We start from the raw sequence: 144,179 nt of genomic DNA, 5'->3' as shown, positions 1-144,179 counted from the left end.
GCTGCTACAACTCCTGTGCAAACAACAGAGCAAGCAACAACAGAATTTACATCATCTAAGCCACGTTCCACAGTTGATACGACAACACCAAAAAGGTCGACAACGGTGCTCTCAACCACCCAGTCACAATCCACACCGGAAGTCACACCATCTGGTGTTACAACAAATGTGCCAACAACGCATTCGTTTACTACTGAACCTAATGTACCAACAACAGAGCAGTCAACAACAAAATCTGCTACAACTGGGCTAGGCTCGACAACAGATACGTTAACATCAGACCAGCTGACAACAACAGAGTTCTCAACAACACGTTCATATTCAACACCGGCTGTAACAACACCTGATGTTACAACAGACGTGACAACAATTGCACTTTCAACCAGATTAGTTTCTACATCTGGTGTACCAACAACAGAGCAAGTAACGACATTGTCACGTTTAACAGATGATATGACAACAACAAAACAGTCGACATCAGAGATCTCAACTACGCAGTCAGCAACTACAAAATCTGCTACAACTGGGCTAGGTTCTACAACCGATATGACGTCAACAGAACAGCTGTCAACAGAGCTCTCAACGACAGAATCACTTTCCACAGCGGATGTGAATTCACCAAGTGTTACAACAGATGTGATGACAACCTTTTGTCGACTGCAAACGCAGGTTCTACATCTGATGTACCAACAACAGAACAGCTGACAACTGATCAATCAACGACACAGTCACTTTCAACAGTTGGTGTAACCTCACCACGTGTTACAACAGACGTGACGACAAAGGTTCAGTCGACTACAAACGTAGCTGTTTCAACTCATGTGCAAACAACAGAGCAAGCAACAACAGAATTTACATCATCTGAGCCAGGTTCCACAGTTGATACGACAACACTAGAAAGGTCGACAACGGTGCTCTCAACCACCCAGTCACAATCCACACCGGAAATCACAACATCTGGTGTTACAACAAATGTGCTAACAACGCATTCGTTTACTACTGAACCAAATGTACCAACAACAGAGCAGTCAACAACAAAATCTGCTACAACTGGGCTAGGCTCGACAACAGATATGACGTCAACAGAACAGCTGACAACAGAGCTCTCAACGGCAGAATCACTTTCCACAGCGGATGTGACTTCACCAAGTGTTACAACAGATGTGATGACAACAGTTTTGTCGACTGCAAACGCAGGTTCTACATCTGATGTACCAACAACAGAACAGCTGAAAACTGATCAATCAACGACACAGTCACTTTCAACAGTTGGTATAACCTCACCACGTGTTACAACAGCCGTGACGACAAAGGTTCGGTCGACTACAAACGTAGCTGCTACAACGCTTGTGCAAACAACAGAGCAAGCAACAACAGAATTTACATCATCTAAGCCACGTTCCACAGTTGATACGACAACACCAAAAAGGTCGACAACGGTGCTCTCAACCACCCAGTCACAATCCACACCGGAAGTCACACCATCTGGTGTTACAACAAATGTGCCAACAACGCATTCGTTTACTACTGAACCTAATGTACCAACAACAGAGCAGTCAACAACAAAATCTGCTACAACTGGGCTAGGCTCGACAACAGATACGTTAACATCAGAACAGCTGACAACAACAGAGTTCTCAACAACACGTTCATATTCAACACCGGCTGTAACAACATCTGATGTTACAACAGACGTGACAACAATTGCACTTTCAACCAGATTAGTTTCTACATCTGGTGTACCAACAACAGAGCAAGTAACGACATTGTCACGTTTAACAGATGATATGACAACAACAAAACAGTCGACATCAGAGATCTCAACTACGCAGTCAGCAACTACAAAATCTGCTACAACTGGGCTAGGTTCTACAACCGATATGACGTCAACAGAACAGCTGTCAACAGAGCTCTCAACGACAGAATCACTTTCCACAGCGGATGTGAATTCACCAAGTGTTACAACAGATGTGATGACAACATTTTGTCGACTGCAAACGCAGGTTCTACATCTGATGTACCAACAACAGAACAGCTGACAACTGATCAATCAACGACACAGTCACTTTCAACAGTTGGTGTAACCTCACCACGTGTTACAACAGACGTGACGACAAAGGTTCAGTCGACTACAAACGTAGCTGTTTCAACTCATGTGCAAACAACAGAGCAAGCAACAACAGAATTTACATCATCTGAGCCAGGTTCACAGTTGATACGACAACACTAGAAAGGTCGACAACGGTGCTCTCAACCACCCAGTCACAATCCACACCGGAAATCACAACATCTGGTGTTACAACAAATGTGCTAACAACGCATTCGTTTACTACTGAACCAAATGTACCAACAACAGAGCAGTCAACAACAAAATCTGCTACAACTGGGCCAGGCTCGACAACAGATATGACGTCAACAGAACAGCTGACAACAGAGCTCTCAACGGCAGAATCACTTTCCACAGCGGATGTGACTTCACCAAGTGTTACAACAGATGTGATGACAACAGTTTTGTCGACTGCAAACGCAGGTTCTACATCTGATGTACCAACAACAGAACAGCTGAAAACTGATCAATCAACGACACAGTCACTTTCAACAGTTGGTATAACCTCACCACGTGTTACAACAGCCGTGACGACAAAGGTTCCGTCGACTACAAACGTAGCTGCTACAACTCTTGTGCAAACAACAGAGCAAGCAACAACAGAATTTACATCATCTAAGCCACGTTCCACAGTTGATACGACAACACCAAAAAGGTCGACAACGGTGCTCTCAACCACCCAGTCACAATCCACACCGGAAGTCACACCATCTGGTGTTACAACAAATGTGCCAACAACGCATTCGTTTACTACTGAACCTAATGTACCAACAACAGAGCAGTCAACAACAAAATCTGCTACAACTGGGCTAGGCTCGACAACAGATACGTTAACATCAGAACAGCTGACAACAACAGAGTTCTCAACAACACGTTCATATTCAACACCGGCTGTAACAACATCTGATGTTACAACAGACGTGACAACAATTGCACTTTCAACCAGATTAGTTTCTACATCTGGTGTACCAACAACAGAGCAAGTAACGACATTGTCACGTTTAACAGATGATATGACAACAACAAAACAGTCGACATCAGAGATCTCAACTACGCAGTCAGCAACTACAAAATCTGCTACAACTGGGCTAGGTTCTACAACCGATATGACGTCAACAGAACAGCTGTCAACAGAGCTCTCAACGACAGAATCACTTTCCACAGCGGATGTGAATTCAGCAAGTGTTACAACAGATGTGATGACAACATTTTTGTCGACTGCAAACGCAGGTTCTACATCTGATGTACCAACAACAGAACAGCTGACAACTGATCAATCAACGACACAGTCACTTTCAACAGTTGGTGTAACCTCACCACGTGTTACAACAGACGTGACGACAAAAGTTCAGTCGACTACAAACGTAGCTGTTTCAACCCATGTGCAAACAACAGAGCAAGCAACAACAGAATTTACATCATCTGAGCCAGGTTCCACAGTTGATACGACAACACTAGAAAGGTCGACAACGGTGCTCTCAACCACCCAGTCACAATCCACACCGGAAATCACAACATCTGGTGTTACAACAAATGTGCTAACAACGCATTCGTTTACTACTGAACCAAATGTACCAACAACAGAGCAGTCAACAACAAAATCTGCTACAACTGGGCTAGGCTCGACAACAGATATGACGTCTACAGAACAACTGACAACAGAGCTCTCAACGGCAGAATCACTTTCCACAGCGGATGTGACTTCACCAAGTGTTACAACAGATGTGATGACAACAGTTTTGTCGACTGCAAACGCAGGTTCTACATCTGATGTACCAACAACAGAACAGCTGAAAACTGATCAATCAACGACACAGTCACTTTCAACAGTTGGTATAACCTCACCACGTGTTACAACAGCCGTGACGACAAAGGTTCCGTCGACTACAAACGTAGCTGCTACAACTCTTGTGCAAACAACAGAGCAAGCAACAACAGAATTTACATCATCTAAGCCACGTTCCACAGTTGATACGACAACACCAAAAAGGTCGACAACGGTGCTCTCAACCACCCAGTCACAATCCACACCGGAAGTCACACCATCTGGTGTTACAACAAATGTGCCAACAACGCATTCGTTTACTACTGAACCTAATGTACCAACAACAGAGCAGTCAACAACAAAATCTGCTACAACTGGGCTAGGCTCGACAACAGATACGTTAACATCAGAACAGCTGACAACAACAGAGTTCTCAACAACACGTTCATATTCAACACCGGCTGTAACAACATCTGATGTTACAACAGACGTGACAACAATTGCACTTTCAACCAGATTAGTTTCTACATCTGGTGTACCAACAACAGAGCAAGTAACGACATTGTCACGTTTAACAGATGATATGACAACAACAAAACAGTCGACATCAGAGTTCTCAACTACGCAGTCAGCAACTACAAAATCTGCTACAACTGGGCTAGGTTCTACAACCGATATGACGTCAACAGAACAGCTGTCAACAGAGCTCTCAACGACAGAATCACTTTTCACAGCGGATGTGAATTCACCAAGTGTTACAACAGATGTGATGACAACATTTTTGTCGACTGCAAACGCAGGTTCTACATCTGATGTACCAACAACAGAACAGCTGACAACTGATCAATCAACGACACAGTCACTTTCAACAGTTGGTGTAACCTCACCACGTGTTACAACAGACGTGACGACAAAAGTTCAGTCGACTACAAACGTAGCTGTTTCAACCCATGTGCAAACAACAGAGCAAGCAACAACAGAATTTACATCATCTGAGCCAGGTTCCACAGTTGATACGACAACACTAGAAAGGTCGACAACGGTGCTCTCAACCACCCAGTCACAATCCACACCGGAAATCACAACATCTGGTGTTACAACAAATGTGCTAACAACGCATTCGTTTACTACTGAACCAAATGTACCTACAACAGAGCAGTCAACAACAAAATCTGCTACAACTGGGCTAGGCTCGACAACAGATATGACGTCTACAGAACAACTGACAACAGAGCTCTCAACGGCAGAATCACTTTCCACAGCGGATGTGACTTCACCAAGTGTTACAACAGATGTGATGACAACAGTTTTGTCGACTGCAAACGCAGGTTCTACATCTGATGTACCAACAACAGAACAGCTGAAAACTGATCAATCAACGACACAGTCACTTTCAACAGTTGGTATAACCTCACCACGTGTTACAACAGCCGTGACGACAAAGGTTCCGTCGACTACAAACGTAGCTGCTACAACTCTTGTGCAAACAACAGAGCAAGCAACAACAGAATTTACATCATCTAAGCCACGTTCCACAGTTGATACGACAACACCAAAAAGGTCGACAACGGTGCTCTCAACCACCCAGTCACAATCCACACCGGAAGTCACACCATCTGGTGTTACAACAAATGTGCCAACAACGCATTCGTTTACTACTGAACCTAATGTACCAACAACAGAGCAGTCAACAACAAAAGCTGCTACAACTGGGCTAGGCTCGACAACAGATACGTTAACATCAGAACAGCTGACAACAACAGAGTTCTCAACAACACGTTCATATTCAACACCGGCTGTAACAACATCTGATGTTACAACAGACGTGACAACAATTGCACTTTCAACCAGATTAGTTTCTACATCTGGTGTACCAACAACAGAGCAAGTAACGACATTGTCACGTTTAGCAGATGATATGACAACTACAAAACAGTCGACATCAGAGATCTCAACTACGCAGTCAGCAACTACAAAATCTGCTACAACTCGGCTAGGTTCTACAACCGATATGACGTCAACAGAACACCTGACAACAGAGCTCTCAACGACAAAAGCACTTTCCACAGCGGATGTGACTTCACCAAGTGTTACAACAGATGTGATGACAACAGTTTTGTCGACTGCAAACGCAGGTTCTACATCTGATGCACCAACAACAGAACAGCTGACAACTGATCAATCAACGACACAGTCACTTTCAACAGTTGATGTAACCTCACCACTTGTTACAACAGACGTGACGACAAAGGTTCCGTCGACTACAAACGTAGCTGCTACAACTGTTGTGCAAACAACAGAGCAAGCAGCAACAGAATTTACATCATCTGAGCCAGGTTCCACAGTTGATAAAACAAAAACAAAAAGGTCGACAACGGTGCTCTCAACCACCCAGTCACAATCCACACCGGAAATCACAACATCTGGTGTTACAACAAATGTGCCAACAACGCATTCGTTTACTACTGAACCAAATGTACCAACAACAGAGCAGTCAACAACAAAATCTGCTACAACTGGACTAGGCTCGACAACAGATATGACGTCAACAGAACAGCTGACAACAGAGCTCTCAACAACAGAATCACTTGCCACAGCGGATGTGACTTCACCAAGTGTTACAACAAATGTGATGACAACAGTTTTGTCGACTGCATACGCAGGTTCTACATCTGATGTACCAACAACAGAACAGCTGACAACTGATCAATCAACGACACAGTCACTTTCAACATTTGGTGAAACCATACCACGTATTACAACAGACGTGACGACAAAGATGACTCCGTCGACTACAAACGTAGCTGCTACAACTGTTGTGCAAACAACAGAGCAAGCAGCAACAGAAGTTACATCATCTGAGCCAGGTTCCACAGTTGATACGACAACACAAAAAGGTCGACAACGGTGCTCTCAACCACCCAGTCACAATCCACACCGGAAATCACAACATCTGGTGTTACAACAAATGTGCCAACAACGCATTCGTTTACTACTGAACCAAATGTACCAACAACAGAGCAGTCAACAACAAAATCTGATACAACTGGGCTAGGCTCGACAACAGATATGACGTCAACAGAACAGCTGACAACTGATCAATCAACGACACACTCACTTTCAACAGTTGGTGTAACCTCACCACGTGTTACAACAGACGTGACGACAAAGGTTCCATCGACTACAAACGTAGCTGCTACAACTCTTGTGCAAACATCAGAGCAAGCAACAACAGAAGTTACATCATCTGAGCCAGGTTCCACAGTTGATACTACAACACCAAACAGGTCGACAACGGTGCTCTCAACCACCCAGTCACAATCCACACCGGAAATCACAACATCTGGTGTTACAACAAATGTGCCAACAACGCATTCGTTTACTACTCAACCAAATGTACCGACAACAGAGCAGTCAACAACAAAATCTGCTACAACTGGGCTAGGCTCGACAACCGATATGACGTCAACAGAACAGCTGACAACTGATCAATCAACGACACACTCACTTTCAACAGTTGGTGTAACCTCACCACGTGTTACAACAGACGTGACGACAAAGGTTCCATCGACTACAAACGTAGCTGCTACAACTGTTGTGCAAACAACAGAGCAAGCAGCAACAGAAGTTACATCATCTGAGCCAGGTTCCACAGTTGATACGACAACACCAAAAAGGTCGACAACGGTGCTCTCAACCACCCAGTCACAATCCACACCGGAAATCACAACATCTGGTGTTACAACAAATGTGCCAACAACGCATTCGTTTACTACTGAACCAAATGTACCAACAACAGAGCAGTCAACAACAAAATCTGCTACAACTGGGCTAGGTTCGACAACAGATACGTTAACATCAGAACAGCTGACAACAACAGAGTTCTCAACAACACGTTCATATTCAACACCGGCTGTAACAACATCTGATGTTACAACAGACGTGACAACAGTTGCTTTTTCAACCAGATTAGTTTCTACATCTGGTGTACCAACAATAGAGCAAGTAACGACATTGTCACGTTTAACAGATGATATGACAACAACAAAACAGTCGACATCAGAGTTCTCAACTACGCAGTCAGCAACTACAAAATCTGCTACAACTGGGCTAGGTTCTACAACCGATATGACGTCAACAGAACAGCTGTCAACAGAGCTCTCAACGACAGAATCACTTTTCACAGCGGATGTGAATTCACCAAGTGTTACAACAGATGTGATGACAACATTTTCGTCGACTGCAAACGCAGGTTCTACATCTGATGTACCAACAACAGAACAGCTGACAACTGATCAATCAACGACACAGTCACTTTCAACAGTTGGTGTAACCTCACCACGTGTTACAACAGACGTGACGACAAAAGTTCAGTCGACTACAAACGTAGCTGTTTCAACCCATGTGCAAACAACAGAGCAAGCAACAACAGAATTTACATCATCTGAGCCAGGTTCCACAGTTGATACGACAACACTAGAAAGGTCGACAACGGTGCTCTCAACCACCCAGTCACAATCCACACCGGAAATCACAACATCTGGTGTTACAACAAATGTGCTAACAACGCATTCGTTTACTACTGAACCAAATGTACCTACAACAGAGCAGTCAACAACAAAATCTGCTACAACTGGGCTAGGCTCGACAACAGATATGACGTCTACAGAACAACTGACAACAGAGCTCTCAACGGCAGAATCACTTTCCACAGCGGATGTGACTTCACCAAGTGTTACAACAGATGTGATGACAACAGTTTTGTCGACTGCAAACGCAGGTTCTACATCTGATGTACCAACAACAGAACAGCTGAAAACTGATCAATCAACGACACAGTCACTTTCAACAGTTGGTATAACCTCACCACGTGTTACAACAGCCGTGACGACAAAGGTTCCGTCGACTACAAACGTAGCTGCTACAACTCTTGTGCAAACAACAGAGCAAGCAACAACAGAATTTACATCATCTAAGCCACGTTCCACAGTTGATACGACAACACCAAAAAGGTCGACAACGGTGCTCTCAACCACCCAGTCACAATCCACACCGGAAGTCACACCATCTGGTGTTACAACAAATGTGCCAACAACGCATTCGTTTACTACTGAACCTAATGTACCAACAACAGAGCAGTCAACAACAAAAGCTGCTACAACTGGGCTAGGCTCGACAACAGATACGTTAACATCAGAACAGCTGACAACAACAGAGTTCTCAACAACACGTTCATATTCAACACCGGCTGTAACAACATCTGATGTTACAACAGACGTGACAACAATTGCACTTTCAACCAGATTAGTTTCTACATCTGGTGTACCAACAACAGAGCAAGTAACGACATTGTCACGTTTAGCAGATGATATGACAACTACAAAACAGTCGACATCAGAGATCTCAACTACGCAGTCAGCAACTACAAAATCTGCTACAACTCGGCTAGGTTCTACAACCGATATGACGTCAACAGAACACCTGACAACAGAGCTCTCAACGACAAAAGCACTTTCCACAGCGGATGTGACTTCACCAAGTGTTACAACAGATGTGATGACAACAGTTTTGTCGACTGCAAACGCAGGTTCTACATCTGATGCACCAACAACAGAACAGCTGACAACTGATCAATCAACGACACAGTCACTTTCAACAGTTGATGTAACCTCACCACTTGTTACAACAGACGTGACGACAAAGGTTCCGTCGACTACAAACGTAGCTGCTACAACTGTTGTGCAAACAACAGAGCAAGCAGCAACAGAAGTTACATCATCTGAGCCAGGTTCCACAGTTGATACGACAACACCAAAAAGGTCGACAACGGTGCTCTCAACCACCCAGTCACAATCCACACCGGAAATCACAACATCTGGTGTTACAACAAATGTGCCAACAACGCATTCGTTTACTACTGAACCAAATGTACCAACAACAGAGCAGTCAACAACAAAATCTGCTACAACTGGACTAGGCTCGACAACAGATATGACGTCAACAGAACAGCTGACAACAGAGCTCTCAACAACAGAATCACTTGCCACAGCGGATGTGACTTCACCAAGTGTTACAACAAATGTGATGACAACAGTTTTGTCGACTGCATACGCAGGTTCTACATCTGATGTACCAACAACAGAACAGCTGACAACTGATCAATCAACGACACAGTCACTTTCAACATTTGGTGAAACCATACCACGTATTACAACAGACGTGACGACAAAGATGACTCCGTCGACTACAAACGTAGCTGCTACAACTGTTGTGCAAACAACAGAGCAAGCAACAACAGAAGTTACATCATCTGAGCCAGGTTCCACAGTTGATACGACAACACCAAAAGGTCGACAACGGTGCTCTCAACCACCCAGTCACAATCCACACCGGAAATCACAACATCTGGTGTTACAACAAATGTGCCAACAACGCATTCGTTTACTACTGAACCAAATGTACCAACAACAGAGCAGTCAACAACAAAATCTGATACAACTGGGCTAGGCTCGACAACAGATATGACGTCAACAGAACAGCTGACAACTGATCAATCAACGACACACTCACTTTCAACAGTTGGTGTAACCTCACCACGTGTTACAACAGACGTGACGACAAAGGTTCCATCGACTACAAACGTAGCTGCTACAACTCTTGTGCAAACATCAGAGCAAGCAACAACAGAAGTTACATCATCTGAGCCAGGTTCCACAGTTGATACTACAACACCAAACAGGTCGACAACGGTGCTCTCAACCACCCAGTCACAATCCACACCGGAAATCACAACATCTGGTGTTACAACAAATGTGCCAACAACGCATTCGTTTACTACTCAACCAAATGTACCGACAACAGAGCAGTCAACAACAAAATCTGCTACAACTGGGCTAGGCTCGACAACCGATATGACGTCAACAGAACAGCTGACAACTGATCAATCAACGACACACTCACTTTCAACAGTTGGTGTAACCTCACCACGTGTTACAACAGACGTGACGACAAAGGTTCCATCGACTACAAACGTAGCTGCTACAACTGTTGTGCAAACAACAGAGCAAGCAGCAACAGAAGTTACATCATCTGAGCCAGGTTCCACAGTTGATACGACAACACCAAAAAGGTCGACAACGGTGCTCTCAACCACCCAGTCACAATCCACACCGGAAATCACAACATCTGGTGTTACAACAAATGTGCCAACAACGCATTCGTTTACTACTGAACCAAATGTACCAACAACAGAGCAGTCAACAACAAAATCTGCTACAACTGGGCTAGGTTCGACAACAGATACGTTAACATCAGAACAGCTGACAACAACAGAGTTCTCAACAACACGTTCATATTCAACACCGGCTGTAACAACATCTGATGTTACAACAGACGTGACAACAGTTGCTTTTTCAACCAGATTAGTTTCTACATCTGGTGTACCAACAATAGAGCAAGTAACGACATTGTCACGTTTAACAGATGATATGACAACAACAAAACAGTCGACATCAGAGATCTCAACTACGCAGTCAGCAACTACAAAATCTGCTACAACTGGGCTAGGTTCTACAACCGATATGACGTCAACAGAACAGCTGACAACAGAGCTCTCAACGACAGAATCACTTTCCACAGCGGATGTGACTTCACCAAGTGTTACAACAAATGTGATGACAACAGTTTTGTCGACTGCAAACACAGGTTCTACATCTGATGTACCAACAACAGAACAGCTGACAACTGATCAATCAACGACACAGTCACTTTCAACAGCTGGTGTAACTTCACCACGTGTTACAACAGATGTGACGACAGCTGATGTCTTTAAAACTGAACAAAGAAGGACATCAGCTGCTGATATGACAACTGAAAAAAGAACGACACCAGCTGATGTCTTAATATCTGAACAAAGAACGACATCAGCTGCTGATATGACAACTGACTGAAAAAAGAACGACACCAGCTGATGTCTTAACGACTGAACAAAGAACGACACCAGCTGTTGCTATGACAACTGAGAAAAGAACGACACCAGCTGATGTATTAACGACTGAACAAAGAACGACACCAGCTTTTGTTGCAACAACTGAAGACAAAACTACCCCGGCTGTTGCTTTAACAACTGAACAAAGAACGACACCAGCTGCTGCTATGACAACTGAAAAAAGAACGACACCAGCTTTTGTTGCAACAACTGAAGACAAAACTACCCCTGCTGTTGCTTTAACAACTGAACAAAGAACGACACCAGCTGCTGCTATGACAACTGAAAAAAGAACGACACCAGCTGATGTCTTAACAACTGAACAAAGAACGACACCAGCAGTTGTTGCAACAACTGAAGACAAAACTACCCCGGCTGTTGCTTTAACAACTGAACAAAGAACGACAGCAGCTGCTGCTATGACAACTGAAAAAAGAACGACACCAGCTGATGTCTTAACAACTGAACAAAGAACGACATCAGCTGCTGATATGACAACTGAGAAAAGAACGACACCAGCTGATGTCTTAACGACTGAACAAAGAACGACATCAGCTGCTGATATGACAACTGAGAAAAGAACGACACCAGCTGATATCTTAACGACTGAACAAAGAACGACATCAGCTGCTGATATGACAACTGAGAAAAGAACGACACCAGCTGATGTCTTAACGACTGAACAAAGAACGACACCAGCTGTTTTTAGAACAACTGAAGACAAAACTACACCGGCTGTTGTCTTAACAACTGAACAAAGAACGACACCAGCTGTTGCTATGACAACTGAAAAAGAACGACACCAGCTGATGTCTTAACAACTGAACAAAGAACGACATCAGCTGCTGATATGACAACTGAGAAAAGAACGACACCAGCTGATGTCTTAACAACTGAACAAAGAACGACATCAGCTGCTGATATGACAACTGAGAAAAGAACGACACCAGCTGATGTCTTAACGACTGAACAAAGAACGACATCAGCTGCTGATATGACAACTGAGAAAAGAACGACACCAGCTGATATCTTATCGACTGAACAAAGAACAACACCAGCTGTTGTTGCAACAACTGAAGACAAAACTACCCCGGCTGTTGCTTTAACAACTGAACAAAGAACGACATCAGCTGCTGATATTACAACTGAGAAAAGAACGACACAAGCTGATGTCTTAACGACTGAACAAAGAACGACATCAGCTGCTGATATGACAACTGAGAAAAGAACGACACCAGCTGATATCTTAACGACTGAACAAAGAACGACATCAGCTGCTGATATGACAACTGAGAAAGAACGACACCAGCTGATGTCTTAACAACTGAACAAAGAACGACACCAGCTGTTGCTATGACAACTGAGAAAAGAACGACACCAGCTGATGTATTAACGACTGAACAAAGAACGACACCAGCTGTTTTTAGAACAACTGAAGACAAAACTACACCGGCTGTTGTCTTAACAACTGAACAAAGAACGACACCAGCTGTTGCTATGACAACTGAAAAAAGAACGACACCAGCTGATGTCTTAACAACTGAACAAAGAACGACATCAGCTGCTGATATGACAACTGAGAAAAGAACGACACCAGCTGATGTCTTAACGACTGAACAAAGAACGACATCAGCTGCTGATATGACAACTGAGAAAAGAACGACACCAGCTGATATCTTAACGACTGAACAAAGAACGACATCAGCTGCTGATATGACAACTGAGAAAAGAACGACACCAGCTGATGTCTTAACAACTGAACAAAGAACGACACCAGCTGTTGCTATGACAACTGAGAAAAGAACGACACCAGCTGATGTATTAACGACTGAACAAAGAACGACACCAGCTTTTGTTGCAACAACTGAAGACAAAACTACCCCGACTGTTGCTTTAACAACTGAACAAAGAACGACACCAGCTGCTGCTATGACAACTGAACAAAGAACGACATCAGCTGCTGCTGCTATGACAACTGAGAAAAGAACGACACCAGCTGATGTATTAACGACTGAACAAAGAACGACACCAGCTTTTGTTGCAACAACTGAAGACAAAACTACCCCGGCTGTTGCTTTAACAACTGAACAAAGAACGACACCAGCTGCTGCTATGACAACTGAAAAAAGAACGACACCAGCTGATGTCTTAACAACTGAACAAAGAAAGACATCAGCTGCTGATATGACAACTGAGAAAAGAACGACACCAGCTGATGTATTAACGACTGAACAAAGAACGACACCAGCTTTTGTTGCAACAACTGAAGACAAAACTACACCGGCTGATGCCTTAACAACTGAACAAAGAACGACACCAGCTGTTGTTATGACAACTGAGAAAAGAACGACACCAGCTGATGTCTTTACAACTGAACAAAGAACGACATCAGCTGCTGATATGACAAGTGAGAAAAGAACAACACCAGCTGATGCCTTAACAAATGAACAAAGAACGACACCATCTGTTGCTATGACAACTGAAAAAAGAACAACACCAGCTGATGCCTTAACAACTGAACAAAGAACGACACCAGCAGTTGCTATGACAACTGAAAAAAGAACGACACCAGCTGATGTCTTAACGACTGAACAAAGAACGACACCAGCAGTTGTTGCAACAACTGAAGACAAAACTACACCGGCTGCTGCTTTAACAACTGAACAAAGAACGACACCAGCTGCTGCTATGTCAACTGAGAAAAGAACGACACCAGCTGATGTCTTAACGACTGAACAAAGAACGACACCTGCTGCTGCTACAACTGAGAAAAGAACGACACCAGCTGATGTCTTAGCGACTGAACAAAGAACGACACCAGCTGTTGTTGCAACAACTGAAGACACAACTACACCGGCTGATGCCTTAACAACTGAACAAAGTTTGACACCAGCTGCTTCTATGACAACTGAGAAAAGAACGACACCAGCTGTTATCTTAACGACTGAACAAAGCACGACACCAGCTGTTTTTAGAACAACTGAAGACAAAACTACACCGGCTGTTGTCTTAACAACTGAACAAAGAACGACACCAGCTGTTGCTATGACAACTGAGAAAGAACGACACCAGCTGATGTCTTTACAACTGAACAAAGAACGACATCAGCTGCTGATATGACAAGTGAGAAAAGAACGATACCAGCTGATGCCTTAACAACTGAACAAAGAACGACACCAGCTGTTGCTATGACAACTGAGAAAAGAACGACACCAGCTGATGTCTTAACGACTGAACAAAGAACGACACCAGCTGTTGTTGCAACAACTGAAGACAAAACTACACCGGCTGCTGCTTTAACAACTGAACAAACAACGACAGCAGCTGCTGCTATGACAACTGAGAAAAGAACGACACCAGGTGATGTCTTAACGACTGAACAAAGAACGACACCAGCTGCTGCTATGACAACTGGGAAAAGAACGACACCAGCTGATGTCTTAACGACCAAACAAAGCACGACACCAGCTGTTGTTGCAACAACTGAAGACAAAACTACACCGGCTGTTGCTTTAGCAACTGAACAAAGAACGACTACAGCAGCTTTGATGACATCTGAGAAAAGAACGACACCAGGTGCTGTTTTAACGACTGAACCAGCTGCTGCTTTGACAACTGAGAGAAGAACGACACCGGTTGCTGCCATTAAAACTGAACAAAGAACTATATCAGCTGGTGCTTTGACAAGTAAGAAAATAACGACACCTGCGGATATCTTAACGACTGAACAAAGAACGACACCAGCTTTTGTTAGAACAACTGAAGACAAAACTACACCGGCTGATGCCTTAACAACTGAACAAAGAACAACACCAGCTGCTGCTATGACAACTGAAAAAAGAACGACACCAGCTGATGTATTAACGACTGAACAAAGAACGACACCAGCTGATGTCTTAACAACTGAACAAAGAACGACATCAGCTGCTGCTATGACAACTGAGAAAAGAACGACACCAGCTGATGTTTTAACGACTGAACAAAGAACGACACCAGCTTTTGTTGCAACAACTGAAGACAAAACGACACCGGCTGATGCCTTAACAACTGAACAAAAAACGACACCAGCTGTTATCTTAACGACTGAACAAAGCACAACACCAGGTGTTTTTAGAACAACTGAAGACAAAACTACACCGGCTGTTGTCTTAACAACTGAACAAAGAACGACACCAGCTGTTGCTATGACAACTGAGAAAAGAACGACACCAGCTGATGTCTTTACAACTGAACAAAGAACGACATCAGCTGCTGATATTACAAGTGAGAAAAGAACGACACCAGCTGATGCCTTAACAACTGAACAAAGAACGACACCAGCTGTTGCTATGACAACTGAAAAAAGAACGACACCAGCTGATGTCTTAACGACTGAACAAAGAACGACACCAGCAGTTGTTGCAACAACTGAAGACAAAACTACACCGGCTGCTGCTTTAACAAGTGTACAAAGAACGACACCAGCTGCTGCTATGTCAACTGAGAAAAGAACGACACCAGCTGATGTCTTAACGACTGAACAAAGAACGACACCTGCTGCTGCTACAACTGAGAAAAGAACGACACCAGCTGATGTCTTAGCGACTGAACAAAGAACGACACCAGCTGTTGTTGCAACAACTGAAGACACAACTACACCGGCTGATGCCTTAACAACTGAACAAAGAACGACACCAGCTGCTGCTATGACAACTGAGAAAAGAACGACACCAGCTGATGTCTTAACGACTGAACAAAGAACGACACCAGCTGCTGCTATGACAACTGAGAAAAGAACGACACCGGCTTCTGCCATAACAACTGAACAAAGAACTATATCAGCTGTTGCTATAACAACTGAGACAAGAACGACACCTGCGGATATCTTATCGACTGAACAAAGAACGACACCAGCTGTTGTTGTAACAACTGAAGACAAAACTACCCCGGCTGTTGCCTTAACAACTGAACAAAGAACGACACCAGCTGCTGCTATGACAACTGAGAAAAGAACGACACCGGCTTCTGCCATAACAACTGAACAAAGAACTATATCAGCTGTTGCTATAACAACTGAGACAAGAACGACACCTGCGGATATCTTATCGACTGAACAAAGAACGACACCAGCTGTTGTTGTAACAACTGAAGACAAAACTACCCCGGCTTTTGCCTTAACAACTGAACAAAGGACGACACCAGCTGCTGCTATGACAACTGAGAAAAGATCGACACCAGCTGATGTATTAACGACTGAACAAAGAACGACACCAGCAGTTGTTGCAACAACTGAAGACAAAACTACCCCGGCTGTTGCTTTAACAACTGAACAAAGAACGACACCAGCTGCTGCTATGACAACTGAGAAAAGAACGACACCGGCTTCTGCCATAACAACTGAACAAAGAACTATATCAGCTGTTGCTATAACAACTGAGACAAGAACGACACCTGCGGATATCTTATCGACTGAACAAAGAACGACACCAGCTGTTGTTGTAACAACTGAAGACAAAACTACCCCGGCTGTTGCCTTAACAACTGAGCAAAGAACGACACCGACTGCTGCCATAACAACTGAACAAAGAACTATATCAGCTGTTGCTATAACAACTGAGACAAGAACGACACCTGCGGATATCTTATCGACTGAACAAAGAACGACACCAGCTGTTGTTGTAACAACTGAAGACAAAACTACCCCGGCTGTTGCCTTAACAACTGAACAAAGGACGACACCAGCTGCTGCTATGACAACTGAGAAAAGATCGACACCGGCTGCTGCCATTACAACTGAACAAAGAACATCCGCTGCTGTTATGACAACTGAGAGAAGAAAGACACCAGCTGATGTCTTAACGACTGCAAAAAGCACGACAACAACTGTTGTTGAATCAACTGAAGTCCAAACGACGCCGGCTGATGCCTTAACAAATAAGCAAAGCACGACTCTAGCTGCGGTCAAAACAATTAAAGACAGAACTACACCAGGTGCTGTAGTATTTACGACAGAAAGAACGACACTGCCTGATGCCTTAACAACTGACGCCAGAGCGACACTAGATGGTGTTGTAACAACAGATAAAACGCCTTCTGTTGCCGTAACACTTGATACGAGAACAACACCTGCTAGCGTAACACTTGATGCTACAACGACACTAACTGCTGCCGTAACGATTGAAACCAGAAAACACAACCTGCAATCGCAACAACTGAAGACAAAACGACACCAGGTGCTGTCTTAACGACTGAACAAAGATCGACACTAGCTGCTGCCGTGACTAATGAGCAAAAAACGACACCAGCTGCTACCGCAGCAGCTGACGACAGAACGACAACTGTTGATGACTTAATCACGGAAAGAATAACAACTCCCGATACTGCCGTAACAACTGAAGAGAGGGGGACACCAGCTACTGCCGTAACAACTGAAGACAAAACTGCACCATTTGATGCCTTAACTACTGAGGGAATTACGACTCCCGATACCGCCGTAACATCTGAAAGTAGGACGACACCAGCTGCTGTCTTAACGACTGAACAAAGAACGACACTACCTGCTGCGGAAACAACTGCGACCAGGACTACACCAGCTGCTGTCGAAACAACTGAAGACAGAACGACAACAGTTGCTGCTTTAACGACTGAGCAAAGAACGACACTACCTGCTGCAGAAATAACTGAGGCTAGGACCACACCCGCTGCTGTCGAAACAACTGAAGACAGAACGACAACAGTTGCTGCTTTAACGACTGAGCAAAGAACGACACTACCTGCTGCAGAAATAACTGAGGCTAGGACCACACCAGCTGCTATCGAAACAACTGAAGACCGAACGACACCGGGTGCTGTCCTAACGACTGAACAAACAACCAGACTAGATACTGCCGCAACAACTGAGGACAAAACGACACCAGCTGCTTCCTTAACGACTCAACAAAGAACGACACTAGCTGCTGCCGTAACAACTGAAGTCAGGACCACACCAGCTACAATCGAAACAACTGTAGCCAGAACGACACCAGTTGCTGCCTTAACGACTGAACAAAGAACGGTACAACCTGCTGCGGAAACAACTGAGGCTAGGACCATACCAGCTGCTGTCGAAACAACTGGAGACAGAACGACACCAGGTGCTGTCCTAACGACTACACAAACAACCAGACTAGCTTCTGCGGTAACAACTGAAGACAAAACGACACCAGTTGCTACCTTAACGACTGAAGCCAGAACGACACCAGTTGCTGCCTTAACGACTGAACAAAGAACGACACTACCTGCTGCAGAAACAACTGAGGCTAGGACCACACCAGCTGCTGTCGAAACAACTGAAGACAGAACGACACCGGGTGCTGTCCTAACGACTGACCAAACAACCAGACTAGATGATGTCATAACAACTGAAGACAAAACGACACCAGTTGCTAGCTTAACAACTGAAGACAGAACGACACCAGGTGCTGTCCTAACGACTGAACAAACAACCAGACTTGATGCTGCCGTAACAACTGAAGAGAGAACGACACCAGCTGCTGCCTTTTCAACTGTAGAAATAACGAATCCAGCAGCTACTGTAACACCCGAAGACAGAACTACATCAGTTGATGCCTTAACAACTGACAAAATAATGACTTCCGATACTGCTGTGACAACTGAAATCAGAACAACACCCATTGATGCCGTAAGAACTGAAGAAAGAAAAACGCCAGCTACTGCCGTAACAACTGAAGAAACACCGACACCAGCTGCCTCCTTTACAACTGAGACCAGAACGACACGAGTTGATGCCACAACTATTGAAGACAGAACGACAATAGCTGCTGCCTTAAAAACTGAAGAATTAACGACATCTGCTGTCCTAACAACTGCAGAAAGAAAGACATCAGCTGCAGCTATTACAACTGCGACCAGAACGACACCTGCTACAGCCGTTACAACTGACGACAGAACGGCTCCAACTGCAGCCGCTACAACTGAGACCAGAACGAAACCATTCGATGCCGTAACAACTGAAGGTAGAACGACACCTGCTGCTGCTGCCGTAACAACCATAACGACATCATCAGATGTCAGAACAGCAAAACAAAGAACGTCACCATTTGCTCCAGTAACAACTGAAGCTAATACGACACCAGCTGTAACAATTAGTATAAATAAATCAACTGCAAAAGCTGTAACAAATGAATCCAATTCGGCACCACCTCTTCGTGTAACAACCGATTCCAACCCGACACTAGCGTCAGCTGTAACAACTAAAGATACTGCGACGCCAACTGCTATCGTAACAAATGAGACCAGAACAAGGCCAAATGATGCCGTAACAACGGCAAACGGAACTGTAACAAGGGAGTTGAAAACGAAAACAACTGTTGGTACAACAACTGAATCCAAAATAACTCGAGATGTTGATGCAACTACAACAATAACGGTCTCATCAAGTTCTGAAGCTCCTCCGAATTTGACTTCCACAATAAATCCAATTAGTAACGTAAGTACTGACAGTAAAATAACAACTATGACACCAATTGGAAACTTAACGATTTCAACAAAAACGACAATTCATCCAACCAACGCATCAATTTCAAGTACTGCGACAAGGCAAGTCACTGCTTCAACAGATTTAGTAACATCTAGGACTTCCTCGACTACCATAACAGACACGGTAGTCACTCAACCAACAATTACAGTCTCGTCAACGTCTCTAACCAATATGACTTCTACAATCAATCCGGCTAGTTCTGTAAGCGCCTCAACAAAATCTGCAACACCCATGACTGATGATATCTCCACATTAAATGTGACGACCACATCTACTGAACAGCCTTCCACCGTGACCTTTATTACTCCAACAAACGTTTCGACTCTTGCGTCAACCATTTCTCAGAATACAACAACTCTAACAATGGCAAGTTCTTTGACATCAAATACCACAGCAGTGGCAAGTACGGAAATTCCACAGACACCCAATACCACTATAGTGCTACCAACATCTTCCAAACCATCCGTAACAAACGTAACCATTGCAACTCCAGGATTTACCGATACACCATTACCCAACATAACAGATTTCCAACCAACGGAAGTCCCCAGTACTGTGACGATTACATCAGAGCCGACAACAACCCTTTTCCCGACGACCGTAGTATACTATCCACCAGCAGCTGACATAGAGGGCGTCAATTCTATTTCGAAGTGTGGTCAATTAGGATTAAATGGTTTGGGATCACGTGACAATAGTGGTGGAACCCTGCGTTACATCTGGACTGTCGAAAGTGATGGAGCGTCAGGTGAACTGAGTGCATCTCTACAATCGATTAATGGTAAGTTCTGTTCTATTGATTATACAGTAGTGCCTTACATTTAAAACATAACGGAAATGTACATTAGAAAAATTTATTATAATTTCAATTTGTTTTTCTATAAAGCGGACATGTGAAACATAGTGGGTTTTTATACTAAAGGTAATTGTACGATAAAAAAAAACTTTAACGTTTTCAAAGATGTTAATGGAATTGTCACATTTGTGCCATCAAACATTTTCCCAGTAATTATAAAGATAATTCTGATGGTTTAACTTGTTTTAACAGCTCAAAACCAAGGCTTCGGAAACCCACTCATATCGCTTGAAGGAAATCAACTAACCAACACTGAAACAGATTATACTTTCAATCTGACCGTCATTAACTTCATTGGTTTATATGACTGGACTACATTGACTGTGCAGAGGTCAGAGGATGCAATATTCGATGTACAGATATTTACCAATATTGATGAATTTGCAGTTAAGAGATATCAGAGGTGAGTTATTAATGCCTTTCCAGTTGGCGCACAGGTTAACAAGTCGACGTCGAATCAACATCGAATCTACTTTGACGTAGCGACTCGCCGATCATCAACCTGATATTAACCTATATGTTGAATTGTAGTTGAAATCGTGTTCTTCTTTATCCCAACGCGGATCCGTTTTAAATAACATTCCAACGTGAACTGCATATCGGGTTATAATATGGTCGATGTGCAGTTCAAATCAGACTCAGTGATGTTTCGACTGTCGGTTAAATGTTGACCATATACCTACTGGGTTTTGTTTGTTTATATGTTTGTTATACGAGTCGATATTCATACGTAGTGGTAGATAAAATGATTAAAGTGTTTAACTTCAACACTACACTATTTTTCGCTCACCTGGAACGTTTTCACTAGTTCGACTAGCGTCTTCAGCAGATGGTGATGCTGTGATGTTATCTTGTCTACGATCGGGATAACCTTCACTGATGACGTCATATGATGGACAGAATGACGTCATAGGATGTTACGATGTAGTGCCTCCCCCTGGGCATCAGCAGGTTGTCCCAGATAGGGTCTATTTCGAGTCCTTTATCACGATTCAATTTTTGTTTGTTTATATGTTTGTTATACGAGTCGATATTACGTAGTGGTAGATAAAATAATTAAAGAGTTTAACCTCAACACTATACACTATTTTTCGCTCACCTGGAACGTTCCCACTAGCTCAATTAGCGTATTTAGCAGATGGTGACGCTGTAATGATATCTTGTCTACAATAGGGATATCCCTCACTGATGACGTGACGTCGTGAAGTCATATAACATCCATTGGGATGCAAAGGCAGGAAGAACATGCCAACGTCTGTGTATGGACAAAGACAATCACGACTTATTATTCATTAATTTTGCAGGGTATTCCTAACTGCTGAGGTTACATTCCACACAGAATGTATGACACCAAACTTTGTAACCTACTTGTGGACGTGTGATGATGACTCTGTACGAACAAGAATAGAGAACTCTATCAGACGCGTGGCCTCATTGCCATCATATAGCCTTCCATGTAAGTTACAGAATTCATACAATGGCGGTCATATTTATTCATTCAAAACATGCAGACTAAATAGAGGGAGGAAGACATTTACGGCACGGTAACCCATGTTTTGGAAAATGTACATTGCTAACTGATTTATCTATACTATTGATATGATATTTATTTTCTAAAAGCATTATAAAAACATTGCTGTTTATGGCCAGAGTCTAGCTCATCAGTACACATTATATTCGCAATATTGTCGGCCGTATCACATACTGACGTATTCGACATTTTAACATTTTTGAGAAAATTAGTATACTAGTTTGTTATGTTCTACTCTATATATTTACCAAAAACCATGCCTCAAAGTGGCTTAATTAGTACGATATTAATTAATTTAATTATGTCGTATTTACAAAACCTTGAAATATCTGCATCACATAACGACGTATTTGCCGATCACCTTTACTGCGCAAGCCCAGTATATCGTATCTGCAATTTGAAGAATTTGCCGTTTCACATACTGACGTATTTGCGCGACGTATTTGTCATTTGAACGGCGAAATTGACATTAGTCCTTTTCACATAGTGACGTATTTTATTTAATATTGATTATTCTCTCAACTGATAGTGGTAAATGAATTATATTGAAAATATGGTATATTTACATTACTGTTAACCTGGTTTTAATCGACAATAATATTTTAATCAAGATTATGCAGCAAAATAATGAAAATGGCTAAATTTTCAAGTTCGATTTTCTCCAAATGCGTATTTTGCAAATACGTCAGTATGTGATACGGCCGACGATATGCTCAAGGTTTTGATTGCAACGTTATTTGAAAATTGATATCACTTGCCATTGTCCATGTTTCAATTTCAGCAAGCAGTTCTGTCTCTTGCACCGTTACGGTAACAGACTTAGTTGATTCTAACCGACATAACAGTGCCACAGTATCGCTCACGACTATTCCATGCGACCTTGTAGCCATCATCGAAGGTGGCACTCAACTTGATGTCGGCGTGGATAACGGTGTAGTGGTTCTTAATGGATCTCAGTCGTATGATCCCGACTTGACTGAAGAGCCGATGGTATTTAATTGGACGTGTCAACAGGTAATATTATATTATGATGGTACTTTCAGTAATGATTTTTAAAACAATTTGATGTTTTTAACTGATGAAGTGGTAAAATTAATAAAAACCGGTATGAGATTTCTATAGTTGTAATATGGACATTGTTATTGTAATAAAAGCTTGTCTAACACGGAAGCCTTGGTTTTGAGAACCTGCATTTGGTGCATAGATGCTAACTTTTTTCAACATGTCTGTGCAGATCTGGAAGCATGGGTCATTTCTTGCCTTTTAATATTGAACGTGATCATGGTGGTGGTCTTAAGCGTGTTCTTGTGTCCTTTATATTTATGTTTGAGAATTAAAGTCTTTTCAATATACGATAAGATAAGATAGGGCCCAAATTTTATTTCACATTCTAACATCAAAAACAATACAAGAATTCAGGAGATGTTAGAGAGGCCTGTTGGCCTGAAGTGAACTAGCTTTACATTTGATTTAGAACAAAATTATACAAAGGATTGGGCTGTACATGTACATAACAAAAGGAAACACACAATCATTTTCTGTGTCTTTTTTGACATACGGTACCATGAAATAAGCACTGCTAGATAATTCCATGCTAATATCTTTAAAAATACAAAATGTTTCCCAACAGATAACGGACAACACCGACTGCTCATCAAGTCTTACCAATCTAACCTTCCCCGTGGATTCTACAACGAGGCTTCCTGTACTGTCATTCAATGCCAGTGATATGATAGCAAATAAGACCTACCGATTTGTACTCACAGTGTCTAAAGACATACGAATGGCTCAGGATTATATCGAGATATGCGCCAAGCCAGGTGCTACACCTGCGGTAAGTTCATACATCTAGGTTAAAAGTCCGCAACTACCTTGGCGCGCGTACACAAAAGGAAGACCGTATTTTGTGTTAAACCCGGCAAATTCAAAGACTTTAGCTACTTTGTGCAGCGTCACCCTGTTGTTTACCGCTATGTATACTATGAATAATTTTAATGCGGACAAAGGATATGAATTATACCTATTCTACCACTGTCGACCGGCTTGTATCTTAACTTTCGACACTAGCCGGTAATTCCTAAGTTATTGGTACGACAATAAATAACTTAACCCGCCAATTGCCTTAGTCGAATGATCTAAAACTGTTATTAATGTGCAAAGGTATCGTCCTACCAGAATCATGTACATTGCACTACCATGGTAAAGTTTTAATGAACGGTCTGTTCTTATCAATGGTTTTGACCAATCATAATTTGTACCCTTACAGGTGGTAATTGAAGTCATCGGAAGTGAAGGTGGCAGGGTGTCTCCGTCAGAAACCGTCAACCTCAGGGCAATTATTACGCATACGTCGCCTTTGATGTCAGTTGAATGGGGTACTGTAAAAGGATATGGATATCGGACGAAGGATCTAAGTGATTTGAATAATCTGTGGGGTCCAGTGCAGACAGCAAACATTGGAGATGGGCAGACGATTTCTCAACTGTTTTTGAGACCAGGTTTGTAGAACCACAATGGGTAATTATATTCAAAAATCCTAACAAAAAGTATTGTAAAAAGATCATATCTATTATCGGATATTGTTACAGAAGCAAACAACCAAATCGTTTTCATATTGAACATGATGAAGGCATCGATTTAATCTTCCGAAGAGATTGAAAAGCCATCAGTGTCATATTTGAAAAAGTTTCAAAAAGCCTATTAATTTTGGTGTTACTTATCCCGTAGATACTCTCCGCCGTGCATCAAAGTACAGGTTTGCTCTGAGTGTAACAACTCAAGCGGCATCTTCTGCTGTGGCTTTGTATGAGCTACCTACGTATTCGGGAGTTCGGGGTTGTCAATTACAGGTACCTGATTACACGGTTCTAAATGAGGTAAGAGTTTCAATAGCATCTGAAGAACTCCGTATTGTCACAACTGTTTTCGCGAGAAACATTTAGTTTTAATTGGTAAGGTTAAACAAAGATGGAAGGATGTAGGTCCCGTGCTAGGTAGATTATGTAAAGATTGACATGATCGAGGATGATTATCAATCATTCGGTCATTTCAAATATTAATTTTAGTTTTGGTTTTGGGTTTGTTCACGTAGTTTCCTATTATCCTGCCTAAGCTCTTGAGTGACGTCATTATCGATATCTTTGTTTGTACCCTTTGTTATAAACTTAAAATTTGTTGCAAGCCGTTTCGGTTTTTAATTTCGTTTGTTATATAATCGGCAATCATGTTTCCTTGATCAAATTATACAAAAGAAGTTTTTAAATTTCGACGTGCAATATTCACGAGCAGAGAAGTCGAACAAGTCAATCAACAAGTCAAATAGTCTAGGCTTATTTCACTGTGAAAAAATATAGACCATCGAAATATTTCTACCGATATTACAAAAGAATACCCTGGAATATACACTATTATACACATCTATATTTATGTGCATATCGCATGCAAAGGATCGATATAATAGAAAGCTATATGACTTCTGGTTTAAATTTACTTTTCTTTATTACTCGAAAGAAATGAGAAGAGAGAGGGGGAAGAGGGTGTGTGGGGTGTGGGGGATGAAAGGGGAGGGAAAATAACGAAAAAAATATCTATATAGTCTCTCCCTGTGCTCTCTCAATGACTGCATGTGAATAGCATGGTATAAACAATAATTAATGATCGCTTCGTTGTCAATTCCGATCAGAGTGCATATTATGATTGCAAAGTGTCCTGTGTTTCATAAGACAATTAATTAACTGGATTATTAAATGATGTTTCATTTATTGAAGGTAAATTACCTAACCTCTGGATGCTACACAGACGATGACGGGTATCCACTCACCTATGTCTTAGCGACAGTAATCGGCCCAGATGACTCACAGTTAGAAATTTGTGTTCCACGAAGTACAGCAGCTACTGATTCCTTCATTGGTAAATCCACGTGGGATGGCTCACAAAATGCTGCATTTGTTATGAAGGTAATAAAGGCCCTCTAATTTTTGCTATGTGTGCTTCGCTTATCAAATCGCACAAAGTCGAACAATAAGGCATTGCTACTTTGACCCTTTGCGTGTCTTATGTTTTGATACTCTTGGTCATTTTATTTATTCATGTTTCAATTAAACTTCTAGGTATGTGATCAGCTAGGTAGCTGCATGACAGTCGCCGATGACGCCGTTGTGTCAGAAGTAGTTGAACTTTCTACAACCCAAATTGTTAGCTATGTCGAAGATAATGTGCTTGCACAGATAGCTGTCGGTAAGTAATAACCCAGACAATCCATCATATGCACTACTTCAGAAGTTGTAAAGTTGTGTAAATTGGGAGCATGGTGATATCGGTTAGGGCATCCGACTCATGATCACAAGGTCTTGGGTTCGAAACCCATCAGGGCTAACGCGTTTTTACTGTCGGCAATACACTTTATCTTGCTTGATCCACTCCAGCCAGGTGTATATGCCTACTGTGGAGTTGTTATGGGTAGTCATATCGACACAGTTGTTGTTGGCAGGCACACGATATGATATCCTAGTGGCAGCGAATAAATTTAAAGCGTGTTTTTAACATTATCTTGCAATAATCTTGCAACTCCCTTGTTTGTTGTTGTAGTTCTCGTTCTTGCTGATGTAAACATCCCATTACTTATATCAATGGAATTTGAATTTCGTTACTTACTTCATTAAATGTGATCGACAAATATAGGTTCTGGACCCTACTTCACATAAGGTACCACGAGAATCCACCTTCGCACCGATCTGATATATATTTAACAAACCCAATTTAGTAGAGCATTCTTTTTATATTCTTCTACCCAACACAGACAACTTCCTGATTGCTCTTCAAAACTATGTAGCATTGGCAAGAGTGGTTACTTCGCTGTCACCTTCACGAGTCCGTCGAGCCTCGGTTGCCCTCACTCTAGCTCAAGAAGAAAATGATAATTTATTTGGATACATGAAACAAACTGTGAACAACGAAGATCTCACGGATGAGAATACACCAGTCATCATTGAGCAAATACGATATCTAAATTTGGAGCTTTTGAATTTAACTCAGAGAGGTAATTAGAACTACTAAGTTGGTGAAGCTTTTTTTCTGTCCTCTTTAACTTCCATATGGCCATCAAGACTCATTTACAACTGCTGTATAGTTCCCCCACATGGATTTGACTATGAATTGGTGAATGAATATGACACTCATCAAGTGATTGAATAAAACATCTGGTAATTTGCCAACCTTGTATCTCCTTAACCTTAGAGGAGATAATCCGTTAGAAGAGTACAGACTCTCTGCATTTGTTACCTATACTGTTAACTGAAGACGGTTGCTGATAGCAAAAAGCCTCTTCCAAATGACGTTCCCTTCTTGCCATGGGTGCACATGTTAAATTTAACTCATTCCTCATCCAGCACCATGCTGTAACCAGTGCCCCAAGCATAACATAGCACACTTAATATTTGCTAAGCAAGAAGATAATAGCAAGTAGCCTCTACATTTAAACGGAGATCTCGTTTCATGACCTTCAACGCATGGCGCCCTAATCATTGCTTTCAGTATTTTGCTAAAGACAGTTTTAAATCTTAGAACTCAGTATCTCTAGATTGTGATCTAAAATCTAACGCACACTTTCATCTGAGATTTGACAGAAATCTACAAGTGAGACTTTGTTTGCAAACATGGCAACAAAAGTTATCCAATAATAGTATAATATGTGTTATATAATGCGCGCAATGGTATCTGTCTTAACTTTATCTCAACGATTGTTTTCTAACATTTACCTGTTTTTCAGCTGAACTGATGAACCTAATGGACATGTTGCTTGCTGTGTTTCTTACAAATGACGCTGAGGCTATTTCATATTCAAACACAGAAATATTGTTTGAATCTACTAATACGTTGAAGAAAATTGGAGATTCGAATCTTTTAACTACAAGCCAGTAAGTATTAATATCACAGGTAGAGCAAAACTCAGGATTCCAATTGCCATCCTGATAGTTATTGCGTGAAAAACAAATAAAAACACTTACGCAGCAAAATAAAACGTATAGAGTTTTCTTTTAATTGACTCCATCCAGCCGATGCAGATGGCGGTTTGGCTCGGCTAAATGTTATTTGATTACACTGCTTCCTCCCATTCCTAGCTCCCACTCTTTTTATACTGACAAATTACGCCACTTCAATTAAATAATCATGAAGTAATTCTAAATCAAAAAGTGTCTTGATTTTTGTGATATAAGAGTTTTACATTTGAGAGTCCTACACCTTGTTGACGTTAATATTTGTAGGTGTCTGCAAGAGTTAAAATATTGTATTTGGCAAATAAGGGAGCAGTGTGGCTTCTATAATGACTATTTGCTATTGTCCTCACAGCCCATTTCTGTAATTTCATAATTTTATCCAAGTATGTTTTACACGTATCACCCCAAATCAATATTCCGTAATTTAAATAAGGTAAAACAAGAGTACAATATAGAGAATACAGGATACGATCAGGTACATAAAATTTAAGTTTGTTCATAACTCCAATATTTCGCGAGATGGTTTTTGCTATACAGTTTATATGGTATTTCCACGTCAAACATTCATCAATAATCACACCCAGGAATTTTGTATTAGTAACCCGTTCCAGAACTGACTCATCTAAAATGATCTCAGGAGATACATCACACACAGTTGAGTTTATTTTTGATGTCATATGTGGTGTACCCAAAACCATGTAATTTGTTTTACTTGCATTTACCGATAGTTTGTTCGACTTGAACCAATTACTAATTTCTTTCAATTCATTATTAATTAATTGATATTTACTTTCAATATCTTTATGTGAGTACAGAATAGTAGTGTCATCTGCGAATAATATAAAGTCTAATACATCTGATGGTTGATAATATCGTTTACATAGAGAATGAATAATAAGGGACCCAGTATAGAACCTTGAGGTACACCACAAATAATATCTTTAAGTTCTGATTCACAAGAGTTGTAATGTACATATTGTTTTCTGTTGCTTAAATAATTAGTGAACCACTGAAGTACGATACCACGAAAACCATAGTGTTCCAATTTATGAATTAATATGTTATGGTCGATGGTGTCAAAGGCTTTGGAAAGGTCTAAGAAAATTCCAATTGTGGTTTCGTTTCTTTCAACGGCATAGTTAACTTTGTCAACTAGTTGAGTTATGGCCATGTATGTAGAATGGTTGTTTCGAAAACCAAACTGCTTATCATTTAGTATTTTATTACTATCTATATACGCAATACATCTATTAAACACTAGTCTTTCAAGTATCTTCGAAAAACAAGGTAGTACCGAAATTGGGCGATAATTAGAAAATACTTCAGAATCTTCTTTTTTATAGATTGGTATTACCTTTGCTATTTTGGCACAACACCGGTTGAAATGGAGAGATTAAAGATTGAGGCAAGCGGCTGAACAATTTCCTTTGCAACTCTTTTTATAATAAAATTTCCAATATTATCATGACCAGCACTTTTATTTTGATTAAATTTATCAATAATTTTAATGATTTCCATTTCAACAACTGGCTTCATATACATACTGCTAGATGCTGGATTTTTAGGTAATCAAAATAATCTTTACCTGATTTGTGAATTTGTGATGCTAGATTAGGACCTACATGTACAAAGAAATCGTTAAAAGGTTGGAAATATCATGGGGATTGGTAATAGTATTGCCGTTGTCACTTCTAAATTTCTTTTGAGCTTGTCTTGTTTTACCACGGCCAATGATATTATTGATTGTTTTCCATGTTTGTTTCATATTATTTTTAGAACGCTCAAACTTGGTAAAATAATATTTCCTCTTAGATTTGCGTATCAAAGCATGAAGTTTATTTCTATATATTTTAAATTTGTGAATTTGTAACTGTAACTCTTCGTTATTTTCGCACAATGACGAACTCCATATAACTATAAGCCGTCCATTTATATTAAATGACCTTAGATGGCGACGTTAGCGTTATCGAATATTTTGCAGTGCAAAACATTTTGGCACGCGCTCAGCGAATCGCATATGGGATATATTACAGGAACAGTTTATAGTAATTTGGTATTCGTCTGTATGAGGAAATCATACTCGTCATGTCACGATTATTATTAAATTTTCTCTAACAGAAACCTGCGGGACAACATAATCTATGCTATGTCTAAGTCAGTCGTTGTGGGCGGAGGTCCAGCCGAGTATACGGATAACGAAGCGACCTACGGTGTCCAGAAGAGTTTACCGTGTCAAACAATACAAGCTACTGCTGGTGTAAGCTCGCCAACTATTGATCTTGGAGACGAACTATGTAACAGGTACATTGAATGTGATTTTCCTCTTTGCCATTAGAGTTATGACCTTTGCTTAAGATTCGAAATAGATGTCCTATGTAGTTGCCATGCGCTGAGCGCATATGTCATGTTAATAACCCCATCGTGCATCCACTCCGCACCTTCAAAAGAGAATCGGTCATTGTCTGGTTTATCCGTCCTTTTCATTTCTCTTTAAAACTGTTAACTGATACTTTATGTCCCTCTCTCCAACTCTTCTTTCTTGTTTTCATTACCTTTTCCATGTTTCCTGATAGTTCAAGCCTGCAAACTCTGTTGTTTGGTTTACTTTTAAAACATTTTATTACCTTATGGTATATTATAGGTATGGAGCATCGTGGTCTTCCGGAATCGCCCAAAATCACTACGGTGTTACTGTAGAAACGACTTATTATCAACCTGCTGCTACTCATGAAACCCTTGACGTTGGTTTTATCAATGCAACGGAATCACAGTTCTTAGATGTATCTTTGTCCAATCCTGACACAGGTGAGTATTATTATACTGTTTAAAATGGAAATGAGCAAAATTGAGTAAAATTGAGCGAATGTCTCTTTCAAGGATGTAGAGGGACTTTTAAGTTAACATTTTACCGAGATTGTGACAATGCTTTCAACGACATATATGCACATACAAAATGCTAAACAGAATGTATTTTTATATTTCCTGTATGCACAGGGAACTCAATTGTAGTTGAAGATCTCGTAAACCCTATTGTCATCGGTATGAACATTGCGATCCACCCTAATCTGTCGTATATCTGCATGTTCTGGAATGCCAGTGCTGGTACATGGAGCAATCAGGGTGTCGACACGTTGGAACGTCGTGATCAAGATCTGGTGGAATGTGTAACAAATCATCTGAGTATCTTCGTGGTGGTGTCAATTGAAAGACAGATAACTACAACATTGGACCCAGAAGTAACACCGAATTCCACAATATATGGAGTTACTGTTACTGATATGTATACTGCAACAACATTAGTGACATCTCAACAACATATGACTTCACCACTTGGTACGAAATGTCCCTAGCAGATTTTCGCTAATATACCAAAGTACTAAAGTATTTTCTCTAAAGTATTAAAGATAAGGCTCAGATCGACATTTATTTGTTTCCTCAAATCAAATCCAAGTAAATCAAGAAACAAACGACTCATAGTCAAATACTACTTGTAATTTGATCACTTTTTGATCATCTTTTATTTTGAAAAGAGTGTATGTGGTAACAACAACCTTTAGAATAAGATCACGGTCATCTTAGAGTTATAATTAGTTACTGGGCAAGAACAATACTCGTAATTAAAGGTTAAGTTTTGAAATGAGAGCGACATGATGAAGCTTTTAGGTAAAAACATATCAAAACGGACGGACCTTAGTACATTTTCCATTTATATCTTACATTGTCTCAACATGTAGTATTTTCAACCAATCAAGACAAACCGATAATAATATCCATTTCAATTGTTTCTTGACAGATATCCCTTCTAACGAAGCTTTATCAGGCATGAATCTGATCATCGTCATTGTCGTTACAACTCTCATTGCAACTGTTTTAGTAGTCTCCATTTTATTCTGCGTCGCCATGATCTTCTATAAGCAGAAACGGAAAAACAGAACTGAACTTTTACAAGAGGATGCGATTATTGATGAAGAAATCGGCGAGTGCAGTAACGTTAGACCTCTTTCCATAAAAAGCCGTTCTATATCTAGTGCCTCAGGATGGACGGTTTCACATCGTCCCAGTAGCGTGCGTCCAACAACCGCGGTGCTTGTGGAACGCCCACCAGAAAGTCCTGCTCCGAAGGAATTCCTTCCAGGTCCTCCACTTTCGAGCGACAATGGTTTGGATGAGCTAAGAAACAATGAAGATGAATTACGCAGTGTAAGCGGCGAAAGTGTCGTCGACGTACCGTTGCCGTCTGATCTCTCGCCGCCGAATCAAGAACAAGATGGTGAATACGAAGATCTTTATGAAGAAGGGGCGATTCGTCCAACAACTGTGGTGTCTATACGACCTCCAGAAATACCGTCACCAAGAGAATTTCTAGCGCAGGACGATGAAGACGGTAACTCAACGGACAATACAATAACAAATGTTGATGACGTTCACACCCCTACCGAATTATCTTCGGAAGGTATACAAAAAGACAATGTTCAAGAAATCGACGAGTTAAATAGTAGTAATAGTAGTTTAAGTACAAACACAGATGAATCCCAAGCATTAAGCAGTTCACCGGATAGCTATTACGTGACGCATGGTACTAGAAGAAATAGAAAGGTTGGACCTTTGTCTAGACCTTCTCCATATGCAGTCAAACCAAGGTCCTTAAGAAGATTTCCTAGACGGGTGGCGCCACAGGTGGCCGTAGCCCAACCGACAGGAGGAGAACCAAAGCCTTTAAAGCCAGCCCCGGCGGAGAGACCACCTGGACGCCTATCAAGAAGGCCATGGCCACATGCCCGACGTGTTATGAATAATAACAGAAACCCAAACAACAGGAGGCGACATGAAAATGTTGACAATGGAGAAAGCAGCATCAGGAATGATGAGGACGTCTCAGTTGGTGACGAAACGGGAGAAGGTAAATTTGGTGGTAATTCTAATGGTTATGCTAATACCTAAATACTCGCCTGATGGCGCACATGGGCTCGAGTATATTTCACATAAATAGAGAGCTGATGCTTCTGAAAACCCCAGCAAAAATTAAGAGCCCGTGCCTTTATTTTGCTGGTGGGATTTTTTATGGGAGGCCTTTTTGCGTCTAAATTCTTGTTATGTCAAGGGAGTCCATATGCTCCATTGGGCAAATCTTTACGGTGTATTCCTTACTTTAAATAAAGGTAATTAAATCGATAGCATCAACCCTTATCCTCATAAGGGATAAGAAAAAAGCTCGTATTTTTTTATCATCATCCCATGTAATATATGTTAAGGTCCGATGAACAGAAAAGTGGTAAATAGTGGTGTACAACTGTCATAAGTATGTACAGTAAAAGAAGCACCTTTGGCAGCTTTTTACAGGTCTCTGTTTGCAACTTTAAATCTATTAGAAATCTATCAGAAACTGGTTTTCTTTCAAGCAAATTTATTTCGTTTCAATAAAGCGAATCCCCTTTCTGCAAAAGCAGTCGAATATAAATTCACCTTTATGCTCAATACACGACTTTGAAATCGTTTAGTATCCTTTTTGAATCGACCTTCCTAATAACACTTATTGAATATCATGATGAAGGTTAATAAACCATATTTTATTTCCCTCTTTTGTTTTTATCTGTAGATATTGTTGTCATAAAATCTCAAACTGTTAGTCAACAAAAGCGTCTTTATGCGAACGAAGGAAGAAGACTTCTCGAGCTGTTTTGCACCAGAAATGAAGTTTCACCAGAACCGCCGAATTAAAAATATACACAAATAAAGTTTATATTTTGTAATATCGTAGAATGTTAAACAATGTGCTATAATAACGATTTTGGTCGAGTTTGAATTTTCTTATTCTTTGTCAAAGATTATGAAATAATATTGGTAACACCAGTCAGGAAACTTTTCTGTTCATTATAAGCCACAATAATGAGGTAAAATTAAATTAAATCAAAAGAAAAACCATCTTACTATCTTGCGCGCTTAACTGTGGTGTTATGGGTAATAATAATCCAAAATTGCTCTCTTGTCCTACAAGAAAATTGAATTTAGCCGATTCTAATTAGGGCTAAGTTGGGATATTTGTGTAAACAATTCTCAAAATGATATTTAATGATCTTCGCTGAAACCAATAATAGTACAGTCCTATGGATGGTCCAAAAGACTAAAATGTAAGTAAGTTGTAAATTGTATTGTATATTTTGTAAAATCGTATGAATCTCAGAATTTCAAGTATTCCAAGTTAGTTTTTAAAACAAATGGTTCTGTTCTGCCACTGAGAACATCCGCGTGACTCGCTTGAACCGATATTGCCCATAAGACGACACTGTTTTTAAATTTACTGTTTTTGACTAGACTTAACAAGTCGACGATTCTCCCTCCTCCTCTGTTAATTAATATCTCAAAAACAAATTTAAATTGGTTTGTATTTATAATGTGCTTTATAAACAATAAAAAGAATAATTATATGTTCTAGATTGTATTTGTGAAAATAAATTGTAAAGTGATAACCAAACCGTTTTGTAATATTTCCTTTTTTTTATAAAAGATATTCTTATCTATTCCAGCTCCGGTGGCACCTCATCAATTTCCCTTGACCTATGGATGTATTGAATAGTATTAGCATTTTACTTTTAAAATCAATATAATAAGGCTGTAATACTGTTGTCATGCCCTCTAGAGAACAAAGGCCTAATCCTATCCAAGACAATATACATGATGTGTCACCGGAATTAGAACAGATACAAACAAGGAAACAAATTGATTGATGAGTAGGACATTCAATCTTGACGTACAAACAATATAAAGATTGTACCTTCCGCTAGTAGTTCCGTATTGGCATGTCTAATATCACTACATTGCTTAGAAAAGACTGGTGCATTCATCCGAATTTGAATACAAGTACAGTGTTTTTACAATTGGGTGGAGAATTATGTGCTGAGGGAAAATAACAATAATACCACCGGGTTTATGGTTGTAGGTAACTTCCTGCTATTTTCTATAATCCCATGAATTTTAGCTTCTGTACAAAAGAGGCCAAAACATATCATGTAGTCTAGGTTTATATTCTGTTTTGTGTTGGCATTATACAAATTAGTCAATTTTAGTGTGATACTTACATTTGCCACAATCTTAGTTCGTTTAGCAAACTTTGACAGTTAAAGGTGTGTAACCTGATTGACAGCCTCATCCCCAAATTTACCCTATCAAAATGCAGATTTTGATTTCAGGAGATAACTCATATTTTACTCATTAGATTAATGAACTTTGACAGTTTAATGCGAATGCAAGCGCCCCCAAATGAGGTCACCGCAGACTAAAAACGGGTTCATTATGGCCTTTATAGAATAACGATCCAGGTCTTTATCCCTGTAGGGAGTATGATGGCTTTTAGTTATAATTTGCCATAGAATTAGCGATGTAACAGGATTTATTGCTTTAGCAATGGGTTTACACTATTTTTAATGTATTTCCCTTCACTAGACGACACCGTACAGAGATAAAGACCTGAATCGTTTTTCTATAGAATTCTCACATAATGCTGATCACCCGCACCTGTAAGATTAGTACCTTTGAAAAGAACGATATATTGGAGTCAATCTATACACAGGTGATGTGTGCATCCTGATTATAGTGCAGGGTAATACATTTAAAAATAGGGTAAACCCATTTCATATTAATCCTGTTATATCAATACTTCTACGGCGAATACTTGTTGTCCATAACAAGAAGGAATGCATAATGGTATTTAATATTTTATACAGCTGTAACATTTCATTTGATTAAAAAACCTTTGCAGACCATAGCTTTCTTGTGTAGCGCCACATAAGAAATACATACACGTTCGTTAATTACCGGCCTAAGCAGTTTGTTACAAAAAAATATGTAAATAACCAGAAGTTGCATTTTTAATTTATTTTCTAAAATAGAAAGAACCTCGTTTTAGTGGGAATATATGTAAGTTACACTGCTGAAGTTATATTATTGAAAGACTACAATCAAATTAATATCATATGGTAAAAACAAGAATATGAACTTTTGGTCATTTTCTCTATATCTATTCCCTTAAGGGAAGGGGTATGAACGTTTGGACAGTATTTATTGTGGGACATTAGAGCACATCAGACATATCGGATTGCATTCTGAATACGAAGAATGTCATTCTGATATCAAATAATTTAGATTTTTTGAAATTCGCAATGTAATACACATTTTATGGCAAATCATTAAAAATTGATATTTTTGATATTAAACAGTACTCGAAGTAAACTTTATAAATCTGATGATTTCTACCTAAAGTGTATGTAGTTGGGATGAAAAGCCGACGATCAATTGAAAATTTTGACCTTTCGTATTGAAGATATGGATTTTTTTTCCAAAAACACCAAAAAAAATTAGGTGTTTTGGGGAAAAATCCATATCTTCAATATAAAAGGTCAAAATTTTCAATTGATCGTCGGCTTTTCCTTCCAGCTACATACACTTTAAGACTATATCATTAAATTTATAAAATTTACTTCGAGGACTGTTATATCTCCAAAATGTGAAAAATATTTGGATTATATCGTGAATTTCATAAAATGAAAAATATTTGATATCAGAAAGACATTCTTCGTATTCAGAATGCAATTCGATAGGTCTGATGCTCTCATGTCCCACAAAAAATGCTGTCGAAACGCTCAAAACGCTCATTCCAGTTCCCTTAATATAACACTAAAAGGGCTTTGACTTAATTGCCATATAACAAATTAGGGATTTTCCTAGTTGCATAAGGTAGGCACCTCCAGGCATCTATCCACATTTACTAGGTTTTAACTATGCCCTATGTTTTAACGGAAGTTGTTAAAACACCTGTCGCGTATTCCGATATCGATTTCGCGTTTTCCGTTCTTAAGAAGCGACAATTTCCCTGTTCTATATGTTTATTTATTTCTCGGCATGGAGACCATATCTGTGGATGCAATAATTAGAAAATTGTTGGAGAATGATTGCGAAATGGTTTACCACTTTTTACAAATCGACACATTCCCCTCTACTTTGTTTGTATCTCGACATGGAAACCGTATCTGTGCGGGCTGCGATGTTTTGGATATTAAAGCAGAATGATTACGAATGATTGATTAAAAACAAAGATAACATGCAAGATGGTTGATCTGATGGGCATTCAATAATTTAATTGCACTTATTGAATTCAAATTGACATCTGTAGAAAAAGACGCTTCCTGTAGCCAGCTTTGTAACCTGGGAAACAAATTACTACAAACATAATTGCATGTATCGCATTAATGTGCTGGATGAGAAAATCGGCTATGATGTTGTAACTTTATTTTGTGTACACCATTGATATCGCTAGACGTACAGTTCTTAAGGAATTATACATCATGATGGGGTTGATTCTAGGAAAAGGAGGTAAGTGGAGCTATTCCTTTATACATGCATTATCATTAGTTGAAGCCTTAACCTGGTTTACACATGTCCTAATATACACTTGATTGGAATCAGCCAAATGTGTTGTATTTTGAAATGTCATATACAAGACATTTTAAAATCCCCCATGAAGTAAATATAAACTTCCAAGATCTTGAGCATAGGCTGCAATATTACCTTTAATTTTTACCTTCGATTTTATCTTAATATCAAATATTGATTTTTAAAAAAGTAGAAAATGTGTTTTCCAAAATCTAACGATAAATATTAAAACGTTACTTTAAGACCCAAATAATTTCAGCGCCCGGGAATTTTAAATATCGCGTGTTGAGAGACGGATATTTTTATTCGTTTTTATGTTCAATATGAGTTTGTTTTAAATAAAACTACGTGACTCGTGCTTGATAATTATTTTTCTTACATATGAGGCATAATGTTGTGATTGCCGTAGACTTCCTTACTTACAACCTTTTTACTCGCAAATCTCGCCGTTTTTTGTTTTGATAGGTAAGAGTAATGTAACCTAAACGTGCATTAACGACTAACCTATCGTACAGTATGGTACCAAGATGGGGTACACAGTTATTCCAATGGAAGTGGATCTTTTACTTGGTTGGTTATATGGCATTACGTATCCAGTCGATAACCCCATCAGAATCAACCCTCGTCACCACAGAAGCGTTGAATGTTACTGACAACCAAACAACACTCATCACCGACTCAATTATACAAACTGAGATAATCACTGAAATTGAAACCTCAATTGGACCAAAAACTGATGCAGTTACAATAACAGATGTTGTAACTGAATCTGAAACGGCAGTAGAACAATCTGTAACCGTGGCAACAACAAATTCTATGACTATTGAAGACTTAGTTTCAGCAAGTGGTCAAACAACATCACCAATTCATACCGATGTAGTCACAGTAACTGAGCTTGTAACTGAATCTGAAACTACAGAAGGAACATCTGTGGACGTGGCAATAACAGACTCCATCACTACCAAAGACTTAGTTACAGCTACTGATCAAACAACATCGCCGCTTTATACAGATGTAGTCACAGTAACTGAGCTTGTAACTGAATCTGAACCAAAAGAAACAACTGCAAATTTAGCACAAACAAACTCGATGACAACAGATGATTTATTTACGGCTAATGATCGAAGAACACAGGCCCTTAATACCGATGTAGTAACTCAGATTGTAACTAAGACTGACCCAACAATCCAACTACCCAAAAATGTGGCAACAGAAAATACAATGACATCAGAAGACTTCATTCCAGCTAATGATCAAAACACATCACCACTTAATACTGATGTAATCACGATAACTGAGATTGTAACTGAATCTGAATCAACAATAGAACCAACTGTGAATATAGAAACAACAAACTCCATGACGACAGATGATTTGGATATAACTAATGGTCAGACAACATCGCCACTTAATACCGATATAATCACGGTAACTGAGATTGTAACTGAATCTGAACCAACAAAAGAACAAACTGCGAATGTGGAAACAACTATCTCAGTGACGACAGAAGATGTGGATATATCTAATGATCACACCACATCGCCACTTGATACCGATGTAATTACGGTAACTGAGATTGTAACTGAATCTGAACCAACCAAAGAACCAACTGCGAATGTAGCAACAACAATGTCTATGACGACAGAAGACTTGGATATAGCTAATGGTGAGACAACATCGCCACTTAATACTGAAGTAATTACGGTAACTAAGTTTGTAACTGAATCTGAACCAACCAAAGAACCAATTGCGAATGTATCAACAACAAACTCCATGACGACAGAAGATGTGGATATATCTAATGGTCAGACGACATCGCCACTTAATACTGATGTAATCACGGTAACTGAGATTGTAACTGAATCTGAACCAACAAAAGAACCAACTGCGAATGTGGCAACAACAAACTCCATGACGACAGAAGATGTGGATATAGCTAATGGTCATACAACATCGCCACTTTATACCGATGTTATTACGGTAACTGAGATTGTAACTGAATCTGAACCAACAAAAGAACCAACAGCGAATGTGGCAACAACAAACTCCATGACGACAGAAGATGTGGATATATCTAGTGGTCAGACAACATCGCCACTTAATACTGATGTAATCATGGTAACTGAAATTGTAACTGAATCTGAACCAACAAAAGAACCAACTGCGTATGAGGCAACAACAAACTCCATGACGACAGAAGATGTGGATATATCTAATGGTCAGACAACATCACCATTCAATACCGATGTAATCATGGTAACTGAGATTGTAACTGAATCTGAACCAACAAAAGAACCAACTGCGAATGTAGCAACAACAAACTCTATGACGACAGAAGACATGGATATATCTAATGGTCAGACAACATCGCCACTTAATACTGATGTATTTACTGTAACTGAGATTGTAACTGAATCTGAACCAACAAAAGAACAAACTGCGAATGGGGAAACCACAAACTCCGTGACGACAGAAGATGTGGATATATCTAATGGTCAGACAACATCGCCACTTTATACCGGTGTAATTACGGTAACTGAAATTGTAACTGAATCTGATCCAACAAAAGAACCAACAGCGAATGTGGAAACAACTATCTCAGTGACGACAGAAGATGTGGATATATCTAATGATCACACAACATCGCCACTTTATACCGATGTAATTACGGTAACTGAGATTGTAACTGAATCTGAACCAACCAAAGAACCAACTGCGAATGTAGCAACAACAATGTCTATGACGACAGAAGACTTTGATATAGCTAATGGTGAGACGACATCGCCACTTAATACTGAAGTAATTACGGTAACTAAGTTTGTAACTGAATCTGAACCAACCAAAGAACCAATTGCGAATGTATCAACAACAAAGTCTATGAAGACAGAGGACTTGGATATAGCTAATGATCAGACAACATCGCCACTTAATACTGATGTAATCACGATAAAAGAGATTGTAACTGAATCAACAAAAGAACCAACTGCAAATGTGGCAACAACAAACTCTATGACGTTAGAAGATGTGGATATATCTAATGGTCAGACAACATCGCCACTTAATACTGATGTAATCACGGTAACTGAGATTGTAACTGAATCTGAATCAACAAAAGAACCAACTGCGAATGTGGCAACAACAAACTCCATGACGACAGAAGATGTGGATATATCTAATGGTCAGACAACATCGCCACTTAATACTGATGTAATCACGGTAACTGAGATTGTAACTGAATCTGAAACAACAAAAGAACCAACTGCTAATGTGGAAACAACAAACTCCATGACAACACAAGATGTGGATATATCTAATGGTCAGACAACATCGCCACTTAATACTGATGTAATCACGGTAACTGAGATTGTAACTGAATCTGAATCAACAAAAGAACCAACTGCGAATGTGGCAACAACAAACTCCATGACAACACAAGATGTGGATATATCTAATGGTCAGACGACATCGCCACTTAATACTGATGTAATCACTTTAACTGAGATTGTAACTGAATCTGAATCAACAAAAGTACCATCAGCGAATGTGGCAACAACAAACTCCATGACGACAGAAGATATGGATATATCTCATGGTCAGACAACATCGCCACTTAATACCGATGTAATCACGGTAACTGAGATTGTAACTGAATCTGAACCAACAAAAGAACAAACTGCGAATGTGGCAACAACAAACTCCATGACGACAGAAGATGTGGATATAGCTAATGGTCTCACAACATCGCCACTTTATACCGATGTAATTACGGTAACTGAGATTGTAACTGAATCTGACCCAACAAAAGAACCAACAGCGAATGTGGAAACAACAAACTCAGTGACGACAGAAGATGTGGATATATCTAATGATCACACAAAATCGCCACTTTGTACCGATGTAATCACTTTAACTGAGATTGTAACTGAATCTGAACCAACAAAAGAACCAACAGCGAATGTGGCAACAACAAACTCCATGACGACAGAAGACTTGGATATATCTAATGGTCAGACGACATCGCCACTTTATACCGATGTAATTACGGTAACTGAGATTGTAACTGAATCTGAACCAACAAAAGAACCAACAGCGAATGTGGAAACAACAAACTCCGTGACGACAGAAGACTTAGATGTATCTAATGGTTATACAACATATCCACTTAATACCGATGTAATTACGGTAACTGAGATTGTAACTGAATCTGAACCAACAACAGAACCAACAGCGAATGTGGAAACAGCAAACTCCGTGACGACAGAAGACTTAGATGTACTATCTAATGGTCAGACAACATATCCCCTTAATACCGATGTAATTACGGTAACTGAGATTGTAACTGAATCTGAACCAACAAAAGAACCAACAGCGAATGTGGAAACAACAAACTCAGTGACGACAAAAGATGCGGATATATCTGTAAGAACATCTGATGTTATAACAGACGTGACGACAATGGCATTTTCAACAAGATCAGTTTCTACCTCTGGTGTACCAACAACAGAGCAAGTAACGACATTGTCACCTTTAACAGATGATATGACAACAACAAAACAGTCGACATCTGAGATCTCAACTACGCAGTCAGCAACTACAAAATCTGCTACAACTGGGCCAGGTTCTACAACTGATATGACATCAACAGAACAGCTGACAACAGAGCTCTCAACGACAGAATCACTTTCCACAGCCGACGTGTCTTCACCAAATGTTACAACAGATTTGATGACAACAGTTTTGTCGACTGCAAACGCAGGTTCTATATCTGATGTACCAACAACAGAACAGCTGACAACTGACCAATCAAGGACACAGTCACTTTCAACAGCTGGTGTAACTTCACCACAAGTTACAACAGATGTGACAACAAAGGTTCCGTCGACTACAAACGTAGCTACTACAACTGTGGTGCCAACAACAGAGCAAACAACAACAGAATTTACATCATCTGAGCCTGGTTCCACAATTGATACGACAACACCAAAAGGTCAACGACGGTGCTCTCAACCACCCAGTCACAATCCACACTGGAAATCACAACATCTGGTGTTTCAACCAATGTGCCAACAACGCATTTGTTTACTACTGAACCTAATGTACCAACAACAGAGCAGTCAACAACAAAATCTGCTACAACTGGGCTAGGTTCAACAACAGATACGTTAACCTCAGAACAGCTGACAACAGAGTTCTCAACAACACGTTCATATTCAACACCGGCTGTAACAACATCTGATGTTACCACAGACGTGACGACAATGGCATTTTCAACAAGATCAGTTTCTACCTCTGGTGTACCAACAACAGAGCAAGTAACGACATTGTCACCTTTAACAGATGATATGACAACAACAAAACAGTCGACATCACAGATCTCAACTATGCAGTCAGCAACTGCAAAATCTGCTACAACTGGGCTAGGTTCTACAACTGATATGACATCAACAGAACAGCTGACAACAGAGCTCTCAACGACAGAATCACTTTCCACAGCCGATGTGTCTTCACCAAGTGTTACAACAGATGTGATGACAACAGTTTTGTCGACTGCAAACGTAGGTTCTACATCTGATGTTCCAACAACAGAACAGCTGCCAACTGACCAATCAACGACACGGTCACTTTCAACAGCAGGTGTAACCTCACCACGTGTTACAACAGATGTGACGACAAAGGTTCCGACGACTACAAACGTAGCTACTACAACTGTTGTGCCAACAACAGACCAAGCTACAACAGAATTTACATCAGCTAAGCCAGGTTCCACAGTTGATACGACAACACCAAAAAGGTCGACGACGGGTCTCTCAACCACCCATTCACAATCCACACCGGAAATCACAACATCTGGTGTTTCAACCAATGTGCCAACAACGCATTTGTTTACTACTGAACCTAATGTACCAACAACAGAGCAGTCAACAACAAAATCTGCTACAACTGGGCTAGGTTCAACAACAGATACGTTAACTTCAGAACAGCTGACAACAGAGTTCTCAACAACACGTTCATATTCAACACCGGCTGTAACAACATCTGATGTTACCACAGACGTGACGACAATGGCATTTTCAACAAAATCAGTTTCTACCTCTGGTGTACCAACAACAGAGCAAGTAACGACATTGTCACCTTTAACAGATGATATGACAACAACAAAACAGTCGACATCAGAGATCTCAACTACGCAGTTAGCAACTACAAAATCTGCTACAACTGGGCTAGGTTCTACAACTGATATGACATCCACAGAACAGCTGACAACAGAGCTCTCAACGACAGAATCACTTTCCACAGCCGATGTGACTTCACCAAGTGTTACAACAGTTTTGTCGACTGCAAACGCAGGTTCTACATCTGATGTACCAACAACAGAACAGCTGACAACTGACCAATCAACGACACAGTCACTTTCAACAGCTGGTGTAACCTCACCACGTGTTACAACAGATGTACGACGACAAAGGTTCCGTCGACTACAAACGTAGCTACTACAACTGTTGTACCAACAACAGAGCAAGCAACAACAGAATTTACATCATCTGAGCCAGGTTCCACAGTTGATACGACAACACCAAAAAGGTCGACGACGGTGCTCTCAACCACCCAGTCACAATCCACACCGGAAATCACAACATCTGGTGTTTCAACCAATGTGCCAACAGCGCATTTGTTTACTACTGAACCTAATGTACCAACAACAGAGCAGTCAACAACAACATCTGCTACAACTGGGCTAGGTTCGACAACAGATACGTTAACATCAGAACAGCTGACAACAGAATTCTCAACAACACGTTCATACTCAACACCGGCTGTAACAACATCTGATGTTACAACAGACGTGACGACAATGGCATTTTCAACAAGATCAGTTTCTACCTCTGGTGTACCAACAACAGAGCAAGTAACGACATTGTCACCTTTAACAGATGATATGACAACAACAAAACAGTCGACATCAGAGATCTCAACTACGCAGTCAGCAACTACAAAATCTGCTACAACTGGGCTAGGTTCTACAACTGATATGACATCAACAGAACAGCTGACAACAGAGCTCTCAACGACAGAATCACTTTCCACAGCCGATGTGTCTTCACCACCAAGTGTTACAACAGATGTGATGACAACAGTTTTGTCGACTGCAAACGTAGGTTCTACATCTGATGTTCCAACAACAGAACAGCTGACAACTGACCAATCAACGTCACGGTCACTTTCAACAGCAGGTGTAACCTCACCACGTGTTACAACAGATGTGACGACAAAGGTTCCGACGACTACAAACGTAGCTACTACAACTGTTGTGCCAACAACAGAGCAAGCTACAACAGAATTTACATCAGCTAAGCCAGGTTCCACAGTTGATACGACAACACCAAAAAGGTCGACGACGGTGCTCTCAACCACCCATTCACAATCCACACCGGAAATCACAACATCTGGTGTTTCAACCAATGTGCCAACAACGCATTTGTTTACTACTGAACCTAATGTACCAACAACAGAGCAGTCAACAACAAAATCTGCTACAACTGGGCTAGGTTCAACAACAGATACGTTAACTTCAGAACAGCTGACAACAGAGTTCTCAACAACACGTTCATATTCAACACCGGCTGTAACAACATCTGATGTTACCACAGACGTGACGACAATGGCATTTTCAACAAAATCAGTTTCTACCTCTGGTGTACCAACAACAGAGCAAGTAACGACATTGTCACCTTTAACAGATGATATGACAACAACAAAACAGTCGACATCAGAGATCTCAACTACGCAGTTAGCAACTACAAAATCTGCTACAACTGGGATAGGTTCTACAACTGATATGACATCCACAGAACAGCTGACAACAGAGCTCTCAACGACAGAATCACTTTCCACAGCCGATGTGACTTCACCAAGTGTTACAACAGTTTTGTCGACTGCAAACGCAGGTTCTACATCTGATGTACCAACCACAGAACAGCTGACAACTGACCAATCAACGACACAGTCACTTTCAACAGCTGGTGTAACCTCACCACGTGTTACAACAGATGTGACGACAAAGGTTCCGTCGACTACAAACGTAGCTACTACAACTGTTGTACCAACAACAGAGCAAGCAACAACAGAATTTACATCATCTGAGCCAGGTTCCACAGTTGATACGACAACACCAAAAAGGTCGACGACGGTGCTCTCAACCACTCAGTCACAATCCACACCGGAAATCACAACATCTGGTGTTTCAACCAATGTGCCAACAGCGCATTTGTTTACTACTGAACCTAATGTACCAACAACAGAGCAGTCAACAACAAAATCTGCTACAACTGGGCTAGGTTCGACAACAGATACGTTAACATCAGAACAGCTGACAACAGAATTCTCAACAACACGTTCATACTCAACACCGGCTGTAACAACATCTGATGTTACAACAGACGTGACGACAATGGCATTTTCAACAAGATCAGTTTCTACCTCTGGTGTACCAACAACAGAGCAAGTAACGACATTGTCACCTTTAACAGATGATATGACAACAACAAAACAGTCGACATCAGAGATCTCAACTACGCAGTCAGCAACTACAAAATCTGCTACAACTGAGCTAGGTTCTACAACTGATATGACATCAACAGAACAGCTGACAACAGAGCTCTCAACGACAGAATCACTTTCCACAGCCGATCTGTCTTCACCAAGTGTTACAACAGATGTGATGACAACAGTTTTGTCGACTGCAAACGCAGGTTCTGCATCTGATGTACCAACAACAGAACAGCTGACAACTGACCAATCAACGACACAGTCACTTTTAACAGCTGGTGTAACCTCACCACGTGTTACAACAGATGTGACGACAAAGGTTCCGTCGACTACAAACGTAGCTACTACAACTGTGGTGCCAACAACAGAGCAAACAACAACAGAATTTACATCATCTAAGCCAGGTTCCACAGTTGATACGACAACACCAAAAAGGTCGACGACGGTGCTCTCAACCACCCATTCACAATCCACTGGAAATCACAACATCTGATGTTTCAACCAATGTGCCAACAACGCATTTGTTTACTACTGAACCTAATGTACCAACAACAGAGCAGTCAACAACAAAATCTGCTACAACTGGGCTAGGATCAACAACAGATACGTTAACCTCAGAACAGCTGACAACACAGTTCTCAACAACACGTTCATATTCAACACCGGCTGTAACAACATCTGATGTTATAACAGGCGTGACGACAATGGCATTTTCAACAAGATCAGTTTCTACCTCTGGTGTACCAACAACAGAGCAAGTAACGACATTGTCACCTTTAACAGATGATATGACAACAACAAAACAGTCGACATCAGAGATCTCAACTACGCAGTCAGCAACTACAAAATCTGCTACAAGTGGGCTAGGTTCTACAACTGATATGAAATCAACAGAACAGCTGACAACAGAGCTCTCAACGACAGAATCACTTTTCACAGCCGACGTGTCTTCACCAAGTGTTACAACAGATGTGATGACAACAGTTTTGTCGACTGCAAACGCAGGTTCTATATCTGATGTACCAACAACAGAACAGCTGACAACTGACCAATCAACGACACAGTCACTTTCAACAGCTGGTGTAACCTCACCACGAGTTACAACAGATGTGACGACAAAGGTTCCGTCGACTACAAACGTAGCTACTACAACTGTGGTGCCAACAACAGAGCAAACAACGACAGAATTTACATCATCTGAGCCTGGTTCCACAATTGATACGACAACACCAAAAGGTCGACGACGGTGCTCTCAACCACCCATTCACAATCCACACCGGAAATCACAACATCAGGTGTTTCAACCAATGTGCCAACAACGCATTTGTTTACTACTGAACCTAATGTACCAACAACAGAGCAGTCAACAACAAAATCTGCTACAACTGGGCTAGGATCAACAACAGATACGTTAACCTCAGAACAGCTGACAACAGAGTTCTCAACAACACGTTCATATTCAACACCGGCTGTAACAACATCTGATGTTATAACAGACGTGACGACAATGGCATTTTCAACAAGATCAGTTTCTACCTCTGGTGTACCAACAACAGAGCAAGTAACGACATTGTCACCTTTAACAGATAATATGACAACAACAAAACAGTCGACATCAGAGATCTCAACTACGCAGTCAGCAACTACAAAATCTGCTACAAGTGGGCTAGGTTCTACAACTGATATGAAATCAACAGAACAGCTGACAACAGAGCTCTCAACGACAGAATCACTTTTCACAGCCGACGTGTCTTCACCAAGTGTTACAACAGATGTGATGACAACAGTTTTGTCGACTGAAAACGCAGGTTCTACATCTGATGTACCAACAACAGAACAGCTGACAACTGACCAATCAACGACAAAGTCACTTTCAACAGCTGGTGTAACCTCACCACGAGTTACAACAGATGTGACGACAAAGGTTCCGTCGACTACAAACGTAGCTACTACAACTGTGGTGCCAACAACAGAGCAAACAACAACAGAATTTACATCATCTGAGCCTGGTTCCACAATTGATACGACAACACCAAAAGGTCAACGACGGTGCTCTCAACCACCCAGTCACAATCCACACTGGAAATCACAACATCTGGTGTTTCAACCAATGTGCCAACAACGCATTTGTTTACTACTGAACCTAATGTACCAACAACAGAGCAGTCAACAACAAAATCTGCTACAACTGGGCTAGGTTCAACAACAGATACGTTAACCTCAGAACAGCTGACAACAGAGTTCTCAACAACACGTTCATATTCAACACCGGCTCTAACAACACCTGATGTTACCACAGACGTGACGACAATGGCATTTTCAACAAGATCAGTTTCTACCTCTGGTGTACCAACAACAGAGCAAGTAACGACATTGTCACCTTTAACAGATGATATGACAACAACAAAACAGTCGACATCACAGATCTCAACTATGCAGTCAGCAACTACAAAATCTGCTACAACTGGGCTAGGTTCTACAACTGATATGACATCAACAGAACAGCTGACAACAGAGCTCTCAACGACAGAATCACTTTCCACAGCCGATGTGTCTTCACCAAGTGTTACAACAGATGTGATGACAACAGTTTTGTCGACTGCAAACGTAGGTTCTACATCTGATGTTCCAACAACAGAACAGCTGACAACTGACCAATCAACGACACGGTCACTTTCAACAGCAGGTGTAACCTCACCACGTGTTACAACAGATGTGACGACAAAGGTTCCGACGACTACAAACGTAGCTACTACAACTGTTGTGCCAACAACAGAGCAAGCTACAACAGAATTTACATCAGCTAAGCCAGGTTCCACAGTTGATACGACAACACCAAAAAGGTCGACGACGGTGCTCTCAACCACCCATTCACAGTCCACACCGGAAATCACAACATCTGGTGTTTCAACCAATGTGCCAACAACGCATTTGTTTACTACTGAACCTAATGTACCAACAACAGAGCAGTCAACAACAAAATCTGCTACAACTGGGCTAGGTTCAACAACAGATACGTTAACTTCAGAACAGCTGACAACAGAGTTCTCAACAACACGTTCATATTCAACACCGGCTGTAACAACATCTGATGTTACCACAGACGTGACGACAATGGCATTTTCAACAAAATCAGTTTCTACCTCTGGTGTACCAACAACAGAGCAAGTAACGACATTGTCACCTTTAACAGATGATATGACAACAACAAAACAGTCGACATCAGAGATCTCAACTACGCAGTTAGCAACTACAAAATCTGCTACAACTGGGCTAGGTTCTACAACTGATATGACATCCACAGAACAGCTGACAACAGAGCTCTCAACGACAGAATCACTTTCCACAGCCGATGTGACTTCACCAAGTGTTACAACAGTTTTGTCGACTGCAAACGCAGGTTCTACATCTGATGTACCAACAACAGAACAGCTGACAACTGACCAATCAACGACACAGTCACTTTCAACAGCTGGTGTAACCTCACCACGTGTTACAACAGATGTGACGACAAAGGTTCCGTCGACTACAAACGTAGCTACTACAACTGTTGTACCAACAACAGAGCAAGCAACAACAGAATTTACATCATCTGAGCCAGGTTCCACAGTTGATACGACAACACCAAAAGGTCGACGACGGTGCTCTCAACCACCCAGTCACAATCCACACCGGAAATCACAACATCTGGTGTTTCAACCAATGTGCCAACAGCGCATTTGTTTACTACTGAACCTAATGTACCAACAACAGAGCAGTCAACAACAAAATCTGCTACAACTGGGCTAGGTTCGACAACAGATACGTTAACATCAGAACAGCTGACAACAGAATTCTCAACAACACGTTCATACTCAACACCGGCTGTAACAACATCTGATGTTACAACAGACGTGACGACAATGGCATTTTCAACAAGATCAGTTTCTACCTCTGGTGTACCAACAACAGAGCAAGTAACGACATTGTCACCTTTAACAGATGATATGACAACAACAAAACAGTCGACATCAGAGATCTCAACTACGCAGTCAGCAACTACAAAATCTGCTACAACTGGGCTAGGTTCTACAACTGATATGACATCAACAGAACAGCTGACAACAGAGCTCTCAACGACAGAATCACTTTCCACAGCCGATCTGTCTTCACCAAGTGTTACAACAGATGTGATGACAACAGTTTTGTCGACTGCAAACGCAGGTTCTGCATCTGATGTACCAACAACAGAACAGCTGACAACTGACCAATCAACGACACAGTCACTTTCAACAGCTGGTGTAACCTCACCACGTGTTACAACAGATGTGACGACAAAGGTTCCGCCGACTACAAACGTAGCTACTACAACTGTGGTGCCAACAACAGAGCAAACAACAACAGAATTTACATCATCTAAGCCAGGTTCCACAGTTGATACGACAACCCCAAAAAGGTCGACGACGGTGCTCTCAACCACCCATTCACAATCCACACCGGAAATCACAACATCAGGTGTTTCAACCAATGTGCCAACAACGCATTTGTTTACTACTGAACCTAATGTACCAACAACAGAGCAGTCAACAACAAAATCTGCTACAACTGGGCTAGGATCAACAACAGATACGTTAACCTCAGAACAGCTGACAACAGAGTTCTCAACAACACGTTCGTATTCAACACCGGCTGTAACAACATCTGATGTTATAACAGGCGTGACGACAATGGCATTTTCAACAAGATCAGTTTCTACATCTGGTGTACCAACAACAGAGCAAGTAACGACATTGTCACCTTTAACAGATGATATGACAACAACAAAACAGTCGACATCAGAGATCTCAACTACGCAGTCAGCAACTACAAAATCTGCTACAACTGGGCTAGGTTCTACAACTGATATGACATCAACAGAACAGCTGACAACAGAGCTCTCAACGACAGAATCACTTTCCACAGCCGATCTGTCTTCACCAAGTGTTACAACAGATGTGATGACAACAGTTTTGTCGACTGCAAACGCAGGTTCTGCATCTGATGTACCAACAACAGAACAGCTGACAACTGACCAATCAACGACACAGTCACTTTTAACAGCTGGTGTAACCTCACCACGTGTTACAACAGATGTGACGACAAAGGTTCCGTCGACTACAAACGTAGCTACTACAACTGTGGTGCCAACAACAGAGCAAACAACAACAGAATTTACATCATCTAAGCCAGGTTCCACAGTTGATACGACAACACCAAAAAGGTCGACGACGGTGCTCTCAACCACCCATTCACAATCCACACTGGAAATCACAACATCTGATGTTTCAACCAATGTGCCAACAACGCATTTGTTTACTACTGAACCTAATGTACCAACAACAGAGCAGTCAACAACAAAATCTGCTACAACTGGGCTAGGATCAACAACAGATACGTTAACCTCAGAACAGCTGACAACACAGTTCTCAACAACACGTTCATATTCAACACCGGCTGTAACAACATCTGATGTTATAACAGGCGTGACGACAATGGCATTTTCAACAAGATCAGTTTCTACCTCTGGTGTACCAACAACAGAGCAAGTAACGACATTGTCACCTTTAACAGATGATATGACAACAACAAAACAGTCGACATCAGAGATCTCAACTACGCAGTCAGCAACTACAAAATCTGCTACAAGTGGGCTAGGTTCTACAACTGATATGAAATCAACAGAACAGCTGACAACAGAGCTCTCAACGACAGAATCACTTTTCACAGCCGACGTGTCTTCACCAAGTGTTACAACAGATGTGATGACAACAGTTTTGTCGACTGCAAACGCAGGTTCTATATCTGATGTACCAACAACAGAACAGCTGACAACTGACCAATCAACGACACAGTCACTTTCAACAGCTGGTGTAACCTCACCACGAGTTACAACAGATGTGACGACAAAGGTTCCGTCGACTACAAACGTAGCTACTACAACTGTGGTGCCAACAACAGAGCAAACAACGACAGAATTTACATCATCTGAGCCTGGTTCCACAATTGATACGACAACACCAAAAAGGTCGACGACGGTGCTCTCAACCACCCATTCACAATCCACACCGGAAATCACAACATCAGGTGTTTCAACCAATGTGCCAACAACGCATTTGTTTACTACTGAACCTAATGTACCAACAACAGAGCAGTCAACAACAAAATCTGCTACAACTGGGCTAGGATCAACAACAGATACGTTAACCTCAGAACAGCTGACAACAGAGTTCTCAACAACACGTTCATATTCAACACCGGCTGTAACAACATCTGATGTTATAACAGACGTGACGACAATGGCATTTTCAACAAGATCAGTTTCTACCTCTGGTGTACCAACAACAGAGCAAGTAACGACATTGTCACCTTTAACAGATGATATGACAACAACAAAACAGTCGACATCAGAGATCTCAACTACGCAGTCAGCAACTACAAAAACTGCTACAAGTGGGCTTGGTTCTACAACTGATATGAAATCAACAGAACAGCTGACAACAGAGCTCTCAACGACAGAATCACTTTTCACAGCCGACGTGTCTTCACCAAGTGTTACAACAGATGTGATGACAACAGTTTTGTCGACTGAAAACGCAGGTTCTACATCTGATGTACCAACAACAGAACAGCTGACAACTGACCAATCAACGACAAAGTCACTTTCAACAGCTGGTGTAACCTCACCACGAGTTACAACAGATGTGACGACAAAGGTTCCGTCGACTACAAACGTAGCTACTACAACTGTGGTGCCAACAACAGAGCAAACAACAACAGAATTTACATCATCTGAGCCTGGTTCCACAATTGATACGACAACACCAAAAAGGTCAACGACGGTGCTCTCAACCACCCAGTCACAATCCACACTGGAAATCACAACATCTGGTGTTTCAACCAATGTGCCAACAACGCATTTGTTTACTACTGAACCTAATGTACCAACAACAGAGCAGTCAACAACAAAATCTGCTACAACTGGGCTAGGTTCAACAACAGATACGTTAACCTCAGAACAGCTGACAACAGAGTTCTCAACAACACGTTCATATTCAACACCGGCTCTAACAACACCTGATGTTACCACAGACGTGACGACAATGGCATTTTCAACAAGATCAGTTTCTACCTCTGGTGTACCAACAACAGAGCAAGTAACGACATTGTCACCTTTAACAGATGATATGACAACAACAAAACAGTCGACATCACAGATCTCAACTATGCAGTCAGCAACTACAAAATCTGCTACAACTGGGCTAGGTTCTACAACTGATATGACATCAACAGAACAGCTGACAACAGAGCTCTCAACGACAGAATCACTTTCCACAGCCGATGTGTCTTCACCAAGTGTTACAACAGATGTGATGACAACAGTTTTGTCGACTGCAAACGTAGGTTCTACATCTGATGTTCCAACAACAGAACAGCTGACAACTGACCAATCAACGACACGGTCACTTTCAACAGCAGGTGTAACCTCACCACGTGTTACAACAGATGTGACGACAAAGGTTCCGACGACTACAAACGTAGCTACTACAACTGTTGTGCCAACAACAGAGCAAGCTACAACAGAATTTACATCAGCTAAGCCAGGTTCCACAGTTGATACGACAACACCAAAAAGGTCGACGACGGTGCTCTCAACCACCCATTCACAGTCCACACCGGAAATCACAACATCTGGTGTTTCAACCAATGTGCCAACAACGCATTTGTTTACTACTGAACCTAATGTACCAACAACAGAGCAGTCAACAACAAAATCTGCTACAACTGGGCTAGGTTCAACAACAGATACGTTAACTTCAGAACAGCTGACAACAGAGTTCTCAACAACACGTTCATATTCAACACCGGCTGTAACAACATCTGATGTTACCACAGACGTGACGACAATGGCATTTTCAACAAAATCAGTTTCTACCTCTGGTGTACCAACAACAGAGCAAGTAACGACATTGTCACCTTTAACAGATGATATGACAACAACAAAACAGTCGACATCAGAGATCTCAACTACGCAGTTAGCAACTACAAAATCTGCTACAACTGGGCTAGGTTCTACAACTGATATGACATCCACAGAACAGCTGACAACAGAGCTCTCAACGACAGAATCACTTTCCACAGCCGATGTGACTTCACCAAGTGTTACAACAGTTTTGTCGACTGCAAACGCAGGTTCTACATCTGATGTACCAACAACAGAACAGCTGACAACTGACCAATCAACGACACAGTCACTTTCAACAGCTGGTGTAACCTCACCACGTGTTACAACAGATGTGACGACAAAGGTTCCGTCGACTACAAACGTAGCTACTACAACTGTTGTACCAACAACAGAGCAAGCAACAACAGAATTTACATCATCTGAGCCAGGTTCCACAGTTGATACGACAACACCAAAAGGTCGACGACGGTGCTCTCAACCACCCAGTCACAATCCACACCGGAAATCACAACATCTGGTGTTTCAACCAATGTGCCAACAGCGCATTTGTTTACTACTGAACCTAATGTACCAACAACAGAGCAGTCAACAACAAAATCTGCTACAACTGGGCTAGGTTCGACAACAGATACGTTAACATCAGAACAGCTGACAACAGAATTCTCAACAACACGTTCATACTCAACACCGGCTGTAACAACATCTGATGTTACAACAGACGTGACGACAATGGCATTTTCAACAAGATCAGTTTCTACCTCTGGTGTACCAACAACAGAGCAAGTAACGACATTGTCACCTTTAACAGATGATATGACAACAACAAAACAGTCGACATCAGAGATCTCAACTACGCAGTCAGCAACTACAAAATCTGCTACAACTGGGCTAGGTTCTACAACTGATATGACATCAACAGAACAGCTGACAACAGAGCTCTCAACGACAGAATCACTTTCCACAGCCGATCTGTCTTCACCAAGTGTTACAACAGATGTGATGACAACAGTTTTGTCGACTGCAAACGCAGGTTCTGCATCTGATGTACCAACAACAGAACAGCTGACAACTGACCAATCAACGACACAGTCACTTTCAACAGCTGGTGTAACCTCACCACGTGTTACAACAGATGTGACGACAAAGGTTCCGCCGACTACAAACGTAGCTACTACAACTGTGGTGCCAACAACAGAGCAAACAACAACAGAATTTACATCATCTAAGCCAGGTTCCACAGTTGATACGACAACCCCAAAAAGGTCGACGACGGTGCTCTCAACCACCCATTCACAATCCACACCGGAAATCACAACATCAGGTGTTTCAACCAATGTGCCAACAACGCATTTGTTTACTACTGAACCTAATGTACCAACAACAGAGCAGTCAACAACAAAATCTGCTACAACTGGGCTAGGATCAACAACAGATACGTTAACCTCAGAACAGCTGACAACAGAGTTCTCAACAACACGTTCGTATTCAACACCGGCTGTAACAACATCTGATGTTATAACAGGCGTGACGACAATGGCATTTTCAACAAGATCAGTTTCTACATCTGGTGTACCAACAACAGAGCAAGTAACGACATTGTCACCTTTAACAGATGATATGACAACAACAAAACAGTCGACATCAGAGATCTCAACTACGCAGTCAGCAACTACAAAATCTGCTACAAGTGGGCTAGGTTCTACAACTGATATGAAATCAACAGAACAGCTGACAACAGAGCTCTCAACGACAGAATCACTTTTCACAGCCGACGTGTCTTCACCAAGTGTTACAACAGATGTGATGACAACAGTTTTGTCGACTGCAAACGCAGGTTCTACATCTGATGTACCAGCAACAGAACAGCTGACAACTGTCCAATCAACGACACAGTCACTTTCAACAGCTGGTGTAACCTCACCACGAGTTACAACAGATGTGAAGACAAAGGTTCCGTCGACTACAAACGTAGCTACTACAACTGTGGTGCCAACAACAGAGCAAACAACAACAGAATTTACATCATCTGAGCCTGGTTCCACAATTGATACGACAACACCAAAAAGGTCGACGACGGTGCTCTCAACCACCCATTCACAATCCACACCGGAAATCACAACATCAGGTGTTTCAACCAATGTACCAACAACGCATTTGTTTACTACTGAACCTAATGTACCAACAACAGAGCAGTCAACAACAAAATCTGCTACAACTGGGCTAGGATCAACAACAGATACGTTAACCTCAGAACAGCTGACAACAGAGTTCTCAACAACACGTTCATATTCAACAAAGTCTATGAAGACAGAAGACTTGGATATATTTAATGGCCAGACAACATCGCCTCTTAATACCGATGTAATTACGGTAACTGAGATTGTAACTGAATCTGAACCAACAAAAGAACCAACTAGGAATGTAGCAACAACAAAGTCTATGACGACAGAGGACTTGGATATAGCTAATGATCAGACAACATCGCCATTTAATACTGATGTAATTACGGTAACTGAGATTGTAACTGAATCAGAACCAACAAAAGAACCAACTGCTAATGTGGAAACAACAAACTCCATGACGACAGAAGATGTGGATATATCTAATGGTCAGACAACGTCGCCACTTAATACTGATGTAATTACGGTAACTGAGATTGTAACTGAATCTGAAACAACAAAAGAACCAACTGCGAATGTAGCAACAACAAACTCCATGACGACAGAAGACTTGGATATATCTAATGGTCAGACGACATCGCCACTTTATACCGATGTAATTACGGTAACTGAGATTGTAACTGAATCTGAACCAACAAAAGAACCAACAGCGAATGTGGAAACAACAAACTCCGTGACGACAGAAGACTTAGATGTATCTAATGGTCAGACAACATATCCACTTAATACCGATGTAATTACGGTAACTGAGATTGTAACTGAATCTGAACCAACAAAAGAACCAACAGCGAATGTGGAAACAACAAACTCAGTGACGACAAAAGATGCGGATATATCTGTAAGAACATCTGATGTTATAACAGACGTGACGACAATGGCATTTTCAACAAGATCAGTTTCTACCTCTGGTGTACCAACAACAGAGCAAGTAACGACATTGTCACCTTTAACAGATGATATGACAACAACAAAACAGTCGACATCAGAGATCTCAACTACGCAGTCAGCAACTACAAAATCTGCTACAACTGGGCTAGGTTCTACAACTGATATGAAATCAACAGAACAGCTGACAACAGAGCTCTCAACGACAGAATCACTTTTCACAGCCGACGTGTCTTCACCAAGTGTTACAACAGATGTGATGACAACAGTTTTGTCGACTGCAAACGCAGGTTCTACATCTGATGTACCAACAACAGAACAGCTGACAACTGACCAATCAACGACACAGTCACTTTCAACAGCTGGTGTAACCTCACCACGAGTTACAACAGATGTGACGACAAAGGTTCCGTCGACTTCAAACGTAGCTACTACAACTGTGGTGCCAACAACAGAGCAAACAACAACAGAATTTACATCATCTGAGCCTGGGTCCACAATTGATACGACAACCCCAAAAAGGTCGACGACGGTGCTCTCAACCACCCATTCACAATCCACACCGGAAATCACAACATCAGGTGTTTCAACCAATGTGCCAACAACGCATTTGTTTACTACTGAACCTAATGTACCAACAACAGAGCAGTCAACAACAAAATCTGCTACAACTGGGCTAGGATCAACAACAGATACGTTAACCTCAGAACAGCTGACAACAGAGTTCTCAACAACACGTTCATATTCAACACCGGCTGTAACAACATCTGATGTTATAACAGACGTGACGACAATGGCATTTTCAACAAGATCAGTTTCTACCTCTGGTGTACCAACAACAGAGCAAGTAACGACATTGTCACCTTTAACAGATGATATGACAACAACAAAACAGTCGACATCAGAGATCTCAACTACGCAGTCAGCAACTACAAAATCTGCTACAAGTGGGCTAGGTTCTACAACTGATATGAAATCAACAGAACAGCTGACAACAGAGCTCTCAACGACAGAATCACTTTTCACAGCCGACGTGTCTTCACCAAGTGTTACAACAGATGTGATGACAACAGTTTTGTCGACTGCAAACGCAGGTTCAACATCTGATGTACCAACAACAGAACAGCTGACAACTGACCAATCAACGACACAGTCACTTTCAACAGCTGGTGTAACCTCACCACGAGTTACAACAGATGTGACGACAAAGGTTCCGTCGACTACAAACGTAGCTACTACAACTGTGGTGCCAACAACAGAGCAAACAACAACAGAATTTACATCATCTGAGCCTGGTTCCACAATTGATACGACAACACCAAGAAGGTCGACGACGGTGCTCTCAACCACCCATTCACAATCCACACCGGAAATCACAACATCAGGTGTTTCAACCAATGTGCCAACAACGCATTTGTTTACTACTGAACCTAATGTACCAACAACAGAGCAGTCAACAACAAAATCTGCTACAACTGGGCTAGGATCAACAACAGATACGTTAACCTCAGAACAGCTGACAACAGAGTTCTCAACAACACGTTCATATTCAACACCGGCTGTAACAACATCTGATGTTATAACAGACGTGACGACAATGGCATTTTCAACAAGATCAGTTTCTATCTCTGGTGTACCAACAACAGAGCAAGTAACGACATTGTCACCTTTAACAGATGATATGACAACAACAAAACAGTCGACATCAGAGATCTCAACTACGCAGTCAGCAACTACAAAATCTGCTACAAGTGGGCTAGGTTCTACAACTGATATGAAATCAACAGAACAGCTGACAACAGAGCTCTCAACGACAGAATCGCTTTTCACAGCCGACGTGTCTTCACCAAGTGTTACAACAGATGTGATGACAACAGTTTTGTCGACTGCAAACGCAGGTTCTACATCTGATGTACCAACAACAGAACAGCTGACAACTGACCAATCAACGACACAGTCACTTTCAACAGCTGGTGTAACCTCACCACGAGTTACAACAGATGTGACGACAAAGGTTCCGTCGACTACAAACGTAGCTACTACAACTGTGGTGCCAACAACAGAGCAAACAACAACAGAATTTACATCATCTGAGCCTGGTTCCACAATTGATACGACAACACCAAAAGGTCGACGACGGTGCTCTCAACCACCCATTCACAATCCACACCGGAAATCACAACATCAGGTGTTTCAACCAATGTGCCAACAACGCATTTGTTTACTACTGAACCTAATGTACCAACAACAGAGCAGTCAACAACAAAATCTGCTACAACTGGGCTAGGATCAACAACAGATACGTTAACCTCAGAACAGCTGACAACAGAGTTCTCAACAACACGTTCATATTCAACACCGGCTGTAACAACATCTGATGTTATAACAGACGTGACGACAATGGCATTTTCAACAAGATCAGTTTCTACCTCTGGTGTACCAACAACAGAGCAAGTAACGACATTGTCACCTTTAACAGATGATATGACAACAACAAAACAGTCGACATCAGAGATCTCAACTACGCAGTCAGCAACTACAAAATCTGCTACAAGTGGGCTAGGTTCTACAACTGATATGAAATCAACAGAACAGCTGACAACAGAGCTCTCAACGACAGAATCACCTTTCACAGCCGACGTGTCTTCACCAAGTGTTACAACAGATGTGATGACAACAGTTTTGTCGACTGCAAACGCAGGTTCTACATCTGATGTACCAACAACAGAACAGCTGACAACTGACCAATCAACGACACAGTCACTTTCAACAGCTGGTGTAACCTCACCACGAGTTACAACAGATGTGACGACAAAGGTTCCGTCGACTACAAACGTAGCTACTACAACTGTGGTGCCAACAACAGAGCAAACAACAACAGAATTTACATCATCTGAGCCTGGTTCCACAATTGATACGACAACACCAAAAGGTCGACGACGGTGCTCTCAACCACCCATTCACAATCCACACCGGAAATCACAACATCAGGTGTTTCAACCAATGTGCCAACAACGCATTTGTTTACTACTGAACCTAATGTACCAACAACAGAGCAGTCAACAACAAAATCTGCTACAACTGGGCTAGGATCAACAACAGATACGTTAACCTCAGAACAGCTGACAACAGAGTTCTCAACAACACGTTCATATTCAACACCGGCTGTAACAACATCTGATGTTATAACAGACGTGACGACAATGGCATTTTCAACAAGATCAGTTTCTACCTCTGGTGTACCAACAACAGAGCAAGTAACGACATTGTCACCTTTAACAGATGATATGACAACAACAAAACAGTCGACATCAGAGATCTCAACTACGCAGTCAGCAACTACAAAATCTGTTACAAGTGGGCTAGGTTCTACAACTGATATGAAATCAACAGAACAGCTGACAACAGAGCTCTCAACGACAGAATCACTTTTCACAGCCGACGTGTCTTCACCAAGTGTTACAACAGATGTGATGACAACAGTTTTGTCGACTGCAAACGCAGGTTCTACATCTGATGTACCAACAACAGAACAGCTGACAACTGACCAATCAACGACACAGTCACTTTCAACAGCTGGTGTAACCTCACCACGAGTTACAACAGATGTGACGACAAAGGTTCCGTCGACTACAAACGTAGCTACTACAACTGTGGTGCCAACAACAGAGCAAACAACAACAGAATTTACATCATCTGAGCCTGGTTCCACAATTGATACGACAACACCAAAAGGTCGACGACGGTGCTCTCAACCACCCAGTCACAATCCACACCGGAAATCACAACATCTGGTGTATCAACCAATGTGCCAACAGCGCATTTGTTTACTACTGAACCTAATGTACCAACAACAGAGCAGTCAACAACAAAATCTGCTACAACTGGGCTAGGATCAACAACAGATACGTTAACCTCAGAACAGCTGACAACAGAGTTCTCAACAACACGTTCATATTCAACAAAGTCTATGAAGACAGAAGACTTGGATATATTTAATGGCCAGACAACATCGCCTCTTAATACCGATGTAATTACGGTAACTGAGATTGTAACTGAATCTGAACCAACAAAAGAACCAACTGCGAATGTAGCAACAACAAAGTCTATGACGACAGAGGACTTGGATATAGCTAATGATCAGACAACATCGCCATTTAATACTGATGTAATTACGGTAACTGAGATTGTAACTGAATCAGAACCAACAAAAGAAGCAACTGCTAATGTGGAAACAACAAACTCCATGACGACAGAAGATGTGGATATATCTAATGGTCAGACAACATCGCCACTTAATACTGATGTAATTACGGTAACTGAGATTGTAACTGAATCTGAAACAACAAAAGAACCAACTGCGAATGTAGCAACAACAAACTCCATGACGACAGAAGACTTGGATATATCTAATGGTCAGACGACATCGCCACTTAATACTGATGTAATTACGGTAACTGAGATTGTAACTGAATCAGAACCAACAAAAGAACCAACTGCTAATGTGGAAACAACAAACTCCATGACGACAGAAGATTTGGATATAGCTAATGGTCAGACAACATCGCCACTTAATACTGATGTATTCACGCTAACTGAGATTGTAAGAGAATCTGAACCACCAAGTGCGAATGTGGAAACAACAAACTCCATGACGACAGAAGATGTGGATATATCTAATGGTCAGACGACATCGCCACTTAATACCGATGTAATCACGGTAACTGAGATTGTAACTGAATCTGAAACAACAAAGGAACCAACTGCTAATGTGAAAACAACAAACTCCATGACGACAGAAGATGTGGATATATCTAATGGTCAGGCGACATCGCCACTTACTACTGATGTAATCACAATAACTGAGATTGTAAGTGAATCTGAAACAACAAAAGAACCAACTGCTAATGTGGAAACAACAAACACCATGACGACAGAAGATGTGGATATATCTAATGGTCAGACGACATCGCCACTTAATACTGATGTAATCACGGTAACTGAGATTGTAACTGACTCTGAAACAACAAAAGAACCAACTGCTAATGTGGAAACAACAAACTTCATGACGACAGAAGATGTGGATATATCAAATGGTGAGACGACATCGCCACTTAATACTGATGTAATCACGGTAACTGAGATTGTAACTGAATTTGAAACAACAAAAGAAACAACTGCTAATGTGGAAACAACAAACTCCATAACTACAGAAGACTTGGATATATCTAATGGTCAGACGACATCGCCACTTAATACCGATGTAATCACAGTAACTGAGATTGTAACTGAATCTGAAACAACAAAAGAACCAACTGCTAATGTGGAAACAACAAACTCTATGACGACAGAAGATGTGGATATATCTAATGGTCAGACAACATCGCCACTTAATACTGATGTAATCACGGTAACTGAGATTGTAACTGAATCTGAAACAACAAAAGAACCAACTGCTAATGTGGAAACAACAAACTCCATAACTACAGAAGACTTGGATATATCTAATGGTCAGACGACATCGCCACTTAATACCGATGTAATCACAGTAACTGAGATTGTAACTGAATCTGAAACAACAAAAGAACCAACTGCTAATGTGGAAACAACAAACTCCATGACGACAGAAGATTTGGATATATATAATGGTCAGACGACATCGCCACTTAATACCGATGTAGTCACAGTAACTGAGATTGTAACTGAATCTGAAACAACAAAAGAACCAACTGCTAATGTGGAAACAACAAACTCCATAACGACAGAAGACTTGGATATATCTAATGGTCAGACGACATCGCCACTTAATACCGATGTAATCACAGTAACTGAGATTGTAACTGAATCTGAAACAACAAAAGAACCAACTGCTAATGTGGAAACAACAAACTCTATGACGACAGAAGATGTGGATATATCTAATGGTCAGACAACATCGCCACTTAATACTGATGTAATCACGGTAACTGAGATTGTAACTGAATCTGAAACAACAAAAGAAACAACTGCTAATGTGGAAACAACAAACTCCATGACAACACAAGATGTGGATATATCTAATGGTCAGACGACATCGCCACTTAATACCGATTTAATCACGGTAACTGAGATTGTAACTGAATCTGAAACAACAAAAGAACCAACTGCTAATGTGGAAACAACAAACTCCATGACGACAGAAGACTTGGATATATCTAATGGTCAGACGACATCGCCACTTAATACCGATGTAATCACAGTAACTGAGATTGTAACTGAATCTGAAACAACAAAAGAAACAACTGCTAATGTGGAAACAACAAACTCCATGACGACAGAAGATTTGGATATATATAATGGTCAGACGACATCGCCACTTAATACTGATGTAATCACGGTAACTGAGATTGTAACTGAATCTGAAACAACAAAAGAAACAACTGCTAATGTGGAAACAACAAACTCCATAACGACAGAAGACTTGGATATATCTAATGGTCAGACGACATCGCCACTTAATACCGATGTAATCACAGTAACTGAGATTGTAACTGAATCTGAAACAACAAAAGAACCAACTGCTAATGTGGAAACAACAAACTCCATGACGACAGAAGATTTGGATATATATAATGGTCAGACGACATCGCCACTTCATACTGATGTAATCACGGTAACTGAGATTGTAACTGAATCTGAAACAACAAAAGAAACAACTGCTAATGTGGAAACAACAAACTCCATGACAACACAAGATGTGGATATATCTAATGGTCAGACGACATCGCCACTTAATACCGATTTAATCACGGTAACTGAGATTGTAACTGAATCTGAAACAACAAAAGAACCAACTGCTAATGTGGAAACAACAAACTCCATGACGACAGAAGATTTGGATATATCTAGTGATCAGACGACATCGCCACTTAATACTGATGTAATCACGGTAACTGAGATTGTAACTGAATCTGAACCACCAAGTACGAATGTGAAAACAAACTCCTTGACGACAGAAGATGTGGATATATCTAATGGTCAGACGACATCACCACTTAATACTGATGTAATTACGGTAACTGAGATTGTAACTGAATCTGAAACAACAAAAGAACCAACTGCTAATGTGGAAACAACAAACTCCATGACGACAGAAGATGTGGATATATCTAATGGTCAGACGACATCGCCACTTATTACTGATGTAATTACGGTAACTGAGATTGTAACTGAATCTGAAACAACAAAAGAACCAACTGCGAATGTGGCAACAACAAACTCCATGACGACAGAAGATGTGGGTATATCTAATGGTCAGACGACGTCGCCACTTAATACTGATGTAATTACGGTAACTGAGATTGTAACTGAATCTGAAACAACAAAAGAACCAACTGCTAATGTGGAAACAACAAACTTCATCACTACAGAAGATGTGGATATATCTAATGGTCAGACAACATCGCCACTTAATACTGATGTAATTACGGTAACTGAGATTGTAACTGAATCTGAAACAACAACAGAACCAACTGCTAATGTGGAAACAACAAACTCCATGACGACAGAAGATGTGGATATATCTAATGGTCAGACGACATCGCCACTTAATACTGATGTAATTACGGTAACTGAGATTGTAACTGAATCTGAAACAACAAAAGAAACAACTGCTAATGTGGAAACAACAAACTCTATGACGACAGAAGATGTAGATATATCTAAGGGTCAGACAACATCGCCACTTAATACCGATGTAATCACAGTAACTGAGATTGTAACTGAATCTGAAACAACAAAAGAACCAACTGCTAATGTGCAAACAACAAACTCCGTGACGACAGAAGATTTGGATATATCTAATGGTCAGACGACATCGCCACTTAATACTGATGTAATCACGGTAACTGAGATTGTAACTGAATCTGAACCACCAAGTACGAATGTGGAAACAAACTCCTTGACGACAGAAGATGTGGATATATCTAATGGTCAGACGACATCGCCACTTAATACCGATGTAATTACGGTAACTGAGATTGTAACTGAATCTGAACCACCAAGTGCGAATGTGAAAACAAACTCCTTGACGACAGAAGATGTGGATATATCTAATGGTCAGACGACATCGCCACTTAATAATGATGTAATTACGGTAACTGAGATTGTAACTGAATCTGACACAACAAAAGAAACAACTGCTAATGTGGAAACAACAAACTCCATGACGACAGAAGATGTGGATATATATAATGGTCAGACAACATCGCCACTTAATACTGATGTATTTACTGTAACTGAGATTGTAACTGAATCTGAAACAACAAAAGAAACAACTGCGAATGTGGAAAGAACAAACTCCATGACGACAGAAGATTTGGATATAGCTAATGGTCAGACAACATCGCCACTTAATACTGATGTAATCACTGTAACTGAGATTGTAACTGAGACTGAACCAACAAAAGAACCAACTGCTAATGTGGAAATAACAAAATCCGTGACGACAGAAGATTTGGATATATCTAATGGTCAGACAACATCGCCACTTAATACTGATGTAATCACGGTAACTGAGATTGTAACTGAATCTGAAACAACAAAAGAAACAACTGCTAATGTGGAAACAACAAACTCCATGACGACAGTAGATGTGGATATAGCTAATGGTCAGACAACATCGCCACTTAATACTGATGTAATTACGGTAACTGAGATTGTAACTGAATCTGAAACAACAAAAGAACCAACTGCTAATGTGGAAACAATAAACTTCATCACTACAGAAGATGTGGATATATCTAATGGTCAGACGACATCGCCACTTAATAATGATGTAATTACGGTAACTGAGATTGTAACTGAATCTGAAACAACAAAAGAACCAACTGCTAATGTGGAAACAACAAACTCCATGACGACAGAAGATGTGGATATATCTAATGGTCAGACGACATCGCCACTTAATACTGATGTAATCACGGTAACTGAGATTGTAACTGAATCTGAAACAACAAAAGAACCAACTGCTAATGTGGAAACAACAAACTCCATGACGACAGAAGATTTGGATATATCTAATGGTCAGACGACATCGCCACTTAATACTGATGTAATCACGGTAACTGAGATTGTAACTGAATCTGAAACAACAAAAGAAACAACTCCGAATGTGGTAACAACAAAATCTATGACGACAGAAGATTTGGATATATCTAATGGTCAGACAACATCGCCACTTAATACTGATGTAATTACGGTAACTGAAATTGTAACTGAATCTGAAACAACAAAAGAACCAACTGCTAATGTGGAAACAACAAACTTCGTGACGACAGAAGACTTGGATATATCTAATGGTCAGACGACATCGCCACTTAATACTGATGTATTTACTGTAACTGAGATTGTAACTGAATCTGAAACAACAAAAGAACCAACTGCTAATGTGGAAACAACAAACTCCATGACGACAGAAGATGTGGATATATCTAATGGTCAGACAACATCGCCACTTAATACTGATGTAATCACGGTAACTGAGATTGAAACAACCGAAGAACCAATTGTAAAGGTAGCAACAACAAACTCCATGACGACAGACTACTTAGTTACAGCTAATGGTCTGACAACAGCGCCACTGAATACCGATGTAATCACAGTAACTGAGCTTGTAACTGAATCTGAAACAACCGAAGAACCATCCGGGAATGTGGCAACAACAGATTCAATGACATCAGAAGACTTAGTTACAGCTGATGGTCACAAAACATCAGATATTAATGTGGCAACAACAAACTCCATGACTACAAAAGTCTTAGCTACCAGTGGTCATACAACATCGAATATTAATACAGATGTAGGCACAGTAACTGAGATTGTAACTGAATCTGAAACAACAGAAGAACCATCTGTAAATGTGGCAACAACAAACTTGACGTCTACAGAGAGTATAATAATACATGATGGTCGAACAACAGTGGAACTAAATACCGACATAGTCACGCTAGCAGAAATTGTTACTGATTTTGAAACGACAGTTGAACCAACTGGAAATGTGGCAACAACAAACAACATTTTAACTACACAAGAATTAGTTTCAGATAATATTCAAACACCGTCGCAACTAAATACCGATGACATTACATTAACAAATATTGTAACTGATTTCAAAACAACTGTTGAACCATCCGAAAAAACGTCAACAACCAACTTGATGACTGCAGAGGGTACAGTATCACTTGCTGATCAAACAACGGCTGAACTTAATACCGACGTCAGCACAATCACAGAAATTGTTACTGATTTTAAAACATCTGTTGTACCATTAGTAAATGTGGCAACCGCTAACCTGATGACTACAGAAGACTTGGTTACAACGTATGGTCAAACAACATCAGCATTTAATACCGATGTAGCCGCAGAAACGGAAATTGTAACTAATTTTGAAAGAACAGTTGAGCCAGCATCTGATGTTTTGTCAACTAACTTGGTGACTACAACATCTGAAAAAATAACTGAAGTATTGACAAAAACGCAAGTTGCAACTGACTTAAAAACAACAGCCACGCCAGCAACTGACATAGCGGCAACCATCTTGATTTCTATAGAGGCGACTACAGAGGTAACAAATGAAGTGCCAACCACAAAACCTGAAATAACTACGGCAGAATCAAGCACATTTATTGCGTCAACCAATCAAGTAACTACAGATTCCGAGACTAATACATTAGATCCAACAACACAAGCGGCAACAACGGTTGTTTCGGATTTGGCAACCACAAGTGGTCCACTGGCGGTAACAACATTCACTTCAGACTTGGCAACCACAAGTGATCCACAAGTTACATCTACAGTTGCTTCGGATTTGGCAACAACGAGTGCTCCACAAGCGGCAACAACAGTAGCTTCAGACTTGGCAACCACAAGTGATCCACAAGTTACATCTACAGTTGCTCCGGATTTGGCAACAACGAGTGCTCCACAAGCGGCAACAACAGTAGCTTCAGACTTGGCAACCACAAGTGCTCCACAAGTTACATCTACAGTTGCTCCGGATTTGGCAACAACGAGTGCTCCACAAGCCGCAACAACAGTAGCTTCAGACTTGGCAACCACAAGTGCTCCACAAGTTACATCTACAGTTGCTCCGGATTTGGCAACAACGAGTGCTCCACAAGCGGCAACAACAGTAGCTTCAGACTTGGCAACCACAAGTGATCCACAAGTTACATCTACAGTTGCTCCGGATTTGGCAACAACGAGTGCTCCACAAGCGGCAACAACAGTAGCTTCAGACTTGGCAACCACAAGTGCTCCACAAGTTACATCTACAGTTGCTCCGGATTTGGCAACAACGAGTGCTCCACAAGCCGCAACAACAGTAGCTTCAGACTTGGCAACCACAAGTGATCCGCAAGTTACATCTACAGTTGCTTCGGATTTGGCAACAACGAGTGTTCCACAAGCCGCAACATTATTTACTTCAGATTTGACAACCACAATCGTTTCAGATCCACCAATAACAACTGTAGTATCGACATCAAAGCTACCGACAACCACACTTATTCCAGTAGCACCACCAAAAGCAGTGATCGATGGGTCCAGTGAAATTCCTTTATGTGGAGCTTTGTATCTCTATGGATTGAACTCACGGAATAGCATTGAAGGCTCTTTGACATATCACTGGAATGTGTCATCGATTGGAGAGAGTACAGATCTTACAAATATTCTGAATGAAATCAATGGTGAGTATGCAACCTTTTTATATATTATTTTAAGGGCTCTGATATGAACGTTTGGACAGTATTTTTGCATGTGGACTTGAATTCTGAATACGAGGAATGTCCTTCTGATATCAAATAATTTTTATTTTTGAAATATCAGTTAATATTGACTATTGTTGATAATGATAACATTAATATTTGTATGTAATATGTATTACGAAATATAAATTTACCATTCATTCTTATTAATTACTTTGATAGTTATTATTCGAAGCAGTACAACCGTCGAGCCCAAGATTGTGTTTTGAATCTCATATCAAGTGTATCTTGTCGATATAAAAAGAGGAGTTATTATCAACAAAGATAGTTGATTTACTTAATTATCAGTCTGAAAGAGGTTACGGTTTCTGTAACCCACCATTACTGAGAGCACATCAGACATACCAAATTGCATTCTAACTATGAGGAATGTCATTCTGATTTCAAATAATTTTGATTATTTTTTTTAATTCGTGATAAATACAAACTTTATGCCAAATTATTAAAAATTGACATTTTTGACATAACACTCCGAGCCATATGTAGAACCGTGTAATAATGGGGCAACTAGGTGCTTATCAACTTAAAATAGAGGTCCAAGATGTTGTGCAGTTTCATAGTACAACCAAAAGTGTCTTCTCCCAATTTAAAACAAATTGTTTAAAGACGTGTTTTTCTTTATATAGATCGGAATAACGGCAACGGGCACCCAGTTGTTCGAACGGATGGGCATAACCTAGTAGAAACGGATGTGATTTATACCTTTGGGTTGACGGTGACCAATTCCGCTGGCCTTTCCGGAAGCACCACAAAAGACGTTGTGAGGACATCAGAAGCTACCTTTGAAGTTGCTACTCAAAGTCACGTGGATGTGGATAATGTTAGATTAGCAGATATGTAAGTTGATTTTCAATTGAAACACCGTGGGTGTTTAATCGGTATCCGCCCGCTATATCAAAGGTTCGTGGTGCGAATATGAAATAAGGTTAACTAGGGTTTGCATGTTGAATATAAAATAGGTTAGCTACAATGAAGACTACGGTTAGGGTAGCGATTAGGGTAAGGATTAGCGAACTTTATTTTATATTCGACATAGGAAACCTTATGTCCTACATAGCGAACCTTCGACGTAGCGAGCTGTGGGAAGCAAATGTCATTACCTATATTTTTGACTAAAAAGTATTAGGGGGTGGGAACTTATAAGTTGTGGACCTATAGTACGGTTTGTAGCTGTTTGTGCTTTTCATTTATTTACTTGTTTGTTGGGATTCTAGAATAAATATTGCATCTAACCTATGAAAGACAATGTATAAGATATGACATGTGTCCTCTTTCAGAATTAACCTGGCATCTATTGTGAAATTTTACTCGAAGTGCATGACTGCTGAAGAAGTGGTTTATTCATGGACATGCGATGCTGCGTCTATTCGAGGATCTTCTCGCATTCTACATATCCCCGCCTATACGTTACCAGGTAAAATATTACGATTGATTGCGGTCTTTTCAATTTGGAGAGTATTATTTATCATGATGCTTGGAACTCATTCAAACGTATCCTTTTACTTGGGATGACCAATGAACCATCAACTTGATTAGAACACCCCCATAGACATGCAGGGAGCTCAACTGTGCACTGCTTGAACAGACATTTCTAAATATTGATCTCATTCTTTTATTTTTCAATATTTTTCTGTAACAATTGGGGAAGTTAATGCCAATTATATTTTGTAACTATCTTGCATATTACAGCAACATAGCTTATTTCATTTTCCTGTAAGTGCGAGTCAAAATTGGTCCATCGCCACAGTGCGCTTAATTGCCACTGGCTGAGTTCAGCACTGCTCAAGAATGGCACAAAATATTCATGTCAATAATTTACGCAAGTAAAAAACGTGGCCTACTGAGCTGAAATTTGGCAGAGTTGCCAGTAATACCTCTATCATACCCTCTGTAAAAAGGTTAAAATATTGAACAAGTAGATCTCGAGTTACAAATTAAATCACCAGCTTCCCTTTGGAATTTCCATACTCCTTTCGAATCATGCTAAGAAGACACCTTTCTCAACATAAATGTGAAGTTTTGTGCTCATTTGATGTATTTTTCACCTGATTTCAACCCTAAACGTTTTCTTATATTTAGGCCCATACCATCTACAACTTGCTGCTGGCTATACCTTATTTAGAACTTTCAAAAGAAGTACCTCCATGGAAGTACCTGAATGTGCAACCATAACTGTTTCAAAATAGCCCGCGAAAGTCATGCAGGTAACTCCGAGGTCATGTATTGAATTGTTTTGAATGAGGAATACTACGGGAACCAGCACCTTTTGTTAGAAGTCACACATGAGCATGATGAGTGAAGTGGATAACCTCTATTGTTGTGAATGAGTCAATGACCTTCAATGACACTTAAGATTTAATTTGCATACACCTACTAATTGGTCATATTAAACCCAATAACATCGACATTTTTGGTTATGAAAGAAAAAGTTTACCTAGACTTGCAATTTTGATTTTGTGCCATATCGGCCATCTTGGATGATTTTTGGCAAATGTTCGCTAAATTCATGATTTCAATGCCTCCGTTTGAAAAAATAATTTATGCCATTGACTAGTAAAGTGCCATTTCATAAGAAACCCTTTGATACTTTCACAATATGCTTGTTTCATGTTTGCATATTATGTTAAAATAAAGAAATATATAAAGGTAAATATAATTATGCTTATGCCAATTTTGCTCCCAATTGATATTTTTGGACCTTGTCATTTTATTTCGTTCCAATGACCGGTCAGAATGGGAAACTTTGAAAATTCATAATTCGAAACGTTTTTGACCGATTTTGACCATTTAACCACCAAAATACTTCTATTGATGAGTTCTATCCAGAAAACAATCTTTTGTAGCAATAGGGGCAACATGAAATTTTGATGGTTATCCCTACTTTTACATATAGCAATAACGCTGGAATTTTTTTAATCGCTTAAAATTTATTCAATCATTAATTTCTTGATAATTCCGATTTCGGTTTTATACTGCAGCTACCAGAACGTCCATATACATTTTATCGCGAATAATTAAGTGTGCTTTTTTATTTTGATGCATTTATTATTAAATTTGACGAATAAACCAATTGAAATTTAAATTTTGCACAATGGAGATTACCAAATTAAACACTGAACCATACAACGCAATTAACTTCACCATATATAACGCGATCAGAACGGTACTCGAGTGCAATACCGCGGTAATCCGCTACATTGAAAAAGTACTTTATTGTCACATCTTGCAATTGCTTGTTTGAATTCGGGCAGGATCCGAATTTTGTGATAAATTGATACATTGCTTCGTTGTTGTATTTGTTTGTATGATTGATTGTTTGTTTGCTTGCTTGTTTGTTTGCTTGCTTGCTTGCTTGCTTGCTTGATTGATTGATTGATTGATTGATTGATTGATTGATTGATTGATTGATTGATTGATTGATTGATTGATTAATTGATTGATTCAGGTGACCAGCTGGTCGAATGTATAGTGACCGTTTCAGTGGCAAATGATACCTCACAGCAAAACTCGGCATCCGTTACTTTTACTACGGTCAAATCAGATCTAGTGGCGTCCATTCAAGGTGGTGACAAGCTTGATGTTGGTGTTGATAATGGTCAGGTGACTTTGGATGGCTCCAAGTCATATGATCCTGATACAGGAACACGTGACAACTTAGTGTACGCATGGAGTTGTAATCAGGTAAATGGTACATGTATTAGTTTTATCTCTTTTTATACAAGTGATGTTATAATTGTTGAAAATACATGATTGGTCATTTGGCCATACATGAGCTAGTGAGGTTATAATTAATCACGTCACATTACACGCTTTGGAACAATAAATCATCGTTGGAAATAGCAGATTACTTCTACTCAACTCTCCAAACTGAAATAAAAACGAAAGTCACTTTTTCATTTATCATGTGAACGACGAACAATATTATTTGACATGATTGTGTCGCTCACTTTGATCGCCAACAGCTTCCCGCGGTGGTAATAATTTTTTCGAAACCAAATTTTAAAAAAATATTGTTAACAATGCCTTGAAAATATGATTGAATTGCTGCATTGGGTTTGAAAGCATATTAACTCAACAAGCCCTACATATCCATCCTTCTATAGGTATCAAACAATGCACCATGTCAGTCTGGTGACAGTACACAGTTTCCTACTGCCAGATCGGCTTCATCAGCTATCCTGAATTTTGACGCCAATCTCATGACCGTAAACCAGTATTACAAGTTTACCTTAACTGTAACAAAGGATACAAGATCAGCTTCCACTGATGTTACTATTTTTGCAAAGCCGGGAGCAATACCTGAGGTATGTTTGCGAAACGCTTTTACACACAGTACAATGCCATTGCGTATCGATATCTTTTTCACCCAGGTATATAAATGGATAAATGAATACTGCCTTGTACAATAAAGGTAACACAGATTCGTTTGAGGTAGCAACGGCGAATCCACAGATATACACTGAGGAATAAGAAATAAATGGTCTTTCGGCTTTTGCCCGTTTATACGACATGGCCTTTTTCTATACCATTATAGACTCCAGTGAATAAAATGGATGATTTCAGTTCCTTATCAGTAGTTTTTTTAACAAATTAATTCAAACATTTTTTGTCAAATATTCAATCATAAGATAATTTTCTATACGCATGATGCTTAATTGTATGTAAATTCCTCTAATGTAATTAAATGTTACACACTTCTTTTTAGATTGTTCTCGAAGTTGTAGGATCCTCGACCAAAGTCTCGACATCACAAATCGTCAGTCTTAAAGCCACAATTTCGCATACATCATCAGTTTCTATTTTATGGTCGACAATATCTGCCAGTGGATATCGAACTCTTGATCTCACCAACAGCGACACTCTTCATATCCCCATACAGACTGCGTCAAGGGGTAGAAATTCTGTATCATTTCTAACAATTGAGAAAAGTATGTAATATTTCACCAATTTCATGTTCAAGTATAAAGATAGTCAACTCGTTGTCCCGAGTAGGCCTAATTGTTCAATTATATTTTGCTCAAAAAAAAGAGTAGTCTTGGCATCGCAATGTTTGTAACGTTCAGGTATATATAGTTTGATGCACTTGTTCATGTAAAACATGCATCTTTAATCCGTATTCAGGTTATTCCGTATTTCATGAATGAAGATGTTCATAAGGTCTGTTGATTAAACAGCTAATAAAAGTTCTTTGTCAAGACCAAAGAAAAAACTTACCTTTTTCTGCTGACAGTTTCGCCAGAAACCTCCTGGCTTTCTCAAAGCGATTGATGTTGTTATTGATCCATCTACTTGGAGAGGAGACAACAACACCATGAACAGAGACTGATGGGACATTCTTTCTAAACCACATCTTTGATCCTCTGCTCAAGGCCAACGTTGGAGACAGGAGTACTTCTGGTAAAACAATAACATCCGGCGGGGATTTCCGCTTCAAGCAGATGAACCAATAACAACATCAATCGCTTTGAGAAAGCCAGGAGGTTTCTGGCGAAACTGTCAGCAGAAAACGCAAGTTTTTCCTTTAGTCTTGACAAAGAACTTTTATTAGCTATTCCGTCTTTCGATAAAGATCTTGGTATAGGGAACGACCAAGTTTGCTACCTCGCCCACTGGGTTATACGAGTAGGCTACTGAGCTCCTGTAACTAATATGTCACCAACATCTGCACTCATTAATGGAATGATGTGGAACCGTAGTGGTCAGCGACAACCTGTAAAGTGTGCTGAGGCTTGTGGATCAACGTCTAGGCGTTGTGTCTGTGCGTAGGGCACTATAAATCACTACGCTTTTTTTCTTCTTCTTTTTTTTATTAAATAAAACTTGATTGATTAGACCTTTTTACTCAGCAAAACACATTCAGAGAATCTTATAGGCAAGTTTAGATGCTGGCGGACAAGTTGTCAACCACAGTAGCTGGTCCAATCTGAAACAAAGGGCAAGTTGATTAGAAATTATGTGTGAACCCTGGTAAAGTAACCAACAACTAGAATCAAAAATACTTGGATCTGAGAAATTCCATCTAAAGTTATGGACCTCTATTTCTCTTGGTAGATAATCTTGTTCGAGATGCTCGTTACCAATTTTTAGTAAAGGCTACCACAACATCTGGACAGGAAGGCTCAGCAACATTGACCTTAGATGTGTACAGAGGTGTAGAAAATTGCCAACTCGTCATCCCTAATTATACTGTCCTTGATGAGGTACGTAGAATTGTTTTTTCTGTTCCAAATAAATGGATGACAATAAAAGGAAAGAAAACAGTGATAATGTTGATGGCCTTCCCAAGGATTTATCGCCTACGTTCCACAATGTTCCCGATGAGCTTCTATTGGACTACCGTATTGGACTATTCCAGTTGAAATTTACACACCCCTGTGGAAGACACGACCATGATCTTCCACACAGAGATTGAAAATTTCAAATGAGCTTTCCTGGATGGGTGACTCCATTAGCAATTTACATCCACTAAGTTCGTGTCTTCCATTGGATTTGAACTACATGTAGATAACCCATTTCATGTTGGTGGGTATAACGTAATTTGAGAAAATTCTTCAACATTATATTATGTACAAACTATTTACAGTTATCAGAACAGAATATACTTACGTACACCATATACAACGTTCATCTTTCTCCAGGTAACATACCAAGTATCTGGTTGTACTACTCAAGATGGCGACGATGCTTATCCATTCCTGTACGAGGTATCTCTTATTATTGATGCTGCTTCTACAACAGAAGTGTTTATTGAGAAAACAACATCAGCAACTGGAAGCTTTACAGGGCAATCAACTTGGGATGGTGGCACAACCAATACGTTTATTCTTAAGGTATTAATATTAACAAGTTAACGCAGGACACATCAAAACTTTTTAGGCATAGATAACTTTTAAAATGTATTATTTAACGTAGAACATACATTGCAATGACCTTCAAAGATGTTTGAGGTTAAATAATTCAATTCATTATCCCCGTCTTACCAAACTGGGATTCTATCAACCTTAAAACAGGCTGTACTAAACTGCTCAAATAAGTACTCCAAATGTTTTTGGCTAATCGTAAGTACACCCCTGCACTTGCGCTCATTGTCGTTAGAAAAATGTGGTCGATAATTATAGTATGGGGCTAGAGATAAGAGTATTTTTAGGCATAATTTTATGCCAGAATGTTCGACTGCAGATCCGTCGGATAACGTTTTTTCAATGGGAAATATGAACTTTGCTGCTTGGATGATGTCACGATGAGGTTAGCATTTATTCCGTATTGAAAAGCGTGTTCCGACGGATCTGCACTCGACCGGCCTCATGCCTATATTGTACATATAGCTAGGATTTTCCGAAGACGAAGACTTTGCGAAGACGCACTTAAATTAGCGACATTACGTAAGGGATGTTTTTGGTATCATGCATTGGATCAAAGTATTCTAGAATACTTTGATTGGATAGAGGAGAACAGCATGTAGGAGCTGGGGTTTCTTAGTGGAAATAAAGGCACGGGGATGTGCGGCAGATTCGCATTTCAGCCATTAAGTTTAAACTCGGGTATTTTTTCAGGCATTTTTGGTATATTGTGAGTCAATTTCATGAAAACTTGATTTAAGAAAGGGCGTTTTTTTTAACTTTTCTCGATTGTTTGTTAGGAAAATTTGCGACAATTGTCTAAATTTTCTTATAATTTCGGGTCTGTCTTTCGTCAAATTTGGTTTAAAGTCGGGTAATTTTTCGTAGTTCCAGCCCACCCAAACCAGAGTTGAGGTTTCATAATATAGAAATCCAGAAAGGCCATGCACTTCTAATACATTTAACATTTACAAATAGGTTTGTAGTCAGTTTGACGACTGTACGGAAACATCCACTGATGTCATTGTTACTCCTAAAAGTACTGTAACTCCTGCAGAAGAGGAGGCTTTTATATCCAACCATGTTACTGCATTAGAGGCTGTGGGTAAGTAGACCTATGCGCTATTGTTCATTAACATTTTCCCGTTAACTCACATCAACACCTATAATGGAAGAGGCGTGAGAGGTAAGTGGCACAGGATTAGATTGTTAAATGACCCTCTAGCTGTACGTGCACAACTTTGTGGTTCGAACCCGCAACCTCTCGATGTGATCCAATGCCCGTATGTAGTAGATAAAGGGTGAAACAGACCATTATCAGAAATAATGGGCGTGTTGTTCATGACTGGTGAGATGTTAGTTGGTTTGAGGTTGAGACCCCGATAGGGGTCGAAACCTCAAACCAACTAACATTGAGCCAGTCATGAACAACACACCCATTATTTCTGGTAATGGTCTGTTTTGAACCGTTTATCTTACATATACGGCGAGCAAAATTTAATTGTTTGCATCAAAATATGTATATATAATTGTTTAAAAATAAGTTTAATGCCAAACTGTACTTTCTTGAATTAAAAACACTAACACCTCAGACGCCAGCATTATCAAATCAATAATAGTTATTGATCTCAATTTACATTTGTATTTGAAGTGGTTTGGTAGGTTATTAATCCGCTGGAGTGTATTCACCCCGTGACCGTTGTTATTCAAATGATTAGTTAATAATGCAAAAAGTTGTCAACGTTTGTTCTAGGGTTTCAACACCATGAAATTTATATTTTAGAAAAATGTGAGTAACCAGATTTTTGAAACACCTAATAACGTGTGTCCAATGGTGCTCCCCATTATGGGTAGGTCACAGTAAGGTTTTGCACTCCCAGCCTCTTGACTTGTAATGAGTACCGCAGGTTAGTTGCGAAGCTCCCCTGGTCGGGTAGTATCCCGGGGGTTCTTGCCTAGTAGCTAATTAGCATGGACCGTTGAGCGTTTTTGGGTTGGGCAAGGATAAAGACAGATTTCCTTCTAGAAACTAATGGCAAGTTTATATACATGTACTGAGTATACATTCAACGAAACGGTTACTTTTCATTTATGAGTATTACCTCGTTATGCTAATTAAATTTAATTTGCATAAATTTAACTATCTTTATTAATTGAGCACCAGTGGTGATCTATAAAACAGTATTGTTAATGTTATACGGACTGCAGTAGCCCTCTATAATTTTCTCTTGCCATGTAAAATTTGCATTTAAATTGAGCTGTAAATGCATTTGTTTTCTAAGTCTACCTGAGACTAGTAACGAACTCAGATTCTACATGTATGTTGTGATCCTTTCCATAGTGTTTCTAGAATGTCCATGGTATTCCTTTTGTTTAGCTCGCAGCCCGAGACCGTTATCTTGAGCTATTGTGTTGATAATGGTCTCTGGGCAGCTAGCCACCTCCATTACCCTAGGTAATGGTGTGGGCAGCGAACCTTAAACAAAAGAAATACAATGGATAATCTGTGAATAGAAAAGGGCTAGACGTATATACGTGCATATTCAACTGTTCAATACAACAGCGAGAATATTCCCGTGTCCTCATTCGAACGTCAGATTTCACTTGCATGTTCATCAATCTGATACGCGGAGATGATTATGAAATTATTTGTAAACCAATATAAGTGAGGACATTATTCTATACTACATGGTACAATGTGACGACAGTAAAAAATGTGAGGATGTCCTCGCATTTCTATGGTGTCAAGGTCATTACGCTTTCTTGCCTTGCGGGGCTTTTTATATGGGAGCTCACTTGGAGTGTTTAGTCGTCGTATTATGGAGTCTCCGGACTCGGGCCTGCCGGCCCTGCGGCCTTGATGTTGTTTAGTTGGTACTGGGTCCCCAAATAAAACTTTGTCAGCAAATAAAAAAAATAATCATTTTGTTTAAATACAGGTGACTTTATCAGAGCTCTTCGCAACTTTAATCTATTGCAAAGTATAAGAGGCCCACAAGGACGTAAACGCCGGGCAACGTCGTCAGACATTGCTACTACTCAGTTAGATTTGATAATACTTATCGTAGACAACGTCAGGCTAGACGACAATAATGTTCATAACCTTGTTCAACAACTTGGATATATGGATGTTGCACATTTGGAAACGTCTCAGAAAGGTATGATATAGGTAGAGTACTAATTGCTACAGCATGTAATTTCGCGAATCCGGCAACAGCACTTGTAGCATTTACCATATAAATAAAACTACCGTATGTTAAATAATGGCCTTGTTGATTAAATTCGTTTCTTTTTCAACAAATTGTGTACAACAGACTAGACTTAGCTGTACAGTGTATTGAAAAAAGTAACACAAAAAAGGAACCCAGCATATTACCATTCTATAAGCACAGTGTACGCTTTCCACGTACTGGATCACCGTGGTTTTGCACTCTTTTTGTGTGTGCATTAAAACATAACGCGCCTATCTTCGAGCTTTTCTATAGAGCCAGTTTAATTTACAATATTGGTACAGTATTACTTTGACATTTGGATGGATGTAAGTTCCTGTGAAGTATAGAGAGAAGTATATAAGAAGGAGAGAAAAGGATAGCGATTATTTATTGTTATTATGTATTAATTTTCCATGCATATGCGCTATGCTCATTTAAGTTATCTACATCTATATGCTTTCCTTATATATATTTCAGATAGCTTCGCTGATGCTGTAGCTACTATTCTTCAAGTGTACATAGACGACACTTTGGTGACTATTACAAAGGATAATATTGAAACATTTGTAACAATAATAAAAGAGTTGCGAGGAGGATTGAGCATAGTTAACAACGCAGAACAAATGAACAAAATAAGGTACCATATGACCATGATCATTTTTACACAACATGCAAAAAGGATAAAAAGATATTAAGGGGGAAATTAAACTGTAAAAGGTGTCGTGGTCAAATCAATCTTTTAAGGATTGTTTGTCCTGCGGTCAGTCCACAGTACCCTCTGAATCATTCGGCAGCACACATCTCTAAGGTATTCCCTGTCTAAGCTTCTGTTGATTTTCGAAGACTCGGATCCATGTGGCTACTGCGAAGGTTGTGTCTCTCAGAAGGCGGAATTTGAATGATGGCAAGATTCTGCTTTCGCAGATCTTGGACATTAATTTGGTAAGCATTCAAAATAGTAACCACTTCTGCCCACCATATTATTATTTATTATTTGCATTCTATACAGCACAATTGAGACATCTTTATTAGGAGCAATGGTAGAGGCTGCCTACGTTGGCGGAGAAATCGAAACTTCAACTGCTGATGGTTTGTACAAGATACAGAAAAATGTACCGTGCAATTCGGTACAAGGGGCCACATCATCCCCGGCACCTGTCATTGATTTCGGAACTGACATATGTAATGAGTAAGTTGTTGCTGATTGAATTGCTGCATGTTGTACGTGTTTTTGTTGTTGTCATCCTTTTTTGTTGTACTGATGATGATGATTATGTTGACGATGATGATGTGGAGGAGGAGGGGGAGGAGAAGGAAGAGGAAGAGGACGATGATGATGACGATAACGATGATGATGACGAGGATGGTGTTGATGATAATTAAGATTAAGATGACGATGAGGATGAGGAGGTGAAGGCGGAAGAAGAGGATGAGGAGGACGATGGCGATGACGATGTTGTTGTTGATGATGATGATGATGATGATGATGATGATGATGGTGATGATGGTGATGATGACAACGACGACGACGACGATGAAGATGGAGATGATGATGATGACGATGACGATGACGATGATGATGATGATGATGATGATGATGATGATGATGATGATGATGATGATGATGACAACGACGACGACGACGACGATGATGAAGATGGAGATGATGATGATGATGATGATGATGATGATGATGATGATGATGATGATGATGATGATGATGAATAAGCAAGAGAAGGATGAGGATAATACTCGTAATATAATATTTTATGATGATATCCTAATATTACTTCTAATAGGTCTGTCACACTACGACGGACTGGATCAACGTACATCACCGAATACAAAAATATTTTATTCGGTGGAAAAATCACCAGTCCGGCAGAAGATTCGGTGGGATTTTGGGTCCGATTCCCGTTCGTCTCTCTATGCGTTGTGGCCGCTAATAATCCTGCAGGCGTCTTATATCCGATCGTTCAACGTCCGACAAATGACCGGATTTGGGGGTCCGATTCCCGTTTGTTTCTCTATGCGTTGTGGCCGCTAATAATCCTGCAGGCGTCTTATATTCGATCGTTCAACGTCCGACAAATGACCGGATTTGGAGGTCAACGTCCGACAAATGTCCGGATTTGGGGGTCCGATTCCCGTTCGTCTCTCTATGCGTTGTGGCCGCTAATAATCCTGCAGGCGTTTTATATTCAATCGTTCAACGTCCGACAAATGACCGGCGAATCCGTCGCATGTGGCACCAACAGGGACGTCCACCCTATCAGAAAAGTGGGGAGGAGAGGGTGTTTGAGAGGGTTTTTGACCCCTTAGAGGCAGTGACGTAGCAAGCACTTTTTCAGAGGGTGAACAAAGTGGGGAAAGACAACTTTTAAGGGGGTAAATTTTGACGAAAACGGTCAAATATTGGCTAATAAGTACAAAAGGGCTACAAATCTGATATATCAGGGCAACCAGCGTCCGGGGGCAATAGAGGTGAGAAACCTTTGGACAATGAAGGCCCAATTGAAGCCATTTGTCATTTTTGGGATCAATTTTAGCACTATTATTGGGTACTATTTTAGTTTGAAACAGCCGCAAATTGGTGAAACGAAAGCCTAATTGAAGCCATTGAAAAGTTTTCACCATTATTGTATAATATAAACAATTGTTTAAAAAATAACACGTGGATGTCCATAGGAGAAGCAAAAAGGAAGACTTGTCCATTTTTTTAAATGAAGGTCCAATTGAAGCCATTTGCATGGGGACTGTAGGGCCTATTTACATTATTAGGCCTAGGCCTATTGTGTATAAATTTAGTTTTAAAAATGGAAAATTTGGAAAATTGTTTTTGGTGCATCATTTTTACACTATTTGCCTTAAACAAAAAACAAAGAAGGCCCGATTTGAATTTGCAAAATTTAAAATGTTACACTGATCCACTGACACTTAGATATAAGACTTCAGATTCGTAATTTCAGGTAAAGCATGCATGGATTGCTATGTTAAAGTCAGGAATAGACCTATAAGCCCGTCTTAAATACTGACTTTGGTAACAAAATATCACGGGCCCTGCATATGGACTGGCCGGGAGTAATTTTCACAGGCTTTTGGGCCAAGGAACCACATTTAAGCACTGTCTATAATAATCACAGGCCTATACTTAGGCTTACTAGTACAACTATCCTGGGCCTACTCAATAACGTATACAATTTAATCTTTTCCATATTTTCTCTTCTTTTTTCTTTCTTGTCAATCACTAAAACTCTACCCTTCAGAAAGTGTCCCTCCCTCAATACTACTTACATGCATAGGCCTACTACTAAATTACGTGCAATTTAACTTTTTCCCTTCTCTTCTCTCTTCAATTTTTCTCACTTTCTTTTCTTTTTTCTCTCCTTTCCCCCTTTTTCTACTTGTCAGTCACTAAAGTACTGGGGAAATATGATATTGCGTCACACACCCTTCAGAAAGCCCCCCCCCCCCCCATGATCGATGCACATGTTCGCCATAGGCCTATACATCCGGCACAAGCGCCTGCGAAACCTTGCAAACACCTGCGGTATATAAACCGGGTATATAAACGAAAGAATAACGAACAAACCCAGGGTATATATACAGAACAGTACGAACACACATCGGACAACTTCCGAACATGTGTATTCGAGCACACTCCGTTTCAAGTTTTGTGCATGCACAAAACTTGAAACGTATTGTCGACGGACTAAACAAACATCACCTAACACGAAACGCATTTGGCGGATAATAACAGGACATATGAAGAACATAAAACGAACATTGACGAACACTAACGGATTTCCTAAAATACCATCCGTTTCTTATACGGAAGACCGATCCGGTGTAGTGTGACACTAAGACGGTCTGGCCCAGCAAACACAAAACGTTTTCGACATCATTCGCAAAAGGTTATAAAACGTTGTCAGAAAACGTTTAAATGTCGGGTTATATAAAGAGTATATTAAGGGTATAAAACGTTTTCATAACATTAAAAATCATTTTTTGATAATCTACTGCTCATCAAACAAAAAATGTTTTAGAGAAAACGTTTAAATGTCGGGTTATATAAAGGGTATAAAACGTTTTAATAACATTCCAAAAACATTTTTGAAAACTTGATACAAAACATTTTAAACAGAATGTTATTTTGGGGTTGAAAAAATATTTTGCGAAAAATGTTTGCCGAAATATTTGCAATAACGTTTTAAAAACGTTTTCATGACCTTTATATAACCCGACATTTAAATGTTATTAAAACGTTTTGAAAAAACATTTTAAGAACATTTCTGTGTTTGCTGAGTGCAAATATTTTAACATAATGTTATTTAAGTGTTGACAAAATATTTGGCAAAAAATGTTTGCAAAAATAGTTTACAATAACATTTTTGAAAACATTTTAAAAATATTGTTGTAGTGTGTTTTCATACAAAAGGTTTATATAACCCGACATTTTAATGTTATTAAAACGTTTTTATGTAAACCAAAAGCCAACATATAACTTATTAAAAACGTTTTTAAAATGTTTTTGTGTTTGCTGGGTGGGTTAACGTAGGCCTACATCACCGGATACAAAAATATGCTATCCGGTGGTGAAGGCCTCATAGGAACGTATTTGCAACGAACACGGGCCGAGTGCAACGAACAAAGAACGAACATGAACGAAAGGAGAGCGAACAAACTCCGGCAATATGCAGCACCATACGAACACACATCGGATAAGTACCGAACATGTGTATTCGGTACACTCCGTTTCAAGTTTTGTGCATGCACAAACTTGCCGACGGACTTAACGAACATCACCTAACACGAAACGCATTTGGCGGATGATAGCAGGACATAAAAAGAACATAAAACGATCAATTGACGAACAACAACGGATTTACTAAAATGCCATCCGTTTCTTGTCCGGAAGACCTATTCGGTGTAGTGTGACAGACCTATAAGGTTTTTTCTCAGTTTTATAAGTATAAAAACATGGAACTTTCACTCTACCAAATGCTATGCATATTATTTGTCCTTTGCAGTTACGGGCCAATATGGAGCTCTAGTTCAGATACTGATTCACACTTCGGTGTGGGTATTGCTACTATTTACTACGAAGATGGAGTGGATTTCCAAAGTCAACTTATTGAAGATCAAAATTCGTTGGCATCAAGAATTTTATTGGTTACGATAGCAAATCCTGACACAGGTATTAGGCCTACACAAAATGTCACTCTATGCTGTCGCCTTTTGGCACAAGTGTACACAAATAACATACTCATGCACCCCACCCCACACTGACACCCCCCTACACACCAAGCCTAGTACGTAATAATGTAATTACAATAATCGCTAACGTAATCTTTCCATGTGACGGATGTCGACGATCTTTTACTCCACATGTGTTTTGATACTATCCTACTTTGCCTACGGGCTTTGGGGATATACGGTATATCAATTAGCGTCTTTTTATCTGCGCAAAATAGTGTTGTATAGGCCTACATGTCATATTTTGCTGCCTACAGGGCGGCGCCACAGGGGGGGCAGGGGGGGGGCAATTGCCCCCCTAGGGACCGTTCATAAATAGTTTGGTGGGGGGGCTGGGCACTTGGAAATTTTTGGAGTCAAACTTTTTTGACCCCCCCTCCAGAGAACCTAAAACTTTTTTGACCCCCCTCTTTCGACATACAAAACTTTTTTTACCCCCCCCCCCCTTTCCAAGAGGTTAAAAAACAGTCTGGGGAGGGGGCCTACTCCATTTGTGCAAATTATAGGCCTACACGTTTGTTCATACATTTATTTATAATAGCCTGTTTCCTAAAAACATGAAAAGTGAAGGTGTTTTTTACATGCTGTGACTTGTATGAAGTTTAATTTCAATTTATGCATTCTAATTTTTATAACCAATAATTCTTATAACCAATAATTAAATAAATAAAAGTTACACAAGAAAGGGAAATTGACAATGGCGTAGCTAGGGCTTGTGGCGCACAGGGCTAAGGATAGGTGTCGATCATGATTCTTGAAATAATTATTGTGCGCGGAGCATATAATTTATAATAAAGTTGAATATCGGTCTTAAATTGATCTTTCAAATGACTTTGTCCTGATATGCGCGCGAAGCGCGCGAAAATTTTGACTTTCATCGCTTAGAGGGGCGCAGAATCGATGCTAAATTGGCAAATTCAGCGCCCCCTAAGAGTGGCTCCCAGGGCACATGCCCACACCTGCCCCGCCCCGTCTCAATAGTATGCCACTGAAAATTGAGAGCAACATCCGGGCACATACTCAAGATTTTTAATACGTAAGACTTGTTTATCAGGGGCGTAGCCAGCTTTCTTGGTCAGGGGGCAAAATATAAATTTCGTGGCAAAGACAAAAAAAAATGATTGCATCATTTTGACCCGGTATTATCAGTGGGATACATACATATACCCTTTTTTGTAGCGACTGTAGAATACATGTAAAGTCTTTGATATTCCAAAAAGGCTTTTATGGGATATCGGTAATGAGCAAAAAATGTATTTTACACTATTTTTTGCCATAATCGGGGTAAAAAGAGGCTTTATTGGTACATATGCGCTTGTATGCTCTTGTTCTTTTGGTATTTTCTTGTTTAAAACTTTTTGACCCCCCTCCTTTAGTAACCAAAACGTTTTGGTCCCCCCTTTGTGCAACTCAAAACGTTTTGTGTCCCCCACACTTTGCCCAGTCCCCCCACCAAAGTATTTATGAACGGTCCCCTATGATTTGGAAAAAAAAGAGGTAAAAGGAAGTAAAAAGTGAAAGAGAAGAAGGAGAGAAAAAAAGGGAGGGGAGAGAAAGAGAGCAATGGGCAAATGGACATTTTCTGACTGAAAAAGCATAAAAAACTTTTTTTTTCGCTCGCTACGCTCGCAAAGTGGGCCTTTTCGGCTTTTAGTGATGGAGGGTCAGGGAGGGGCGACTATACCGCTCGCCTACGCTCCTGATTAAAATATTTCCAACTTCCAGACACCCCTCATTCATATCATTTTATCGTGCCTATATTAATATAAAAAAAACCGGCATATCATATTACAATGCAACTTAACATAGGCCTATACCGCGTTGCAACCATAAAGGCGTAGATCGCGGGGTCTGGGTTTTGGTGCCGGGTATAAATCCACCCAATATTTTGATAGGGTAGATGGTCCATACAATCATTCCCCAATGCTGACGCCTGTATGTGGGTTTCTGACCAAAGTAACCTCATATTTGGCCATTTTAGCCTACAAAGTGTCAACTTTTGCGCGCTTCGCGCGACTTTATTTAACTTTTCCACCATTACAAAGTTTAGCTTCAATATCGCAAATTTTCGCGCACTTCATGCACATTTGTACCATGAACTTATTCTGTTGCCAAAAGGCGCTAGATTTACTACGTAATTGAGTAGGTCCATGCCTAAAACCAGCGGGCCGAAAGTCGGGCCCATGAATGAAATCCATAAAAATATGCGGTTGGAGAATAAATAAATAACCCAAAAAAGGGTGAAAATGGTGCATCAAATGGCTTCATTTGTGCTTTCATTTTGAAAATTTTCCAAATTCTGAGGGGGGCACATCCCCCCTCAGACACCCCCCTGCGTCGCGCAAGCGCGACGGGCAGCGCTGTCGCGCCGCATAACAAATTTCAAAAATTGTTTTGCCCCCCCTATCAAAATACCCTGGCGCCGCCCCTGGCTGCCTATATAAGTGTCAGGGATAAGTGTATATCAAACTCTGGCTTTGGCATATTATGAAGCAACATTTTGTAAAGTATACTTTCAAAATGCCGTCAGTATTTTTCTAATTCTTCATTATTGGGCACAGGAATGTCATCTAAAACGTGATCCATCTTTTTTCTAATCACAGGTTCGGAACTTTCAATACAAAGTTTATCCGATCCAATCAGCGTTACGATACCAATCACTCAACAAAGTGTTACCTACGAATGCAAATTTTGGGATAAAACACGTGAGGAATGGAGTACAGATGGTGTACAGTCCAATACAGACACTCAGGGTGTTGTAACGTGCCAAACCACGCATCTATCAATCTTTGCTGTGTTTACTGGTGATGATCCCCTCCCAACAACTACGATGGCTCCTTGGACTGGGACTGCAGCTCTTGTCACTGCAAGTAAGTTTCCAATGAAGTAGGGCCTCGTAATTTAACATCAGTAGGCATATGATTTTAGGCCTGAGATAAGTGAGATGGTATTATCCGTTCACTTTTACCCCACCTACTTACCAGGCCATGCATATCATGGCTCCAAAATCACCATCCCTACACAACATTGCGCTTTCACACCCACACCCACCCACACACACACCCCACCCCACCCCCCTACACTCCCCAAAACAAACAAACAAACAATGCAAATCAAATTCCGTTCTTATTTCTTAAAGTGGTTGTGTATACAATTTCTAACGTAGATTTTCCTTGCTCCGGGTCTCCCAGGAAATAAGATTGTGCAAATCAAGACTTTATACGAGATACATATGCCCTATACATATAACTGCTTCACGCGCAGCGAACTCTTTTTCAAAAAGGCCTACACCCCTGCAACCTACACTACCCGCACACCCTACCCACACACGCACTATATTTGCACAATCTTTTGAAAACACACCATTTTGAGCACTGCTCAAATGTTTCTACCCCTTGCGATTATGTGTAGGCCTAAGTAACGAATCAACTTTTATTATTTTTAATGTTTGTGCTAAGCCAAGATTTGCTCACTTTTTTTCTATTTTTCAGGAGCTTCAAGTCTATTCCAAGGAAAATTTACACGGACCGAACTTATAATTTTCATCTTAGGTCTAGCGCTTTTCAGCTTACTACTTTTAGTCTTCCTAATAGTTGCGTGTATATTAATCGTCAAACTAGCGAAACGACACCAACATCGCAACCGTCCGCAGAGTCTCCGCCGCGATGGACATGGTGCGGAGACCGGATCTGCACTGGGATCGCACTCCAGTTGGTTGTCTGGAAGCAATAGAGTTACGCCCTTTTCAGATGATGATGAAATACAGAACCAAAGACATTCAAGAACTGCACGTAGATCGCATTCAAGTTGGTTCTCTAGAAGCAATAGTAGAGTTACGCCCTTTTCAGACGATGATGAAATACGGAACCAAAGACATTCAAGAGCTAGCACTGCGACCACTACATGTAGTGTTGCTGCAGACCTGCCAAGGATGGGACTTCATCCAGGACAGCATCCACCAGGTCATCAAAGTCCGAGTAGAAGAAGACCACCGCATTACTCTATGCAAAAGGCACGCCCAATTTGGATGCCTTAAAAGGTGCTATGAACCTAGGAATTATGGAAACTTTGGGCCTCATGCATTACTGCTAAATTGTTGGTCTGGATAGAAGTATTATATACTTTTTTAGTTTGTTATGTTGTCCAAATTCGTGTTTTTATGATTTTCCAAAACTGAACATTTTTACATAATTTTATATATGACCCCCAATCAGATTTTGTATATTCTATGTATATTTTGCATACTTTATGCCAACAGTTTATAGCAGTCATGAGGCCTAAAAGTTGCAGTAATCCCAAGGTAGGCCTATACCTTATGTGAAATCAGTGGTTCCTAAACTCGTGTGCATGGGGTAACAAAACATCCAATAGTTAACCTGAATATATTTTTTTATGTAAATCATATATTGATACCCGTGAAATTATTTGTGACGATGTCCATGCTTTTACTGCCATTTATGTTGCCTCCAGCCATTGTGATGATGAAGCAGTATATCAATGGTGCCGTCTTTGTATTTTGTTATAATGCCAACGCGTGCGGAAACCGCACACACGTTAAATAACAGGTTTGCCAGGTGAAAGTAGAAAGCATCGCAGTCTCCAAGGCACCTGCTACCTCAAAGCCTGGTTTAGACAGGAGACAGTTTTTAAAGTGACGAATGACACAGGAATCGTTGCAAAATCGTGTAAATCATGTATTCAGAGGCAGACCCGTACGCAAATGGGTGTGCGTGTGGTGAGCACCACTCCCACCCCCTCCAAATGCAAATATTAAAAAAAAGTCCAAAGGCTCAAAAATCCAATTTGCGAGCGTAGCGAGCAAAATCAATCAGGTTTCTTTATTGTGTTGTTGGTTTTTTTGGTCAAAAGAGGTCCACATTAATGGGAAGAAGGTTCCTTTAAATCGCCCACCCCCAGGAAAAAGGTCCACATTTTCAAAATCCGCACCCCAAAAAATAACTTGCGTGCGAGTCTGTTCAGAGGCACAGCTGATGGGGACATTATACAAAAATATGTCCCTTAAAAGTGCTACAAAAGCGTAGAATACGCGCAGGAAGGTATACCTGTCCTAATACTCTTATAGTAAAAATTACTCAATAATGAGTAAAAAGGGAAAAGAGCATCAATATGAGTCAAACGGAACTCAATATTGATTAATTTTTACTCAATTTGAGTTCAATTTATCAACATTGACATGATTGAGTTTTATTCACTCATTTTTTTGGTCTGTTCCCATTTTACTCAACATTGAGTAATTTTGTATTTCCAGTACATAAATTATATTTTACCAATTGTACACTATATATTTTTTTCATTATTTTGTAGACATTTTGTGAATAATACTATGTAGATATCTATAAAATTATCTAAAAATATTTACGTGTTATTTACGGTTATTGACTATCGTATATATACTGTGGGCCAGAAAGTATCCGAACACTTGAAAAAAAAATCGTAGTAAAACTAAACCATATTTATATAACTTTAGAAACAAGCAAAGTTGCAAGCATTTGAATGGATGAAGGTCCAATTTTGAAAGTGACACTTTGGCCTATACAAGAAAAGAGTCCAACAAGAGCAACAAAGAGACGTCGTAGACAACACATTTTCTTCAGTCAAGCTTTATTTGAAGATTTTCTTTCACTTTGGCTTCTTTGTACTAACACCTTTTATTTTATTATTGATGAGATTCATTTATTCACTTTTATTTTATTTTTTTGTTCTTTTGTTTCAGTTTTCTTTAGTTCCTTTGGTTCCGTTCTTTTGCTTCCATCAATATTTTGTGTGACCACCGTTATTGTCTATAGCCTACAATTACTGTGCAAAGTCGTCGAATGCTCTCGATTATAATCTTTCCTCCTCGTAGGCCTATGGGCCAAATTAGTCATGTCACTTTTAAAATTGGACCTTCTTCCATCAAACACATGCACTTGTAACTTTGTGTATTATAGAGGTCGCATTGGATTCAATACAGTGTCATTATATGTGCAAGATGAGATAGTGCATATTATAAAATATATTTAGAATTGTGATTTTTAGAATTGTGTTCGGATACTTTCTGTGCGCAGTATAAAATGTTTACAATGCCCTCATAATAGGCCTACTGATGGTATAAAATAATGTAAATAGTGAGTATTGTGAATTTTGTTCATTTTGAACAATTACTTGGAATTACATGGTCCAAGTACATGGTCCAAAGTTTATTTTAAGATGTGGAGGCATTTCAGATTTGACCCCTAGTGACCTCTAGAGGTCACAAAATGTTACACAGGGGTAAAAATGAGAAAATGCTCCAAACTTGTCGACAGATACACCAAATTATTCGTCTGATTGCAAGGATTTCAAAAATGTATAGTTTGTGCTATCTACGAACTATCATTACATAAAGAGTTACTCTACAAAAACCTCATATTTGGGTAAATGGCATATTTTGGTTGTACAGGGGTGAAAATTTCAACTTGCTCCGATTTTGACAACAATAGTGGCAAATTGTCTGTTTAGCTGACATGAACCATAAAAAGAATAGTTTTGCATATATCTACTGTGTAAACCTACTGAGATACCGGTAGAGGTTTATAATCTCAAATGCCATTGGCTGGCCATATGGCCCTGTTGATGGTTGACTTCCATTGCAAATATATACAAAGAGTACATTTTAGATTGTAAGTCATATGCTGATTCTTGATTCTCAAGACAAACACTTTGCCACCAATTTGGGCAAAATCGGAGCAAGTTGAAATTGTTACCCCTGTACATGCAACCAAAATGTGCCATTTTAACCCCAAAATGAGTATTTTGTAGAATAACTCTGTAACGATAGGTCGTAGATAGCACAAACTATACATTTTCTATACACATACCCCTGTGTGACCTTTCCAAGATGTCTCCACATCTTAAAATACACTTTAGACCATGTAGGCCTACTTCATGTACGGAAACTCCCATGCTTTTATCACAAAGTGTACAATTTTGAAGCTAAACTGATGAAATATGGTACAAAAGTGGAATAAATGTGCGTGAAGTGCGCGAAAATTTGCACTTTGGGGGCTAAAATGGGCAAATATGAGGTTAATTTGGTCAGAAACCCATATTTAGGCGTCAACATTGGGGGGGGGGGGGATGGGATGATTGTATTGACCATCCCCTGGCAAAATATTGGGGATTTACCCTCACCCATCCCCCCGGATCTACGCCTATGCCTATCATTGATTCAGAAAGGGGTATAGCCTATTAGAAATAGAGTTTGCCTTCTTTCTTTCCTTTTTCCCCTTCTCTTTTTACCCCCCTAATTGATACGGTACCGTACTCTGAAAAGCCCTGCCGACCAAATTATTTAATTATTTGAACTTTTTTTACCCAGGGTAGCTTCTTCAATATCAAACACTGATTTCCAAAGAGGCATTTAATGATTTACATTTTGAACAAGAAACATCGGCCTATTTTTTTTTTTTTTAACTCAAAAAGTTTTTTAAAAAGGGGCGTGGCGGGGCAAAAAGTTTACGATAGGGTTGAGCGCGGTACGATTTGCTTTCCATCGACGCGACTAAGCAATCGCAAAGAAGTGCACAGTGCTCGACACTAACAAGGTCAGCTGGGTCAGCAAGATAAACAGTCAGTGACACACAGTGGCCCTGTAAATTGAGTAAACTGACCTAATCTCCCGGAGTTCTGACTCTTTCCACCTGGAAATCGAATCATATTGTGAAGGACGCGAACAGGCCACGGAACCAGATTTATTCAGGGATAAACTTTGCTGACTGGAGTGTTTGAATCATAAGCTTACCTCGGCCTCGCACTGCACAATACCTGCACGGGACTTTGCACATCTTGATTGAACAGCCAATATCAGATATGTCGGTAAGTGCATTTTACAATGATTATTTTACGTTATCAACACATGCAATAGAATGATAGGGAGTGAATATCCAGAATCTCATTGCACAGCAATATCATTTACCACTGCACTGCTGGTTCCCGGTGGGGTCACTCAACTTGCAATACTGACCGCACGATCGTTACCAAAATCAAGGAAAAAGGGGTCATTTTTAGGGCATGTCCGCGGACAAAATTGTCCGTGAAATTGGAAAAATAGGGGTGTTTTGCACAAATGTCTGCGAAATTGAAAAAGGGGTTCTTATTATTTTCTCCTGATCCCGTGGCCAGATAAAAAAATCACAGGAATAAATTTGGTTTCCTACTTTGTACTCATCCCGTGATCAATATTGTTCTCGGTTCTGATTTATATGCAAGGCCAGGAGTACTACTTGAATTCTGTGATGCCCTTGTTAATTACTGAAAAAAAAAACATTCATAGGCCTAAAAATCCCTTCCTTGAAATGTTGAAATAGGGTCAAAATTGCAAATGTGTCCTCAGAATCTAAAAAATAGGGGTGTTTCAGAGTACCATTTTGTCCTTGTTTTGGAGTAAAAAAGGGGGTAAAATTTCATAATTTGTCCTAGCTTGAAATCGACTGCGAAAGGGGGTAATTTGTACTTGTGGTAACGGTCCTATGCGTCCCCCCTGCCAGGGAGTGACCCCACCGGGTGCTGGTTCCGGTCAGGGGGGGGGGGCGGCCAAGATTGACTCAATTTTGACGTCGTCATTGGTTTTACACGTAAACACAAAAATGTCTCAAATAATTCCAAAAGTGCATGTTATCAAGCACTATTTTATCAGTCTAAATCCGTTGAGGTTCGACAATGAACCTCATTGTAAGTACTGTTTTTTTGAATTTTTTGTATGAATAACGCACGATATGTATATACTGAAAATTCCCCCACGTATACCAATGCGACTATGTGGTGTAATGGTTAAGAGTCTCGCCTCCCACGCAGAGGGTCCCGAGATCGATTCCCACCCCCGGCAATGATTAAAAAATTTTCTTCTTCTTTTTTCTTTGAATCTAAAATTATTTATTTTCATGTGAAAATGTATACATTGGACTGGGAAATATATTTTGTGCACTTTTTTTCTGTAATAAACGCATCTTGGCTCGGGAAAAATAATTGCCCAACGTGCAGACAGTGTTGCCATATTGTCTGTTTTGTTTACGCTTTTGGCTGTTGCCACATTGAATAATGTCGTCCACCGTCGTCTGGTTCCGGTTGCAAACACAAAATCAAATCATATCATATGTACACCATAAATGATCATTCATGTTACATGTATACATACATGTGATGTATCATGTCATGTATGTTGTAACTTGTAATTGTATACTAATTACAATGGAATTCATTAATACAATGTACTATACATGGCTATAAACTGTTTCTAGTGCTACATAATCATGATGATAAATTGTAATGTGCCAATCAAATTTATTCAAATTTATGTTAATGCTGTCCAGCTCTAGGCAGGTGCAGGTTCTGGAAAGATATTTGAGCCGAGCTTTGCTTTGGTTGGATGTGTCTATTTTAGTATTTAGCATGCTGTCTTTCCTGCAAACACAAAAATGTTTGAAGACATGTTTTAAACATGTTATGGTTTTGGTTATTAAAACATTTTATATTAACAATCAATTTTAAATGGACAAGCATATACGAGTTCCCCCCCCCCCTCACCTCCAGGTGAAAATGATAAAATGTACAAATTGCAACTAAACACAATTACTTTCTGTATATAGTAAAATTTGTTTCTTTAACCCTAACATGGTCAATTGGTCATATTGATCATGTCTAAGTTTTTTAATCTGTTGACATGCACAAAGATGAAGATGAGATCTGATCAAACATAGTTTTATTTTGTTGAGGATGTCTCATGATGCACTTACATACATGTACATGTAAGTACCGGTACTGTAATATTTTGCAGTAAACCTTTGACAAGAGCATATATTTTATTGGCTTCTGAGGCGATCTGCTGTTGCCGAGTGGAAATTTGTGAATGAACTTTGCGCCATACGCGTTGTTAGCTCTGGGTTTGCAACATCAAGGTAGTGCGCGCTCGTCAAAGGTTATACTGCAAAATATTATAGAACTACTTACTCGGCCATGCCCTTTTAAATTAAATATATGTTTTGTTAAAACTTTTTTTTTTCTTTCAGTCTCTGTTTATCCAAGGTGGGAATGTTGTAAATGCTGACCGCCAGTTCAGGGCAGATGTTCTCATTGAAGATGGGAAAATAAAGTATGTGAACACTATTTACATGTATAGTTAATAAATTATGCGTATCACTTGTTGGGAGTGAAATTGTAAAAAATATTGCACATGTAAAATGTACTGAGAGTGAGATGTTGATGCATCGAATGCAAGAGCCCCGAAGGGGGAGTGCATTTAGACACATCAACATCTCAGTACAAGTGTATTATTTTGTACAATAGCAAAAAGTGATTTATTAACCTATTTCATACACAAGAAAAAATCCGTGATTTTTGTTATTATTATAGTGTTTATCCAAGTGTGGGAAAATACAAGCAAATATAAATGCATCAACCTGCAAGAAAAATGATCGCATTGAAAGCACTGCACATAGTACATGTACGTGGAATGCGCGCCCTATACGAAATTAGTGAAGTGCATTGGTTTGCATTTTTCTTACGCTTGCTCTGATTGGTTCTCTCTATCCAAAAGTGTATGAAAATATTTTGTTACAACTCCACAACCTCCAGTCCACCACTGCTAACACCACAAGTTGTCATACATGCATCTTGTAACTCATTGTAATTATACCCTATAATAGTCCTGCAATAGGCCTACACAATCAATAATAACCCTACTAAATGGTTCATCAAAGGCTGGAATTGGCTTTAATGGAGCAGGAGGTATTTTCTGATTTGGCTTCCCTACTACTTGGCATATGTGACATGTTTTGCAATATTCAGAAACATCTTTTCTGAGAGTGGGCCACCAGAAATGTCTCAGAATTCTTTCATGAGTTTTCTTAACACCCAAATGCCCTGCCATGGGACTATCATGTGCTATGTTAATTACTTCAGTGTGGTATACTTTTGGTACCACAATTTGGTGCACTACCTTCCACTCTTCATCGGCAGGTGCATCAAGGGGGCGCCATTTTCTCATTAGCACACCATCTTGTTTGTAAAAACACACAGAATTTTGTTCTGCTTCTTCTAGGGTCAATGCCCTTTGATTGATCTCTTTGAGTTCTGGGTCATTTTGTTGCTCCAGAATCAGCTTGTCATGACTTAATGGGTCTTTCATGGTTTCCCCAATTTGTAAAAAATATTGCACATGTAAAATGTACTGAGAGTGAGATGTTGATGCATCGAATGCAAGAGCCCCGAAGGGGGAGTGCATTTAGACACATCAACATCTCAGTACAAGTGTATTATTTTGTACAATAGCAAAAAGTGATTTATTAACCTATTTCATACACAAGAAAAAATCCGTGATTTTTGTTATTATTATAGTGTTTATCCAAGTGTGGGAAAATACAAGCAAATATAAATGCATCAACCTGCAAGAAAAATGATCGCATTGAAAGCACTGCACATAGTACATGTACGTGGAATGCGCGCCCTATACGAAATCAGTGAAGTGCATTGGTTTGCATTTTTCTTACGCTTGCTCTGATTGGTTCTCTCTATCCAAAAGTGTATGAAAATATTTTGTTACAACTCCACAACCTCCAGTCCACCACTGCTAACACCACAAGTTGTCATACATGCATCTTGTAACTCATTGTAATTATACCCTATAATATTTGTAGAATGAATCTGACCTATATGGTTTGATGGGTAACTATTTCTCAACAAAATAATGAAGTGATTTTTGTGCATGCTGACTCGGAGGGAGGGGCATGTTGTTCTGACACACCGTTGTACAAATTTGTCTCCTTGTTGAGAAGATAAACAAGCATAATTACAGCTCCTGGGTCATTCAGTTAGTTTTAAACACCTCTCACTTCTACTTGAATGGCAGATTTGTTTTAATGTTTCTGAACCAGTAGCATTCCTGTTTAGCTCAATCAGTAAGGCACTAGACTCAGGTGTATGATCAGTGAGTGCTTGACAGCCCTTGCAGTACAGTGTCTATTTCTGTTCTTGTGGGAAAATATTGATCTACCTGAAGTTGAAATTCCTAATTGTCCAGGTCAAGCCGTATGAAACTCTGGGAGCTGATCATGGCTGCGATGGTTATTAACTTATTTTTAAGTAGGCTGACTAGGGTTTGTGCCTGTCCAGAGGATTATCCCTAAATGATGCTAAATGGTTTGTGTCTTGGGCTAAAGTGGTCTTATGTAATTGATCTGTGACTAAAAAAACAATTTAATGCAGACTTTATCTGCTAGTAAGGCCAAAAAAAAAAAAGTGTTTGTTTGCCCAGACACGACCGACCCAAAAATTCAAAAAACATCATACACTTTTTTTTTTTTTTTTTTTTTTTTTTACAATGATATAAAAATAAAGAAAATGATGTTTTTCCCCATAAAAATGCCAAATGACACTTGAAAGTTAATATTCCTGGCAATCACAGCATTCATTTAGCCCTCCCCAACCATGCCAACAATATTTTACCATCAATCAACATCAATATAGAGAACCAAGCACGACAAGTACATGTACAGGTATGGTCTGGGATTTTGTATTCAGCCCGATTTTGTTACCAAAGAGGTTAAACTTTATATGGTAAGGTTGAAATACATTCATAGATCAAAGCAGCCAATCAGAAAAGCGGTTAGAAAAGTATGCGGAGTACATTGATTGTATATAATGTGCAATCCGCGTACTACGCGCAGTGCTTTCGCACACTTTTTGGGCGGGTTAAAGCATTTATATTTGGTCCTATTTTCCAACATTTTTAGTGATAGTTTTGTTACAAAAACATCAAAAATCACATGCTTTTTTCTTCTTGTGTAGGAAATACTATTCAAATAGGTTAATGAACGCCTATTTAATACTTGTTGCTCGAGAAATTAGACTAAATAATGCACTTGCGCTACGCATCAACATCAGCGCGCATGCATTATTTTTGTCTAATTTCTCTCCCAACAAGTAATACATGTTCATTAACCTATAATTAAAGTTTGACACAAGTACAAAATGTAAGGCTGAATGTCGTATATTTTCTCTTACACCACTTGCTGCAACACATGTACACATCTAAAAAAAAAAAAAAAAAAGAAAGAAAAGGAAATCGACCTACCGACCCACTACTTTCTACCCCATGTCTGGGCAAACAAACACTTTTTTTTTTTTTGGCCTAATTAAACTTTAACTCATTTTTTTCTTGGTATTAAGGTAGAATTGATGATATTTTGCATTGCAGACAAGTTGGCACAGAGATAACTCCTCCAGATGATGCCAAAACCATTGATGCAACTGGCAAGCTGGTGATGCCAGGTGGCATAGATACCCATACACACTTCCAATTTCCTATCATGGGTACTGTTACCATTGATGACTTCTATCATGGAACCAAGGCAGCTGTGGCTGGAGGAACCACCATGATTAGTGAGTTATTGTCAGCATTATTGTGTGGTATACATTAGGCATGTGCACAAAAAAAGCATGTCTTAATTTTTTTCCCTTTTTAAATAAAATATTAAAAATATGTTTTATTCAAAAACACTCAACCCTGCTTTTTGCATCGGAAGTTAAAGTAGAAATGAAAAAGGAGAGAAGATTAACAAAGAAGTAACTTGGCTACCCCGGGATTCGAACCTTAGACCCCCCGCATGCCAAGCACACGATCACAGACCGATAGCTGCCCTGAGCAGCGATTCAGTGAGCATATAACGCTTCTAGGGGTGATTGCATCATTGCAGACCCTGGGGTTCACGCATGCGCAATGGTTTTCATCGTTGTATTTTGTGGTCTTTATGGGTGTTAGGGTTAAAGGCATTTGTCGGGGAATTGTGTGATTACTTTAAATTTGTGAAAATATGTGAACATCCAACATACAGGGACTGTAATATCATCAGAACTAGTAGTACCTATTTATTGATTTTGTAAGTACATGGAGCTTTCTGACCAGGAATATTGACATGCAATATAAAACAAAGCTTATTTTCAGGATAATTGGTCCAATATCTCAAAAAGTGAAAAAAGTGAAAAAAAAATTACAGCCCATTTGTGAGCACATCGTATGGGTATGAGAATATAAGTTGTGAAAGTTATGAGCTTCTCAGGCATATTGAGTTTGAGATGAGGAGGGGAGAAAACACATTCCAATTTTAAATAACAATATAATTTTATACAGCCTTAAACTTTATGAGTGGATATTCATACGTAGTGGTAGATAAAATGATTAAAGAGTTTAACTTCAACACTACACTATTTTTCGCTCACCTGGAACATTTTCACTAGTTCGACTAGCATCTTCAGCAGATGGTGATGCTGTGATGATATCTTGTCTACAATCGGGATATCTCTCAATGATGACGTCATATGATTGACAGGATGACAAAGGTCTAGAAATAGACCCCATCTGGGATAACTTGCTGATGCCCAGGGGGGCGCTACATCGTAACATCCTATGGCGTCATCCTGTCAATCATATGCGTCATCAGTGAGAGATATCCCGATTGTAGACAAGATATCATCACAGCATCACCATCTGCTGAAGACGCTAGTCGAACTAGTGAAAACGTTCCAGGTGAGCGAAAAATAGTGTAGTGTTAAAAGTTAAACTCTTTAATCAGCCTTAAACTTGTTGTACAAATATTGATTGCCTGAGAAGTGTGCTTGTGCAATGGTAAAAATATGGCACTATATCAAATCCTGATTTTTTTCCATTTCACAATGTGAATACATTGAAATGGAATAGTTAAAATTTTTAACAGAGTGTCAATATATTTATACCATTGCACAAACATAGGCAGGTAATATATGTTTTATATAAAAATATGATACAAATTCTTTTCAACCTGTACAAACTATTCTACTACGGTACTCAAATCAATGCTATCATTATATAATTTTTAATATTTCCTTTCTTTCTTATTTTTATTCACAGTTGACCACTGTGTACCAGCTCGTGGTCAGTCTCTTCTGGACGGGTACCAAGTGTGGAGAGACAGAGCAGACCCCAATGTTTGCTGTGACTATTCTTTACATGTGGCCATTACATGGTGGAGTGACAAAACTCCTGAAGAGATCCATGCTATATGCCATGAAAAAGGTTTGTAAGCTTTCTTTTGGCTAGATTCCTATAAAAAGCAATTGCCATATCATACTGAGCAGTTGCTGCATGTTACAGCATAGTATTTTTTTTCTTTTTTGATGATGTAACATGACAAGGTGATATTGATTTGCAGGACTTCATAGTTACAGCACATACTCACATAGGCGCATGTCTCATTTGTAGTTCATTGTCACTTTATTATTATACTAGGAATTTCAATTGAATGTACACCAAGGGTGAAATTAAGCGGAGACAGGAGCCGTTTGGCCCCCAGAAAGTCTGCAATGGCCCCTGGTTCCATCTCATTTGTAGTTGACCAGGGGACACTTTTCTCACAAAACTGGCCCCCTGGATAGTGAACCAAAAACTATCAAATTCAAAGCAACTAGTGCTTATTTAACCCATCCAGCATATCTTTATTTTCATTGGCCCCTTGGTAAATGGAAGTGGCCCTTGGTTTCTTCAAATCTTGGTGAACCAGGGACCACTTTTTTGCCAAAGTAGCCCCTGGTTCAAGCTCTCTTATTTTCACCCTTGATGTACACAGCTTTCAACAGCTGTACTTGATCCAACTGCGATCATATATCAGGTATTTCAAACTACAACATGAACGCACAAACCTTGGATTATTTGGATATACGATACTAACCAATCACAAGTGCATTGACATGGTTGGATTCACTTCCGTACTCATACACAGTTGCACACGCTGGCTTTCAACACGCAGTGTACGCAAAACTTTCCACTATAGTCAATCTGTGATTGAGGCCAAGACAGACTGAATCACTGATAGTGTTTGCATAGATGATCCCGGGAGATGATCCCTACCAGCATTTTGATCACTAGTGGAACTGCTAATATTAAAAGTATGATACAAACACAAGATCTACATGTATGTATATCATTATGTATGTTAATTGGTTTTTATTGCAAATAATTAAACTTCCCATTGGTCATTTCAAATAGACTTGAAATGTGTTTGCTAATTCAGAAATGCATCCTTTAATTCCTTAACATAAAGTATGTTTGTATTGATGACACAGGTGTTAACTCATTCAAGATGTACATGGCTTACAAAGATGTTCTCATGTTGACGGATGATCAGGTAAATAAGCTGTAGCCACACTAAATGGAAGCTATTCAAGTGCAATTTTCTCAGCTATAAAATGACTTGTAGCTTCAAATAGTACATGTACATTGTACTTTTTCTTTGACAAGAAATTGATTATTTGTATTAAAAGTTATAGTAAATTTGCCAAAGTGTGAAAAATGTTTGCAAATTTTATGAGAAAAAAACACCCCATCTCTGTATAGGTTTTCTGAAAATTGTGACCCAAAGTTAAACCACAAAGCCTGAAAAATTGTTCACCTCAAATCTGCCACAGATCCCCGTACCCACCTTTAGAACCATTTTCCCATTACACAAACATGGATGCTTCACTTGACCTTGTTTTCAGCATACATGCATGTTGCAGCACTTCAATGTGCAGCACAATATTATACATGTACATGTAGAAGCACTTCCTAAAACACAGTAATTCCCACCACACTTGTATCACAGACAAGTTGGCATGAACATCACTCCTCCTGTACATAGTTGCCCATTGTTATGTTGTCAGAATCTTCCTTCCTATACTTTGTACAGAGTTAAAAGAGTCCAATATAATCAACACCCCCCGAATGTTGTGTTCAAGAATTTTTTGACCTAAATTACATTTTTGACCAAAAAAAGATTCTGAAAACATAATAATGATAAAATTGGATGGTTTTTCACCCAATACACAAATTTATTGGTCTCGCTATGAGTTGTAAAATACTAGAATCGACTACATCTCGTCCAATATGTTTAAACTCATAGCTCGACCAATAATTTTGTGTATTGGGTTCAAACCATCCAATTTTATATCAAAGTTGGTCAACAGAGTGAAAATAAAAGTGTGGTTTTAGCACTGGTCATGAATTGATTATCTTTCTGATATTATTATTATTTCCTCTTTTTATTTAGTTATACAAAGCATTTTCTAGCATCAAGGATAATGGTGCTCTAGCTATGGTTCATGCAGAAAATGGTGATGTCATTGAAGAGGTATGTATATGCTGTTGACCTGGTATAGAATTAGCCGGTCTTATTTTTTGTTTGTTTAACCCCATGAGAAATACCTGCCGATTGGCCAAAATGAATATTGTGTCCCATTTTAAATCAATCAAAGAGGGTACTAATAAGATCATCAGCAAATGCAAGTTTGACCTTAGATAGTGTAAAGCCTAGTCATAATTGGCAATTGAAATGAGTATTTCAAGTTATCAACCAATCAGAAATGCTGTTAGATGACCCTGTAGTTAAACAATGATTGGTTCAATTTTGGTGGGGGTTTCAATATGATGGGAAAACGTACTCATTTACTTCAATGCATCAAATACAGAAGTAATCACTGCGGGAAGACAAAATAAAGGTTTGACTAGAGACTGCCGAAACCATAAGTAATGGGTAGCGTAATGTCAATAATATGATGTGGTTCAGTGCAAGGCCATAGCAAGATTGCAAAATGTGGTGCATCCATCAGTGTCGTGGGGTCAAAATACAAATGTGCTGGAATAAAGCTACATAGAAAACAACACATTTCTCAATATGTGGTTGCCCCACTTACATGTACTATGACTCTGTGTCAGTGCCAGAAAGATGTATCTCCAGTAGCTGCTCTATATTGATTGCTGTGTGATATGCCTAGGACATGCACTGTGCATGAATAAACTTGTTTACATATCTATGTAACACAAAAAATCATACGTACAGCAACTATCAAGATACTTATTGGGCCATTCCATTTTAAATCCATACACCTCCTATGGAAGACATGAGTATGACCTTAATCTCTCACACAGGGAGTGTGAATTTTCAAATGGGGTTTTCTGAATGGGTGACTCCATTTAAAATCTACACCTCCTGTGTGAGAGATTAAGGTCATGTCTTCCATATAGAGGGTGTAATGATTGCTACTGGAATAGCCCATTTTGTCTGAGTCATCAGTGTAAGCTTACATTAGGCCCCAAAAAAAGTTTGTTTCCTGTAGCGCCTGCGCATTACATTTTTGGCATTCACAGTTGACTACTGTGTACCATTCCCATTCCAATTTGCAGCAAAAAAAGGTATTTTTGTCATTTGAAGACATGGATTAAAATTTTTTTTTTAAACGCATTGCGCATTTGACTTTTTTTACCTGCTACAGGAAACAAACATGGTTTTTTTTTTGGCCTTATACTATTCAGAGGTTACACAAATGTCTGTTACATTTTTGACAAATAAATGTGATGCGATCAAGCAAAATGAGTCTGATGTCGATAAAAATCCAAATTCAGTTTTCAATCTCATTATATGAACCATTCTCAGAGCTTTATTTTGCTCAAAACCCCATCATAATTAGACTTATGGTTCCAGAGATATGGTCATTTTAGTGTTGCTCAGAACAACAAGATACAAAGGAAGTTGAATACTATTATTGATTATATCTCAAAATCAATATTCCCGACATCTGACTCATTTTCCCTGATCGCATCACAAATGTCTGATACAAGGTATGCTTAAAATTTGACTCTTTGTTATTTTCTAGAACTCTAAGAAGCTTCTTGCTGCTGGTATAACAGGACCAGAAGGACATCTCCAGAGCAGACCAGAAGAGGTATAGATTTACACTTTACTTTTGAATAGTTTGGTTCATACTTTGGTTCATACTTAAATGGAAAAGATATTTTATAAAATGTAAAATTGTATGCGTAGCCTTATTTGTTTTACACTTCTGGACCAATTTATAGCATCACACATCATTGCATTCAATCACAATGGTCCAATATATAAAAAAGAGTCTGCTTTAAAAAAAATTTTGCAGCTGTGTGATTGTCCATAGAACCAACTCTCAAATAATACAGTAGGCCAGACCACCAGACCTATTCATGTTTTTGTTAAGGATAGTTGACCCCTATGGAACAGCTGCTTTTTTGTGACCAAACGCAATGATGTGTAACGCTATAAATTGTTCCACCCTAGCAGTCACCTATCTTTTGCAATCACCTTCCTCTACAGTTAGTAAATGGTAGCCTGACTGATATTTTATATATGTAATTATATCACTCATACATAAATTCTAGACAGTTCATTGGTTGATTACCATTTGCCATTTTTACCATCACCCACTCCGTGTGATAGTCTTTACCATCATGTGTTTTGCTCTGTGCGCCTACGCCAATCCGTGCTGACTCTTGGACTCGCCGATTTAGTTATGGGGTGGGTCCCAAAATGTGAAGTATATCACCGCAAAACATGGTGTTATGTTGATGAAAAAATGTATTTCCTACCTTAAATAGTATTTTAGTAATAGAATTTAGGCATGAGTGATATAAAACAAATATTAACTGTCTTAAATTAGTGTAATGGTCGAAATATAATCACTCGGTGAAAGATGGATTGTTCCATTCCACTGCTGCCGTTCGGCTCGTGGAATGGAACAATCCATCTTTCACCTCGTGATTATATTTAAACCATCACACTCATAGACAGTTAATATTTGTATAATATTCTATTTAATGTGATGAGAGGATAATTTATTTTTATTGTCATTTAGAATTGCAGGAGGTATCTTTTAATGTAAAATTACACATCATGTAGCTAGTTGATCACCCATCTTTCGTGGTTCGTACATGTAAATGCGTAAATGATTTTTGGTTTGATCATGGTCGGAAGTTTACTGGGACTATTTTGTACCACTCATACCCCTTGTAAGACTTCACAGTAAAAAACCTTCCCTTGGATTCCATAGTAAATTGTTTTTATATGTGTGACAACCCTATTCTTTTTTTTACCTGAAATAATGTACATGTTAAACAAAGATAAACATAAGTTTTTATTGTTACAAATTTGCCAAACTCCCTCATTTATAATTGATGTGTAAAACAAATAAGAATACACACATCTCTTTACAGTTTTACAATTCGTAAAAAAATATTTGTCCATTCAAAAGTCATTAGTTGTAGATCCTCAGTGGGAGTGGTCTAGTACGTACGTAGACACATAATCTTATTCTTATTGGACAATCGCATGATTTGGTGCCGTCTATCAGGTCGTAGATGACCCCACGTCATCATGAGTGTTGATAACGCGTAACGCGCGTGTAGAGGTGCGCGTATGTAGTCACGTTGTATGCGTAGACTAGTGCGGAATACGCGTGTGCGCTAGCAGTACACGCAACAGAATACGTGAAGTTGTAATCAAGTTTCGTTCATTTTATAATAAGGGGAGTTTTTATGACAGTAACTTAGTTTTTAAAAAATTGTTTACAGTTATTAAAATAATATTTAACTGACTTAGAATGAGATAAAACGATAGGAATTTTTGTTTTTACTATCCTTTACCTATGATAAACGACAGGCAGGTCCAATATTTATATTGTAGTGGATGCCGGCTGTGGCCTCCACACCTCAAAATATTGTACCTGCCTGTCGTCTATCACACAACTAATCACAAACTAATGTATAGTGCTGCATTTTGCTGTAATCAGGGGTCAAACTTTTCCTCTTCAACAAGATTGTGTATTATTGGACTATTCCAGTTGAAATCAAAATACCCCCTATGGAAGACATGACCTTAATCTCCCCTAATCTGCCCTTCTTATGAGAATGAACCTTGGGATTATGGCCGAAGATATTGTGGGCACGAGTCAAGTTTTAATAAATAGTATTTACTAGCCATAATTTTCAGTCTGCACCAACCTAACCCCCCCCCCCCCCACACACACACACACACACTTTTTAGATCATTGAGCATCCTGGCGAAAAAAATTGGTCAACAATTCAGTGAAATTGAGATACACATTGTTAGAATAGAATGAAATACCCACTGGTTAATTTTTTATACCCCTTCAGATGAAAAATTCAAAATCGAAAGGGTACAAAAAATGAAATATACCCCTTCAGCAAAATGCTTTCAGAAAATCCTGGCCATGTTTTCATACTGGGTTATGTAGTACAACTGGAAAAGCACATTATGTATTGATTTTTTTCTGCAGGTTGAAGCTGAAGCTACAGGTCGTGCTATTATGATAGCTAACCAAGTCAACTGTCCTCTCTATGTCGTCCATGTCATGAGTAAAACATCTGCTGATGAAGTATTGAAAGCAAGAAAGCTAGGTAAACGGGGAAATCACTTCTCAAAATTGTGCTTCTTTTTTAGAAATGTGATATTCAGGAAGGGAATGGGATATGATATATAATTTTGTTTGACAGAACTCATACAAAGATTCTTGTCATTTGATTTGCCAATTACTATTGAATATTTTTGCTACAAATTAGCATCAGCTGCAAAAAGGCTATTGCAGTGAAATACTTTTTTCGATTGCACCCATGGGGAGCTACCATGGCAACGCTGACAAACGCGGGTGTACATCGTGCGGTAACCACCTCGACTTGCCAGTTATAGGTGTGGGTGTTGCTTTAAAATATTAAATATAGTTTAGATATTTTGAATATATATTTGATTTCCTGGTGATTTATAAAATAAAAGTGGAAGAAAAGAAATTTATATTATGTGACATGATCTGGTCCAAATTTAAAATTGAGATAAATGCAAACATATGGAATAAAAAAACAATAAAATACATAAGAAAATAGACATTTGAATTTGTCGATAGTTGAATCATTGTTGTAACTAATGAAATATTTTACTATTAAAGAGACTGAAGCAATATTCAGCAAAAAAATAACCAGTCTGTCCAACAGGCTGTTCCTAACAGTAACCTATGTAACCTGTCCACATATTTTATGTCAGTATGCCACTGCTAATTTTATAGTGGCATTGCTGGGCATCCGTCGGACTGGCTAGTTAAGAAAATCACTATCACTCAGGGTTCACCCAATACATCATCTGTGACGTTTATTTTCTTCCAGGCAAGGTTGTATTTGGTGAGCCTGTAGCTGCAGGTCTTGCAACTGATGGGACCCATTACTATCACAAAGACTGGTGTCATGCTGCTGGACATGTCATGTCACCACCACTCAGGGATGACCCAACTACACCTGCATACTTAATGGATCTATTGGCAAAGTAAGTACATGAGTCAATAGGTTCTGTGAACGAGTTCAATGTGTGTGGCGATAGCACACCATAAGCACTTACACAAAAATTGTCAATGCTAAAGCTCAAAAAAAGGCAATTATTCTTCCCTTTAAGGTGGGTGGGATGGGAGCATGGCCTAGCCGTGTTTACTCTCAATATTGAGACAAGTAAAGCTGACACACAAGAGAAATGGTATGGGTTATATACAAGAAATCACAAAGCTTGATATAATCGGGGTGTCATTTCCACCCCATGTGCATGATTTTTCTTGGGAGGGGGGAAACATCCAAAACTTTTAACTCAAGAACCACTGAAACTATATGGAAATATAAATATGAGATCAATGTATTAAAATTAACGCTAAAGTGATTTTGGGCTGTTGAAAAGAAGGAACAAAAAAGGAGAGAAGATGTACAAAGAAGTTACGTAGTACCCCAAGATTCGACCCTTAGACCTCTCGGGTGCAAAGCACAAGATCAGTGTTGGCCCGGCCAATGAAAGCGTACGTATCTGTATGACTTGGGCTGATTGCATCATGGCATCACATGGGATGCATGCATGCGCAGTGGTTTTGCTTTGTAAGATTTTATAGAGGTAGGGTTTATATTAAAGAGGTACACAGTCTGTGCCCATAAATGTTGGCAGTACAGTATTTTGGTCCCATGTATGGCAATCCAATATGGCCGATTTACTATAGGGTCATTATTTCTCAAATCACCCAAAAAAATATGATTTTACACCTCACCCCCTTCAAATTTGTCCAAAATTGGTATACAGGGTGATTTTGGCTGACAAAGCTCAAATTTCAAATTTTAGCTTAATCGTACGTACGGTTTTCGCGCTATGCCCCGCCCATTTTTCGCGATCGCGCCCATCAATATTGTCGCGACCATATCTCCGTAACCGTAGGTCCTACTGAGCTGAAATTGGTGTCATTTTTTAGCTAATCTCTCAAAGAATCCAAATCTACTATCATTTAGTGTGTAGGAGGAAGAGAAAAAATTTGACCTTTTTTTCTGTACTTTGACCTTGAATTTGACCTTGTTGCCCACGTGACTGCGAGGCGAATTTGCGTTGGAATTACACCTCCATATGTTGTCTACATAATATCAAAAAATTGGAGGGGTAATATTTTTTGTTTTCTTGCTAGGCTTATATAAAGCAAGCATGTGGTTGAAAAACTGTAATTTTGTATGTAGGCTCAGTACACATGATACTATTATAATATAGGCCAATTGTATATAGTCCTATATCTACATGCATTAAATACATATGTTTTCACCTGCATGCTTGTTTTAGAAAGCTTCTAGCAAAAAACAAAAATATTACCCTCCAATTTTTGATATTTTGTAGACAACATATGGGGGTATAATTCAATGTAAATTCCGCTTCAGGGTCACGTGGCAACAAGGTCAAATTCAAGGTCAAAGTACAGAAAAAAGGTCACAAATTTTTCTTACTCCTACATACTAAATGATAGCAGATTTGGATTCTTTGAGAGATTAGCTAAAAAATGACATCAATTTCTGCTCAGTAGGACCTACAGTTCCGGAGATATGGTCGCAACAATATTGATGGGCGTACCATTTTTCGCCGAAATCGCAAAAAATGGGCGGGCATAGCGCGAAAACCGTATGTCCTATTAAGCTAAAATTTGAAATTTGAGCTTTGCCAGCCAAAATCACCCTGTATACCAATTTTGAACAAATTTGAAGGGGGTGAGGTGTTTCCCATTGGGTGAATTTAGAAATAATGACCCTATATAAGTAATGCATGTGCTATTCAGAGCCTGGAATCTTTAAATAAATGTCTTTGTCTTTGATTTTTCCTCATTTTCCTCCATAGTGGTGATTTGCAGGTGACTGGAACGGATAACTGTACCTTCAATACTGAACAGAAAGCCCTTGGCAAAGATGATTTCACAAAGATACCTAATGGCATCAATGGCGTTGAAGATAGGATGTCCATTATATGGGAAAAAGGAGTGGTAAGTCATCATATAAATCATTCTATAAATAAGCAGGTTGATATTACAGTCCCATAGAGTTGTGTACAGACTTGGCATTTCTTCACAGGAATAACCTGACTCTTAGCAACAGCTGTGATGGTTGAAATCGGCCCTAGCCTAATCTATCTAACTGGGGAACACAATAGGTTGATCGTCAGTTGTTGTTGTTTTGTTTCTTTTATATTTATGACGACTGGACCTCAGTCCATGGTGGCTTGGGCTCAAATGAATAAAATGCTAGTTTCCATACAACATTAAAATAGAAGAGAAAAAAACAAACATTCAGTAAACCTGAGTTATAGTAAATGTTAAAAGGTATCAATGAAATACAACAAGACACTGAAGTCGAAGATAGGTTATGGTATCATATTGTTTTATATAAAAAAAGGTGCAGTGATTTATAGTGCACCACACACTGGCACAATACCTAGACCTTGATCCACAAGCTTCTGCGCACTTTACAAGTTGTCGCTGACCACTATATGGCCCCCATGTCATTCCATAAACCATTAAACCACAACACAGGGATTTTTCAGCTTTGGAGTGCACACCCTAGACATTCCAAAATTGACCTTTGCAACCAGGATCAGCTCCCCGAGTTTCCCAAGTAGCAGTAACTTCCTTGTCCAGGGGAACTCCATGAGTTTTTCCATGAGAGCATTCTAAACCACTGCCATGGTTCAAACCCGCAGTCTCTCGCACCATAGTCGATTGCCTTATCGATTGAGCTAACTTGACTTATACCATATTTTTGTCTTGCAGCAAACTGGCAAGATGGACGCATGTCGTTTTGTTGCTGTCACAAGCACCAATGCTGCTAAAATCTTCAATTTCTATCCAAGTAAGGTAAGTACATCATTACATCACATGGTTTGATTCTGGTCACAGACTAGAAATATAGAGTATTCACCAACAGCCAAAGTCCCTATATGCTTTATATGCTGTGAATTCTCACATATTCATGAGGGCGGATTGTTTGATCGTGCATGTCTAACAAATCATGCAGTGTTCTGTGATTACGCGATAGAGCATTGTGTATCTTTACATTTACGCGAAAGGCTGTGAAAATACGCCGTGTGTGCATAGCATGTCCATCACTCGCACTTCACAGAATAATTGGCCCTCAGTAGCAGGTGATTCTGGGACGTTACCTGTTCGTGATTAGTCTGTATTTGTCTTATGGTACTGGGAAGCTATAAAATTACCAAATTTTTTGAAAACTTCCAAATGAAACAGCAAATTTCACAACGGTAAGGCCAAAAAAAAAAAAGGTTTGTCTCAAAGCTCACAAGTGGTTTAAAAATAAATGCGAAATGCAATTTTTTTTTTTCTTTATTCCCGACTTTTTTTCATGGTATTTTGAGAAAAAAGTCTGATTTTTTCTGGTTTTTTTCTGGAAAAAACTAAAAAAAAATTTTTTTTTTGAAATACAAAAAATTTCCGCATTTGTTTTTTGTCAAATCGTGGGATTTTACAAAGCGCGCAAGCTTTGAGACGAACCTTTTTTTTTTTTTTGGCCAAACAAACAAATGCTGACATATCAAATTCGCCATATACTAAGTACATTTTCTGTAACGTTTTTGCTTCAATTTCAATGTAGCAGTACAGGACAACTGTGGATATGCCTAGTTGAAACCAGTAGGGGACTTAATATTAAGGTGTTTCTAGTCTATTGCATAAGTTTGGAACCAAGGACAGTTTGCTGTTCTGTGTGTGTCAATACTTTATGTGTGTTTACGTTGGAGATGTTTGCATACGATCATCTGTGCTTGATGGCAAATACATACACCACAGCACACACACTTGTGACTTGTGTGCTCAATTCTATATGGTGAATTTACCTTTCTGCAACCTGTATGCAATGGGCTATTTCGGTTGAAATCCATACACCCCCTGTGGAAAACATTACCTTAATATCCTACTCAGTGAGTGTAGATTCCAATGCAGTCAACCATTTAGGTAATTCCATTTGAAATTCACATCCCCTGTGTGAAAGATTAAGGTCATGTCTCCCACAGTGGGTGTGTGGATTTCAACTGCAGGAATGAAAATTTTCAGCATTTTAGCTGATTTCAGCATTTTTGGTTATTGTTTTTAGTGTTTTTGCAGCCTATTTGTGAATCAAATTAACAGAAAAATGTAAAAAAAAACATGGTTTCCCGTTTTCATGCCTGCAACTGGAATAGGCCAACTGAAGAGAATGATCAGAAGATGCTAGCTAGAGTAGCATGTTAAGGTGCATTGAGAGATGCAAACTCTAAACCTCTTGTGTGCCCAACTCTTCCTGGAGTAAAGTTGCCACATGCTCATTATTTGTTCTGTGTTTTTTCTTGAAGGGTGTGATCCAAGCTGGAGCAGATGCTGATATAGTGATATGGGATCCAGAAGCAACTAGAGTCATCTCAAAGGATACACACCACCAAGTAAGTAAAGCTGTCAAAGTCAAAAATACAAACACAATTTTTTATCACCATTATTGTCAGGTTGTATAAATGAATATTCTTTTTCTGACAAAAAGCTAAAATAATTCTCAGGTTTAAAGGAGTATGTCCCAATTGACAGTATAATTTCCTCACTTTATCCCATTTTTAGTTATCTTAGACAACACCCCAGGGACAACACCTGTCATTATAGAATCTGTCGCCATCGTCTAACACGCTATTAATAACTTACGCACAGCATCGCCGCCACATGCCACAGTAACCAGCGCAGTTACATACAGTATGTGGCTTCAGGTGGATACAGGCTTGAAACTAGGCTACTAAGATATTTAAATATATTAGAAAATGATACAAATGGTCTGTGCATCCACCAAACCAACCAACTATGGAAAAATTGCTGCATATTTGTTAATGGCGCCCTCTTGTGCTAATTAATTGTTTTTCTTCTCTCTCAGGCAGTTAATTTCAACATCTTTGAAGGAATGGAATGTCATGGTGTGGCATTAGTTACCATCAGCCAGGGGAAGGTTGTCTGGGAAAATAATGAGGTAGGATTTAGGTCAAGAAATCCATTGATGTTAGCTAGACATGCTGTAAAAGTATTTGTGACGTGATCAAGCGATGGGCTATTCCAGTTGAAATCCACACTACCCCTGTGGAAGATTTTGGAAATGTGTTTCATAGGGGGAGTATGTTTTTCAAATGTAATTGGTCAGGGTTAATCATTTTGAAACTCATCTTAAGGCTTTACCTATATATTCCACAGCTGGAGTGAAAATTTTAAATGGAAAAACTATTCAAAACTCATACTCCCTCTGTGGAAGATTTGGGTAGTGTGTATTTTAAATGGAAGAGCCTAATATTGCCAAAGAAAGAAAGTGATTTCCTTTGTTTTTATTGTTTAAGAAATACTAAAACTGCTCATATCTCACAAACCAAAATGTTCAATTTTGATGCGGTTTTCTGCAAAATGTGGCATTGTAAATTCATAAGACTTTGGCTTAAAAAAACCCAAAAGTGGACATGTCCAACATTAGACTCTCAAATCTCATGATGAACTTTGAATTGATGATGCCAATTACTTTTTACAACATAAAAGTTATATGCCTATGTGTGTAATTTTAAGTTCAATTGCCTTCATATTAGTTATTAGAACCCAAGTTCAGACCAGAAGTATAGTATATTAATTTTAATTTATTATATTATTTATTATATACTACATCTACATTGTATGCTACATGTAGGCCTACATGTACTTATTTTCAAACTGTTTTCTAGTCTGGCTGGTTAAACCAAAACAGATTCTCTGGTAAACTCATCATCACCTTCAACCTCACAAGTCATAACAGATTTGACTTGCACAAAAATGGAGTTTCCATACATGTAGCCTAACTCAAGTATTCCCACAGCATTATTAGACTAGTTGTGGTAAATTCCTTTCTGCATGAAAGACACAATTTACACCACTGTGAACCAAAAAATTTCACCAAAAAATTGGCTTATTCATTTCAATAGTTTAACCTCCCCCAAAACATAACTAGCATAGGACTTTTCATTCTTTTGGGTTGTTCCCTCTAAGTAAGTCATACATATTTATCATTATAGGTAGATTTCATGTATAAAATCCAGATTTACTATTTATATAGTAGTGACGTTTCACATCCTATCGGGATATTTTCTCAAACTGAATTGGCAGCTGATCTTGGGCTTGAATGAGTTGTCATTTTCCGATGATGCCCTCTGGATTAGCTGATTGTAAACCTGACTTACGTTGATAGACCCCCCTCATCTGCATTCATGGGAAAGTGCTTGATGTTGTTGCCTCCTTACCTTTGTATCCAAGATTGATTCTCTTATCCATCTGGTACCTCTATCTTTCCATGCCAACAGCTTAATGTAGTGGCTGGATCAGGACGCTTTATTGACTGCCCACTCCATCCAGGCGAGGCCTATGAGAGGATCTTGCAAAGAGACAAGGTAAGCCGATAGCATATGAAACATGCATATATAACAGCAAAATGTACCCCGTAGCTCCTGCAGTAGCATATTGTGCGGGACTTTGGTTATCATGTGGATGGATATGTTATTCAGGGTAATTTAGTTTCAGTGTGATACTTTCTTCAGGAAACATGCTTTTCTGCACTGCTCCACTTTATTGACAGATGTGTTGTTTTATAAACCAGATGACAGAAGAATATTAATCCTTTAGGGAGGAGGAGCACATTCGTGTACTCAAAATCTGCTTTGATTTCGCTGTTTTAATAGCACATTCCCCAGGGAACTAAACTTGGTCCCATTGGATTTCAAGTGGTGATTAATGATGCAGCCCAAAACATGGAGTCTGATATCAAATGTTGGAAGTACGTGGATGACTTGACACTTGCAGAGAATCGCTCACATCCACAACCAAGCAAGCTTCAGGAAGAACTGACTAAGTTCAATGACTGGACTAACACCAACAAGCTTAGCTTAAATCCCTCCAAGTGTCAAGCCATCCAGATCTGCTTCAAAACAGACCCTCCTGCTCATTCTAATTTAAATATTTCTGGCATCCCCCTGAATTTTGTCGATGAAGCAAAAATCTTAGGCGTGTGGATCCAAAATGATCTCCGTTGGAACAAGAACATCTCTCAGATCACATCTAAAGCAAACCAAAAATTATACATGCTGCGCATGCTAAAAAAATTTGGCTTTAATGAAGATGAGTTGATCACCGTATACAAAGGCTACATTAAGCCTCTTTTAGAATATGCTGATGTAGCCTGGCACTCCTCACTCTCTGCTGGTCAGAGTAGTGCCCTGGAAAGGCTACAACGTCGTGCATGCAGGATTACGCTGGGCCAAAATTTCACCTCCTATGCTGAGGCCTTGCGGACTTGCGAGCTTGAGTCCCTGTTTGATAGGAGAGAGAACCATTGCCGCAGGTTTGCCGAAGGGCTTGCCAACTCATCGCGTACCAATGATCTTCTCCCCCCTACCAGACAGGCGTGTCATGCTCGCAATCTCCGCAATGCGCATCACTATTCCCAGCTGCGTTTCAGAACATCTCGCTTCAAAAACAGCCCCATCCCCTATTTTGTTGATGCATTAAACAAGTAGGGCGTCGTTTATTCGGGTTTTCCTGCATGCACGCACATTTCAGCTTTTATATTTATTGTGCAATAATAGTGTGAATTTATAGTATTTACTTGTGTCTGCCATTTTATGTTATTTTATATACTTTTTTCATATTTATATCAATTTTAATGAATGCTTTGCTTTTACTCTGTACATTGACATGTAATTTGACCTTCGGGTCACAATATGTTGGTTTTAATAAATATACTTATAAATATACTTATACTTTACATTATTGGCTAAGCAAATGACCGATTCACATGTGCTGTTCTTTGAAGCACATAGACGACCAACACAGAGAGAGCATTCAAGAACTCTCTTCATAATAATTAAGAGCAAGCTAAATTATAGCTTTCACCTTTTATACTCACAAAAACCCCAAAATCGAATAATAACTCTGAACTGAAATGCACTGAACATTCTGGCAAAGTGGGGATTTCCCAGGATTATTATACACCTTGACTGAATTGAGTATTGCAACCAATGGGTGTTTTCCCTACCCCCCCCCCCCCCTTCCAGAAAAATACAAAACTAATATTTTTGGATTACAAAAATATTATCCTGTTTTGCCAAATGAAACATAGCTAAATCCTAATCCTTTAGTTAGTCCTAACTGGCAATGAAATTAAAATTTTAATATTTGGTCAATTTTTGGAAATAAGGGCAAAAAACATGCATTTTTAGGGTGTTTTTCGACTTTTTTCGTATCTGTGACAGTCAAGCCCAAAGACTACTAATTTCAAGTTATGCATTCTAATTTTTAGAAAACAACATTTTTCCAATCTTTTTCATAACCAATTAGCAAAAATAACATATAATATTAAAATTATGAGCTAACTCTTACCTTATACTCAAGATTTTGAATGCTTAGACTTGTGCCAAGTCTTACAATTTTGTGACTTCAATTGTAAGAAAACATGCAAAGCTGCATGTTTTTGGACCATTTTCTCTCAAATTGCAAAAATATTAAAATTGGACTTTTATTGCCAGTTAGGACTAACTAAAGGATTAGGATTTAGCTATGTTTCATTTGGCAAAACAGGATAATATTTTTTTAATTCCAAAAAATTAGTTCTGTATTTTTCTGGAATAGGGAGTAAATCATGTCATAACATACAAACTCTTGCATCAATTGAAAAGGTTTTCCTCTTCCTCATATCTCTCATGAAATAGGTTTAGCTTTTAAGAAAGTTAAATACTCAAATTGAATTACTTAGGGCACATCACAGGGGCTATTGAAATGCGAGGCGTATGTGTGTACGCCGTCAACACAATATCTCTTGATAAGTAAGTATGAGTGTCCAGCTTCACACCATAGATGTATCTCAAGTACTGTAGGCGGTGGTTTAGTATGGAGGTGGATCGTGGGTCAAATGTCAAATAGGGTTAAATTGCTTTAAACCTTTACATTGCGATATATCTTGATCTAAGCGAGTATGGGTGTCCATCTTGGCAGCATTGATGTATCTGAAGTAGGCAGTGGTTGAGTCTTATGTCATTTGGTCATAGGTCAAATAGGTTTGAATTGCTATAAACCATGTCAAGGTTATGGCAGGAACCACCTTCTATTGCCATCACAACCCTCCCTGTGACCACAACGGGCGGTGGATCAAGTGGTTCACCAACTGCCTTGTTCTTTCTATATAGAGACCACACTAATTACATAACTGCACTTCCCCACAGGTTCGCAAGCCAATAAAAGTAGAGCGTGAACCATACACAGGACCAGTGTGGTCTCCTGATGGCGTGCAGCCTGCCAGCCAAACCAAAGCACCACCTTCACCAACAAAGTCTGCAGGACAACCAGCAAGCAGTAAGACCAAAGATGGCCACAGGAACCTGCATGCATCGGGATTTTCTCTCTCAGGTAAGGCCATTATAGTAGGCCTTGGAAAAATATTATTTTCCCAGGAACATAAGTCAAAAAATTCCCACAAAAGTAGCAATATTTTCCACAATTTCCTCTGTATTTCTTTATTTGGGGAAGAAAATTTTCCCTAGAGGAGCTTACTGGATTCCACATTTCTACCAGGCATACATTTTAGTCAAGAAAGTTGAGAGTAAGGCGACGAAAAAAACCCTGTTTTACTGGCCCGACCAACCCAGATTTAGCGTTTTGGGAGATTTTTTTTTCACTTTTTGCTAAAATTATGTAAAATCAGCTAAAAGAGATATAGGTACAAAGGGCAATGTGTGTTTCCACCTCTTCAAAATAAAACGCAGTGATTAGACATTTGCCCTTATTAAAAGCTTTTGGGTGTGGAAAAAATAGTCACTTTTGGAAGTTATGGTAGTAAAAAGAAAATTGAAATGAAAGTTTCCCAAAAGACCTAAAAGCCAATCATTGTGTGAACATTTTGACCTTTAGTATTGAAGATAAACATGAAGTTTCCCAAAAGACCTAAAAGCCGATCATTGTGTGAACATTTTGACCTTTAGTATTGAAGATAAACATGAAGTTTCCCAAAAGACCTAAAAGCCGATCATTGTGTGAACATTTTGACCTTTGGTATTGAAGATAAACATGAAGATTCACAAAAGACCTAAAAGCCGATCATTGTGTGAACATTTTGACCTTTAGTATTGAAGATAAACATGAAGTTTCCCAAAAGACCTAAAAGCTGACCATCATGTGAACATTTTGACCTTTAGTATTGAAGATAAACATGAAGTTTCCCAAAAGACCTAAAAGCTGACCATCGTGTGAACATTTTGACCTTTAGTATTGAAGATGAACATGAAATTTCCCAAAAGACCTAAAAGCTGACCATCGTGTGAACATTTTGACCTTTAGTATTGAAGATAAACATGAAGTTTCCCAAAAGACCTAAAAGCTGACCATCGTGTGAACATTTTGACCTTTAGTATTGAAGATGAACATGAAATTTCCCAAAAGACCTAAAAGCTGACCATCGTGTGAACATTTTGACCTTTAGTATTGAAGATAAACATGAAGTTTCCCAAAAGACCTAAAAGCTAACCATCGTGTGAACATTTTGACCTTTAGTATTGAAGATAAACATGAAGTTTCCCAAAAGACCTAAAAGCCGATCATTGTGTGAACATTTTGACCTTTAGTATTGAAGATATACATTAAGTGTCCCAAGGTAAATGCAATACAGTATGCTGATTTCTCCTTTCTTTTTATTTCAATCTTTACAGGTAGCCAAGTTGATGATGATGTTGCCAAGCGTAATACATCCAGGATCACAGCACCTCCCGGTGGAAAATCCAATATCTTTTTCTAATACTCCAAAATATATAGTACTATATGGCAGTTTGGTTAATGTGAGATATCTTATTAAGGTATATATGAGCCATATGTGTGATTTATCTTTATACCTCATTTTAGCTTTTAGTGCACATTTGATTCTTCGGGGTATAAATACTATAAGTAATAATGGTTTGCTGCTGGTACGCACTGCTATCTTATGGGTACAGGCCTTATTATTTGGGTGTCTTCAGCATCGATGCCACGCCAACGCAGGATAAAGTTGCGTGATGTGCTGGGCGTGGTATGCAATGCAATGCATAAACACACAAATCAATATGATAAGTACAATCTTAACTCTCTCCATGCGGGTGTCAATGCTGTTGACAAGTTTTTAAAAAATTTCAGAATTGTAAATTTTCATGACCATATTGAGAATCATCATGAAAAATGCATCAAATGAGTACAAACAAGCCTAATATTGGTTCAGTGGTTCTTGAGATAGCTCTTGATATTTTGAGAAAATATCTTAAAACTTATTTTTTTATGTTGAAGCCTATGGCCAGCACACATGGAGTTACAGGAGGCTTGAATTGTTACATTTTTGTTGTCCACCCATAGCAAGCGGTTGGATAGGGTGGAAGAAATCCAGGGCCTGAGGGTTCGGGGGCCCAGAGCAAAAGCAAAAATGAAATAAGGCTGATAAAGGAGATGTTAAAAGGGCCCCAAACTACTCCTTACTGACAGCAGTGCCAAAGGAAGATGCACAATACAACTTTTGATCAATTTTGTTTTGGTATTTTGAGCTGGGGTGACATTCCCCCTACTAAAAGACTTTTCCTACCCAAACGCGCATGAAGCACACACACAAATTTGCAATTTTGTTGCTTAAATTGGTCAAAATTTGGACAATTGTGGCCTAAAATGGGGCCAAAGGAAGATTTTGGTTAATTTTATCACAATATTTTGAGCTGGGGGAATTTCCCCAAAAATAATTTTACCGGCACAAACAAGCACAAAGTGCACAAAATTTGCAATTTTACCAATAAAATTGGTCCAAATTAGGACAATTGTGGTCTAAAACCGGATCAAAGGAAGATGCACATTACAAAATATCTTTACGAATAAATATTTGCTTACCCTGTAATAATTGCATTTTATTTTTGAAATTAATGCATAAATTATATGGACATATTTGCATACCACATGTTATGTGTATATTTTTTAAGGTTTTGTAGTTCACATGAAATAAGACACATGTAAAACAATAATGCATACTTTATAGCAGTAAGTTTGAAACACTGTGGCCCACCGTTTTCTTCTATTATTTTATAAAAAATTATAGTGATGGTAAAAGCATTTCCATCTAGTAAGTGATTTAACTCTTTATTATATGTCTTCCCCACTTTCATTAATGCTCTAAGATACAATAAACACTCCCTTTATCATACGTATTCCCTATATCAATAAGTCCTTTCACAATTACGCAAATCTCGGACTGTACATGCGCTAAATTCCTTGCTTGGAAGATAAATATTGCTACAGTATTTCAATCCGGGTGAACTTGGCATTTTGTAAGAAACACTACTAGAAACTGCTAGAGTGAAAACAGGATTATAAAATCATGGGGAAATCCCTTTCAGGTGCGGTTCATCACATGCATCGTCAATAGAGTAGGTTTGGTTGTCATCTTGCAAAATGACCCGGATGTTCATGTACAGTCTGAGATTTCTAAAATTGCGAAAGGGCTAATTGTATTTAAAATCAATAAGTATTTAGTAATTTAACTCTTTATGATATTCATCATCTCCCACCTTCATTCTTGCATTAATTTAAATCTGTATCTGTAGAGTACTGTGCAAACTCCTGTTAGGGTATCTCGCACAGAGTGTAGACGCGGTGCAAAGCAGATAAAAGAGGGCCCCCCTTTGTGATGTCCAGTAGGTTGCTGTTGTTGGTCTTGGTTTTGAAGTCGTTCAAGGATGGTGATTCTCTGATGTCAGCGGGTAATATGTTCCATTGGGCTACAGTTCTTGGTAAAAAGGCGTATTTGTAACAGTCTTTGTTGGGTTGTGGTCGAACAAAAGAAACGGAAGAGGTCTGTCTGGTACATTGTCTTGGTCGAGTGCTAGTGAATTTACTGATGTCGATGGAGACGAGCTGATGATGTGCTTTATATAGAAGAGACAGTCGAGCGCTTAGCCTCCTTTCTTCCAGGCGCTTCCATTCAAGCTCACGAACCATGGATGAGACACTGCTATCACGGCTGAAATCTCTTTTGACGAATCTGGCAGCTCGGTTTTGAACAGCTTCCACAGCATCGATGTAAATCTGGTGATGTGGATCCCAGATGGTAGCACAATATTCTAACTGGGGTCTAACTACAACTTTTCAACTCCTTGTGATATTTTCCTACCTTAATCGTTTCTTTTAGATATACGCTAATCAAAATATTTAAAGGATCAGAATCACACAAGCATGATTTTCATTCTTTCTTCTCTTTTCTCATAGTGCAGACCAAAATTGTTATGGGACTTCAGTACTTGGTAGTAAGTGTTCTGTTGCTCAAATATTACAGAATGAAATCACACTCATCTTATTTATTTTTGAAAAAAAACCCTGCAAAATAAGTCAAACTTTTCTCCTTATTATATTTATCCCCACCCTCATTATTGCATTAGATGCATCAAGGAATTCTACTCTTTATTTTATATTTTTCCCCACCTTGTTTTTTGTTCTTTTACATCGATAAATATTATATATGTCTTTATATCTTTTTGTTGCATTTAAATAATTCAACTGTTTTATTTTATATCTCCCACCTTATTTTTTTCTTTTAGATACAATAAGTATATATACGTCTTATTACATTTATACTGTTTTTCACCTTGGTGAGTCAGTGATGTTAGTGTTCATTTCATTGGGCTCAGCTTCCAACCACCAGTGCACACCGACATCGCCTGGCTAATAATTATTTGGTGCAGCAGAGACACTAAAATGAATACACGGGATCGATACACGTGAATTGCTATGCACGATTTTGATATCAGACGAAAATCTTCGGATACCGGGTTAGAAAATGATGAATATCTCCCGTAAATGATTTCGTCTCAAGAAACCAGATCTGGTCTCATACACTTGAAAATATGTGTTGAACAGATATGATAGTCGCTAGTTTGCGCTTTGAGAAACGACTGTGAGTCTTGAACTCAAAATCTGACCAAAATCGCTAATTTTATATTGCGTTGGTCCTGTATGGACTACAGCACACATAGGTATATTCGTCTCAGAGTGGAGGCAGTATGTATGACCATTGACCGCAATGTCGTATACAAGCTTACTCACACAGCGAGAAATCAATTACCCGGCTATTGTTAGTAGCCTTAGTCAGGTCACTTGGCTAATTATATGCGTCTCATAAGGTCGGAATAAAATGACCTTTCGTGGCTGTGGATTCAACCTACCATGGCGATTTCTACCATGGCGATATCGGGGCGATGACACTGTGCAGTGTTCACTAAAAGTGCTTGCATACCCATACAAACATTTAAAGACACTGCACAGATGCACGCAAAACAGACGCCTCAATGGGATAACATCGCTGACCAACCAGACAAAAAATAATATAGATGCAATATAAGTAATTCAACTTCTTATATCTTCACCACATTTAATTATTGACTTTATGTACAATAAGTAATTCAACTCTTGATATTTTCCTCAACTTGGTGCCTTTATGTACAATAAGTAAAACGTAATTGAACTCTGTATTATATGTCTTCCCACCTTCATTAATGCTTGCAGATACAATTTGGAAATTTAGCAACTCCGATAGTAAAACCAATCATGTATTTTGGCTTGTATGCCATAAAATTTGAATTTTATAATCAATGTGAAAAAAGTTCTAGCTATTATGTTTGTGTGAATGTGCCTTATACAAAGCAGTATTTAATACAACCAATGTGTATGCAATCATGTAACAGTAAAACAACAGGTGGTCTAGACTAATTCCAATCAGCCGTCTACACTTCGCATGTACTGTGTATGCTTCGTAGTGACGACTGATTATCTTACAGCCAATATCATGACGGACTTCTGAAAACTATTCAATGCGACTTCAGTTGTGCGCCGTAGCGCGACTGACTAGCGGCGCCCGCGTATCGCGGCGCTGTACCGCGCCGCTGTGACAAGATCGCGCTCTGAACTTCTAAAAACAACAAACTCGGTCAAAAGGTCAATTTGGACACAACTGCGCATGCTCTATGCCACAGGAATCCTGTTGCAAAATCCGTCACTTTTTTTCCACGTAGTTTTCTCAGTCGTCAATCCAGACGGTTGACGACTGAGGGCAGCAGTCTACAGGTGGTCCTGTTTCTTTCCTAAAATATTGGCCATTAATATCAGGTGGTTAAGAGTTCAACTGATGTGAATATCAGTTTATTTTTCAACTCAAATTTTGTGTGTGGAGCAGCTTCAGGGTCGTGTCCTTATTCTGAAGGACCATATTCCGAAGGTTTGTTATGTATCATTCTTTTCTTCCATATAGGCATAGTCTGTGTTGCCAGACTTGAGCATTTTGTTTGAACCTGGTCACATCAGGACCCAAGTGTGTTTTAATAAACAAAACACAACTCCACATTATTTTAAAACTTTTGGTTTTAACACATTCCTTAAACTCAGTGAAACAATCAATGTCATTGTTTATTGTTATCAAATATTATAGCCCTTGACAGCATTCAACTTTATTGTTATGAAACAAATTAAAGACAAATTTTATGAACATTTTTTGTCTTTTGTAACATGTGTCCATATGAATTCATAACAAGCAATTCCATCCATGTTTCATGTTATCTTGCTTAGTAATGGGCTTTGTCTAAAACTTGCAGGAGAGTTCCACTTCACTCTCCTGTGGAAGTTCAGGAGAGTTGTAAGGAGAGTGATTGCTCTTACTTGTCCCAGAAGTCAGAGCCCCATTGCCTATGTTTTGAAAAGTAATTGGTAGTGATCAATATTTCAATAATTATGCGCCTTATTTGCCTTACTTGGACCTTGGCTGATATAAGGGTGACACCATCACACGGGAGGAGAGATCTGCATTAATCCAGATCTATCTGTACTTCTGTAATCTGCATTAAATATAGTAACTGTCCAAACTGGCACTGTGATCCGCATCTGGGAAATGATTGCGTAGTGAGGTGGGGTGATGTGTGTAGGGGCGCTCATGTCGCGATGTCGTCTGCGGAAAGTCAACATTGTTCCGCATCTCAGAAGTCCATGTTGATCCGCATCTGGCCTCCCGCGAGGTGGAGTCACCCAATGAAATATATGTAATGAAATTCCATTTTATGTGCCTTATTTGCCTTCTTAAACCTTGGCTGATGATAGAAATATTATATAAAGAATAAGTATTGGTTTTACGTGTACTATAAATGCATGAAATGCATTGCAAGTATTTGCAAATAATGCTGTTAATGTTGTCACAAATTTTATTTTGAATCCCATTTTTATGTCGTGAAAATGGTCTTGAATGAATCATGTTGTTATAAGGGATGAGGAATTATATATATGAAATTATCAAATGTGTATTGATCTTATATACTGTTAGTAGTAGAACGTCAAATAAATTGTTTATCTTGCACTTTTGACTTGAGTGTAATTTTATTTCAATTTAAAAAGTAATTCTTTAATTTCGATTGTATAAATATGTGTATATATATATATAAGAAAGTGAGAATATGAAGAGAGGTGCCCTGAAGCTGTTCCAAACGTCCAATCTAGAAGGCTACTCAACAAATCCCAATATGTGACCCGTTCTGACAAAACCAGGAACAAGACACATTTTTTACATTTCATGATTTGAATAGAAATGTAAGCACAGGACAATAAGCTTCAAAATTATACCAACATTATATACATAGCAACAATACTTTTCAAGATATGGATAACATTGTAATGATACCTTGATATTTTTGCCTACCTGCTAACCTGAGTTATGGGCTAATTAATTTCCTGCTTTACACAGGATTGAATAGGGATTATCACAGTTCAACTGTTAATTATTGATTAAATAAACCTCTTTTTAATAACTACTTTCAAGGATTTGAAAGTCCACTCAGTCCCAAGGTCAAATACCATGAAATTAAGAATTCCAAAATTGGTTTTTTTTCTGGGAATGTCATCTTTGAAGGCCTCTAACTTAAAAACATGCCTGGCGACTTGTTCCGGGTTTTGTTGGGAGCTGGTCACATATGCGTTATTATCCTCAAGCAGAAGTTAACGGGACCATGAAAATAAAAAAAACCATTGGCGCAGACCCCCCCCGTTTAGAGTCCCAATCTCGGGATATATTACTTCAAAAGGGGTAACAATTACCATTATTTAATGCTATCTCGCAAAATGCAATTAGTTTGAACATAATTGTTAATCATTAAAAAGAAAATACAATTATTGTTTTAATTCCATGCTTATTTTGTTTGAAAAATGATTATATGCCCCCCAGCAATCACTGAGATATTTGCTGGAGTTCTTTATGCGCGCCTATGTAAAAGAAGCCATTTTTCCTGAACCATCAGCCTACCTCCATGATTAGTGTATGTTGCTTACTAGCTTACTAACTGACTAACCTTTTGGTCTGAAATGGCTATATTGATCCCTGTTGTTTTTGCAGGTTTAACACTTCTGTGGCCCTTGAAATTGGTACATTTGTTGCTTTTTGTCCCCCTCTGCATACCGTCTAGTATTATAACAAGATCATGACTTAGGGGCTGTGCAATAATTAAAGAAATAAATAAATAAATGTAGACATTTATATAGCGCTTTATGCCGTAAACAGCCTCTAAGCGCTTTACATTTATTCCGCCGTCATTAGAATATGTCGGAACCACGTTTGCAGCCTACAAGTGGCGCAGGGTCCATCAGTACAACGACTGTGACTATACCCCTAACAGTTTCCCATTGCACCTGGGTGGGGTGAGGCAAGCGAGGCAAAGCGCCTTGCCCAAGGGCGCAACACGGTGGTGGGACGGGGAATCGAACCCACGCACGTCGAGCAAGCTCTCAGATTATGAGTCCAAGGCCGTAACCACTGAGCCACCGTGCCCTACAAATATATAATTATGAGCCCCTCCCCCGGTTAAATTTTCAAATAGCGTGCCAAAAATTGCTCCCCCGGCCTGCAAAAAAAAATGTTTGCCCGCCCCTTTGCACATGCCAAACTTTAGATGTAAAGTAGGTAATGGGGATACGCATCCTGCACAAGAACAAATAAACACAATGGGGAACGATTGCTCGCTACAAGAGGAAACTGAATATATTTAATAAGAAAGAGTGAACAGTTTAACCAACCCAAAGTGTTACAATTAAACATGACAACAAATAAACACAAATCCCGACCGACACACAACCCAACTTGAAAAAAAAGCAAGGGAATGTGCCGGCATGGGAATCGAACCCACGATCTTCCGAACTCTAGACGGACGCCTTATCCATTAGGCTACCAGCTCCCACTGATAAACGGTGGTTAAAGCTGGGTCTAATGTTATAGCAGTCATGGTATACAATACACACACACAACTTTAGATGCTAAAAACAAACTAAAACACACTGTGACTAAAACAGTAGCAACTGACCAGCAGGGTTAGAACTTAGGATGGATCTAAAAAAGATAAATCATTTGTTTGTTTGTTTATTGATTTGTTTTCCCAGTTCGGTCCGTGAGGGACACATGCTAGTACATGGGAAATCCATTCGCTACTTGCACGGTTCCGCCATTATGCACTATGTGCGGGGAGAGCCTCGAACTGGCAGCATACATGAATGGGAATTGAACTAGTCATAACGTTCTGTGTAAGGTTACATAATTCTTCCTTTCATGTATGCTGCCAGTTCGAGGCTCTCCCGCACATAGTGCATAATGGCGGAACCGTGCAAGTAGCGAATGGACCGTTCCAAGCTCATATAAAAAAGCACAAGCCTGGATAGCCAGTGTAGGCTAATAAAATGCATGCTGGCCTAAGCAAAGCAAGAAATGGAAGAAAATAGCAAGGAAAAGGAGAAAGGAAAGAAGACCACTCCCAAACACAAATGTACAATTTTACTCTTAGTCCTTACTTCGTGAGAAAGAAAACTGGAATTCCAATCTCAAGCCCCGATGCAAAGGATTTGCAGTGCTAGTTGCTAGTACTACTGTTTTACCTGTTCATACTCCCGAAACGTCGGTTTGTCTTTTTAAACCTAAATTTTGGATGTTGTACATATTAAACGGTTTTTAACCAATTTTAAATGGTCTAGATATACGAGTCAAGTGAGTGTATAGCGAGCAGGAAATAATGCATAATTTAGAACGTTTCTGTAGGCCTAAACCGGGGGCATAAGCCTTTTTAGAGCAAATCTTTTTAGACCCTTTCCCCGTGCACTCTTGGTCTGTATTGATATCACGGGCGCATGAGGCGTGCATGGGTTCGAATCCCACTTCTGACACCATTATTAGTCACCAACTAGTCAGAATATAACGTATGATTATTCTCAGCCTGATCACAAGATTTATTCATCAATGTGGATCGCCTTCCCGGGGAGGGCAATCACTAAAAATGGGTGACGGGAATGTGCAGCTACATTTATAACCTCAATTTTTCAACTCCCTCTCATCCAATGACCACCTTTTTTGTTTTACTGGACTCCCTCTCAGTCAATGACCACTTTTTTGTTTTCCTGTCACCAATTTCAAGAATGTTGAACAAATTTCTGATTTAAGTCACCGAATGACGTCGGTTTTTTTTAATATTTTATTATTATTATTATTTTGGTACCTTTGTCATTGTCATAGATATGTTAACATAGCCTGCGAGTGGTTCAGCCGAAAGTCGTGTATTTAAGACAAAATAAGACATTTTACATGAATCTGTAATTTAGATACTAAATTAGCTACATGTATTTGAATGCTGCTGTTTTCTTCGTTTTTTGCCAAACTTATCCTTCACTTTTAAGCAATTTATAAAAAACACTTGCGCTGGGATCACTGAATGGGTCTTTAATTCTGTGTGTCTCACCGAGACCCCTAGTTTCGAATGTCCGCACATCATCCCGTCACTTCCAAAGTCGAGTACCCCCCGATCGCCATGTTTGCCAACACGAGATCACGGGCGCTCATCACTAAATGATATCACTACACCTCACCCAATGTTTTAGTCCTGGAAGGCACATAAAATTATTGCCCATGTCCCTTCATTTTCCCTTTTAAAGGAAATGCTTATTTGTTTTCTCTTGATCAGATTAAGTAAACATGTGCAGACAGAGCATTGAACATGGGTGCACGTGCAGGTGAACATGTTGAAAGCGTGAAAAAACTTTGTTCGGTTCGTTTCGGTGGTCTCAGTTTGCATGCTGCATGCAGTGGTGCTATTATTATTAAAGCGGAGGCTAAAGGGCTGCCGTCTCGTGGGTCAGTGAGTAGTGAATAATATCAAGAAATAACATAACCTTTATATCAAAATAAAAAGAAATAAAGTATGGTTTACCGATACCGGTTGGTCTTCTCTGCATGACTGAGCTTGAGTAGAGGGAATTTAAGGCACTAGTGCAATCCAATGCTGGGAACTTGACTTAGTGTAGATTACCATGATTTACGAATCATTGTCTGCCGAAAGATAGGTAAGGACAATCAATCAGCTTCACTTTTTCTGGCCACCTCGTAGTATTTTTTGTTGTAGTATGTTTTAGATAATAGGGTAATATTATAGTTAGCTTATAGTTGATCCCCGGGATTGAACATCAGAAATCGCTGTTGTGTTTATAGATCGATCTTCTCTGGTTCAGACAGTTTCCACCACTGAATCAGACTCCTTATCTATAAGGCCCATTCAGTGATTTGCTTATCCGGACGTCGTCGATGGTAAAAAATTCAAAAATTGGTACTTCTATTAAAAAGTATTATATTCAGCCGAAAGCCATGTAGGCCTAGTGTATTTAAGCACAGGCCCTATATAGGTCTGTGATTTTCCGGGATATTTTTCATTTCAAAAATACCCAATAGCTCCTATATAATGACAATTTGAACTAATATCACCGAATGGCTTTAAATATAGGCCTACTCGAAAGTGATTCCCACATGAGGTATGTAACCCCGCTCGCGGGGAGATAACACGTATAGACCTACCTCCTTTCATTGAATATAAAATTACAAGTTCATGCACCCTTTGTATCAAAATAAGTACAGGAATTAAATGGACGTGCATGTGTTTGCTTATAGTTTTGCCTGAGGTGTTCCCAACACTTAAGGGATCTGGAATGAGCGTTTTGAGCGTTTCGACAGTATTTTTTGTGGGACATGACAGCACATCAGACATATCGAATTGCATTCTGAATACGAAGAATGTCTTTCTGATATCAAATAAATTTTCATTTTTGAAATTCGCGATAAATACAAATTTTATGACAAATTATTAAAATTTGATATTTTTCACATTTTGATATATAACAGCCCTCGAAGTATATTTTATAAATCTAATGATATAAAAATCCAAGAAAGGTTGAAACCATGAACATGGTAAAGTGCTCAACCAAGAGGGAGCTTAATACATGATAAAACTTAAATGACCCTGCTACATTTGTTTTACAGAACTGTTTCGTAAGGGCCGTAGCCCTCACTCCTCAGAAACTTTGTGCAGAATGAGGTTCAAATTAATATTACAATACCAACCAGGAAAATATGTGCATGCATCAATAGTTATGATGCATTTCAAATCAGGCGCGGATTCAGGGGGCCCGGCGGGCCAGGCCCCCCCCCCTCAAAAAAAAAAAAAAAAAGAGGAAAGGAGAGAAGAGAAGAGAAAGAGGAGAAAAGGAGAAAAAAAGAAGAAAAAAGGGAGAAAAGGAGAAGGGAAAAGGTTAAATTGCACGTATAGTAGGCCCATGCCTAAATCGCAGTCGGGTCAGTCTATATAGGTAGGCCTATGTGATTATTTTGCTTGAAGGCGGGTCCTCTGCCTAAAAGCATGTGAAAATTACGGCGGGCCCACCGATATGTAGGGCCCGTCACATTTTGTCACCAAAGTCAGTAGGCCTATAAGACGGACTCCGAGCCGACTTCAATTCAACACCATACATGCTTTAATTGCGAATCTCAAGTCTTAGGCCTATAAAGTGTCAGTGTTACATTTAAAATTTTACAAATCGAGTTCGGGCCCTTTTTTTTTTTTTAAAAAGCAATGATAGTGTAAAAATGGTCCACCAAATGGCTTCAATTAGGTCTTCATTTTGCAAAAGTTTCTCACTTCTGAGGGGGGCATATCCCCCCTCAGACACCCCCCTGTGTGCGCAACTTTATGTTTACATCTAAAGCAATATCGGGTAATTTATTTATAAAGGTTAAAACTTGTCCACGAATGGCTTCAATTGGGCCTTCATTTCGCAAATTTTCGGCCTTTTGAAACAGAAAATTTTACACAATAAATAGTGCAAAATAGTCCACCAAATGGCTTCAATTAGGCCTTCATTTTACAAAATTTTCTCACTTCTGAGGGGGAACATCCCCCTCAGACACCCCCTGCCTGCGCAACTTTATTGGTACATAATTATAAAGCAATAATTCACACAATAAAAGTCAAAACTTGTCCACAAACGGGGCTGTTTTTCTCAAATTTTAGGCTTTTTCAAACTAAAATTTTACACAATAATAGTGACAAAATGGTCCACAAAATGGCTTCAAATGGGTCTACATTTTCCAAAAGTTTCTAACTTCTCAGGGGGCACATCCCCCTCAGACACCCTGCGTCGCGCAGCAAGCCTCCGGGATAGCCGCTTCATGGCCATTACTTACATTTTTTCCCAACAATTGGGCCCCCCCCTCTGACTGCTCTGGATCCGCCACTGTTTCAAATAGTCCTTTTTAGTTGGTATTGGAATATTTTTGGTTGAATACCCCAAGTTGGTGCCATCTAGTCCAAGAAAGGTTGAAACCATGAACATGGTAAAGTGCTCAACCAAGAGGGAGCTTAAAGGGATCTAAAATGAGCGTTTATTGCGTTTCGACAGTATTTTTGTGGGACATGAGAGCACCTCGGACCTATCGAATTGCATTCTGAATACGAAGCATGTCTTTCTGATATCAAATAATTTTCATTTTTGAAAATCACAATATAATACAAATTTTATGACAAATCATAAAAATTTGATATTTTCAAATTTTGATATATAACAGTCCTCGAAGTAAATTATATAAATCTAATGATATATTCTTAAAGTGTATGTAGCAGGGAGGAAAAGCCGATGGTCAATTGAAAATTTTGACCTTTCATATTGAAGATATGGATTTTTTTCCCCAAAAGACCTATTTTTTTTGCTGTTTTGAGGGAAAAATAAAAATCCATATCTTCAATACGAAAGGTCAAAATTTTCAAATGATCGTCGGCTTTTCATCCCACCTACATACACTTTAAGTATAAATCAAAAGTTTACTTCAAGTAGGCCTACTGTTAAATATCAAAATATCAATTTTAATGATTTGCCATAAAATGTGTATTAAATTGCGAATTTCAAAAAATCAAAATTATTTGATATCAGAATGACATTCTTCGTATTCAGAATGCAATTCGATATGTCTGATGTGCTCTGATGTCCCAAAATAAATACTGTCCAAACGTTCATACCCCAGCCCTTAATACATGATAAAACTTAAATGACCCTGCTACATTTGTTTTACAGAACTGTTTCGTAAGTAAGGGCCGTAGCCCTCACTCCTCAGAATCTAATGATATATTATATTAAGGGCTGGGGTATGAACGTTTGGACAGTATTTATTTTGGGACATCAGAGCACATCAGACATATCGAATTGCATTCTGAATACGAAGAATGTCATTCTGATATCAAATAATTTTTGAAATTCGCAATTTAATACACATTTTATGGCAAATCATTAAAATTGATATTTTGATATTTAACAGTACTTGAAGTAAACTTTATAAATCTGATGATTTATACTTAAAGTGTATGTAGGTGGGATGAAAAGCCGACGATCAATTGAAAATGTTGACCTTTCGTATTGAAGATATGGATTTTTTTCCCAAAACACCAAAAAAATTAGGTCTTTTGGGAAAAAATCCATATCTTCAATATGAAAGGTGAAAATTTTCAATTGACCGTCGGCTTTTTTTTTTTTTTACATACACTTTAAGAATATATCATTAGATTTATATAATTTACTTCGAGGACTGTTATATATCAAAAATTTGACAAATATCAAATTTTTATAATTTGTCATAAAATCTGTATTATATTGTGATTTTCAAAAATGAAAATTATTTGATATCAGAAAGACATGCTTCGTATTCAGAATGCAATTGATAGGTCCGAGGTGCTCTCATGTCCCACAAAAAATACTGTCGAAACACAATAAACGCTCATTTTAGATCCCTTAAGTGCATGTATGTAGCTGGGAGGAAAAGCCGACGATCAATTGAAAAATTTGACCTTTCATATTGAAGATATGGATTTTTGAAGGAATAAAAATTCCCTTTAAAAGGGAAAGCCAGCCTCAATGTAGAAGAGGTCTTGTAATTAGTTTTGGTCAATGTGAAAGGCATTTTTAGGATCACGCTTACATCTACATGACAGTCCACCAAACCATCAACGATGAGAACATGCACACTGAAACAGCAGAAAACATTAATTCCTAATCTCATGTCAACTCTTTTAATTCATTACTCCAAATTGTTCTGGTCTGTTTTTTTGTTTTTTGTTTTTTTTTTTTTTTTTTTTTTTTGTTGTTGTTGTTGTTGTTGTTGTTGTTTTTGTCTTTTCAGCTTTTTACCCACGATATCTCAATTTCCAATTTTGTAATACCAGAACTTTACGAACTCAATATCTTCGCTTTAATAGGAATGTCCGATTTCACTGCTTTCGATATACCACTTCACAAATACACTGCCGGTTTGAGTTAACTTACATGTACATTTTATTTTAAAATAACTTAATTAATTCGCAATGTATAGTTTAATCCTACTATATTATAATAGATAGTGGCCAGCACATTTATAAAGGACTGGTTACTCACTACAATCTTCACTCTTAAACTGTGTTTTTCTGAATGTGCTGATCATGTTGATTGCTAGTCGGAAACTCCTGCGAAGCTATGGACATGGCATCTTACATACTCCATTCTATAACAGTCTGCCTATAGTGCCTTGTGTGTTTTCTCTTCAATCATTTTGTTGAATGTAATTTTATGAATCAAATAGTTATGTGTCATTTTATTTATAATAAAGAAGTTATTAAATTAATAAAGTAAGACAATTTATTTATCTATAAGTGCATGTCAAATGGGGTACATTGTTCAATACTATAGGCCTACATGCATAAATTATGCCCATATTATAGCTAGGCCCTAAAAACTTTATTTTGCATCGGATTTTTCCCGTTGAAAGACAAAACTGATGTTTATGATAGCAACCATTTCATCAATAACATTTTGAGTCATTTTTATCCATAAAACGACACAGGATATGATAGATAACTACTTTCACATCAATATGGTCCATATGATCACAGATTGTTGAGAATCTGTGATATGATCCGAGGATATGATGAAGATTTTGATTCTATAGATCTGTTATCAACATGATATCACGCTGTTCAGTGGTCAAGGAGTAAGGACCCCGGTCAAGGACACTGATATGACATCATAGGTGATGTCAGATTTTCTTCTGCTGACCATATGATGCTATATATTAACTATTATTGTTACATTTAGGCCTATACCTAGAACTTTTAAAGTCATAATTAGTTCAAACATAACTTTGGTAATACTCACTCGTTTTCGTTCGTTGAAACGGCAAAACATACTTACTTTTCCTTACAAATCGAATTAAAATATTTTTAAAAAAATTCAACCACAAAAAGTTTTAAACAAAAGTCATTCCAATACCAATAAAAAATGATCTCTTGAGCAAACAAGCACCATCCCAGAAATAGGTACCAGCCCGATGGGAAAAATATGAACACGCTTTTGATTTATTTATTTAATCTTTCTTTAACCAGGGAAGTCCCTTGGCCTGATCTCCAAGGGGCCCCTGAGTAACAATTAACAACATAAATATACAATTTATTTATAACAGAAGTTTACAAAAATGTAAAAGCAATGAATGAAAGCACATAAAGTTACATAAATACAGTATTTATAAATTGTACATTAGGTCAAGTAAAATTGCATTATAATTGAAAGATCATAAAAGACAAACATACAAAAATAATGTAAACGCACCATATCCAACGCACCAACATTTTTTTCACTGGTCTATTTAATTTATAGAGAAAACTTGATTTTAATCAGCACCGGAGAGGAAGCTTCAACGAAAACTAGGACTCCACAGTCTTCAAGCACTCATAACTCCCGGGTCACCAATTCAACTGAAGTCGACATCATCGACAAGGTGGAGAGGTGGTTTGAGAGGGGGTCTCCGTTCATCGCACGCCTGGGACCCCACCGTCAAACTACGTCCTTGCCGATTACCATTTACCATCAGTCAAGTCTCTGCGCAGTCTGGTGAAGACCCGGTGATCGGGTCGCAATGTTACTAACAAATTGTTGGTGAGTCCATAATTTGATTCATGACTCAAACCATTCATATCGATTCCTTATAAGTATGTTCAATGATGTTGCCTTAAGGGTAGACTAGGTATTGTTGGTCGAAGCAGCCGATTTTCATTATCTAAATCAATATATTTTTGAAAAATAACACTTTGATGTTTTGTACAAGTTCATTCTACAAATCATATACTTTGAAAACTTGCTTGATTTTTTATTGTTGTTATTGAGTTATACGTTTTACAAAAGTGTTGTTGTTTCAACCCTCTTTACAACATAACTCAAGAACCACGGAACCTACAAAAGTATATATGTGATAATTGAATCGCTATGAAATGATCAATGCAATTTTTGCCAAAGCTCACTACCATTCGCAAGATGCTGTGAACCACCAAATCTCAACAGTTCAAAATAGTTGCTAACCTTTTAAAGCATGTTTCCCCCCCCCCCCCCCGCCCAGTTTTTGCACGCGTAGACCTATGGACCCTTTTGGGCCTGAGAAATGGGGGAAATGTTTTGCAAGAAGAGGCCCTCCTAACATGCCTAAACCCCTTTGTAATTAATATGACCTTATTATTTTGATAACTATTTGTTTTAACATGACTATGTTTAAGGCATTTCTTTACCTGTCATGCATGCATAAGTAAAATTATGATGCACGTAACCATCATCATATTCTTGCATCCGGTTTGTTTTTGTTGTATTTGTTTTTGTTTGGTTTTTTTTTTATAGACTATGCCATAGTCGATTTTTGTTAAATAAAAATGTTATTAATCATGATGAACGCATTCAGTTGAACTCGAAATTATACTGATATTTATTACATCAAAATACTAGTATAAAATGGTTATGAAAAGGTTTATATAATTATATTTGTGACAGTAAAGGTTTAAATATACGTAGGCTTATATTATTGAATGCAACATATCATAATGGCATAATTATAATGGCACTTCAATACTGAACAATTCTAATTTTAGAATCTGCCAGTTTATTATCCGAGTTAAAAATCGAAAGCTAACAAACAGAGGGAGTACGGTGACTGAAAAGATCAGATGTGAAAATCTATCAATTGTGCACAAATAATTGAATCAGAGTTTTAAGCTTAAATGTAATAGCCATAGTATGATATTTTTATTGGCAAGTGGACTACGGAGAAGTCTAGTTTTTTAGGGTTTTTTTTTATTATTTTTGTTTTTGTTTCGTTTTTTGCTTTACATGCTCGTCCATTTGTACGGTCTGAAGGCATAATGTATCAACATTGTAAGACTCCAGTTGGAAACTGTACTGTGTACATGCATTACATCATTTTGTCTATCTTTGTTAAGGGTAGACGAGGTATTGTTGGTCGAAGCAACCTAAAATCGATTTTCATTATCTAGATCAATATATTATTGAAAAATAACACCTTGATGTTTTGCAAAAGTTCATTCTACAAATCGTATACTTTGCAAACTTGCTTAATTTATTGTTGTTAATGAGTTATGTACGTTTTACAAAAGTGTTGTTGTTTCAACCCTCTTTACAACGTAACTCAAGAACCGCAGCACCTATAAACGTATATCTGTGATATTTTAATTCTTCTACACGCTCGCTATGAATTGAGCAATGCAGTTTTTGCCAAAGCTCACTACCATTCGTAAGATGCCGTGAACTACCAAATCACAACAGTTTAAAATAATTAATAACCTTAATATGTTTCCTTTGCATTGCAGGTATAAATGCATTACACTGATACGTTATGGCGACTGATTGTGTGTTGTAAGGGCATAATAACTTCGCATCCAGGAACGGTACTTAATGAGCAGTTGGCATGATTGGTAGTGGCCTCGCAAGCATGATCTCACAATAAACTTAGACCGAATTTCGTCTCATGCCGCATACGATACTTAGTCATCTTTCCGTTTCTTAATTCTTAAAAATGAATCGAGCAACTAAACAGACAACATTATCTTACAATCCAATGTCTTTTAGAATTGTCTTCCTTCTCCTTGCCATGACGTCATATGTAAATTTTGGACTTGGCGCCAAAATTCTGATTCCAGGACCGCTAATGCGAGGCCGAGGTCACACCACTCTGCTATCTGCTGTCAGTGCCGAACTGACATCTCGTGGACATCATGTGACCATTCTAGTACCAACAGACGATCAATTAAAAGTCCGCCAAAAATTTGACAATTCTCAAGCCACAGAAATATTGGAATACCCCACAATTCCGTTTGAAGTATGTGATATCGTGAAAGAGATGCGGGCAGGAAATAAACCTATTCCAGGTGTATCAAATACTTTGACTATTTTACAAGATGTTCATCGTGAGCAAGTGAGTTACTGTCGTCAGTTGTTGAACAATACTTCAGTAATGAAAAAGCTTAGAGAAATGAACTATGACCTCATCATCGAAGACATGGGAAATGGATGTGACGTTTTACTGCCCGAAGTTTTAAAAGTTCCATTTATTGCTTTAACTTCAAATACTGAGCTAATTTTTATGAACTACAACATGTATGGAATTCCGATAGAATCATCTTATGTTATTTCACCATTTATCAAAGGAGGGCAAGATAGACACTTAGCGTTTGGAGTTCGCATTAAAAATATACTTATGCGTCGTGTTATGAAACTCGTCGCTATTAATTTGTCATCACTATTTATACCTTTACAAGAAGAATTTCACATAAGTCCGGAGAAGTCTATGAGTGAATTGGCAAGTAAAGCCCAATTCTGGTTGTCACAGGATAGCTACTTGTTGGAAGACCCACATCCGACAATGCCGAATTATAGTCCAATTGGAGGAATGGCAGCCGCAAGACCGGGACAGCTACCACTAGTAAGTTGTAAATGATATTATAATATATATGAATGTCCGTATAGGGTAAAAACGAAACGCTTAAGATGACCGCTTAAGTCTATAGACATGATAGACGTCTATGCATTCTTACGTCTACGATCCATTCTAAGGCTGTCTGTATACGATCCATTCGATTAGTTTTTAACCAACGAGGTGGACCGCTTTTTGTTGCGTTAGGAAAACCACCCTACCTCATTGGTCACATACCAATCGCTCAGCGATGGAGTATAGATTCAGCTAGGCCTATATATGATGCGTTCGTAGCTGACGCCAAAGATGCATTCTTAGACGTTTACGGTCCATTCTTAGGCGTCGAAGATGCATGCTAGACGTCTGCGATCCATTCATAAACGTCTAAGATGCATTATTAGATGTCTACGATCCATTCTTAAACGTTTAACATGTATTCTAGACGTCTACGATCCATTCTTAAACGTACGTGTAATGCACTCCCTAAGACGTCTATGATCCATTCTTAAACGTCTAAGATGCATTCTTAGATGTCTACGATCCATACTTAAACGTTTAACATGCATTCTAGACGTCTACGGTCCATTCTTAAACGTACGTGTAATGCACTCCCTTAAGACGTCTATGATCCATTCTTAAACGTCTAGGATGCATTCTAGACGTCTACGATCCATTCTTAGGCGTCTAAGATGCATTCTTAGGCGTCTAAGATGCATTCTTAGACGTACATTTACGATCCATTCTTAGACGCCGAAGATGCATCTTAGACGTCTACGATCCATTCTTTAGACGTCCAAGACTATACATTCTTAGATTATACAGTCGCTAGTCACCAATATCATAGTTTGAGGCTAAATCTGCTTTACTTATTCAATCTTGCAGTAACTACAATCTTAGTGGACATAATCCGTGGTATAAGTCGTTGTATAATTATGAAATCATAATATCAAAGATGCCAGTATACTAGTAATAGGTCAGACCCTTTGAATTTGAGATATCGCGGTAAGGCCCCGAGTAAGGCTGAGACCTCCTGACTGAGTTTGAAGACCGCTTTTGATAGCAACATCATAATGTGGCAAATGCATACGAAAGAGAATTTTGCAGTTGAACCGTCAAAACTGTCTGTCTGTGCATGGCGCTCTCTAGCGCTGGCTGTGGTCTTCACAAGAGCACGCCCTCTCACTCGATCTAATACCAAGTGTGTTGCACCTTGCATTCCTTGGTTAGAAACCAGCTTCACGTCTTTAGTCCAAGATGTTGGTCGAAGTACATGTAGGTCATTCTTAGTTTTCATTTAACATTGATCGGATCAGATTTGGAAAAGCTAGAACGGATCGGGATGAGGTTAACAGAAGTTCGGATCTGGCGGTCCAGTGTGCCAAATAAAAGAATCGGTCCGAATCGGGCGGATTTGTTCCAACTTTTTCGGGTTGGGTTGGTATTCTGGAAATACCAGGATCGGGTGGAAAAATCTAGCCCCGCAGGGCATTAGTCCCTTCCTCGCCGGCCTTCCATAGCCCCTTGCAAAATTTGTTTTCTACACCTTCATGTTTCCTGACAATCATGGCCAAAGTATGGCCAAAGAACTCCATTATGCCAATGCACCTTGATACATAATTATCAAGCTCGATTTCAATAATGAATTTACTTTTTTACACACTTACAGGACTTTCAGGAGTTTGTCGATGGTTCAGGTGATGCTGGCTTCATAGTGTTTTCTACCGGCTCGATCGTTGCAAGTGGGTTTGATGACACTTTTGTGGAGAGCATCGCTTTGGTATTGAAGAAGCTTCCCCAACGAGTTTTCTGGAAGCACAGTGGATCCACACCTAAGAACTTGGGATCGAATACCAAAATAGCACCTTGGCTTCCACAAGCTGCTTTAATTGGTAAAAGTTCTTCATGAACATTTTTGGCATACATTACGGGTACCCAGCAAACACAAAATAAAATAACATTCCGAAAACATTCTTGAAAACTTATTGCAAAACATTGTAACATAATCTTTTTAAGTGTTAAACAAAATATTTTGCAAACATGTTTGGCAAAAATAGTTTGCAATAACATCTTGATATTTAAAAATTTTGACACCCGAATTTGGCAACCTCCCTATTTCTGACAAGTTATGTGCCATTGAAGTTGCATGTAATTTTGAAAACCTCCCTAGTATTTTTTGTTTGAATCCTCCCTATTTTCTGGATGTTAAATTTGGAATATCTAGGTAGAAATAAGCTTACTTTTGCAATTACGTTTGATATCCTCATTATCCGTATTTGCCGGTTTCTATACTCGCAAATCCGTGATTTTTGTTCTGTTTTTAGAAATTTGAAACTCTATAGCTACATCTATCTTACTATAATTTCCTCGACCATTATTAAATTCATATTTTCCTTATAAATCTAAACCACCAATGAATGTTCCTCAAGTCTGACAGCATATCTTGCCTCTTCCGACAGCCCATCCCAAAGCACGTCTTTATACTCGGCCACGGTGGTCTTAATGGCATCTATGAGGCACTTTACCACGGAGTACCAATGGTGTTAGTACCACAGATGTTGGGTGACCAGACATATAATGCATTTAAAGTAGAACGCTATGGTTATGGTGTGCATTTGGACAAGGCAGATTATTCACCGGAAACGTTCGAAAGTAAAATTATTCAAATTCTTAGTGATTCAAGGTAAGTTTACCTTTTCGGTAAATTCCCATAAGCCTATAAGCGTACTAATATATGGGAGTGCCCCCCGGACCCACCCCTACCACTTTCATAGTTCTAGGGGTAAAAAATACGTCAATAGTTGTAAGGTCACAAGGTGCATGCAGTGGTTCAACATTACAAACAACTTTATTCATAACATGTCGGAGTTAAAGTATTTCTGATACATAAGTCGTGTTCACACTGTCGGATATAAGTGAGTTATTACCGGTAATAGGTGACTTATAACCGGTAATAGTGACTTATTACCGGTATTAAGTGGCTTAAATCCGACCGTGTGCTCAGAGTTATGCATGGAACATTGAACATTGATGGTGTCATATTCGTTTGATAAGATTATAAATTATTCTCAAACAACTGAATATATCATCACATTATTATCGGTCGATTTAAAAACGTTTCGGTGAAATTGCAGTTAAATGTATGTGTTGAAACAACACGATAATCGTATCTTAGTTAATTGAACTTCCAGTGAATTAATTGAAAACAAAAAACTGACAACAAATTGAATTTTCTTGTGTTGGCAACATCAAAGAGGGTAATATTACTCATAATTATGAGCATGCGTAGATCGTAAAAACGTGTCATTTCAGCTAATGAATGGAAACGTTGTGGTATCTCATATCGTACAGGTAATGTGCTTACCCGCCTGTGTCACTCGGCTTATCTCAAACAAAATCACCATGTGTATAGCTGTTGAAGAACTAATGGATTCAACCTACTATCCCGGCAATTTTTGACACGAAGATTATAGGGATGATGACGCTGTGACCCACTCATTAGATGAATATGAATAATTATTGTACCCTTGTCTTGTTTGTATTTATAATGCACTACAGTTACACTGAGAGGGTCTGCCGATGTTCCGAGATCCTGCAAGACGATGATCCAATGGACAGAGCCGTTTACTGGGTGGAACACATCCTGAAATTCGGTGGAAGCCATTTGCGGGCAGAAGTCTTCGATTTGAACTTTGTTCAGTACTATTTATTAGACGTTTTTGCCTTCTTTCTGTTTGTGTTGACAGTCTTTGTTTTGATGATATATATCATTGTTTTGTCTTGTTGTTTACTTTGTAAGCGAATAATGAAAAGGTCAAAACTTGAAAAGATGGATTGATGAACAGTTAATTGTTTGTTTGAGGTTGTAAATATATTGCGAAACAACTCGGTTTACTGATAGTGATATGCAATAAATGTAGTGAATAACGTGCTGTTTAGAACACACTTATGTTGGGTTTATTTTTTAACATTCTTTTGTTACACATGAAGTGTGCGCTTTAAGGTTATTAATTATTTTAAACTGTTGTGATTTGGTAGTTCACAGCATCTTACGAATGGTAGTGAGTTTTGGCAAAAACTGTATTGCTCAATTCATAGCGAGTGTGTAGACGAATTAAAATATCACAGATATACTTTTATAGGTGCTGCGGTTCTTGAGTTACGTTGTAAAGAGGACTGAAACAACAACACTTTTGTAAAACGTACATAACTCATTAACAACAATAAATTAAGCAAGTTTGCAAAGTATATGATCTGCAGAATGAACTTTTGCAAAACATCAAGGTGTTATTTTTCAATAATATATTGATCTAGATAAATGAAAATCGATTTTTAGGTTGCTTCGACCAACAATACCTCGTCTACCCTTAAATATTAAAACCCGCCTTCATATTACGAAACACTTTTTCAGATTAATTGTGAATGGAAGCGCAAACTGGACTGATACTGATTATACGTTTGTCAATCACTCTATACCTCTCTAAATGTAAAAGAGTGAAAAACTCACTCCCCAAAAGAGTGATTCACTTATAAAACCACTTAAAAATGAGTGAAATGTGTTTTTTAAACTTCACAAACGCTCAAAAAAGAGTGAAAACCACTCTAAAAGAGTGAATTTCAACTCGTTCAAGAAGTTAAATGAAGGACAACACATTTTTAGAGTTGTCCTTCATTTAACTCCTTGAAAGAGTTAAAATTCACTCTTAAAGTGTGGTTTTCACTCTTTTTGAGTGGTTCTAAAGTTAAAAAACACATTTCACTCTTTTTTGAGTGGTCTTATAAGTGAATCACTCTTTTTTGAGAGGTCTTATAAGTGAATCACTCTTTTTGGGAGTGAGTTTTTCACTCTTTTACATTTAGAGAGCTAGCTGCAAACCAACCTCCGTGATATTCAGACTCCAAGAGCATGATACGCAGGCCCGTACGCAGGTTTATTTATTTATTTATCTATTATTTTTTTCATTTGGGGGGAGGGGGAAAGTGTGGATTTTGAAAAAGTGGACCGGGCTCGATTGAATTTGTTTGATTTTGTTATACTTTTTCAAATTGGGGCGACTTCCCCCCTCGTACGGACCTGCCTGCGTGTACGCAAAAAAAACATGATAAAAACGCTCATTTAAAGGGGCATTTCGTGATCCACAGCCTCATCCCCCCACTTTTCCCCCACAAGTTGAGATTTTTACACCACTGGATACCTCTGGCTACATAATGTTTATGTACCAAATATTTCTTGCAGATTAATTCGTTTAGCAAAAATATCGCCAAATTTGAATTTCGTTCTGGTGCACCAGAACGAAATTACAACACATTGTCTATGGAGCAGTGTAATACACATAATCATGCATAACTCGCAAACGCAAAATCGGAATCAACTGAAATTTTGGAAATAAGCTTTTTTCGTGGATATCTACTGAAAAATGTCATGCTAGGATCACGAAATCCTCTTTTAAATGATGCAGTTATTTTTTTCATATACAGAGTGTCTTAAAAGAAATATTTAAAAAAAAAGTCATAGCCATATTTGGAACCTGTTTTGTACGGTTTTTATTTTCACAAATTATTACTTTCAAAGATTAATCATTTTATACAGGGTGATTTAAAATGAACTGTACCCAACTTCACCCAATTTTTATTTATATTTGCGGAGATTGTACATATCAAAAAAACTATCATAGAAAGCAGTGATAAGTGTTCTGTAGTAGAAATTTCGAATTTTGATAATAACTGGTTTTAGTCAGAAGATATCGCATTTTCAATTTATCATCCCATTTTTAGACCAACACACGGAGCTAAGTTTACCCGTGTTCTCTACCGCAGTAACACAATGCAACTACCACGACTACATACATGTACAGCAAAACCAAGACAAATGTTATTTTACATTATTAAATCAATAATATTGATATTCAATTACAATGTCAGGTTTGCAAATATTACATGTTAAATAATACATGTAGAGCAAAGGACCCGTTGACTTGAAATTGTAGAGGGAAATTTGAATTCAAATAGAAATGGTGCTGGTGCAATATCCATTCACTTGTAATTAAGACCTGATTTTTTCACCAATAATAGGAAATATAGCCTACTACCCTATTACAGCTTGCAATGTAAAATTATTTAAATATCGGTAAGTATTTAATTTTAATTGTATTTATTTATCAATACAACTTATTTTCATTTTTAAATAAACATGCGCAATTTATGTTGAACTGAAAGTGTCTCAGGGCAGTTGAGTGAGCAAAATGCTGAAGAACAGATAGTTTGAATAAAATACTCATCGGTGTGCAACATTGTTTTTGGTGTGTTTTCTAAAATGTACTTTTCTTCAAAACCATTTGAGGTAAAGACATGAATTTTTCACCAATAACAGGAAACATACTATCCTGTTACAGCTTGGAAACACAAATTATTTAAAAACCGGTAAGTATTTTGTTTTAATTTTTGAAGTTGGGTACAGTTCATTTTAAATCACCCTGTAGTAAAATACGCGTTACGATGGTCATTATGCTTCATTAGAGGTTTCTGGTTCAGGCCCATGCGAGGAGGGGCCTAAATAATGTAGAGCGCTGTTGGATACAATCTAGACATAGTGTCATCTCATCGCAGTCGACGCCTCTCCTCGTGAAGATAAATTGTGCAGCTTCTTTATAACATCCTCAGATAATCATATCTTTTACTTATTCCTTAATAAAGCTCAAGTACACATTTCTAGGGGATGAATATCATAATGGTATAGTCAATAATTATGTGACTGAATTGAAATGCCGGAGCCTGAAGTGGATACTTGTGATCCGGGGATGTTGTAAAATTATGGTTTTGTGCGTCATTGGCCCAAATGTTTAAACTGTTTATTTGCGGTTTATATGTCAAATTTGTTTACCATTACAAAAAAGGTCCTTTATTCCTAAGGCTCGATATTACCAATTTATACAAATAAGGTAGGCCTACGAACGTATTTAAAATTTTTAAAAAGTTCGCTATCTCTAATTTTAAATAAGGTTCGCTATTTCTATTTTTTTGTCCTTCTAAAACTAGAGATAGCGAACCTTATTTGAACATTTAGCATAATGCATGAAATATTTGACCGAATCCCGGTCATAATATTGTTAGAACACTTTAACATGAGTACTTCAATTATGCCCCCATTCCCCCGGCCCCATCAATGTTGGTAGTTTTTTTTTTTTTTTTTTTTTTTTTGGTCATGCATTCCTAAAGACATCCAACATAGATTGGCGGGGAAGGGGGAGGGTTGTAGTAGCAGGAAACGATTCAGACTTTACATCTAGTACTTCCATGGTTAGGCAAAGTAAAAAACAAAACAGGTTTCTCGTCCAGGTTTTGGAAAAATAGGAGGAAGAGGGGCTTTTTAAATGCCCTAAATTGCCCTATTTAGACGCTTTTTATCCTTTTTATAGCGTAAAAATTAGAAGCTGAAAAACATGAAGAGGCTCTTTTTATTTTGTTGTTTTGAGGTGTCAACCCCTCTGGTCATCACAAAACACTTCACAAATGCTTCTAATACTATTGTATTGCTTATAAGAAGAAGTTGCAACTTCTCTAGTATCTTTACAAAAAGTTATAACAGAAAGATTGCAAAATAAAAATAAAAATGCAAAATCTTCAAACAAGGAAGCGGGAGGGGACGAGAAACATGTTTTTTATTTACTTGGCCTTAAGTATAACCAAAATACGGGTTAAAACAATCCTACTTTTACACAAGTGTTCAAACAACTTATGACCGGGATTCATGTAGTTTACTCTATAATTCCTGAACTACGTAGGGCAAATGACAGCTGACATGTATTTTGTTTTAAATATCTAACTATGTTAACTGTATATACATGGTATTAGGCCTACCTATATTTGATGATTTTAATCAAATTAAACCACATCAGTGGACGCCATTTTCATTTTTATTCCTAGTACAA

At 39.0% G+C, this 144,179-nt stretch overlaps 4 protein-coding genes across 4 annotated transcripts; all 4 read left to right on the top strand.

Annotated features, from left to right (window-relative positions):
- Positions 1 to 67,974: 67,974 nt before the first annotated feature.
- LOC140166938 (uncharacterized) lies at positions 67,975 to 76,434 on the top strand. The gene is made up of 8 exons (XM_072190422.1): positions 67,975 to 69,505; positions 70,210 to 70,420; positions 70,861 to 70,997; positions 73,029 to 73,264; positions 73,687 to 73,887; positions 74,289 to 74,511; positions 75,635 to 75,783; positions 76,222 to 76,434. The coding sequence occupies exons 1-8, from the start codon at positions 67,975 to 67,977 to the stop codon at positions 76,432 to 76,434; spliced, it is 2,901 nt and encodes a 966-aa protein (XP_072046523.1).
- LOC140166478 (uncharacterized) lies at positions 76,264 to 89,061 on the top strand. Its single transcript, XM_072189956.1, has 8 exons — positions 76,264 to 76,413; positions 77,401 to 77,527; positions 79,362 to 79,580; positions 80,112 to 80,271; positions 80,644 to 80,823; positions 84,665 to 84,831; positions 87,494 to 87,760; positions 88,382 to 89,061. The coding sequence occupies exons 3-8, from the start codon at positions 79,547 to 79,549 to the stop codon at positions 88,924 to 88,926; spliced, it is 1,353 nt and encodes a 450-aa protein (XP_072046057.1). The 5' UTR covers positions 76,264 to 76,413; positions 77,401 to 77,527; positions 79,362 to 79,546; the 3' UTR covers positions 88,927 to 89,061.
- A 3,392-nt stretch (positions 89,062 to 92,453) lies between these two features.
- On the top strand, positions 92,454 to 118,793 carry LOC140166475 (dihydropyrimidinase-like). Its single transcript, XM_072189954.1, has 16 exons — positions 92,454 to 92,747; positions 94,937 to 95,019; positions 98,122 to 98,306; positions 99,811 to 99,975; positions 101,022 to 101,083; positions 101,984 to 102,064; positions 103,587 to 103,655; positions 106,035 to 106,155; positions 106,912 to 107,068; positions 108,926 to 109,067; positions 109,851 to 109,934; positions 111,425 to 111,511; positions 111,985 to 112,077; positions 113,420 to 113,506; positions 116,330 to 116,513; positions 117,809 to 118,793. The coding sequence occupies exons 1-16, from the start codon at positions 92,742 to 92,744 to the stop codon at positions 117,892 to 117,894; spliced, it is 1,692 nt and encodes a 563-aa protein (XP_072046055.1). The 5' UTR covers positions 92,454 to 92,741; the 3' UTR covers positions 117,895 to 118,793.
- Positions 118,794 to 127,162: 8,369 nt separating this feature from the next.
- Positions 127,163 to 140,607, top strand: LOC140166474 (UDP-glucuronosyltransferase 2A3-like). The gene is given in 7 exon segments (XM_072189953.1): positions 127,163 to 127,505; positions 133,161 to 133,439; positions 135,152 to 136,263; positions 137,921 to 138,143; positions 138,711 to 138,730; positions 138,732 to 138,934; positions 139,810 to 140,607. Coding segments are annotated over 5 exon segments (1,632 nt in total). The 5' UTR covers positions 127,163 to 127,505; positions 133,161 to 133,439; positions 135,152 to 135,357; the 3' UTR covers positions 140,090 to 140,607.
- The last annotated feature ends 3,572 nt before the right edge of the window (positions 140,608 to 144,179 follow it).

Source organism: Amphiura filiformis, chromosome 12, assembly GCF_039555335.1.
Source record: "Amphiura filiformis chromosome 12, Afil_fr2py, whole genome shotgun sequence".
In the NCBI taxonomy this organism is placed as follows: Eukaryota; Metazoa; Echinodermata; class Ophiuroidea; order Amphilepidida; family Amphiuridae; genus Amphiura; species Amphiura filiformis.
Note: the sequence above shows the minus strand (reverse complement) of the source record. Positions and strands in the feature narration are given on the sequence as shown.

What these genes read in the sequence shown, in the direction of transcription:
- LOC140166938 (XM_072190422.1), top strand. Translation starts at nt 67,975, where the DNA reads ATGACTGCAGAGGGTACAGTATCACTTGCTGATCAAACAACGGCTGAA. An exon ending in ACGCATGGAGTTGTAATCAG is followed by an intron (nt 73,265 to 73,686) that starts GTAAATGGTACA and finishes ATCCTTCTATAG; the next exon opens with GTATCAAACAATGCACCATG. An exon ending in ATTATACTGTCCTTGATGAG is followed by an intron (nt 75,784 to 76,221) that starts GTACGTAGAATT and finishes ATCTTTCTCCAG; the next exon opens with GTAACATACCAAGTATCTGG.
- LOC140166478 (XM_072189956.1), top strand. Translation starts at nt 79,547, where the DNA reads ATGGATGTTGCACATTTGGAAACGTCTCAGAAAG. An exon ending in GATAGCAAATCCTGACACAG is followed by an intron (nt 84,832 to 87,493) that starts GTATTAGGCCTA and finishes TTCTAATCACAG; the next exon opens with GTTCGGAACTTTCAATACAA. An exon ending in TGCAGCTCTTGTCACTGCAA is followed by an intron (nt 87,761 to 88,381) that starts GTAAGTTTCCAA and finishes TCTATTTTTCAG; the next exon opens with GAGCTTCAAGTCTATTCCAA.
- LOC140166475 (XM_072189954.1), top strand. An exon ending in TGGAGGAACCACCATGATTA is followed by an intron (nt 98,307 to 99,810) that starts GTGAGTTATTGT and finishes TTTTATTCACAG; the next exon opens with TTGACCACTGTGTACCAGCT. An exon ending in TCCAGAGCAGACCAGAAGAG is followed by an intron (nt 103,656 to 106,034) that starts GTATAGATTTAC and finishes TTTTTTCTGCAG; the next exon opens with GTTGAAGCTGAAGCTACAGG.